Source organism: Liolophura sinensis, chromosome 1, assembly GCF_032854445.1.
Source record: "Liolophura sinensis isolate JHLJ2023 chromosome 1, CUHK_Ljap_v2, whole genome shotgun sequence".
In the NCBI taxonomy this organism is placed as follows: Eukaryota; Metazoa; Mollusca; class Polyplacophora; order Chitonida; family Chitonidae; genus Liolophura; species Liolophura sinensis.
This window is the reverse complement of record NC_088295.1, coordinates 29,358,435-29,502,613: the sequence shown is the minus strand read 5'-3', so window position 1 is coordinate 29,502,613 and position 144,179 is coordinate 29,358,435. Positions and strand designations below refer to the sequence as shown.

The 144,179-nt window shown below is 39.2% G+C and overlaps 7 protein-coding genes across 17 annotated transcripts in view; 5 read left to right on the top strand and 2 right to left on the bottom strand.

The window, feature by feature from the left end:
• The window catches only part of LOC135482340 (myogenic factor 5-like), a 14,318-nt gene extending 1,734 nt beyond the window's left edge, over positions 1-12,584 (top strand). The window contains exons 2-3 of the mRNA XM_064762272.1: positions 9,261-9,336; positions 11,575-12,584. Coding sequence (XP_064618342.1) covers positions 9,261-9,336; positions 11,575-11,699 — 201 coding nt within the window. The 3' untranslated portion in view covers positions 11,700-12,584. The remainder of the gene's footprint in view (positions 1-9,260; positions 9,337-11,574) is intronic.
• Positions 12,585-34,343: 21,759 nt separating this feature from the next.
• LOC135461458 (43 kDa receptor-associated protein of the synapse-like) lies at positions 34,344-46,533 on the top strand. 2 transcript variants are annotated; one of them, XM_064738568.1, is made up of 6 exons: positions 34,344-35,471; positions 38,297-38,395; positions 39,956-40,078; positions 43,054-43,107; positions 44,311-44,414; positions 46,353-46,533. In XM_064738568.1, exons 1-6 carry the CDS (start codon positions 34,788-34,790, stop codon positions 46,429-46,431), a joined length of 1,143 nt encoding a protein of 380 aa, XP_064594638.1. In that variant the 5' UTR covers positions 34,344-34,787; the 3' UTR covers positions 46,432-46,533. The 2 variants fall into 2 exon arrangements, with proteins under 2 accessions (XP_064594638.1, XP_064594637.1); XM_064738567.1 differs by having other exon boundaries at positions 44,215-44,414.
• A 3,752-nt stretch (positions 46,534-50,285) lies between these two features.
• On the top strand, positions 50,286-71,106 carry LOC135461948 (tumor necrosis factor alpha-induced protein 3-like). 6 transcript variants are annotated; one of them, XM_064739242.1, is made up of 7 exons: positions 50,286-50,363; positions 57,469-57,572; positions 62,739-63,057; positions 64,126-64,313; positions 65,442-67,191; positions 67,628-67,726; positions 69,253-71,106. In XM_064739242.1, the coding sequence occupies exons 3-7, from the start codon at positions 62,754-62,756 to the stop codon at positions 69,873-69,875; spliced, it is 2,964 nt and encodes a 987-aa protein (XP_064595312.1). In that variant the 5' UTR covers positions 50,286-50,363; positions 57,469-57,572; positions 62,739-62,753; the 3' UTR covers positions 69,876-71,106. The 6 variants fall into 6 exon arrangements, with proteins under 6 accessions (XP_064595312.1, XP_064595314.1, XP_064595313.1 ...); XM_064739244.1 differs by lacking the exons at positions 50,286-50,363; positions 57,469-57,572 and adding an exon at positions 59,236-59,345; XM_064739243.1 differs by lacking the exons at positions 50,286-50,363; positions 57,469-57,572 and adding an exon at positions 59,862-59,975.
• Positions 71,107-74,692: 3,586 nt separating this feature from the next.
• Positions 74,693-84,527, bottom strand: LOC135461947 (fibrous sheath CABYR-binding protein-like). Its single transcript, XM_064739239.1, has 10 exons — positions 84,491-84,527; positions 82,668-82,922; positions 82,214-82,332; positions 78,324-80,523; positions 77,752-77,887; positions 77,039-77,218; positions 76,577-76,762; positions 75,797-75,877; positions 75,049-75,281; positions 74,693-74,831 (listed from the first exon to the last, which is right to left on the bottom strand). The coding sequence occupies exons 2-9, from the start codon at positions 82,853-82,855 to the stop codon at positions 75,078-75,080; spliced, it is 3,294 nt and encodes a 1,097-aa protein (XP_064595309.1). The 5' UTR covers positions 82,856-82,922; positions 84,491-84,527; the 3' UTR covers positions 74,693-74,831; positions 75,049-75,077.
• A 321-nt stretch (positions 84,528-84,848) lies between these two features.
• LOC135475564 (quinone oxidoreductase PIG3-like) lies at positions 84,849-93,654 on the top strand. The gene is given in 9 exon segments (XM_064755527.1): positions 84,849-84,986; positions 86,162-86,299; positions 87,437-87,572; positions 88,397-88,528; positions 89,167-89,379; positions 91,032-91,069; positions 91,071-91,137; positions 91,792-91,883; positions 93,559-93,654. Coding segments are annotated over 9 exon segments (984 nt in total). The 5' UTR covers positions 84,849-84,914.
• Positions 93,655-95,341: 1,687 nt separating this feature from the next.
• On the bottom strand, positions 95,342-127,423 carry LOC135482358 (uncharacterized). Of its 5 annotated transcripts, none has more exons than XM_064762297.1 (27): positions 127,333-127,423; positions 124,033-124,095; positions 122,898-123,194; positions 121,618-121,857; positions 120,446-120,685; positions 119,421-119,672; positions 118,568-118,819; positions 117,657-117,908; positions 116,791-117,045; positions 116,356-116,607; positions 115,655-115,900; positions 113,867-114,136; positions 113,138-113,389; positions 112,153-112,656; positions 110,501-110,740; positions 109,820-110,059; positions 107,745-107,987; positions 106,974-107,132; positions 106,255-106,428; positions 105,501-105,659; positions 104,740-104,913; positions 103,255-103,413; positions 100,927-101,088; positions 100,084-100,242; positions 98,846-99,007; positions 96,970-98,190; positions 95,342-96,081 (listed from the first exon to the last, which is right to left on the bottom strand). In XM_064762297.1, exons 1-27 carry the CDS (start codon positions 127,340-127,342, stop codon positions 95,951-95,953), a joined length of 6,768 nt encoding a protein of 2,255 aa, XP_064618367.1. In that variant the 5' UTR covers positions 127,343-127,423; the 3' UTR covers positions 95,342-95,950. The 5 variants fall into 5 exon arrangements, with proteins under 5 accessions (XP_064618367.1, XP_064618368.1, XP_064618366.1 ...); XM_064762298.1 differs by lacking the exon at positions 127,333-127,423 and adding an exon at positions 126,423-126,553; XM_064762296.1 differs by lacking the exon at positions 127,333-127,423 and adding an exon at positions 126,331-126,361.
• Positions 127,424-139,401: 11,978 nt separating this feature from the next.
• LOC135475468 (oligodendrocyte transcription factor 2-like) lies at positions 139,402-140,022 on the top strand. The gene has a single exon (XM_064755419.1). The coding sequence runs from the start codon at positions 139,402-139,404 to the stop codon at positions 140,020-140,022; it is 621 nt and encodes a 206-aa protein (XP_064611489.1).
• The last annotated feature ends 4,157 nt before the right edge of the window (positions 140,023-144,179 follow it).

The window sequence follows — 144,179 nt, the reverse complement described above, 5'->3', positions numbered from 1 at the left end:
ATATCGTAAGTTTTGTTCGAGTGCTTTTATATAAAAGACAGATATATAATATTTATATTTTAATAGCTGTATTTCCTTAAAAATGAATTACCCAAACCAGAATATTAAAGTGTAAGCATTTAAAGTTCATTTAGCATATTTACGGGGCGACGGGAGCTTTAGAGTATTAAATTTTAATTTAGCTCTAGGGTCGGAATTATCATCTGTATCAGTCATGCATGTCTTTGCACGGATGTAGTCCATTGAAACCTGGAAAAAGCCATGTGTAATTTTTCTTGATGGAGAGTCGAGCAAAGTGTCGGCTAACCAGAAATATTTCAATTTGTTTTCACTGTCATCATTTGATACGACCTACAGTTATACAAATACCCCTCCCTAAATAGCCGCGAGGAAATAGCCCAGCTTCTTGTCCCTGGGGATGTCAGTGTCACGGGTAGGGACTGGCAACACGAGCCGTGGTGATCTCACAGCGGTGAAGTTCAAATCACTTAAAGCTGAAATCTTTCTCACCGAAATCAGTCAAGCTGAAACATTGCGTAGTTCCTGTTTACGCTTCAGAAAAACGCGCTAAGATCTGAACAATCATGTTAACTTTAAACAGCTCATCTTTCAACGATCTTCTACTTAGCTCGCCTGTGGCAATAGTACTTACTCTGGGGAATGTAACAGAATCGATTTTAGTAACTACATAGAGGTTGACTTATATGTTTCCTTTTAGATCTTTATTTTTGACTGCCTTTAAGTAATGAAATGCTGGGGTAACAGTACCGTAGTTTTGTTACAAGTGTGCTTTCGAGCCTAAATGTTATAGGGTCTTTGAATTATTCATTTTTGCAGTGATTGCGAGTAGAAATTTTCTCCAAGAAGCAGATCTTCCAATTTTTTGTGACGATCATTCCCGTGTATAAAAACAGCTGTGCTTTTTGTAAAAAGCGTGGACGTTTTCACAGCTCTTTATTACAAGAGGTACACGAGACTTCATAAAGCACCAAACAAGAAATATTAGTTTAGGTGTTTAAAACATTATTCAGTTACTTGTATTTCAATAATAGAATTTTTCGTCAGAAGATATAAACTTTTGGTTAAAATTGGCGGTGTATTTTATCACCATATGTGATTGCATGAATACAACGAATTTAATGACTTTTTGGAATCGCATATTGTTTTCTCTATTTTCTTTACTATTAGAGTCATCATATCAGTGACCTTCTTATACGAAATATTTTATATGAGTGTATATTGTAATTGCCTGAAGTCTTAGTCATTGGCATATAGGTTTTCATTTTTGCGTCTTGTTTCCAGCTCTAATGTCCGCATACTTCCACACCCTTTTGCTCTCTGGGAGATGTTTGTAATACAACCCTTCTGTGAACTCCACAGCCGTTTTCGATCACGCCTGATTAAAATTTATCCCGTGGGTTAATTCTGTTCCTCCGTCATGCACGCCGACTTTGCCTGGCTCGACTCTTTGGTGTACTAGCGGTGAAACACTTAAGGTGCTAGCCCCAGTGCGGGACCCTAGTACTCCCTGGCTTGGTTAGAGTGTAGGTGATGACAGCCGAGAAAGAGACGAAAGATATATAAATCTGTTATCTTAATACGTTAGCGGCATCGTGTATATACCGCCTCAGTGCTGCCCAGGTTCGGAGTATATCCCATCCAAAACACTCAGCCCACAAAATATCCTGTCCGAGGAAATCCCGGCTTCACGCAAGAATGGTTCGTCTCGGCTTTTTGCCGGCTCCGAACAAGACATTCTGTGAATGATGCGGGGAATGTGGCGTCGTATTCTACAGTTTACACACAAAGACCACATATTCATTGTTTAAACGAAAGCCAGCATATTAAGGCTCGACCAAATGCGTGCTAATCGACGTTAACTGGGAGCGATTAACCGGCGACCTGAGATGGTGGGATCGATTACTTCCCCTTCATCATGCAATGTTATGATACTGCTGTGTGACCGAGCGAAACGATAGTTAGGAAATGCTTAATGAATAGACCGGACCAGTGTGTTTGTCCGACTGGTGAACATGTGTTCCGGGATATGTCATACTAGGTACTGACACTGGCGTGCTCAGGATAAGATCTGTCTTCAGAACTCCTGTGGGTTCCCCACCCTTGTCCCTAGGCTTTCCCCGTTTTTATTGCCAATATCAGCACTAAAGCAAACAGAAGATACAAACTCTGTGTAATTAAGCATTGTTAATATTCATTTTGTCATAAACACAAAACACAGAGGAAATATAAGGTTGAACGGGTCGATAAAGCGAGCTCTCCTATTGGAGCGTACTAACATTCATATCAGGCCGCGACAACCAATTGTCTTTTAGCAAAGCTTGTCATACAGCCAGTGAAAAGCATTGATATGGATGTGACTAATTTGCGAGCGCTGATCATCTAGCATTCACGTCTTTACTGACGACGGTTCACAAATTGAGCTGAAAGATAATATAATAATTGAAAGCAAATGCGGTTTAACTGTCCTCTCTCTGTCGTAGCATCAAATACATCAACTAATCTCTAAGAAATTGAGCGGTTTGGCAAGAACTATGGGTGCCGACGGTAACATAGCACAGGCTACACAGGCCATCAAAATACTTTCCACATTTTAACGGCGTTAAATTTATTTAGCCTTATCATCTTCCGGTTTTGCATCTTTTACACAAGAGTCGCGTAAACAATATTCATACTCGATCGTCAATATTTATTAATCATGAGGAAAAATAAATGAGTGATTTTTACTGTCAGAAAACTGTACCGTATAATAAAGTTGAAATTCAGCCCTGTGAAATATTGATTCAGATAATGTCCTCTTCTATACAAATATTTTTGCCCTTTTGGCGTAATATCACTTATAATGCTTTGAAAATAATTTTCATGGTTTCAGTATGTCCTTGTTACGCTTTTTATTGTCGTAAAACCAGTTTTACGGGAGATCAGCTCCATCAGTATTCGTTAAACCTGAGGCTTACAAGTAGACTGTTGTTTACATTTGAGGGGAAAACAGCGGGCTTGCAAACCATGGCCTCGGGTGGCCTGTTTGCGTCTGGTACCAGAGCAATCCCGCTGTTACTGTCCGTCCATAATGCTGACTGACATCTTAGTGTACTGTATCAAGTCTCCCCAAAACAAACACACTTAAATTATTCACACAGAGATATTGCATAGGAGCCTGTACATCGCCTGGGTGACGACGGAAGGGGTTCGTTCACGAAGTGTGTCCATTGTCATCAAGTGGCCATATAATGTAAACTGCACACACATTACGACTGATGACAGTGGCCTATCAAAACAGGCCACAATGACTAATGATGTGGCCTCTAACGAATATGTACATCACATTTATGGTGTGCCTTTCAGGCGCTGCTCTGGTTTTTACTCTCTATACTGCACCTTAGTATGTATTTTCTCGACCTCCCATTTATAATGTGGCCCATTTGAAACCCGCACTTTATGACGTGGCCTATCACAAACTGGTGTTTATGGTTTGTTCCATCTCGTGGTCGTATATATGACGTGGCCTATCATGAACTCGTACATATGATGCGGCCTACTACGAACTCTGTCGGCAACCTGCGGATGGTGGTGGGTTCCTCCGGGCTCTGCCCGGTTTCCTCCCACCATAATGCTGGCCGCCGTCGTATAGTTGAAATATTCGAGTACGGCGTTAAACACCAAATAAATAAATAACTCGTACTTATTATGCGTTCTAGCTCTGGATCGTTAGGCCATGTTCCCAGCTTAACTTTCACATTAAACTGTGAAGGCTGTACGCGACGATTTGATGGTAATTCTGAATTCATATCATACCATTTTTGTGGTAATAATAGAGACCATAACGTCGCAATTAACACAGATATAACTGGTTTGGCTGGGGCTTTGCATCAGACTTTTCAGGGCCCACTCATTTGGAGAGGCTTTTCATCCAGGCATTTTTCAAAATTATTGTATTAGAAAGTATTAAATTTTTTTACTGAAAAAGGACACACTTTTTGGCTGCTGTGAATTAAAGTATATTTAAAATGCAGTAAACTATACAGATATACGTTTCTGCTGGTTGTATTGAAGCTAAGACAGATATGTTGGCACATTCCGAAGGTCATAAAGACACTATTTTTACATATCACTTAATCTTCTTTTGAGCTAAACACATCATAAAAAGTAGCAATGATAGCTCCTGTTAACTATGTTGTCTGTCATTGTGTAACCCTTGGTTAAAAACGTTCGTCCATAAACATTTCTTGTTCCTTATGTTTTTTTGAACGCCTGCCATGATAATTAATGGATAGGGCTCTGTTGGGGATTCTTTGGCTTCTTTTAGATTCAGCTACACATTTCAGCTGATATGAACCTCTAAGTGCATTGGAAATGTTACCTTGCTAAGGTCGGTCCCGAAAAATAAGTGAAATATCTTTGAGCACGGTGTTAAACACCAATCAAACAAATACATATAAAAATTATGATCATAGTAGATGTTTGCGATGAACTCAATGCTCATCTTCATCATAAATCGCCCGGGTCATTTTATTTACACCTGTACAGAACTTTATTTAGCACATACACTTCATTAAATTTAAGCATTAAAACTTTATTAAATATGAGAAAGCGAAGTAAAATGTTCCTTTGTGTTTTACAAACATCAATCAATACAGCTGATAAACTTTTGAGGTCAAATTCTGCTCAAATCGTTTTAGATAAATCGAGTTTAAATTTATTTATTGTTTAGTCTAGCCAATAACCTGTTTTGTCGTCTTGGTTCACAGCTCTAACCCTAGCTGACAGTGAAAGTCGTTATTTTAATTCTTCTGAATCCACATTCAAATAGATATGTAGGCTACAGCAATATATATATATATATATATATATATATATATATATATATATATATTGTTTCTCTTAGCAGAGTTTGCGAGTCGAAAGTAATTAAGCTGACTGGTTTTGAGTCAATCCGTGAGAAAAAGTGCGGAACGAAGCCGACACTAATGCGCTATTTTAAATTGTTGTAATATAATATGTCATGACCTAAACGCTTAATTACCACGTAATTATACATCTCTTAAGATGTGAAGTTTTTTGACAGTCAACTATTCACTTTGGTGTAGTACTTTTTCTTTATGCTCATTTTAAACGGTCAATCCAAGTGGACTGGTAATGAGTTTTACAAGTGTTTTGTCGTTTAGGCACTTACACTCAGTCCCGTCTCATATTACACTATATCTGCTATATTACATTGTCTTGAGAAGCTCCGCAATTGAATATTCCCTTACGATGAATACCAAACCAAGGGGTTGTAACTGTAGACGGGTTAAAATGCTGGGCCTATCAGCGATGTCAAAGGCACCATACATCACTGCAGAGTCCGCGCGATATCCCTTGGAGTTGTAGGGCTATAACGCAAAGGGACCAACTGTCAGCGCTTAAGGACAAGTCGCTGACGACAAGATACGGTCACTGATAATAAATGATTGGTAAAACTCAAGTCATTCTCCCATGCCCTCCAAGCACAAAGTTCCTCATCTGTTTATTCCATTGCCTGCCCGACGTGATTTTCCAGTTATACTATATGGTCTGTACAGGGCAAAGAATGGAGGTTCTGCGTAGTTCTAGCGTATGTACAGAGATGCCATCGCCAGGAGAGTCATCTGTGTCGGTGACCAGTCACGAGTACTTGAATCAGAGATATAACTATGTCATCGTGACCTTTGAAATGAAAGGCCTGAGGTCACAAAATGCCAGCACTCGACCCAATCCCCAACCCCTGCCCTGCAATCCCGGTGCATTTCTAAAACCGAGATATATTCCCCTTACAAACGTTCGCCACAGGAAAATTCAGAGCTTAAAAGTTCGTTTTATTGTACGAATATTTATATCTCCTCCTTTGGAGAATTTTGAAAATGCTTTCTTTCTTCTTTTAAATTTCAAGTACTGGAAAGCAATGAAGACAATCTTAATTACTACGCAGAAAGTGTAAAACGTTTTTCAAATCTAAAACGTATGCGTACAAGGTAATTAGCATGCCCTGTCAAAAGTGCAATGCATAGAGTCAACCGCAGTTGCTACTTGAAATTTACGGGCAGTGTCAGTCAGTCAGTAAACATTTTGAGTGTTAGTACTTGGAAAAATTGGTCCAAATATTTTAAACCTGTGAAAACAGGTTAACGAAATCCATTAGAGTTTTTTTGTATTGCAGCTTAGGTTCATTTGCGCCAAGTAGTTTGTCTGGGTTAACTGCTTGTTGACACCTGTCAGCATTCGGCCTGTAATGTACATCGGCTGACAGCAATTAACATAATCCATCAGCGATGAATTGATGAACCTGTTTGGGTGATATAGGAAAGTGGCCTTTGTGACCCCTACTGAACTTAAAAGCACCTGGTCTCTCTTAAACGTTCTCTACATACGGTGTTGCTCTCTTGTGCACAATTTATGTACGCCTAGTACGATTCCAATTGTCACATGTCATTTTTCTTGTTGTTCTTCTCGCAAGTACTATCCATGTCCTGAATGCAATTATATCTTACCATGTCCATCAAGTAAACATTTGTGTACTTAGACGATGTACAGATACTTACTTCGTTGTATTTCTAGTGCTGGTAAAAAATATGTGAATTGAGAAAATATTTTAACCAGAAAGCGTGACATGAATCACAGATGACAAGACTACATGCAAACAGTTGTAACGACATGGTGAATTTTTATTTCATATTTCTTTATTTTGAAAGTCAACATAAATCTGAAAGACCATGCATATTGGCGGACATTTCTGTAATTAATGCTAATCGCTGGCCTATATTTTAGGGCTAAGAGGCATTCCTACTGAGTAACCCTGCTGTTGTGTTCGAAGCACGAAGTTGTCACATTGTCGTTTAGTTACTACCGCGACCCTTATGGGCACCAGCAACGCTATGAACACGTAACACGGAGTAAAAAAACAGCCCCAGGAAAACATGTTCTTGACGAAAACCGAGTTCAGCTTAACGATGGGAAGCTGACATGGCGTTTCATCGTGCCGATAAATGCATTTCCTATCTGTTATTAACTATAAACCAAACATTTCAAGCTCCATATGTACAGGGATTTTCCTCGGTATTATAAGAAGTATTACTATATGAAAAACACGAAGATTAATCGAATGCTTCTGTCTCAAATATCTCTTAATAAATCACTTCTTACATCTGGTTGACTGAACGATGGCATAGGTACACCGAAAAATGACCTTCGAGCTCCATCTTTAGAGTATATCTTACTAGGGTGAATTCAGTACAAAATAATCTTCTCCAAGTGTGTTCCTCTCATCAAATACGCTTAAAAATAGCTCAAACGTTATATTAAAAAAATTAAGACATCACACATTTGTCTGAGATGCTTTTAATTGCTGTGCACCGAGTCTCTCCTCGTTTCAGTAAACGGGTTAAGGTTTTCAATAGTCCAAGTTGTCGCTCTCGTCCGACACATCTGGCTCGTGGAACTCCCGTTTCTGCCACATCTGTAATTATTTAAATTCCTCTCTTATTTTTCAAGTCTGGCTGTAATAAGCAGCAATGTCCTAGTAATTGGCGCGAGCATTCCGCTGCCACATTTGCGGCTAGATTGACATTTTTAATATCCCACTCACCTTGCTCTTCTGTACCTTGCTAGAGGGCGTTGTGGCGTTCTGAAAATTAGTACCCCAAGATAGTGATGGGCTGAACTGCGCCCACTACACCTCACGTGAAGATTTATCTCTTTGTATACATAACGACATTGGTTTCTACTGACACCAAATAGAATATATATTCATGCACTAAATACTAGTTAGAGATCAGGCAATTTGTGTTGTAGCCCAATTTTGGTATCGGATAAGGTATATAAAAGCAATAATAAAAAGATCGCTTAACAAAATCTTTACTTAATCGTTTAATGAATATTTAAAACGAAATATATGTATAACAGGAAGCTAACTAACTAAGATAACTATGAATGCAGCTTTATGGTATTTTTTGGGGTTTTTTTCATTTACAATATGTATATTTTTGTATTAATAATGGTACATTCTGCAGGTTTTGTTGTTGTTTTTTGTTTCTTTTGTTGTTTTTTTTTTTTTTTTTTTTTTTTTTTATTGCCATATTAATTTTTGCCTCAAATTAGGAATGGTACATTCTGTAGGGTTTGTTTGTTGGGGGGGGTTGTTTTTTTTTTGTTTTTTTTTTTGTTTTGTTGTTTTTTTTTTGGTGTGTTCTTTTTTATTTTTTTAACTATATCTCAATAAAGATGCATTTGTAGCCTTTGAAATAACTGAAAACGCACACACACTATATCAGTTTGACCCTGGACCCTCTCACCAATGCAGTCGCTGTGAGTTCAACACCAGCTATTGCTGCCGTCCTCTCTGGTCATACTGGGAAGGTCTGCCAGCAAATTAATCTACGGGTGGTCCAGAGTTTTCTGCTCGGTTTCCTCTCACAATAATGTTGGCCCTCGCCGTGGTATAAGTGAAGTAATCTTGAGTACAGGGTAAAAACCGATGAAATAAATGTATCAGTTTTCGTGTTACATGTAGATGCATTTACTCTTGTATTCTTTATATTGCCTATATACACTTTTCTTTCTGACTAAGGATGCATTCACGGCATGAATATTTTCCATGTGATATACGCTATATCAGTACCGTGCAGGTTATTTCAACCAGCCTATTTTTCTTATTTATCGAATTTCTCCCACATGAATTCACCACTACCCCATCTCTTTTGTGACAGAATGGCATTTAAAAAAAAAACACTGATCCATTCGCAAATGGTAGTTATATTTTAGTAACAGATAACCGATATAGAAGAAAGATATGTTCGAGATGTTTTAGCAATCGATGTTTTAATTAGTAATCGATGTGACAGAGGAAGGAAAATCAATCAGCTGGGGTTTATTAGGAGAAATACAATATCAAAATTACCAAAAAATAATAATAATAATATTACTTTTCAATAATTAAATTTATAAATTTGGCATAGCAGTTTTGGCAAAACGAATTGCCTGTGCATTTCTTTTTAAAACATATAATTATGTCGAGAAGAATTCGAGGTCAATTAGCAATATACAGTAGGGCTAAAATTAAAAATTTTTAGCTAATAAATTCTTACTTAGATTAGAAAACGTGTTGGCAATTGAAAACTTGTTGAGACCCGGTAGGCCCAAATTGTGTACACAAAGGAATATCATCTACTTTGTACTTTTGCCATAATTTTATTCTACACTGATGTGCATTTTCTTTTTTTTTCTTACAGACGGTGAACAGTCCGCACTATTACACAGAAAAACTCCACCATGTTGGTGATCCGAATGGTTTGAATCAATCCACAGGTAAGAAAAATACATGGTTCTCGGAATTAAGGAGGCAAGTTTCCGTCAAGATCTTTAGACCGATCTGAAACAGTTATCAATTTCTAGGTGAAATTCATTCTCCATATAGCATAGCTTGGCGTAGTCCAAGAAAGGTTTTAAGAACAGTCACATAATTCCTTTCAATTTTTTTTTTAATTACGGTTTAAATAATAAAATGAGCAATTCTAAGCATATTTCGAGAGAGAAAATAGATAATTTATATAATATACCTGAATATTAAAAGTTCAATAAGCATTATAAACAGATATAAACATCCATAATCATAACGTTCATTGTCAAATGATGTTTCAAACTCAGTAATTCTGTTAGCGCTTGTTACCAGGACTCTTATAAATATTGTTCTTATGAGTATGGTCACTCATACATTAACAGTTTGATGCTAAAGATAGATTTTAACCATTTGTTTGCGCATCATTAATAAATATTCCCCTTATTTCTTATTAAAAGCAAATGTCAACGTTATCTAATTGTTAAAATGATAGAACATGTTAAATACTGTAAAATGTTAGTAACAACTTATTGATATGTTACGCCGCGTAACCATTGTTTGAAGGTTGTAACATAATGTTAGAATGCAGTGCGGAACACAACGTCTGAAAGAATTAACTTAACATAAGCTGGAGTTAAATTACAAACCTTCCTAATCATTTTAGAATGTTACATTTACTTTAGTACTTTAGAAAAGTATTAACGTATCGTACAAATCTTTGCCATCCGCCAGCACTGGAAAAATGGTGGAACTTATATACAACATTTCACTCTTAAGAGAATATATGTTTTACGTTACATAGTTCTTCGATACATAGTGATAAAACTTGTTTTAGGACTAATTGTAACACTTTATGTCTGGTTGGTAAATTAACATATAGGCTAGTAACGTTAAAATGACATTTATGCACATTTGAAGATCAATGTCTTTAATCTTTAATCCTCTGCATTTCTGGTCCATTTGTGAGTCAGGCGTACTCTGTAACCGATTTGAATACTTGTAGCAAAGAGACTTTACTTTTTTCGCTTATAAGTGAAAGAAATCTGACTTGTTTATCTACCTCATTAAAATAATAAGTAACTAAATCTGAGATATACCGGCATCGATGTTAGTTATACAAGTTTCGATACGAAGTAGATTTATCAGAAACACATGTGAAACGAATGTTTTCCAGACATCCTCAACACAACCTTTGCCCTGTGACCTTCTCTTTGGGAACACGTGCCCATTTCTTCGCACTATTTTCTCATGCCCCACCACACGGGCATGGCCGACCACACAGCGGTTCACTGTTTCACGTGCTATTGTTACTCACAGAATCCCCAATCTCCTGGTGAAGTCTATCTGAGTTTGATTAGCTTGGGAGCTCCACAGATAGGTGATACGAAAAGAGAAGCTTTTGTAGTTGCTTGTGTTCTGAGAAATCGTCTTTAGGAAGAAGTGGTCGTGGGGTGCGCCTAGCGGGAACATCTGTCGAGATATTTGGAAAGGTGCGATTAGTTGAGATTCTCACCGATGTTAGCAATTAGTCACAGCGTGAAAACTGGCAGAAAGCAAAAACCATATTCAAGTCATCGGAATGTCGGCAAGTGTGTAACTTTCCGCGCATTTTCAGTTATTTGTTTTCTCACTGCTAGAAGACTTTCACCAACGGCCGCAATGTGCTCCGTGTGGTAATTCTTGCGCTCGTGTTTCTCCTAGAATAGGCAACGTTGTGTTGATAGGTTAAACCCAACTTCTTGGAGGCAAGTATACTTAAATCACGGAACAGCGTCAACAGCAGCTCAGACGTGCTGCATCTTATTATTTTCATGAGAAACCAGGCGCAAGCCAGTAGGTTACTTAGAATATTTCACTTACGCTGAAGATTTATTTGGGTGGAGGAACTTTAAGCCTCAAACAGGCAATAAATGGCTGTTCAACCGTTAAATGAAATAAAATCAAATAAAATATAGCCACAGTTTAATATACGTTTCATTCAAGCAAATTTATATATTTGCGGCAAAAATTTTAGACCTACAAATACTTTCAGTGAATGGAGGAATGAAAGCATGATTATTTGGGGCTGACCGCCACATCGGCTGTATTAAAACTGCATCGTCGCGAGATGAATGAATGATCAGAATCATTCGCCGTGGAGAAATCTGCATGTGTAGCCTACACTGGGCAATATTACTAAAGCTGTTTTCAATGTTTTATTTCTGCAGGTTACGATCAGATGTCGACGGGCGTGTCTAGTTTGGACTGCCTCTCTCTCATCGTGGAAAGTATCAGTCCGTCAAGCACCAGTGCCATGTTGAACAGCTTATCCGTTACCGAAAGACCGCTGTAACAGGCACGGTGGAAAAAAACTGTTCTTATGAACCTGATCGCTTACAAACATCATGAACTATTGTTATAGTCAATGTCATCGTTATCTCGGTCCATCCGGTGTGACGTAGCTTCTTTCATGTCATTTGTCATGAAGGACCAGATTACAGAAGCCACTCAGTTTGCAATATTATTTATTGTGTGCAATGATATTTCATCAAACGATTTATATGTTGATATAAGCCAATCTAGTCACAGGGTGTTACTGGTTTATAATGACTGTATATGTATGCTGGGTGCGAAGCAGAGGAGGAAAAGACACGGCCGACAAACATCTGACAAAATTGGCTCTCGCTAGAATATACCTGTTGGTCGACTCTCATGAAGTACAAGTTTCAGCAAGAGATTCAACAAGGACTTTGTTGTGTCTTTGTTTCTTTGAAACTGTGTCCATATAGTGTCAACGTGCTGTAGAAATCGGAAAATGTTTTGTGACTTTAGCTGGGCAGCGTGTATAGATACAAATGTGAGAGAGTGAGAAAATGAGTTTGGTGAAGACTGTGCAGAAAAAAAGTCTTGAAACTAACACGTGTTTGACTGATTTACGTTTGCATATGTTTTTTTTTTTATTATCTTACTTGAGATTTACAAGCGCTAGACATTACTGACAGCGTCGATAAGTACTGTAGTATTGCGTTCACACTGTTTGCATTAAATGTATATACATGTACCGTGGCACAGAATCAAAGTAACTCTGCAGCAGTTGACCATTGCCCAAGTCATTTTGTCCTGTCTTTTTCAGCCTTTGTTATGACCCACATTTACAACATCTGACGCCTTCCTATTTTTTTTGTCTGTCAATGTCTTGTAGCGCAAGGTATTTATAAATTATTTCACTGAAAACCTTGATTGTCTTCACCATTGTCTTATTACACTACGCAGTTGATGTCGTCTTACATGGCGTCGTTCAAATAATTTGCAGTCTCTTTCATTTAGTCGCTCGTTATTTATCTTTTAAATAGCAAGACGGCTATCTTGCGCTCTCCTCTGTGTTATAAGTAACATGGACAGTCAAGTGTCTTGTGCCTGTAAAAGGTACGTTGTAATCATCATAAAACTGCTCTATATCGTAACTGAAATTGTCAGCAAATTTATGAAAATTATTCATGAAGCCATCATCTGATTTCCTGAAGAGGCTCTGCAAAGATATAAATGAACATGACAAGGGTGTAAAAAAGGCTTGGCTCACAAAAAATGTGTATCTTAATGAATACCAGCTGAGAATGTATAGGTTACATTGGGACTGTGACCTGTTTATATTCAAACAATTACATGAAGAATTATACAAATGCATTTGAGCTGCTAACGTTAGTATTTTATTTACTGTGACAGCAAATGTCATAAAAAGGGCACGACAGATTAATATCATGAACAAAATTACTAGCCTTCTTTTTTAGCTGTTCCTTATTAACAAGAGTCCTGAGTTCATAAACACTCAAGCGCTGTAACACAAACCGCAACCAAAAAATTGTGGAACCAAAACCCATGTTGGACATCGAGTAGCGAACAAACAAATGATTTTATATATTCTTGGGAGATAATAGTTTCTTATTAGCTGTTTAATTGTGATTTTTAATATCTGAATTTAAAATCCCCTGAGAAGTTTTTTATTGGGACAATATTTCTCTGATTTCAGAACCATGCATTGATATCTTTATTGATAGCAGGGCCTGATGAAATCCTACATTTCTGTGTAGTATGTGCTTCTGGAAGCGTGCAGTTTTGTAAAGTATATACAACTGGAACCATGCAGTTTCGTTGTGTTTAGACTGTTGGAACCATGTATTTTTTTTCAAAGAATGTAAAAGGGGATCTATACAGTTGAATTACCTCAACGGAGTGGTTTTATTGTGTGGTGTCAGTAAACTTACATAACCCAGGCTTACCCATCACTGAATGATGGAAAAACCAAATTTAGTTGACACGATACTGAAGAGTTGGCAGAGAAGTGAATTCGGGTCGTGTTTAAAATACCAGGTACTCATCGAACCGAGAGCACAGGCCGACAGGAATGTCGGATACCGAGATGGGCTGGCTAGATATTGCCTTGTTGAGTAGTTTTGGTAATGGCATGGAAAGGTGAGCTTATAAATTCATAGGCAAAGATTTTACCGGATTTTCTACTAGATTAAGACGATTATCTGAGGCTTTCGTCTAAGACATGCACATTCATAATGATAATATAACGGTATCAGCATCACAGTAACTTTTTACATAAAATACTCTGCCATTTTGTGTTGAGTAACCTTGTGGTTGCAAAAAGAACTCGTTTCATGAAGGCGGGGATCTCAACTACGTGAGAAGATGGCAAAACGCCAAAAGTAATCATGTAATATTTTGGAAGTTATGTCCAAAAAAACTTTTTTTTCATTTTTGGCTTAAGGCTAGATAAAGATGATCGCGTGATTTTAATTTTAAACTGTGACAGAATTTATTTAGTCATGCTGAGATAGATCTGGAGCTTCCGTTCGCAGCTTTCGTGGTTCATCCTCCGGCTTTATATTCTGATACCTCTTATGCGTCAAGTTTTCCCTAATTCAGAAACGGAGGAGTAAGAGGTTGGGGTATAAGGGTAGGGTAGAAGGATGGACGGAGGTTTGGCGAAGTGCGTTAAATTTAAAGCGGCGTCAACAATGTGATAACTGGTATCTGGTCACACAAAAACTGGCGAGGCACGATAGCTTGACATTTGTGTACTTCCAAGTCACGGGTTTTATTCTAACTGTTTATGACAACGCGTAAATTGTAACACTGATAACGCCACATAACAACACGGTATGAACGGAATTACTTGAAATGTTAAAAGCTAAATGCCTAGAGCAAAAATAAAATTTCGCTTTTAGACAAGTTGTGTAGGAAATAAATCAGGGAGCGAATATAATACAGAGAATATAGAGCAGACATAAATGATCTGCCGTGAATATCAGTGTGTAAAATGTCCAGGAAAAACATATAACATGAATATGTTAATTTGCATAACAAAGACTGTTTAGCATATAATGATATTATACCCCGGTTTTACAAGCTATATGTGTTTCGTGAATCCTGGAGTTAGAATGTTGGTGTACATGTTCATTTATCCAACTGGTATATTTACGTCGTATACAAGACTGTTACAAATATTTCATGGTGGACCTACTTGTATTTGCGTGGTGATAACTTAGAAGTGACTATAGGAGCAACTGCCGTAACCGGGCATGTGGGGGCCAGGGAAACTGTGCCAACTGTTAAGCTTTTCTTGAGAAAGAAGTACTTCATATCTAAACCGCTGTCGTGATTTGGTCCCTAAAGAGTTCAGTCAGACAGAGACGACAGATAGTGATAGTTAACATATTTTTGTCCTGCTTAACACATAAATACAGTTGCGAGTCATATTTACCTCAGCGTTTGATTGTTTTGGGGGTATTTGGGTGGGGGGGACAGTCCATAGAACATGTCAACTGTTGATGTTTTACTTTGAAAATTCTTCAACATTAAGGAACAGTGTCTCAAGCGTCTATTTGGACCACGTCACTCGTGAGAACAGCAATATGTCATGGTGGATGTTGATTGGTTGTGACACGGCCCTCTCGGGCGCTTGTTCTCTGCATAATAGAACAAGTTTTGTAATGTACGTCTGGTTAATGTGTTATCTCGGCCAGTCAATCAAGAATGACGTCAAGCGACTGTGGTGTAATATTAGCCGTTAAAATCAAACCTTTTAGCCTCAGTGCTGATTATATCCCTACAGGCGTCATAACGGAGAATCCTTCTCCGGAACCTCTTAACCGTGTCAACCGCCATGGTTAAAAACTCTGTGTATATCAAGAATAAAAGACGTGATTGCTGATAATCCCCAAAAGGAACAGTAACAAAAGTCCATTTTTAACTTATACCTTTTCAATAAGCCTGCACTTGAGATGCTATATTTAAGTTTATGGTTTTTAGTTTGTATTATAACGTTGCCTTGAAGCATTGTTCCCAATATGTGATGGAATCGTAAGATATAGGGAATACATGTCATCCATTGTGATCTTGATGCATTAAACCAAAATAAATCGATCTTGTAATGTTTAACCTTAAATCAAAAATACATATTGCTGAATGATTGTTAAAGAATTTTTCCAAAGTCTGCGACTGTAACTTGTACTAAATGCAGCACTCTAGCAAGTTAGTACGATATACATGTACGTAACAGAGTTACTGATATCCATTGACTGCGAAAGAAAATGTAAAATGTGTATAAAACCTCATAAACTTACAGACTTATGCCCACAGCACAGTCTCGTAAGCAAGAAGAGATTCCAACTGAAATTTCTGAAATTCATTTATTTAGTACCGGTAATCATGATCCAAACAGTATCGGCGTGTGTCAGTGCTATTTGCTATGATGGTGATATCTGAAACACTTATTTCTTAAAGGCTTTTTATTTCTTTTTCGAGCAGTAAAGAAGAAACAGCGGGACGTGCTCCTCTAATATGAATGTAGATGAAAGGATACTCGTATAACAGTTTGTCCTATCCACAGGGCTCGATAAAAACCTGAACCTAGAGAACTGTTGGAAACCACCATCAAATGTGTGACGGTTTCCCGCTGTGACACACTCCACAGGGGCACTCCGCAACGCTCGCCCCGCTTGTGCCCTGAACTGTACACATTACAGCTAGGTTTCCTTTAATGTTTTTAAGAAGGTTATATAATAAAACCCCGATGTTTATCCGACATCAGCACCTCTTGAGAAATTACGACTTCATCAGATAGAAGGGGTTCGCTCTGGCTTTGAATTTCACGTCTTTCAACAGTAAACTTCATCATTAGGGGGTTTCGATGACAACGTTTTAGGCTTAGGTAATACGACGAAAAAATAATACGGTAAGCTACGGGGATCGGTTTCTTTTCTCATGTATTTTTAAGCTTCATCCCAGATTCTAAGCTTATTGTGAAAAAAGTGTAAGGGTATTTGGCTCAAACAGCGACAACCAGCTGCCATCAATCTACACGTGTTGAATTACCCATATTTAAGCCTACCCTTTCCTCACATTATACAGACACCAGCATCGCGGAACGTATGCAAGCTGTAATTGTTTGACTTGTGTGATTGTTTTATTGCAGTCTTTCTGGCTATGTTGATTGCGCGAATGGTTGGTCCATTTATAAAATTGCTTTTATGCCTGATAGAGTGTTTGACTCATACATCGAGCATTGAGCTGTTTGTACTTTGTACCATGGGCATCCTGCAATCATTAATAACACTCATACCACAGAGGTACAGATAGAAATACATGTGTAAGCTAAATATCACACGTCTAATGCGCCTATTAATTCATCAAAGCTTTCGGTATAACTAAACTAACGTAAAAAGCGATAAAAGCCCGATGCATGCAAAATTCACACTGACGCCAAGCTGTGACGAAATGTTGACGTTGCGATATGACCAAACTTACCTCGAGTATGGCCATATTAATCTTGTGGTACATTTTGTCATGACCAAACTAATCTTGTTGCTTTGCCAAACATACCAATCTTGGGGGATGGTCAAACTAATAGTGCGGAATGACCAAACTAAGGTTGTGGTATGACCAAACTAACGTCGCGGTTGGATCAGGTCAACATCGTGGTATAACCAAGCTACTCTTGTGGCATGACCACTCTAACGTTGTGGCATGACCACTCTAACGTTGTGGCATGACCACTCTAGCGTTGTGGCATGACCACTCTAACGTTGTGACATGACCACTCTAACGTTGTGGCATGACCACTCTAGCGTTGTGGCATGACCACTCTAACGTTGTGGCATGACCACTCTAACGTTGTGGCATGACCACTCTAACGTTGTGGTATGACCACTCTAACGCTGTGGCATGACCACTCTAACGTTGTGGCATGACCACCAAACTAAACTTTTGGCATTTGTAAACAAATGTTGTGGTAAGACAATATCAAACTGATATTGCGGCATGACTAACGTTGGGGCATGATCAAATATATCTTGTGGTATGTTAAAACTAACTTTGTGGTAAGACCAACTGACGTTGTGGTATGGCCAAACTATTCTTGTGGTTTGACCAATCTAACGTTATACTATGTCCAAACCAACGTTGTGGTATGACCGTGCTTATCGTGTTGTAGGATTAAGCTAACGTTGTGGAACGCGGCGTAAAACTGCAGCTCAGCTTGCGGGATCTGGATTTGAACACGCACCTAGATTGGTTTGTCCCAAATATGGCTTTGACCACACGACCTCCTGATTGCAATCAGTCTATCAGTGATTGTCGGCTGATTATCACGATATTTCCGTTCTTACGTTTGAACCATTTACTCTGAATACTTTGACACTGACTTGGTTATCACAACAACAAACTGCCAGCCCAAGCTGTGTTCATTCATTTAGCAAAATACTAAAATGACGTACCCGTTAGATGACCCGTTTGACAAAACTAATGAAAAGGGCATGATATACTTGTTTTGGTAATCGTAAGAATGCGACTTTGGACAGGAAATGAATCACTGTAGCAGGCAGCAAAGCGATTTTCCCGCTTCTCCTAAACGAAGGATAACTGTCATAGTCAATTGAGCGTTCCGTGAAAAATTTTTTGCTAGAAACTCTTTTTGTATCATTCTTTTGTATTTTTTAAACTTCGTATATTCAGCTCAACATCGAGACGGTGATGTTTAAACTGACGGGATATATGCCGGGATACGTGGCATGTAGCAAACCATCCGTAAACGCCGGGGGTATTCTCAGTGATAGATGTTTTAGTTTTTGTCAACACGGGCAGAATAGAGATAGGATTTCACAACTCTGCCCCATCCGTCTTCTACCGAAGGTGAGAATGGGCCGAGCATGCGCTCATTAACTCGCCAGATGATATGTTTTTACAAGCCGAAAAAAGTGCCACTGTTTGACAGGACAATTTCCCGTTCTAACTTCGACACTCCTTCTCTATTATAGGTCCGAGCCGTAAGAGATCCTGGCCTCCTTCGGTCACCAGGCAACAAAATACAGTTGAACTTCCACTCTGAAAACAACAACGGGCTGCTGTTACACTGAGACTTTTCATTTTAACTACCGCTGTGAAAGAGTTATCCACAAGAGCATTCAAAATAATGAATTTTATCTGTTTGTGGCATCAATACTGTTAAAGTGTATTACTACGCGACGTGATTCACCACGGGTTTCTCCGAGATTTGGAACGGATTCGGTAGAATCATGGTGAGAAGGCCGCTGATTTCTAGGATTATTATCTGTGAAAATAGTAATTTTCCCACAGCCTTTCGCCTGCTAAGTTTCACTCGTAAAGAACAATAGATTGACCATCCTCTCATCGTCACAATGAAAAGTTAGTGTCAAATAATGGTGAACTGTAGAGAGCCAATTTGCGTGATTCTGCAGTCAACATAAAGCCATATACCGTAAACACACGGTTTGGCAGCAATGATGGACACCGCCGGAAACAATGGCATTTATTTGCTTAATAATGGTGACTGCCTAATAAAGTGAAGAAGAAACGGCTTATTTAAGAATATTTACACTGAATCATGAAAAAAATTTTACTCAAATTTTGTTCAAGATGAAAGGCAGGAGTACTTGTCTACTGGATTTGAAAACTGTAACCACTATGAGGCAAACTCTTCCCATTCTTTCGTTGATGGGAATATTATTCAAATTTTGCCTCCCTCATTAAAATATTTGAATTTGATTCCTTGAAGAAAAATTCGCGTGATTAAATATGATGGAGAGTAATACATTTTTTCCTTTTTGATATGCAGCCCTAACGTTTAAGCCGGATGTTAAAAGCTGCGACTGGTACAATCCACGTCTTAATACTTCTAACGTTTCAAGGGAGGCATACATCCGTCAAAGATAGGGTGGGAGGAATTCGCGGGTTTACCATTCCACAGTTTAGCGTACCTTAAGGAGGCGTTCCGCGAGCACGCATCGAACAATTAATAGCTGACTCTGGCGATGGAATATGTCCTCTGGCTTTCGCTATCTATCCTAAGTGGCACGTTGTGTGAATCCTGTGTCCGTTGTGAGCACTATTGTTGAGCTAATGAACGTGATAACGACGTGTTGCTGACAAAACCAATAAACATATCCCCTGAGCTGTCCCTTGCCATCGCGTAGTCTTCCCTTCACTTGGCCTAACCACTCGAACACTCCTGGAAAGATGATCCAACCAGCACGTCCAAGAATTCTCCCTCCAGACACGCTAATATTAAAAGCAGATGACAAGTCGATTAAAAACTTAAGAGCGCTTCAAGGATTTCTCAGATCCAAGCATGGCGACCCGAGGCCAACACCCAGCTAGAGAATAAATCAACTGAATTTCAAAAGAGATGAGATGAATATAAAATTCATGGGAAGTTGACCCTAGTTGACAATAATTAGCAAGATTCAAAGTTCTGCTTAGGAGCGGTATATGTTTGGACTTACAAGACCGTACCCTAAGAGCTTCTTATCAACATAAGCTATTTCCGATAGACCACCACTAACTGTATCAAATGTTAAAGCAAATAAACCGCAAGTGTAATCTCTTACAAGCCAATCGCTCCACTGGTTGCGTATCGAGGTAAATGAGAAAATAAAACACTTCGACCACCAATAAAGTGTCAGTTCTTGACCTCAAAATGAGTGCAAACTTTCATACAGCGTGATAAAGACTAGGTCAGCTCCAAGCGTGTGAATATATATGTGAATACAGCAGTAAGTTATTTTTTCACATAATGAGTTTGAAATAAAATTGTAAACACATTGAATTTAACAAGCTTACAAAGATTACTCAGAGAAGAAAGTTGGATTTAATACATGTATTAAATTTAAAACTCCATGCGATTTCTGCGGATATAAATGGCATGTTTAATGGTACAAGTTAGAGGCAGCTTATAACCTGTCATTTGAGACAACCTGTATCTATACACAAAACGTATTCATTTGCAGTACTCAGTGAGTTTTCTTCTAGCTTTACATTTCATATTTGCATGAGAACGGTTCCAATTTTCAGGTAAATATATTATGATCAATTTCCTGATTATCCAGACAGAGAGGTTTGTGTTACTTGCTTGTTGTTGTTGTTGTTGTTGTTTTTTCTTTCCTTTACACTGGTAACGCGACCAAGAAAAAGCCTTTGTTTTCCAAAGTTTGAAAGATTTCTTTATTTCAGTGTGGAAGTTGAGTGATGACGTGTCGAAAGATCTGTATGAGTTCCGTACACGGCTCACTTAGTCACATCTGGAGAGCTCATAGTTCTGGTGGATTTCGAGTGGAAAACGCTCTTTTAGTGTGTAAGAAGCATCTATGAATGCATGAGACTAACCAGAGCATCAATCACAGGATGTGTGGACGCTGTTTGCAATCCGGGCTAACTGACCGCCTTTCTCCAAGCCCACACGTGGGTTCAATCAACAACCAATCCGGGGTTAAAACTCATTAAGACCTTGGCGCCGCAAGCTATGGCCGCTTCTTTCGATAACTCCATTCTGTATGAGCTCTTTCCTACCACAACATCTTATCTTGTCCCTCATCCGACAACTTAAAGACAGGGATTTATATATGCATGACAATAAACTCTCTCATGACCTTCGCACGGCCCTTTCATGCAACACTGTCAAGAGTTATCTCCCTCTTTGCCACTTGCATGTAACAGTATAATCTGGGACTATTATATACCAGTATGTTGAGAAGACCGTTAGATAGTGGTTGTAGTGAGATATGAGTGGGGCTGAGTGAGGGGGTGGGGTCTGCGGGTGGGGATAAAGAAAAGAGAGAAGGGAGGTAGAAATGGAGAATGGGGATATGCGAATATGAGTTCGCCATCAAGCCAGCCTTTAGTTTTGATTATTAATTAATATCTCACGGTTTCTATGAGTAAATCTCATTATCAGTCTATAAACAGAGTCAGAGCTGACGATATCCTTTACTGTCTTTCGATAACTTTTGAAGTGGTTGTCGCTTCCAGAAGTATATAACACATGGTTTTATTGACCTATGGAAACCACGAATCACTCGATGAAGTATAATGAAAATACATATACAACGTATTTACCTTGCCAGCGCAGTACAATGACCAGATGTCTCTTCAGGGCGGTCGCTGTGAGTTCAAGTCCAGCTCATGGTAGCTTCCTTCCAGTAGTATGTGGGCAGACCTGCCAGCAAGCTTCGGAAGGTCGTGGGTTTGCCACGGCTATGCCTGGTTTTCTCCCCATCATAATGTAGTCCTCTTTCCCAGAAGCTAAATATTGTTGAGTAAGGCGTAAAACACCAATAAAATGAAATAAATAAATTGGTGCTTATGCGCCGAAGTTATGCACCTAGTCATTTATTATCGGACAATCACCCCACCATACATGTAAAATCTCCACTACGCTGGAAGTGGGCGACGTCGAGAGGAGCTATGGTTTGATGGGAAATAGTTTTCATTAAGGACGTTATGGTATGATGTGAGAGGATTTACACTACTCAGTCAACGGGGTCATTTTGCTCCTGTTTCAAAGCGGAACGTATCTGCGACAAACAGCTCCAAACAAGTCACTCTGTCATTCTGTCTGACGGTCGGAAAAATTTCGTGACATCCTTTCTTTTAACACTGGCCATTCGTTCATCGTTGAATGCGGCTCTGGATAACTTGCTCTTGTCGCTATCACTCTATATATTGACAAATATTTGCATTCAAAACCCTGGACAGGTATTTAACTTTACCAGGATGAAAATCTAACCATGCAGTATCCTTCTCTTTGCTTCAGAATAAGGAGTACAATTTGGAATAAAATCATAACAAATTTCAACAGATCTGATTTAGAGAACCTGTAAGTAAGTGACCTGTCCACGATAATATAAGGTTCCGCGCTGTGAGTTCAAGTCCAGCTCATACTGGCTTCCTCTCTGGCCTTACGTGGGAAGGTCTGCCAGCAACCTGCCGGGGTCTGCCCGGTTTCCTCCCACCCTAAAACCCTTCCGCAACAATGTCTCACCTCCTGTTGTTGAAGACTGTTTGATCAGCGCATTACGCCGCATTCGAGAATATTTTACTTATATGACGGCGTATTATTGAGTGTAAATGACCATAAATGGCGGAGTGATCTAAGGCTTTTGTGGGAGGCACGTACAGCTAACCCTTTTCGGTTTCTGCTTGACTTAGTAAGCGCAACGTATTTGAATATGATTTCTTTTTTTTTCACCCAGAAAAACGGCCATAAAATAACCTCAACACATACAACAACATATACCGTCCAGTTAAAGTATGGGACTGGTAACGTTTGCGTTTTAGACAAATACTACTACTGTTAATTTTACCTTTTACCTAAGCAGTCTTGCAAAGGGCGTACACATGTTAGCCAGAGTTACCTCCCTTTATTGTCAATTACCTTCCCCGTACTTACTTTTCTTGAAGTGCAAAACCATATTATTATTCCAGTCTATTTAAATATCTATGATTTTTATTCTGCAAAGAGGCACATTCTGGAATATTTCATACATTTATTTTTTTCTTTATTTGACTGGAGTTAAATGGCATCAGTCTGCTCAAGACATTTTCACTTTCATAGGGCAATTAGTTTTTTGGGGTGTAGAAAACCGGAATGCCCACAATATGTCCCCGACCTTCGCGATTGGTTACGGGTCACATAAACTCGTAGCCAAACCATTGCATAGGATAGGCCTAAACATTAACATAATATCTCTCAGCCGCGTTTTTACTGTTACTGAACACGGGGTTTAGTCATACCTCGAGTCAAACATATAGATATATTAAAATTGCCGCATTGGCTGCTTTCTCGTTTAGCGTTCAAGCATAAGTTTTGGGGAAACTTATCTGGTGTTTTCGACATGGTGTTCTGGTGAGGCAAGACTAAAGCCTCATATCATAGTGTTCTATCAGGCAAGAATAAGGTACCGTAACTAGTGTCTTTGGCATGGCCTTTTTCCATTGAGCCAAGACTAAAGACACATGTTTGGTGTCTTTAGCTTAGTGTTTTCCTTGGAGCCAGACTAAAGTATCGTGGACTTTATCTTTGGCGCCGCTTCAAAAACTTAGAAATGAACTTAATGAACTCCAAAAAAAAATGAACATAGATACACTCAAAAACTTAATCTGTTGAATTTAACATTAAATCTTGTTATGGTGATGCCAGAATGTATTGCTCTGTTAAATATAACACACATATTCTATTCATATATATTCAACATAACCATTCTAGACTACCGGATATTATGTTGAATGTGACACAATATTCTGTTATAATAACAAAATACATTCTAGCGCCACTCAGACCACAGACTTTCTGTTAAATTTAACAAATTAATTTTTTGAGTGTACCTAAAAAGCATGGATTATGTGCTAGAATCACTTGGATTTTTGAGGATGTCAGGTGATTTTTTTATTTCAACTTCCATTTGTGTTTATTTATTTATTTATTTGATTGGTGTTTTACGCCGTACTCAAGAATATTTCACTTATACGACGGCGGCCAGCATCATGGTGGGTGGAAACTGGGCACAACCCGGGGGAAACCCACGACCATCCGCAGGTTGCTGACAGACCTTCCCACTTACGGCCGGAGAGGAAGCCAGCATGAGCTGGACTTGAACTCACAGCGACCGCATTGGTGAGAGGCTCCTGGGTCATTACGCTGCGCTAGCGCGCTAACCGACTGAGCCACGGAGGCCCCCATTTGTGTTTATTTATTTATATATTTATTTGATTGATGTTTAACGTCGTACTCAAGAATATTTCACTTATACCATGGCGGCCGACATTATGGTGGGACGAAGCCGGGCAGAGCCGGAAGAAACCCACAGCCATCCGCAGGTTGCTGAAGACCTTCGCCCGTACGGCCGCAGAGGAAGCCAGCATGAGCTGGATTTGAACTCACAGGGACCGCATTGGTGATAGGTTCCTGGGTCATTATTCTGAGCGAGCGCGTTCCATTTGTGAATCATTGTCACTAGCTTTCGTGTCGGACGGTGGTATTTTTATATGAATGTGTTGAAGAGGTCACATTTGTGTACTTGTCAGATTTCATGGCGATTACAAGACATTTGTTTTTTCATCAGGTGTATAATACCGAAAATGAATCTATAGCTCTATAAACACAGTTAATTAATATATAATCATTAAGTTTACGCATATAAATGCATTCACTGCTTTAACTATACCTAGGGATTGTGCTACTTTGGTGAATTCCACAAGATTCGGTGGTATTATCCATTGCATTTTTAAATTTGAAATTATGGTCGGAACACATCATGGAGAAGATCATGTAGATGTCAGATCTCGGTCTTTAATGGTAAGCAGTAGGCCTATAGGATAAACCTTATTTAGGTTGTTCAAGCTCATTTATCTTGAGGTTGTGAGATATTGCTTGTCTCGGCAAAACTTTCTACAACAGAAGAAATGTAGTCGACAACAATTCTATGCGTCAGGGGCATGTTGAAGTTGAATGAATAAAGGGGACATAACTCAAACTTTAGCTAAATTTTTCTGGTCTAACCACTTACACCCCTTTATCTAAGCAGCTCATCTCTAATAATAGTTGCATGTATTGCACGGCACAGAGACGTGGTGGATGTATTTATAGGTATATAATGAATAATTAGATTACACCCTGTGAGGTTAATTTTCTGTATCATACATCATGTGGTGCAAACAAATATCCTGTTACTCTGATATAACCCCCACCCCTTTGAAATGTGACATTAAAAAAGTACAAAGTACAAAAATGTGACTCTTCACCACAATCCTAAAATTTAAAAAATAAGGATATGTACTGTTTTTGGATAATGGGATATTGAGAATTTATACAGAATTTCCCAAATTTTGTATGTATCCTACGTGACATATATTTATGTATTCTACATGACATTCGGCAGCCCATCACTGCTACATTATGGGTGTTCCAATGCATGGCTATACCTATTCTAACAGAGCTAGCCTATCACAGCTGACCTATATTCGCTTATATATTAGATATGACTAGGTATGCCTTAACAACGTATTAACTATTACATCTATAAAACGATTAGGTGGAGTGTCATGTCTGGTGTCTTCGGCATGATACCTCAATTTCAGCAGCACTTTGGTAGCATGGACTCACCCTGCCCACAGAAGCCACCCTGTGAAAAATTGTTAAGTACGTCGTAAATACCAAAAAACACATCCTTTCTGCACATACATGTATTTCACCTTTGAGCCATTTGTCTCTGTGCACATGATCCATCATTTGGCGTCCATATTTCATACCAAATTTCATGCATCATAGAGCATTCAGTATATAAAAAGACGATTATAATATATGCCTCCAACGTCAAAACTATTACTCAAATTTCTCAATCTTCTACCCAAAAACTCGTCATTAAGTAAATTCTACGAGTGCACGCCATTTGTAGCACTGTGGTATGTGCCTTTTGTGTGGTAAATCCGCTTCGAATTACCACCATTGTTATGATTAAATATGACATATAGTCAGAATTGAAAACAGCGGATTCATCACCCATGGCAGGATATTACACAATCGTCTGTCTGACATCACTGGGTTGACTGTATTCTCTGTCGTATCTGGTGTTCATATGAACAGCCTAACTAACATGCCTATGTGGTGTTGCACACTGCTGAAATAACTGAAGTTCTCTTTAACTGATGGGCTTTTACTACCTGCTTGACTTCAACTACCCACGGTGATATTCCTAGCTGTTAGGTCTGCCTTCAGCAAATAGTCCTTCAATAGCCTGACGATGAGCACAAAAGGTGTCTTTAGAAAGAGAGTAGGCAACGCATTCACATCTGGATAGGTCGCTACAAACGGGCATATGAGGTCAGCTGATAAACATAATATGCAGTTGCCACATGAATCAAGATTCATTCATCCTTAAAGCAGTTAAAGTTTAAACTTACAGTTTTGTACTAGATATTGATTGTTATATCTTGTAGTTTTAGTAAAGTGCATCAGAAATGCTCTGCCGAATGACGTCACCAACATGGCCAACATTGAACCAAAAACATTTTGCAAGCCTTTGAGTAAAAACTTTTAGTTGGTGTGATGTTGAACCTTTAAGAGTTGATTTCTTGCATATGCTGAATAAATTCCAGTGTCAAACTGAAGATAATCATTTTTTCCTTTATTGTTCTTTACAGGGATGGGAATTTTCAGCTGATTTCAGCTGATTTTTCAGGAAAATCAGGATCTTCAAAGTTTCTAAACTTCAACCAAAATGCCCCGTTTTGTTAATAGGGTTCACCTAGTAAAAGGAAATTTAATTTTAGTAAAAGAAAAAAAAAAGATTCTCATCCCCGTTAATAGGATATGGCACGTATCAGTCATTTGTACTATACTCTGGATGGTGAATTCGCGAATGTCAGTATATACTGCAAACAAAGAAAATGAAGTGAAGATTGTAACTGCTTTTTTTGGGTCAGTGTAGGTCTTCTTTTTTGCAGTGTATTGGTTTTCGCTGGTTGGATATTTTAAATGGTGCTTTGTACCACTGGGCAGGCATGTCCATATTACACGCGAGGTGTGTTAGTAGAAAACTAACAGAAAACGTGTACCCCGTGTGTTCAGAGTGTAACAAGGATTGCACGTGTTACGTGTTTTACCACCTGCACATGTGGATGTTTAAAATCCCCTCACATGTTTTCAGTTCTAAACACGTTTTCAACGTGTATCAAGAATCGTGCTTTCTACGTGTGCAATATCAAAAACATGCGTTTTTATAGCGTACAGAAAATAAAACTGACGGGAATACACCGTGAACGTATTGAATCTGACCTTACCATTTACAGGATTTTGCCGCGATATTCTGTATCTATTAATTGCTTTAGTTAGACACTAGAGCATTTTATTGTAGATGAAACTTTAAGTGAAATACATGTACTAGTTTATCCTTAGTGATTTTTCATGAAGCCTTCCAATTTCTCAAATTTGGGCGCCCATAAGTTTGGAAAGGTAACCAGGAAACGATAAACTATACTTCTAAAACATAATCTGTTTAGAGTTACAGGAAGTCTGTTGCCTGAGTGTATTCTGATATTACAACAGATTTTCTGTTAAATATAACACACATATTCTATTAATTTTCAACATAAAGATTCTATCTGCAAGCAACGGGCGAATGATCTTGAGTGTCTTCCATGGTCTCTCCGGTATCATCCCACTATAATGCTGGCTGCCGTCGTATAAGTGAAATATTCTTGAATACAGCGTAAAACACCAATCAAATAAATAAATAATTAAATACAGTTTCTATTAGACTAACGGGGAATATTGTGTTGAATGACACAATACTCTGTTTTATTACCAGAATACATTCTGGCATCAATCAGACAACATGCAGTCAAGATTAACGGATTAGTGAAAGCTATTGGTTGGGAATACATTTGTATCTTTTTAAACACCTGTTATTTGTAAAAGTGCCTCTACTCACCAATTACAGTTAATAATAAACACAGTTTAATGTTATTTTGTATAGAGGAGGGAAGGAATTCACAAGTACTGTTGCCACGTGTGTCGTACAGACTATGCCATGTGCGCCATTTTAGTGACACAAGTGATCATCTCCTTCAGTCAATGTAAGTCTGTAACAAATGGCCCCATCAACGTCGTCGAACGATTGTTGCCAGAGTGGCCACACGAACAAAGAAACTGAACATAGTAATTGTCTACTTGTCCAGGATCAGGATCGGACTCTTGTGAGTTACACATTGCACCTATAATGAACAAAAATCGTCTCAAATCTCGAACACACAACACTATGAGCAGATGGGATTTTAACGCCTCAAATGTGCATGTTGGTGCGTATGCAATTAGAAAATGGCACAAGTGCCCGTCATTGACCAAACAGCATTATAATTCTTCTGAAGTGAATTCCGTGCGTACCTGTGTTTAGGTATATATGTTTAGAATTGTTCTCTTGTCTATAGCTATTTGATAAATCTGACATATCTTTGTATCGTTTACTGCATATCTACCTGGCAGAGTCTTTCTGTAATGTTATGTCTGTGATATTTATAAACTGACAAATCTACAGATCCAAAGCGTTGTGTAAATACTATTTATTGTTATCTTTAACAGCAGACGGACAGAACTAAATGGTAAAATGGTAAAATGGTAAAGTTGTACTGAACAAATACAACACAGGAAGGAATATCTGTATGTCTGTCTACCTAACATTACATTTTCTCTACTACATTCCGATGATGCAATAATTCAGGTGTCAGTGGTATTTTATGCGGAACCCACGAGCCTATCACTTTTACCAGCGGTCACGATGAATCTATATATTGAGTTCTGGTCTAACACAACATGTATTACATAAACAGTGGAAGTACCGCTGTCTGTCAGGATTATATATGTTTATTAGTTTATTTACTTGCTGTTTCACCACAAATTATATATTTGCTCCTGTGTTGTATAACGCCATACTCGGGAACCTTTCACTCATATACGATGGTGTCTAAGTCGGGAGACCCGAGATCAAGCCCGGATCGGGTCATGCCAAAGACTTTAAAAATGGTATACTTCAGGCTGTCGAGCTTGACGCTCAGTGCTGAGAAATTAGAGCAACGAAACATGACTATTTGTCCGATGTCAGTATAATGTGGGGTGTCATGTGTGGTGTCTTCAGCATGATACTTCAGTCACGGCAGCACTTTGGCGGCAGTGACTCACCCTGCCACATGTGTACACACACCTAATATTTCCGCAGGCATTGGCAAGTTATTCTGACGGCAAACTTATGCTGATCTGAGATAAACAATCAAGCAAGCCACATTGTGGAAAACAATTTTAAACATTAAATGCATAAAAACAGGCCGACGTTAACACACGGGCAATCACATTGTCTGCATACAGATATATATATTCCTGAATTAATTACCAATTTTCTCCACAAACAATGTTTTTGTGCTAACATTTAGATTTATAAATCAGAGTTAAATACCATGGTCTGCTCATTTCCATATATACATAAACAAACAGAGTGCATATAACAAAACATACAAAAATATTAACTGCGCTTCATAAATTTGTTTAATCTCAGACTCCTGTTATGAAGATTACCGTTGGGCCCATAAACTTAGCAGTATGTAAGTGGAGTGGTCTTTCGAGTAATCTTGCATTCAGTTCGTTGGAGACCACCTGTCTTTCACCAAAAAGCACGATTTGTATAAGCTGAGTTTACGGCCGAGCGGGATTCGAACTCACGAATACAAGGCACAAAAACATTCCAATATGTCAGTGAGACATCCGGGAAGCCCTTACAACGATTTCGTTTTAGACGACTTTAAACGTTTGTTGTGACGTAAATCTTTTAAACGTTTATCCAATGTTTGCCAGTGTGAGAAAAGGAAGAGTTATCAATTCTCTTAGGTACAAATATGAACATCAAAAACAAAATTTGTACTACAAGGTGAATTGGTCGGTCTAATTTGTGGCATTCTGATTACCGACATTTTGGACATTTCGAGGCCTGGTTTATGTTAATGTGACAGAAATTGTGTAATCTACTGTCAGACTTCCCCAGATTATATGTAAGCTTCAATCAATTCAGATTTGCTTTACCGCATGACGATTGTCACAAGTCACCCAGTGTATGCTTATGGGTGTACAACCGATTGGTGTCCCATTTGCTAAAAGCTCCAACTAGCGCTGTTGCGCTAAAACTTCATGTAACACCGTCATGAAAAATCAACCACATATTATTTTAGCTATGCAAATAATGCAGCTCAGCCGGCACGAAAGAGCTTATTATTATTATTATTATTATTATTCGTTTCAAATGACACCGCGTGATTCTTGAAAAAAGAAGTTGTTACACGACTGCAAGCACGTTTAAGTAGATGACACAACTCGCAACAGTTGATTCTTGAAAAAGAATCAACTGTTGCTCATCGTTTTTCCACAACTGTTATTATATCACATGTGAATCTCACCGGCAGAAGAGCTTCTTCTGCCTGTAATATAGGCTTACACTGGCCGCTATGATGTATGAGTGGAACATGCTTGAGTGTGATGGCAGACAACAATAAAACAAATTGTAAAAAAGTGATAAGTATTGACATGGCGTTAGACAACAATCAAATAAATGAAATAAACATCGTCATCTGGGGTCAAACTGGGTGTAATTTAAAGTGAATCAGACGTTGTGAATCAGAAATGAAAACTGAAAAATAATATTTACAGCTTTGGAAAGTGAAACTGATAAGTCAGCTCCAAGGGGTAACGGTTTCTTCGACCTAGTTTATCACGCCTTCATTATTTCCAGTTCCTGGTCAATCCACAATCAAAAATTATGGGAAATTATTACTTTATACCACAGGTAAATTTCTTCTTCTTTAAATTTCAACAATATCTACATTTTTATGTGGTCGAAAACTCATGCCTTGCATTATGTTTGATCTTTACCTTAATTATAATTTGCAGTTTATTTTTATTTATTTTTATTTTTGCTCTATATTGTTTCATTTCAAGACAACTTTGGGCGACAGTACAAGTGTGTAGTATTGTCTGGCAGCTACTTTCCATTCTTTTCAAATATGAAACCGCAAAGACACTGACTTATAAAGAGCAAATATTATTTGGCTGTTGTTTCACTCATCTTAACTTTCCCAACCCAGGTCGGGTCATACCAAAGACTTTAAGAATGGTAGCCTACTTGTTGCTGCCCTGGCTTGGTGCATAGCCCTGAGAGGTTAGAGTAAGGAAATAGGCCCTCCTTGGCCCGGTGTCAGCATAATGTGACTGGGTGGGGTGTCATGTCTGGTGTATATACTTCAGTGGCGGCAGCACTTTGGTGGCATGTACGCCCTGCCACAAGAAGACACAGTATATGCAGGACACTCCTAATGGCTCCTCGTCGTCACATGGTTAGAATGAAGCCCAAAGTGGTTTGCCAAGTCTGGTGTCAACAAAAACATATCAATTCAGTCAGGCAGCATGGGACAAATCGGTTAGAGTAATCATTGTGTCTGCTTCTCCGTATGTCAGGAGATAAGTATGTCTCTCGTTCGGTATGTCTGTCGTTCGGTATGTCTGTCGGTCTGTATATCTGTCAATCTGTATGTCTGTCGGTCGGTATGTCTGTTGGTCCGTATGTCTGTCGATCAGTATGTGTGTCGGTCGGTATGTCTGTTGCTCGGTTTGTCGGTCGATCAGTATGTCTACTTGTCAGTATGTCAGTCGGTCGGTATGTCTCTTGGTCAGTTTGTCTGTCAGTCGGTATGTGTGTCGGTCGGTATGTCTGTTGCTCGGTATATTGGTCGATTAGTATATCTGTTGCTCGGTTGGTCGGTCGATCAGTATGTCTACTTGTCCATATGTCAGTCGGTCGCTATGTCTCCTGATCAGTTTGTCTGTCGTTCGGTATGTCCGTCGCTATGTGTGTTGCTCGGTATGTCGGTCGATCAATATGTCTGTCGATTGGTGTATCTGTCGTTCGGTATGTCGGTCGATCACTATGCCAGTCGATTAGTATGTCTTGTCGGTCGGTATGTCCGTCGTTCGGTATGTCTGTCGGTCGACATATCTATCGATCAGTATGTCTGTCGATCTGTATATCTGTCGATTCGTATGTCTGTAGGTCGGTATGTCTATTGGTCCGAATGTCTGTCAATCAGTATGTCTGTCGGTCGGTATGTCTCTTGATCAGTTTGTCTGTCGGTCGGTATGTCTGTCGGTCGGCATGTCTGTTGCTCGGTATGTTGGTCGATTAGTATGTCTGTTGCTCGGTTTGTCGGTCGGTCAGTATGTCTACTTGTCGGTATGTCAGTCGGTCGCTGTGTATCTTGATCAGTTTGTCTGTCGGTCGGTATGTCTGTCGGTCGGTATGTCTGTTGCTCGGTGTGTTGGTCAATCAGTATGTCGGTATGTCGGTCGGTATGTCTGTCGGTCGGTATGTTGGTCGGTCGGTATGTCTGTCGGTTGATCAGCATGTCTGTCCGTCGTTATGTGTGTTGCTCGGTATGTCCGTCGATCAATATGTCTATCGATCAGTATATCTGTCGATCTGTATATCTGTCGATCAGTATGTCTGTCGGTCGGTATGTCTGTTGGTCCGTATGTCTGTCGATCAGTATGTCCTGTCGGTCGGTATGTCTCTTGATCAGTTTGTCTGTCGGTCGGCATGTCTGTTGCTCGGTATGTTGGTCGATCAGTATATCTGTTGCTCGGTTTGTCGGTCGATCAGTATGTCTACTTGTCGGTATGTCAGTCGGTCGCTATGTCTCTTGATCAGTATGTCTGTCGGTCGGTATGTCTGTCGGTCGGTATGTTGGTCGGTCGGTACGTCTGTCGGTCGATCAGCATGTCTGTCCGTCGTTATGTGTGTTACTCGGTATGTCGGTCGATCAGTATGTCTGTCGGTTGGTGTATCTGCTGGTCGGTATGTCGGTCGATCACTATGCCAGTCGATCAGTATGTCTCGTCGGTCGGTATGTCTTTCGGTCGGTATGTCTGTTGCTCGGTATGTCGGTCGATCTGTATATCTGTCGGTCGCTATATCTGTCGGTCAGTATTTTTGTCATTCTTTCATTTAACCTAGGCTACTCACTGAATGAAGGAAGTGCTAAAGTGCAAGACAGCATCGACGTTTCCCGGAATTTTTCAGTTACATCTAGAAAATTTACCACTTTCTATTCCATTTAACATCTGCATATTAAATCTCACGTTTAAGTCCGCTATGACTATCAAGGTACATAAAGGAATACAGAATTTGTGTCAGTCCGTCTTTAATTGAAACCATATTCCATAATCACAAAGATTCGAAAAAAGCTGCGTTCTCACAGCGTTCTCGTCAATGGACACGTGCTCGAATCCAATCCTCTGTGGATTGACTGCGGCCTCACGTCAAAATGTCAGGTAGTTGGCGAAGGGCGGTGGTTTCTTCTGGTGACTCCGCTATCCTCTCGCTGCCGTTGTGTTGTGAAAATTGCTTCAGTTATGCCTTAAGCACAAATCAAAGAAATAAATCAATACAAATAATCACGCCTGACAATAAACTTAAAATTACGGAAATGATAACCGAAGTTTTTAGACGTTTATATTTGCACATATTTGAATTAGACGTATGCACAATTCTTTGGCACATGCATGTACGTATAATTAAATGTCGTACAAATGGTGCATTTGAAATGATGTGGCTCATTTTTCCTGCATACCGGTAATGCGAGAAGCGACAGTGTAATTGTTCATGCTTGCAACATTTTTGTGACTAGTGAGTTGCTATACCAGCATCAAGGTATCAATAAATACCTAACCCGCTGTCAAATTAAATACGTCGGCATTTTGGCGTGACAGAATGTGTTGGCTTCCATCACTTAGTCATTCTGGAATCTAAGTGTCTGTTTCTTTTTAATGTGTGGTCGATGAGCTGCAAAATGATCGAGTTGCACGTATTAGTTGATAATTAATGTGCTTAAAAAATAAACTCAATAAGTGAATGAAACGAAACATTTGCAGCGAATAATGTGTCGTACTAAAAACTCATATTCTTCAACGTGTGTCTAAAGATTATTCTCCTGTTATGGCCTTCGGCCAACTTAACTGAATGGTTAATTAGAAAGTTATTAGCCGTCCACCTGCGCCTTGAATGGGATGATTGGAGCGTCGTTGTGTACACGCTTATCTGTTCAAAGTATACTGCGCCGAAGGGTCGAATTTCTGGGCCCCACAGACCATAGGATGTGATATAGTATGGCGCCTTAGTCTCTTATGATAAGGGCCAGTGTGTGTATGTGTGTGTATGGAGCTATTGTGGTTCTTTCTGCTCGTATCTGCCAACTTCTTCCCCGATCCTACTAAGCGTATGTGAGTGTATACAGCATGGTGTACTGTACTTAGCGCGCTGGAAACATATGCCATCCGACCTACCCCTGGCTCGGGCTATATTTACAAACCCCTAATACATATTCTAGGACGTACGCTTCTCAACATAGGGTGGAATGGAGGGAGAATTACTCATGCGCTCTCCTCCCTCGTCAATATTTATAGCCTACAATAAGTCTGTGTTACGAAGGATGGCCAAAAGTACTGTCGTTATGCCGCAAATGTTCTAACAAACCCTTCTCGTTGAGGCTTCGAAATATGGGCCAAAGCCATGCCCGGCATCATGTCGGCGAAGGACTGAAATTGTACCACGCCTTCAAATACGAGGAAGCCGTGCACAAATGGAGTAAAGCGCTGGATCGAACCTCCAACCTGCACGAAAAGTTCCTCATCCTCGGTTACTTGATCACGGCCAGCTTTGATCGCGGTAGACATCGGGACATGCTGACTTACGCAGCCAGGCAGATTGACCTTGCCCATGAGGTAGCCGATGTGAATTTACGGGCAGAAGGGTACTTAAACCTGGCCAGGAGCAATGAAATGATGTGTGAATTCCACAAGACCTTAACATACGGGCGCCACAGCTTGTCCAACGAGACCAGGCACGTGCGCTTACCCGGCTATATTCATCTGTGCATGGCGAACGCCTATTGCGGCCTCAGCGATTTCTCTAGCAGCCTTCAGTTTTATTTCAAAGCTAACAAGGTGGCGCAGAAAGAATTGGATCCTTTATTGGAATTATTGGTGAATGCTGGACTTGGTCATCTCTACATCAGTTTGCGAGACTTCGAGAAGGGGCTGTTTTACCACATCAGATCGAAGGATCTTGCTCGAGGTCTGGTGCACGATGTTACCGCTAAATTCCAGCGCCTTGTCGCCGTGAACATGGCCATTGCCTATCTCAAACTGACAAGGTACATTGAAGCTATGGATCAGTGCGAGGTAAGATTTCAGCCGCAAGTTCTGTCAGCAGTAATCCTTTAAGGATTGACAATGTGTCACGTGGTCCCGGGCTTTGTCGTTCTGCTGAGATAACAAGGCTAACTAGCAGTTCTAATACATCCGGGATCCTTCCTGAATTAGCTTTGCACACCATAAAGTCTGTCTCCAACAAGGCCTTTAACCGGTATACCCTGCAACTTTACATGGTGGCTGTTTTTCGAGCATCCACATGGTTTGGTTGACGAGAAAAATGTATCTCATTATGCATGCTCTCACAGCAATACATTTCTCTGGTAATTCGTGCCATGTTGTGACAATATTATTGATGACAATATTATTAAAGACGTACAGCATAGAGAGTATAATCAGAGCACCGATGACAGTGTGACAGGTGGCATATGGTCACATGTAACCGCTGAAATTTGGCCCAGGGTCAAATTACCTTAGTAAGGGTTTTTTTCTTATTGTTCATGTAAATGCGCAAATAGTAGTAAATTACACGCCCCCTACATAATGGCGTAAGCAGAATTAAGTAAAAAAAAAGTGCACTAATGTTAATTGCAATTTATTAGACGTAACTGGTCTAGAATTGTTTAAAATGCTGTGTTGTGATGACATTTAACATAAAATGAAAAGGGACTGTGCAAAGTCAAGCATTTAGAGGCAAATATTTATCCACATAGCCTCATAAAGGTATACACAAGCCTATGCCAATTTTTATGTTGTATAATCGTATGATTAACTACAATAGATGTTTGCAGACTTATCCATTTGACCAAATGTTGCTTGAACTGAGGCTGTATGAAGAGACAGCTGATAATGTAATGGGGTAGTGACGGAGTTCAGAAAGCGACATTCATTTCAACTGCTGCTTGCATGCAAAATGAGTATTTACATGATTGCAAGGCTATGTAGATTTAAAATGAGAAAACTGATGTCTCCTAAAGAGGATTGTGAAGGAGCCTTACAACGGCTCAGGGAATAGATGTACAGCCTTAATGACAAAGAAACAGGTCAGAAGCGAAAATAGACGTTAAATTGGCAGTTATTACATTACCACTGTTTGAACTTGACTTCTCAGATTAAATGTGACCTCAAGCTACAGTTTAGTTTACCAAAGCCATCTCATCAAATGTCAAAGTATTTATTCAATCCTGTCGACAGATTCTCCAAGAAACAAGTATTCAACGACACAGTTCGCATTAAAGGCATTTTTAACACGTTATCCAAAGAAACGGATTCCACAAAGAATCACCTGTCTAGCACACTACGATGATGTATTATATATACACATGTATATACATTTGCAAAACCAGCTGTTTCTCTGTAAAGATTGAGCGAGCAGTTAAGCCGACCCCCTGCTGAGTTCTTGGTGAACTCCAATACCTTGCTATTTCCTCTGAGAATCTTCCAAGAACGACCTGTCTGCACGTCTCTACACCGGGCATTCCAGGGAAGCTATATTTAGACACCGTACTTCACATTTCATTATAACTCCGAGCCGCCGTGTATTTATCTTTCTGCAACTATTCCCTCCATCCAGGAAATACTACAAGCGCATTGGTTGTGTTACGGCAGATAATGGAGAATGTGAGTTTTTAACATGGGCTTGTCTAGCGAGAACACTACTCGCGATGATTAGCGCTCATGGGAATGTGGTCTTGCCGCTCACGTAATACGAGCATGTTCAATGTATGTCGGGGCACTAATGACCAGCACCGAATGAAATGGGCTCTCCTCAACAGAAAGCCAACGCCGCTTCACAAACGACTATAGCTGTAAAATACTGACGACCAGCTGCCGATTTGAACCATACCGCTCATCATGTTGCCAATGATCAAATGGCAATGCATGTGATTGGCGTTCTGTACTGACCTTAAGAACAGTTCTCTTAAATAACAGTTTTCAGCTTCATACGTTGAGGAGACAGGGCAGACCCCAGCGGAAACCGCTACTCTACTGGGATATAAACATCCCAATGAAATTCCCCCGCTGCTACCAGCGACATGCATCGGAATTCAAATGTATGTTGTACATGCCTTTAAATAAGTAGCCTAAAATATAACCAAATTCTAAATACGCCAAAACATTTTCACAGCAGTGAATGTTGTCAGCTTTACTAGACAAATCTTTTGATGTAAAAGCGCAGAAAAATCAGTGAGAGTTGGATTTTGAACCTGTGACCTCATTATGCATTTTACGATGGTTATTAATTCAGATACATTCTTCCGAATGTGTCTACGGTCGTTGTTAGCTTGACTGATTATACATGATGTAGAATGGAACCTGTATGGGATACAGCAGATTCATGCAGTTTCATTTTAGCATTTTTGTTTCGGTTTCCATGTCTTTTTATATTTTCGGCGTAATGTTTCCAGTTCTAACATATCAGTGTTTTCAAGAGAGGAAAATCACCGTTATTTGATTCGACAAACGTGGCTCAGAATCGATCGCTTTGTTAAGCTTGTCCATGTTGAAAGGTTTCCTCGCCATAAATAACGTCACTCTTCATCGTTATAGATATCCCTTGCTGGGCATTCGCTTGCGGTGTATCACTCTACATCACGGAACAGTTAAGTTTGATGAGTGGTTTGGGAGACATCTGAGTTCACGCTTCCACAGTGTTATGTGGCTTTTATATGACCTCTAAATTTAAGGGCCATGTTTCGATGAAGAGCTACACATTGCTGTGTTGCATGTTGTCAAATCAGAACCAGCCATAAATACAGGCCATTCTGTTCCAGTTTATCTCTCTCTTCATTACTAATATGACCCATGCACTCGCGTCCTGATTGTTCTTGCTGTTCTATGTTTTCTCTTCATAGGATGCCATGAAAATGGCTTTGTCTCACAATGACCGTGCTGTACAAGCTAAATGTCTCCGGGTATTTGCCGAAATTCACCGCAAGCGGAATGATCCCGCGGTAAGTCTGTGATATACACTGTATACCAAACCCCATCCACTGTATAAGCCCCCCCGACGGCTGTGGGTAACTCAATTGTAAACATGCGAAGAGCTGATGGCTTTCGTCGAGGATTTCCCACTGCCGGCTTTGCCGGAGATAATCAGCACCTTCCACCAGTCCGAACATCCGTTTAGCGTACTGTTTGTCAGTCCCCCTCTACACTCCTTGATACCATCGGTCCTATAGGTAATCAAGTCTCCAGTGATGTTATTTCGGAAACTGTCCGTAATCCCTGAAACTGTCGGTAATTCCGTCAAAGCAAGAAAGATTTACCCACCCATTATGTTTCGAGTCCACGCATTAGAATGCATTTACTACTCTATAGTGCCGAAAAACACTTAAATAAACAAGTCTTAAATGTGAGATCAGGACAAGCTGATTTCTGACCAGATCAATTAAAGTGCTGAACTTTTAACAAAATTACACTAGCATTAACTGGATTGTCTAAAACAATGTATTGACATACTTTAAATACAATAACATCGATTTACCAATACATACAAGAACGACACTAGAATGCAAATAAACAATATGTTTGCTGGAAATATATTTCTGAAGTCTTGCAACAGTATGTTGTGAGCACAGCGTGGCTATATTTCCGCTATCTCCCGCTATATAAACATGAGAATTTGTAGTGTTGCTAAAATAAACCTACAGAACTTTCAAGTATATATATATATATATATTCTTCAAGTGTACTCACAAAAAAATAATAATTTTTCATTTCATTCTGAGTAACCCAGGTCACAAATTAATAAAATAGATTTTAAAAAAATAGGAAATAAAGATGCACCTGTTGGTTAATCGATGTACGGTATTCCTCTAACGGGGTAAAAGATCTTTCGTAGGAGAAATATACAGAATCAATCTGAAATGAATAACTCGGATTTGTGTGAAGTACATAAATCCATAGTGTTAAAAGATTCAAGTTTACATTTAAACCCTATACAAAAAACAAAACCCTTTAAGGCCCCGGATGGATTGAAAGTCCGCAAGAATACACAGGTTGTTTTCCCGCAATAGAACTTCAACAGCTAATCCAGACATTCATAAAGTATGACTGGCTAGAGCACGCTTACACGATAAAATACTACAAAAGATACTGTACATTTACATTGCCCTTTATAAGCAAATGATGTAAAATCTATTTACAGAAACATGTATAATACTTAAATTTCTTAAACAAATTGAAATAGAAAGCGATAAAATTACCAATACCCTGACAATGTACAGGTTTCACCTTATACCTTCTGGTAGGAAAGGTTTCCGCATAAGTTAGGAAAGGTTTCTCATCAATGGTTTTAAGTATATTGATGATCATGACGTTAATGGGTTATTTAATACGTACTCTCGTCTTGATCTGACTGTTACTCCAACGGTGCGATAGCTGTGCATGGAAAAATCACAATGGATTTAATTTCGCTGAGTTCATGTGATAATAGATGGATTTCTATGTTATTACTTCAGTGAGGGCGTAGTCGTAAAATATTTAATGTGCACGTTAATATTTCGTTTCAGAAAGCTATTCCACGGTATGACACGGCCAATAACCTGATGGCAGAGATCGGTGACAAACTGGGTCAAGTCGAGGTCCTGGCTGGTTTAGCCAAGCTTCAGGCTGCCCAGGGCCAGTATGATCAGGTACGGCGAATTGGTAATCGGTTGGGCTGGTTGGGGGTACTTAGGGAGGGATGGTGTGAGTTTGTTAAGGAACCGGTATAAATAAGGAGGCAGAAGGATCTGGAAGTCTTCAGGGTAGCATGGTTTCGGTATAAGGTGCTAATTCCTCAGACGACGCCCGAAATAAACGGAAAGGATTCTGGAAACTTTCAGATGCTGTGTTTTTTTAGTCTAAGCATCGCTACATGTATGTCAACGCAAAATTTCCAAGTTACTGTAGTTTGTGAGATGAAATGTTTACCAACAGGCGTTCTAAAAGAGCTGATAGTTTTGGTGCAGAAGGCTTGTCAGTCTTAACATGTGTTATGGTGTTGGCAAATGCCTTGATATATGAAAGTGAAGGGAAAATGCTGTGTATAACAAGATACACAACCTCTTTCTCTGCACGGCAATATAGGTTGTCTCAGAAGACCAGCCCTCGAACAATGAGGATTCTGGTTCGAAAAGGAATCGGAAGACGTCTAGATCTTGACAAATAAGGTTTCATGTTCGAAGACGTTTCGGAAAACGGCTAGTTCTTGGCCATTGTGAATTAGAATGTTAGGATACAGCCTCGGTGGTATTGCTGCATTCTAAAAGTCAACAGTTTTGTCAGGTACCTGGGGCAGGTTGTTCAAAAGTTAAGCCAGGTTTAAATCTTAGTACCAGTCTTGCTCTAATGCAGAATTAATGCCACTTTAGTCCAGATTAAAACTCATATCGGACTTAAATGCTTATACATTTTTGAACATCTGGGCCCTGATAAAGTACCATGGTTTCCTGGATCTCCATCCCGTCAGCGCCAAAAACCCGAGAAATGTTATCTCTGTCATACAAATGAAATATTCTTGAGTATGTATGCACGCATGCGTGAGTTTTAACATCGCAGTTAACAATTTTTCAGTCATATGACGACGAGGAATCATTAGGTGTGTGTACATATATTGCGTCTTCTCATGGCAGGGCGATCCAATGTCGCAATTAAAGTATCATGTCGAAGACACCAGACACGACACCTCACCCAATCACATTATTCTGACACTGGACCAACCAGTCCTGTTTCCTTGCTTTAATCTCTCAGTGCTGAGCGCCTTGCGAGGCAGCAGCAAGTACCATTTTTAAAGTCTTTGATATGACTTGACACCTGTCTATCAGGAAACGTCTAAGGAAAGGAATTGAGTTGTGAGGGTAATGCGTGGTATGTTTAAAGTACACTTGCATGATATATGTTTAGACACGGGACCGTGAACAGATTGCCGAGCTGACACATTAATACGTGGCAAGCAACTAAACTTAATATGATTTGCAAGCTGATAAACTTAATAGCACGCCTGAGTGTTTATGTACAATCTAAGTCAGGTCAGTTTGTAGGTTGGGAGATACAAATAAGCTATAACACTGTTGAGGATTAGCTACCATTAAGTTATTTATGTGGACTTACGATCAGCGATATCCACATAAAATAGTTGGGATAGTCAGTGTGGTACTTGGTCATTACAAACCGTTTTGTGTGACCGTGTTTCATTCGTTCATTACAGTCTGTTTGGTCTGGCTGTGTTTCATTCGTTCATTACAGTCTGTTTGGTGTGGCTGTGTTTCATTCGTTCATTACAACCAGTTTTGTGTGGCTGTGTTTTATTGGTTCATTACAACCAGTTAGAAGTGGCTGTGTCTCATTGGTTCATTACAAACTATTTGGTGTGGCTGTGTTTTATTGGTTCATTACAACCAGTTTGGTGTGGCAGTGTTTTATTGGTGCATTACAACCAGTTTGATGTGGCTGTGTTTCATTGGTTCATTACGGACTGTTTGATGTGGCTGTGTTTCATGCGTTCATTACAACCAGTTAGATGTGATGTGTTTTATTCGTTCATTACAACCAGTTAAATGTGGCTGTGTCTCATTGGTTCATTACAGCCTGTTTGGTGTGACTGTGTTTCATTGGTTCATTACAAACTGTTTGGTGTGGCTGTGTTTCATTGGTTCATTACAACCAGTTAGATGTGGCTGTGTCTCATTGGTTCATTACAGCCTGTTTGGTGTGGCTGTGTTTCATTGGTTCATTACAAACTGTTTGGTCTGGCTGTGTTTCATTCGTTCATTACAAACTGTTTGGTGTGGCTGTGTTTCATTCGTTCATTACAACTGGTTTGGTGTGGCTGTTTCATTGGTTCATTACAACCAATTTGGTGTGGCTGTGTTTCATTCGTCCATTAAAAACACTTTGGCCGTGTTTCATTCGTTCATTACAGACTGTTTGGTGTGTTTGTGTTTCATTGGTTCATTACAGACTGTTTGATGTGGCTGTGTTTCATTAGTTCATAATAGACTGTTTGGTGTGGCTGTGTTTCATTCGTTCATCACAACCACTTTGGTGTGGCTGTGTCTCATTCGTTCATCACAACCAGTTTGGTGTTGCTGTGTTTCACTGGTTTATTACAAACTGTTTGGTGTGGTTGTGTTTCATTCGTTTATTACAAACCGTTTGGTGTGGTTGTGTTTCATTTGTTAATTCTAAACATGTGAGAGAGGCCTCCGTGACAGAGATGGTTAGCATTCCGGCGCGATGCTATGACCCAGTGGTCGCTGGGAGTCGAATTCCAGCTCACTCTGGCTTCCTCTCTGGCCACACGTGGGAGATCAGCCAGCAACTTGCTTTTTCCTACCCCCATAATACCGGCTGCCGTCGTATAAATGAAATATTCTCGAGTACGGCGTACAACACCAATCAAATAAATAAATAAATAAACAAATAAATAAATAAACAGTTAAAATCTTCAAATCAAGGTGCATTTAATTACCTCTTACTGAAGCTGGGAACAGAATAAGGGCTTTATCATTAGCTTTCCCAATGCCGTCAGATATATGTCTACTCTGGGAGGTAGATAAAGTTATTGATAATCTAATAGATCAGACTGAGTAATTTTCCTTGAATATTTTTTTCTGGTCCCTTTCAGGCTGTTGAGACAAATCTACGGGCATTAGACCTTGGTCAAAATGTTGGTAATAAAGTAAGTACCCGAGTTGCATGTGTCTCAAACATTCTGGCACCAACACCAACCGGAACAACAACAACTGCAAAAGCACAATACGCCATGATAAAGAAATGCTGTTGTTTTCTGTTGCTCTAACTGAAATCACGGAGAAGATATTTTAGTCAGTTGTTCGACATTCTGGAACATCAGACTTCATACTATGATAAATGATAGGTTATAGATCTATTGAATACTGTATACACATGTATGAAATCACTTATATTTCTGCTGGCGTAATACCTTTCTAGAGGCATTGGGGATTCAATGTTTTCATATCTACGTCATTAGGTGCCGTTGTTTTGACTCATGCTAGTGTACAATGCAAAAAGTTATACACATGTACAATACTCACTCTACCTCAGATTTCATTTTACACTGCCTTTAGACGTCTTAACCTCTCTTCTCGGCAATGACATAAAGGTAATGACATATGTGTTACTTTAAACACATCAACATTTCCGAGATTCTTGAGTGTAGCGTTAACCTAACAATCAGTCAATCGACTAGTGTTCTTTGTGATAAATCAAATATTGCCTGCAATGAGAAGCATTAAAACTACCCTTTTTCAAGTCATCATTTCTTGTGAAATGCAATTTCCACCTCTTCCATCAGCAGTTTACGAACTGGATAACTGATTTACCGGTATTAGATCGTGTTGGTAATGGTCAAGGCATGTCCCAGTTTTTCCAAGGGCTTAAAACTCAGCTTCACAGGACTGTGTCGATAACTTGGTCCCTGGGGTATGTACGAACAGGACTGAGCGATTAGTGGGTAGAGAGCTTTTAAAGGAGTTCTGTGAGATTAAGCTAGTCTGACGGGATCTGTGCACCTTGGGGCAATGAGTAGATACCCAGTTGCGCAGAATGATCTAGTCTCTCCTTACATTATTATGCTTTAAACGGGCTAATGGAAATGTCAGAAGATTTCCCTTGTCCAATCAAATGCACGATTAATTCACCACTAACCCCCAACAAACATTCTGCAAAGAAATTCTTAAAAACTGCAGATTTCCAGAAATTGACATTATTTATTTGTTAACTGTAACTGTAACAGCCATATGGAATGAGTTTCTCTTTGTTCCAGTTGTCAACCATGCTGTGTCATCATCGACTGGAGCAGATCTACAGGGTAATGAGTAATACAGACCAATGTAATCAACATTCTTTTTTATGTAAGCAGTTGATTGCTCAGTTTGCTCCACGGTGTACGTGGTGTCATGATTACGTTGGAGAACACCCATCTAAGCTGGAAGCCTATTCCTGTGGCCATGTGTACCATTCAAGGTAAGCGGTGTGAAAGGGTAATTACTAGAACAATAGGCCACAAATTGGCCATACTCCACATTGAGGAAGTGAAAACGTGTGAGGAAATTACTGCGTTACCGTCTTAGTCAACAAACGAAGTTCCAAACGTCTAATTATCACGCTTCGTTTTAGCTTCAATGCAAAATAGTCGCGTGAACGATTTCAATAAGCAACTACATTACCAAATGTGGTTTGATCTCTGTGCCGTGCGTCTATCACGCTGTCGTTGCTGCTGTGGTCTGATCTCTGTGCCGTACGTCTATCACGCTGTCGTCGCTGCTGTGGTCTGATCTCTGTGCCGTATGTCTATCACGCTGTCGTCGCTGCTGTGGTTTGACTCTCTGTGCTGTACGTTTATCACGCTGTCGTTGCTGCTGTGGTTTGATCTCTGTGCCGTACGTCTATCACGCTGTCGTCGCTGCTGTGGTTTGACTCTCTGTGCTGTACGTCTATCACGCTGTCGTTGCTGCTGTGGTTTGATCTCTGTGCCGTACGTCTATCACGCTGTCGTCGCTGCTGTGGTTTGACTCTCTGTGCTGTACGTCTATCACGCTGTCGTGGATACTGTGGTTTGATCTCTGTCACTCTGTCGTCGCTGCTCTGGTTTCACTCTCTGTGCTGTACGCCTTTACTTATACTCACCACCCGGCATATGTAACAATCGCATGACTATAAGGACACGGGCATCTGTACTTTGTCAAAACCTATTTTATCTGTGCCATGCAGGCAATGAGGCAGACGATAATGGAGAGAATTAGATGTCGTCTTCTTGTTTGGTATTTTACACTGAGCTATAAACAGACAAATGATAAAAAGGCTCTGTGAAATATCACACAAAATGGCTTTATGCAAATAGATGCATTTACCAGAATGATAATAATCACTATGAAATGTACGAGACTTTCAGTAATTAATTATATCATCGGAACAGCCTGATTGGGCCTTCCAAAAGTTCTCTTTTTTGCATGTCCTAATATACTTTCTGCAGGTAGAATAAGGTGCTGCCCCTTCCTCTAAAAGTGAAATATAGCCTGCCTCATAGTAAACATAATTAAAACAATTTCAGCCGTTTTACATGTGTGTTGGGAAAACTTGACTGTTCAAAATGTCGCCTGTATTTTTACCTGTCGTCAAATATCAGTCCATGTAGAATACTTCATCAGTCCCGATATGACTTAGGGCCATGCAGTCTTTCAGGGCTACTTGCCCGACTGAGGCAAATTCTTGACGCGAAAGACATGGGGAATCCCCTCTAATGCCCTCATCAGGACTGGTATGCAAAGAACTTTAGATAGAAGTTGATTTCATGTTGATTAGTTAATCTTCATAGCGTTGATTTATGGCCCCCAGGCACTGAATGTATGAACCATGGCTGTATATGAATGAGGGTCCTGTAGAATGCTCTGGCAAAAAGTGCATTTATGGTGTGAAACAATCATACATCGACGTTAAACCCCAAGCACTCACTCTGGAAAAGCGTTATCAGTTCCCTGTGTCATCGGGTTTAAACACTTTCTCGGTGGCTGTTCGTCTTGTTCCAGTTTTTTTATTCACAAATGAATGTGAAAGGCGTCACATTACGGAAGTCGTATCAGAATTTGTAAGCATTACCTTCTTGTAAATCTGTGGCGATGTGAAGGAAAAGATACCTACCAGATTTACTCTTACCCAACATGCATTAGTCAACCGAAAATTATATTTATAAATCAAGGGAAATTTCTTATGAAAGTTCTTTTTTAATTCTTTGTTCTTTGTAATTAACCTAAATTTCCAGTGAAATGCATTTTGTTGCCCTGGACACCAACGTATAATATTCATGGGATCTGGAGAGAAATAATGCTAGGATTATATTATTGTGCGTTTATTTCTACAGAATATTGGTAAAATTCTTTAGACCTTGTCTCTGATTGGTTTCAGCTGTTGGGCACGAGTTAACCAACACTCCAACCTGTGCCGATCACGACAATGCCCTGTTTGCGACACCTCTAAGAGATAAGATGAATGAGGAGCATTCCTTAAGGCTTCATTTCGTCTCCGTTTCTCCAGATCTATGATTCTTCGACATTATCCTTTCGCTTATCATTGTACATATATGTGTGCCTGTGCTTCTTTCAATTAAAATTGATCATGTGATATAAAAGTCTTTGATTTTATTGTTTTTTTGTGAATCTGATAACTGGCGTGATGCTCAATCACACAGATGAGACATAGATGTTATCTATTCATTTATTTATTTGACTGCTGTTATGAGCTACATACTGCAGAACATGTCATTCATACGATGCTGACCAGTTTTATGGGTGGGGGATCTCTCCCACGTGTGACACGTGTCATTTTTGGGTAAATGGAAACTGGTCTTCTGCGAACTATATACAAGAATACACAAAAGAACACCTTAGACCACTTTAGGATTATGAAAGCAAATGAATCTAGAAATCTCATGTATGAGAATGGGATTTATTTGTTTGATTGGTGTTTTATGCCGTACTCAAAAATTTTTCACTTATACGACGGCGGCCAGCATTATGATGGGACAAAAAAAAACATGTATCACGCGAGGCAGCAAAAAGTCTTTGGTAAGACCCGATGAGGTTTGAACCTGCGTTTCCTGACTTCAAGGCGACCGCTCTAATCATCTAGCCACCGAAACGATCGAATGGGATTAAAGAAATATCCTTTGGATGGTATAGAGATTATGGTGGGTGAGTGAAATAAGAGTGGGCGACGTTTCTTTGTTTTCTTCCATAGAAAACAACAGAACATGTCCGTACAACCTGTGGGTATAAGGAACAATTAAACAGCAAAAACTGCTAGTGAGAACGCTAGTACGACAGATCGCCATGTTCAGCTCACACTCAGTGGGTATGGTTAAGTCGGACTAAAATCTGAATGTAAGTGTGACAAAACATGAATGTTTATAACACTTGAAATTAACTAGAGCCTAACAGAGCAAGAGTGTAAGGTCGATTTATCAAGATTACCTCTTGAACTGGAAATGGTGGAACACAAAAACTGTATTTGGACAATAATGCGGAAAAAGCTAAAAGCCGTCAGAACACAGACAAAACTAAGAATAACAGTGAAATCAAGATATCAACAATTTTGTCTTTAGAATTTTAAGAGCAAATAGAAGAAAAAATGAAAAGAAAGCAAATCTATCTCCGGTATCGATCTGCATGTATCATATATAGAAATGCTGGTTAAGTTCAACGCCAAATAAGCAGGCAGATAATTTTAGACATGGACATCATGCATATGTTTCTAAAAGGAATTTCCTTCTTGACAAAAATAGAACCATTAGGTTGAAAGGGTAATACTGGCAGACTTACAAATTATCGTCCTGGCTCGTATGAAAAGAGTGCCATCGAACGATGTTTGCTCTTTTTTTGTACAGGAAACCAGGCAACAAGACTACAGGTTTACTATCCAAGTCTCTTTTTACCTTTTTTGTCCTTACGCTTCACCAAAATTTTGGTCTTATAATCCAAATTCTGGCTTCCCGTCGGATTGCTCTGTGAGTCTATATGTTCTAGCCTATGTTTGATTAAATTAGCAAATATGGGAAGGTTATCTGGGCTTTTTAAAAGTGATAAACTTTGATTCATGGAAATGTGTTACGTGGAAATGACTATAAACTGATGTTTAGATTTTCAACTATTTCAGATCTAAAGTAGGCCTATATACACTACCTAAGTGCTCTCGATTCTCGAATCAAGCAGATAGTATCTTTTAGAAGTACATGTAATTTCTGTGAAAAAAAAATGCGAGATTAAGATTAATTTTCACATACTACAACAGATTTCTTGTAGATCTAAATACAGGTTCTAAATGCAGATCACTTATAGCTCGGCTATAATTATAATTCGGCAATGAGCCTTAGCGCATCAAGGTGTACCGTCACAAGGTCCGAGTGACTTATAATGGCTCACGAGTCTCCGCGAATGTCGGGGCTTAGATCGCTGATTTAATTTGATTTCATGTCATTTCATTTCATTGCATGATTACTTCAACTCGTGAAATGACGTTTCAAAGAAGTCAGGCAACACATCGTCCGGTAAGTTTACCTCCCCGAGTAATATGATTTTATACTGTATATGTTTACAAATAAAAGAATTTGAGTTTGTTTACGTGTTAGAGTTGTTTTTGTGATTTATATAAAGGTGAACTATCGTAATTTCCTTCAGTGATAAAGGTCTTATTTCGCACAGTTTATAGATATCGCTTCTGTTTTTACATTTTTGAACTTTTACACTCAGACGCCATTATGTAGAAAAAGAAACATTTGTTTCATGACGTTTCAATCTGAGCTCAGCGGTATGACGTCATAATACATGGACAGTGTATTTTTACTTTCTTACGTCACTCAACAAAGAGACACGACTTCGTAAATACGCAGCGTTGAAATATCTAGGTCAACTGCAATGGAATAAGCTTGCCGTTGACTGGTCTTAAAATTTATGACCTCATAAGTCTTATTTTCTTTAATGGGGGGGAGGGGGGAGTAGAATAGAGTTTAACACCTTCGTCTTCGTGTTTGTTGTGTAAGCCGATACCACTGAACCTTCTTTCGTTGAACCTCTTAATTCCATTACTAATTACCACATCAAAACCCTTTGTATCTTATAATATATATATATGTGTGTCTGTTCTGAGGATATTTAGGAATTTGTTATAAGGCAACATCTGCAATGAAATGCTTCTGGACAAACATTTGTGTTTTGAGTCGTATCAATTCTGTTTATTTGTTTGATTGCTGTACTCAAGGTGGCAGTCAGTGTTATCTTGGAGGAAACTGGATAAAGCCCGGGGGAAAACCCACGACCATCCGCCGTAACAAAAAACGTTCAGATATGTGAGCGCTTTTATGTTTAAATCTAGAACCGGAGTGCCCTGATTAAATCACAACAGTAGGCCAAAAACATGTCTTAATCCCTGCCAGCAGAACGCGGAGGAGCTGGATTCGAACTGGCAACCTCTTGTGCCAAGTGCCAATCAACACCTTAAACGAGGGTCTTTATTTACTTTCAAACAGGTATAGTTACTTTGCATAAGTATTTCCACGGAACAATCAACGCATGCGGGTTTTAACGTTACATATGAACTGTACGTCTGGACTAAGTCAAAATGTTTTGAACACACTTCACGGTATACTATTCTGATTTATCAGATTTTTATGTTAAGGTTTTATTCTTTGTATTCATACATTTTTTCACATTCTACTCTTTGAGGTCATAATTATTATAAATATAATTTTATTATACAGATCAGACTGGTAAATGAGTTTTTAGTCTGTTAGCTTTAGCTCTGAACATGACTATACCATATACCTGATTATCTGGCAAATTATTCTTTATGTTATAGTTCATGTAAACAAATACTTACCCCAACAAACCAGATATGACTTCGTACGGAATGACCGGACTGTACCCGGTCATACTGACTAAAATATTTCCAACATCCTCGTTGTTCGTGATATATGCTTAATCCGATAAACTGTAAGCACGAACACCATTAAAAATATTCTTTAAATAAACTTAAAATGGTTTTACACAAAACGTTTTAGCACTAGTTGACATTTCGAAACATCTTCCGAAAAGGGACAACTTTGTTAAGTTGGTAACTAACTTCCGGGAAAAATGCTAAAAATAAACCAATCAATAGTTGGTTATCTTTTTATAGATCCACGGATACATACACTATGGAAAATATACGTACTCGTACACACATATGCTGCAGGCCTACATGTATTTAATCCAACATGCAGGAAGTAAAATTCACCAGTTAAAGAGACGTCTTTGAAAAAAGTATGTCAACGCAAGCGTTTTACTTCAGAGACCAGATTGACTTACTTAGCTGCCTGGGTGTAACATTGTGGGAAAGGCCTGTTAGATACCGTTCTTTAGCCTAACAAGAGGAGCATGCACGCAGGTAAGCTCTTGTAACTGTTTGTGTGCTTAAGTCTTTATAGTGCAAGTAATCGCTGTGTTGCAAGTGGAAAATATATTTATATTACAGCTGGATATGTTTCAGTTGTGTAAACAGCTGAACGGTCATAATACAAATATATAGTGGTATGTACAAGCATATACCGACATTGGAGAGCGGCTGAAGTTAGTATCCTTTATGCTTAGTTTATACCGTCGCTTCTTTAACAGTCGTTCACATATAGTCTCCATTTTGTTTTTGTGGAATAGAAGACAATTCTGTAAATTAGCTCTGCAATCCGCTGCAGCACTCGTGGTGGAATTGATGTGTGGATCACGTTGAAATGCATTACATCAACGATGTTCAAGAGAAGAGTTCATAACTGACAATAATCTGTGGCAGTTCACAAATAAACGATATCTAATAGGTCAGTTCACAAATAAACGATATCTGATAGGTCCGTTCACAAATAAACGATATCTAATAGGTCAGTTCACAATTAACAATATTCTGTAGAACAGTTCAATCAACAATATTCTAGGACAGTCCCCAAATAACAATATTGTACAGGAATAAACAATGCTTGAGAAAAGTTGACAATTCTACAGAACAATTATAAAAATATTCCACAGCACAGTTCACAAATAAGAATTTTCTACTGGGCGTTCACAGTTAACCATATTCCATAGAATAGTTTAAACTTAACAGCATTCCGTAAAACAGTTCAAAATTAATAATATTCTATATATGACTGTTTGCGATTAAAATGTTTTAAACAGGTTAGAATGAACAATATTCTACTCACAAACAATATTTTGGAAGAATTGAAAGGTCAGCAGATAAAACTAACTCTAACACGGATTCAACTGACACGAAGTCTTTAGTCAGACTAACGCATAGCTTGTAGTGTTAGTCCTCTAAATGTAAAATATAAATTCCTTACACCACTCAACAATTGTTTGAAGGTGAGACAAAGTTAAGACTCCATCGTTACCGAGGGGCCAAGATTATAAGTTACAACAGTTTTTGGCATAACCAGACCTGTGAGTGAATCGTCACCTCTCGTTTGGAAATGGCGACTATGGATGAAGACTAGGCTATAGTGTAGTTCAACGACTTCAAATGTGTAATATTCCTGTATATATATTCACCGGCGGGGGCGGGGGGAGAAATCGCATTGTAACAAAGTACACCACTCCTACCACGAGTCACACGATCTATGGGTTCAATTCCGACCTATAACTGGTAACTAATTATATATCCCCCACCCCCACCCCCAAGCCACACACACTTTCCATGTTCGTGGGGTCTAGGTGAAAATAATTTACTCCCATGTAGCCGTTTGAATAGTCCATTGAAGATCTCTTATATTCCTTGACCAAAGGTCGTCACTTTCATGTCTGAGGTCTACCTCAGTCGACCGCATATACACCAATAAAACTGACCACCATCCCTGAAGCGGAAAATTCTTAAGTATGGCCCTGAACAACGACAAAGTAAATAGCACAGCAAATGCAACTTTTGTTTTTGCAAACCTCTAGGCGTGGCATTATTGTATAAAAAGTACAAAACAAAATAGTAAAATACCAATAACCGTTACACCTGGCAAGTATGGCACACAAGCTGCTTCACTCTTCATGCATAACGGGTACGAGTTATGTCTCCACGTTTAAAATGACGTTATGTGTATAAATATATAAACCTAGAAACATAAATGTACAGTACTTACTGTAGACTTATATAACGAGGCCAGTATGGTGTGACACCTGTGATATCACCACTATTTTGGTTGAATGAACTGAAGAATAGAATACATATACATGTATAAATTAAATACATAACATGTCAGTCAGTGACTATCCATAGAAATTACTCAAACCCAGCTTTGATTAAGTTAAATGTAAAGTTGATAGATATAAGCGTGTATTTTCGGGTCCATGGAGTTAATATTGATAACACCTCATCTAAGTGCAATGTTGAGATGATTAATATATACATGTATTATATATTACCTATTAATATTCGAACTTCTCAGGCCGTATAGCTACGCAACATATTGATGTTTTTTAATTTGAGTCAAAAATTGTGGAGCCGGATCCAGATCTCCTGGACCTCTAAATTTGTTCTGCAGCGCTAGTCGCGGCCTTTGTCATCAGTGCCAGCAAATTCCATCTACGGCTGATTTAAGGAAGTATAAATCAGTATCACAACACAGATATTTTATGAATGATTAAGAAATGAAATTAACGGACAGTATATCTTACTTCTTTGCAGGAGATTTTCTCTAATCACTAAGTTTTATCGATATGGTTTTCATATGATATAATAGTCTCTAAAATATTCGTATTTAAGTCCTCACAAAATGAACCGTTCAATTTAGCGGTAAACACCCTAACACCACGGTATTTTTGTACATTTATGCTTGAGTACGGCGTAAGACCCCATTGGAATAAATGAATAAATTTTGTACATGTTTAGTCGCATTGGAATTTTCGAGTTCAACTATAATTATTCTGTAACTTTCCAGGAAGGAATGTTTGAGCCCCAATCGATCTTCTGTGCGTTCGTTTCATTGCCTAGAAAATGTGTTCATCAGCATACAGAGTATGTGCAGCTTATTTAAGGAGTGTTAGCAAAAGATTAATTAACAAAACAAAAGCTAATCAGACACAAAAAGGGAAATGTACATTTTAGAATGAATGGGCAAAAAATGATTTCACGAATGTCTTTCCGAACACACGTAAAAACATGAATGAAAGAGGTAAATGAACAGATGATTGGTTGAATGAATCAATGAATGAATGAGTAAAACGTGTGAATGAAACAGAGGAACAGTGCAAGTGTATGGATCAGTTGAATTAACGAATGAATGACTGAATATGTAACAGTTCAATTAATTATTTAACATCTAACATTAAAAATAATTGAAAATTTTTGTACCATGTTATTTAAATGAAATCGAAACTGAAAGAAAAAGTGAAGGTGAAAAATTCCTTATAGGTGATAACAGACCTACATCCACATTACGACGGGGCTATACATATCAGGTTAAATACTAACTAAGACGAGAAGCATAAACTGACCCCCGGTGAGCTGATCGACCTTCACATTTTCTCTGCCATCCGCATGACACGTGAACCGTTTGCGGCGTTATCCTATATAACGACATACCCTACCCTAACACTTTGACAACAATCACGAGTTTGACGACTACATTTCTTATGGCCACATTAACTCTGGCCTGCAGTGAATGAACATGAGTCAGGGTGTATGTATGACTGGGTGCAGATATACCAACATAGATGTAATCAGCACTAAGCATAAGTGAATGACTACATAAATGAATGACTACATGAATGAATGACTACCTGAATGAATGACTACATGAATGAATAACTACATGAATGAATGACTACATGAATAAATAACTACATGAATGAATGACTACATGAATAAATGATGAATAAATGGCTGTATGAATGATTGGCTTCATTTTATAAGGGCATTTTTTTTAACTTAAACAACCGAGAGTGGTAAGCTCAGTTGTTGGGGGCGTGACGACTTTTCCCACGCCGTCCTTTTTCATTTGGACGACAGATTTTAGAGCAACTTGGCAAAGAAACACCTTTCTCTGAATTTTCACCAATGCACTTTTAACTGCTTTTTTCATATTATTTCACTGTGATGCTGAAATGTTAAAGTGTCTAATAACCATAGGATAATGATTGTGAAAGGTTGAGTTTAAAACATTTGAATAATCACAAATAGGGTCATCCTAACTCAATTTGTAACCTACCAAATATATATGAATTGTAAATATACATTTTGGTTGATGAACTCTAAGGACATCTTCGTCGCCATATGAATGAAAAATCGTTAAATACGACGTTAACCCTTAAGCACTCACTCACTCACTTTTCCTGCTGGAACATGTACACGATTGTCTGATTTAACGCTACACCTAGTGGAAAACGGTGACAACATGTTTTACTGTGGAGAGAGTGCTCAAGTGAATGTGGGGCAGTATAAGTGGGTCTGTTATTTTTACCCACTGTTATACACAGGAAGTTTTACATAATTGTGGGTGTGGCAAGGGTTACTTGGTAATAACACCAGCCCAATGGTCAACTGACTCACTTCAATGACAAAACAGGCCTACTATTTAATGGGTGTGACCAAGCAATTCTTCAATTACATAGCACTTACTGACATATAGAGTCAATATATATTTATTTATGTTTTGTTTTCTTCCATGCGCCTCTATCTATCTATCTCTTTAATTTTTATTTTGCAGAAAAAACTACAATGGCGGCTACAAAAAAGTGTAATTTTATCACTCTATTCAGAAAAATTCCCTCAAAATATGACTGAATAATAAATTTGAAGAATTACATTCGTTTCAGTTCACGAATCTCACGTTTTAGAGAGTTCATGTTGCATCATCCTTGGAACAAACCTTCATGCTAACTTACTTGTTACTCATTTAAATTGCACTGCCGAGGAAAATGTAAAATGTGTTTTTACCAAAGTAATAGCGAAGCGTATAAATTCTTCACCTACCCACTCTTATATAACAAAAGCTACCTTGAATAACAGTGGGTGGAGCAGGGGTTATTTGGTACTCGCACGAATCGATGGTCTATGAACTCATTTCGGCACCAAATCACGCCTACTATTTCATGGGTGTGGTAAACATTACTTCGCCTACAGTGTAAACAATTTACGCGTTAAAGTATGCATAAATGCAAGACTGCTGTATTATTTATTTATTTATTTAATTATTTGATTGGTGTTTTACGCTGTATTCAAGAATATTTCACTAAAACGACGGCGGCCAGAATTATGGTGGGTGAAAACCGGGCAGAGCCCGGTGAAAACCCACGACCATCGCAGGTTGCTGGCAGACCTTCCCACGTAGGCCGGAGAGGAAGCCAGCATGAGCTGGACTTGAACTCACAGCAACCGCATTGGTGAGAGACTCCTGGGTCATTACGCTGCGCTAGCGCGCTAACCGACTGAGCCACGGAGGCCCCGCTATATTGTTATATATAATAACTATCACAATATTCATTAATAGGGTATATTATATACTTGAATTATAAATAATTATGATTACAGAGCATACAATAAATGATCTGTTATCAACTACTTGCATTGAGACGAATATCTTTGAACATATAATGGCAGCTCAGTCTCACTGAAATTATATGTTTTTTTGTCGCACAGCATATATTTATACTTGCATATATTCACATCTGGATTTACAGTTCCTCTTCCTGTTAATTCTTGCCACCGCATTTTTGGAAATGAAGCCAGCTATATATGCTTCATACTACTATATTTAGTATATTGATAATATAAGAGCTGACATGCCAGGGGTCATCGGATGGCCTGGAAACACGTGTTACTTCAGATCTACTTATATAAAATACTACGGCATACTCTATTACATATTATTGGTGTTCATGTTTAAATGCCGAAGAATTAACATCTTAGACCGCCCTTAGCACTGTGACTGAAGGCGAACTGGATAATCTTAGTGCAGTGATATTAACTCAGGTTTGTTATACACCAGCTGTATATATGACTTCCATATATTGCATGCAGGTCAGAATTCACGACGGCAGTCATTCTCACCTGAGAGTTAATGAGCTAAGAATCACATGACCATAGAGACGTGAAGTTAAGCAATATCATGTAAGAACAACTCATGCTTTATTGTTGTCAGTGTCATTGTTTTCTTATTACTCGCATTGCCTCTGACTATGAATACTATAAATTGAAAGATATACTTAAGTTTGTTTTAAGCACAGCGAATATGGAATCATATGACAAGACCTACTTAAAGTGAGCAACTTACTTGTCCCCTAGCACTATGACTAGCACTATGGTTAAAAAAAATGAAGTCATGTTAATTACCATGTATTAGATGTGACTGGCTTGATTGGGAAGGATTGGTTGTTTTTCTTTCTCAACACGTGATCAACACATTTTCTTTACGTAAGACCGCAATTTTGTTACCCCCATAAGAGTTAGAAGATGGAATAATTTCCGATTAAAATCAGCTAAATAATAATATTTATTAACAACAATTACCAAACATGAATACGTGACTAGCGTTACTTAAGTGTTAAACACGTTGTTGTGGGATAGTTTTTTGTTTCAAATACCCCATTTATAGGCCATGTAATGAATCCATGCCCATTGTTAAACTACATGTATATATTGCCCAATCCTTAACCCTTCAACAAACAAACAACCACATGTATATAGCCCGGCCGCCTGAGGTGATGACAGGCATCAAATACATTTATATCACATGCAGTATTCACGCATGCATCAGGATCATTACTACAATACAGTGTAACAGAACTTCACATCTTTATTATCACTTTATTTGATTGGTGTTCAAAAATGCATCAAATCCTACCCCAGCGGTGAGTTCATCTGTGGAGGAATCCGGAGTAACCAATAATAAAACCAAGGGCTAAAACCATATACTCACTGTTTTAAAAAATGTTCTCGTGGGAAATCAGAAATGATAATTCAATCTTGTAACAGCTTAAACATGTGATATGTTCTATGATAATCTTTATCCTGAAATGTGATTGGAGTTTCCCGGGTAGATTTCTGGTATTTTTGGTCTGTACTCACTAGGCTATGACATCGTGTATGTTTTTTCGCACGAGGTTGGTTATGATCTATCAATATAATCTTACGCAATTGTTACATAGTGATCAAGTATGTAGGATTTAGACCTACGTTTTTATAAATGTCGTTTCAAGCGGATACACATCAAGCGCATCGGCACAATTTTATATAATATGGTCTGTTATTTTATATACTTTGTAAGTTTCATCAAAAACCAGGATTTGTATCTTGTTAGCTGGGGAAAACGTAGTGCTCACTTTTATGTTTCTCAACGTAAGTTAGGCCCGTCTTCGTAGTTCTTTTTCCTTTCAATTTCTGTTAGACGTGTGTCAATATTGAAAATCTATATTTCCCAAAGTTTATTTATAATAATATTCCCATTGATTATTATATTATATAAACAAGTAGTCATGGCTAGAGAATACAATGTTCATGAAGACGCCACTTTATTTTGTAGATCAAAGAGTCTTTAGCACATCTTCCATCGTAAACTACCAGTGACTGGCTCAAAGAGTATGGTTTGTGCTTAACAGGACGGAGAACCATTTTGCAGATTGTAAGGTATCTATCAGCTTTATGTACTAGGCCTACATATTAACCACAAAAGGATGTAATCACATTCTTTAGTGTGCAGAGAACTATTCCATTTAACACATAAGCTAAATGTCGTAAGCCATTCCTCTGATGGGACTAAGTGAGACACTATGGTAACATTTGTCTAGTAGGTGAGAGACTCTGGAGGTGTTTGTCTAGTAAGTGGGACAATCTGGTGGCGCTTGTCAAATAAGCGAGAGTGGTGGCTTTTAACCAGGAAGCGAGACACTTTGACCGTGTTTGCCTAGTCAGAGACACTTTGGTGGCGTTTGTCTAGTAAGTGAGACAATCTGGCAGCGTTTGTCTAGTCAGAGACACTTTGGTGGCGTTTGTCTAGTCAGAGACACTTTGGTGGCGTTTGTCTAGTAATTGATACAATTTGCTGGCGTTTGTCTAGTCAGAGACACTTTGGTGGCGTTTGTCTAATAATTGAGACACTCTGGTGGCGTTTGTCTAGTAAGTGAGACAATCTGGCAGCGTTTGTCTAGATCCGTCTAAGCCCAGCTAGGAATTACGTGTATATGCACGGTGTTACGCCAAACATAACGAAAGCCAATAAATGGAAGGAAGACTGAGTGTGCACAGATAGGCCTATACTGATTTACTGGAAACCATGTAACGTATGCCTACTCATGTACTTGTTGTGTTAGTTTCTTGGTGTTAAACAAAGAAAATCTATTCTCCAGAACTTTAGTCTATATGTTGCCTTGTCGAAATTGTCTTGTTTATGTGATACGATTGCAAAGGACTTATAGTTTATGCTTCCTTATTCATAATAAGCTTGTTACCCAAACGAAGACTTCAGTGTCGCGAATAATGTCCTAATCATTAGTGACTGTTATATTTCACTGTCTATAGGTAATTCCGTACGTAGAAACCTGGACACAGTATATATCCCGGGTAACAATTAATGACTTTACAGATAACTGAATATATGGGGCAAGGTAAAAGAAACAGATTATATATAATACCGCGCTGAGTGTGAGTGGAGGAGAGTAACCCACCGCGCTCTGTCAGATACCTAACTAACATGCTGACTTTTAGCTCGCAACTGGACGAGTGAGAGCTGTATTTTATGGTCGTAAAAGAACAGTTAGCATCAATTGAAAGGTTATTTCGAGCTGATGCCAAATTATGTTCTTCATTAATTTTCACTTTTTTACAACGACAATGAAAAGATTGACATTCTACTGTGGACTTTTAACATTTTCCATTTTATTCACAATAAAAAAAATGCACAAAATTGTAAAAAGAAAACAAAATCATGGAAACCCTATTTGGAATATGGCCTTTCAGATAAAGTGCACTTTAAAGGTGTTCTAAGGCTACTGACCAAGTGCATGCAACCATGATCATGATGTAGAGTCTCTATGCCTCGTTAGTATCGTGTATCAATCTTTACAACGGGAAATTACACAGAGCTGGCACACATATTTGACTTTATGCCCTAGTTATGGTAATTCGATGGCTTTCAAAAGTAATTGTGATATTATATGCACATAGAAATGATCAACCCAAACTTCCGGTTAAAAAGGAAAATATAGGGAGAAACATCTGGTATTTTATCTCGACTATTACCCATTTCCGCATTTTGCTATCCTCAAAAGCTCTGCTTTCCAAGGGTTTTTTTCTTCATTTGCCGCATCGATGTACACGATTAGAATAACTATAGAGATACCATTATAGTCCTCGTACATGGTGGTTCCAGCACTAACCGGCACCTGATTCATGGCGATTCATGTAAGTATACACATCACAATTTAACTCGAGCTCCACGAACATTTTATACAAGTGCTTTAGAAATCAACCTTTTGCAAGAAATGCGGCATGAGTTCGTTGTATATATATTTTATAGAAATATACGGTAAACTTTGCATGATTGGGAGTAAATATTTCTAACTTTCTGTAATAATTTAATATTATTCAAGTTATGTATACATCATGAACAAATCGAGTTTAACAAAGCAGTGAATTTTCAAGATTCACCTGTTTCCATTGTTGCCTTGACCTCCGTGAAAATCCGTCCTGCACCAAGGAGGCACCCCTTCGTCATCATATGACTGAAAAATTGTTAAGTACGACGTTAAACCCCAAGCACCCACTCACTCCTTTCATATATCGGAGAATGCGACAATACCGCTTCGTACAGCCAGGGAAAAAACTGTGAAAATAGGTCACTTTGCAAGTTGTTTACCGGTTCTTTGGAGGAGATTAGGTTAATAAATACACCAACAGATTTTTTTAAACTTGACACCATTCAAGGAGTCGCAACGGACGTTGTGTGAGCGTACAGACATCTCACACATATACAGGCCTGTTATTGTGAGTAGGGCCTAAATGTACGAACCGGACAACTTTACAGTAATACAGGTGCGTAAATGATTGGCCTAACTACATTGTATAACATATATCTTTGATCAACAGTTTTGTTTTAACTCATATATATGTGTGTTTACATTCCGGGATGGTAACCGCATATACTGGTAAACAATATGGCGAATGTTGCCCTGAAAGCGACTTAAATAAGGCATCTGATGCTCGGTGACTTAAATAGGCGTTCGAGTGAGTGAGTGAGTGCTTGGGGTTTAACGTCGTACTCAACAATTTTTCAATCATATGACGACGAAGGAATCATTAGGGTGCATGCACGTGTAATGTGCCCCCTTGTTGCAGGACGGATTTCCACCGCTTTTTTATTTAGTGCTGCATCACTGAGACGACTTACCGAAGGCAAGTAAGCCTCCCCGTCCGAGCCATTATACTGATACGGGTCAACCAGTCGTTGCACTATCCCCTTCATGCTGAACGCCAAGCGAGGAAGTTACAACTTCCTCTTTTAAAGTCTTAGGTGTGACTCGACCAAGGATTGATCCTGGATCTACCGGTCCCCGAAGCGGACGCTCTACCAACTGTGCAAATAGGCGTTCGAAGAAAGCGATTTTCTTACACAGAACTGGTAAAAACTAACCCAGAGCAGAATCCCTATGCAGTGAGAGATTTCTTTCTCTGTAGCCGTTTACTTGCCCTTGTAAGTAATCCTAATTGTGGTGTTGTGTGTACCATATAGGTGCACAACCTATATATGTAGGCCTATCTACCATATAGGTGCACAACCTATATATGTATCTACCATATAGGTGCTCTTCATGTTCAACTCAGGCAGGATCTTTATTTATTTATTTATTTATTTGATTGCTGTTTTACGCCGTACTCAAGAATATTTTACTTATACGACGTCGGCTAGCATTTTGGATGGAGGAAACCGGGCATAACCCGGGGAAACCCACGACCATCCGCAGGCGGCTGCAGGATATTGTTGTAAACTTATACAATGAAATTTAGTGAAAGGAAGAAAATTCTTTGGCGGTATTTCTAGCATAAAGAGTACGACTTCTCTCATCTGGCACCAGGGACTACATGTATACGAAGACGTTACACTCTAAAAAGAAATACCACTTTCACAGAAAGTGTCGTCTGGGTGATGTTAAAATCTACCTTGTTGTTATAATTAACACTATGCTGTGTCTTATTCAACACAATATCATATTAGTCTAATACTGACACTCTTTAGATCAAATTAATATGTGTACTATATCTGACGGAATAGTCTGCTGAAATAGTAGAATAATCTGCTGTAACAGCAAAACAAATTCTGTGGCATTCCTAATGCAGACAACATGTTCTCTGTTAAATTTAACAGACTATTTTTTTTTAGAGCATGTTAGTCCATAAAACTTAATGGAAGGAATTTTAATATTCCACGCAGGGAAAAAGCCTCTAAACTACCCCGTCTAACTTAATCCCAGAATAATCTGGTATCTATGAATATATGTACATAGGATGCGTGTATAGCTGGCGTACAGGACACCATTACACGCAGAGTCGACAGTTGTCTCATCAGCTCTATCTTCCATGATTTCTGAAAGTAGGAAATGTAATAAAATTTGGGAGCTCGTGGATAAGAACTCTTTTTCTCCCTACACATTTCTTAGCCTAACAACTGTTATCATAATAAAGTGCAAACCTTAGGTTGACTTAGCAAAGTTATCCCCCTTTGCAAGGCAAACAAAGTTATCCCCCCTGTTCATGGGGAATCCCCTGAGTGACGAGGTTGTTATTTATAGTACAGTGAAAATTTTTGCCCCTGACGTCGCTAGTAAACTGGTTAGGGTTAACAGGAGAGCTAAGCGTTTGAGCTGAAGGTTTTGAACAAAGCACGGAACTCATTGAATTATTTGGTAAGTTCCGGTGTTTTCCCATTTTACCGGCGTAAAACATTTATGGTAAGTTCGCCCGGATAGTGTCGGAGACTATCCTTACTCTCTATGGAGTAGCTTACAAGCTGTAGTGTATTTTTAAGCATAAACGTCATCCTAGCTGTTCATCACAAGCTAGAGTGTATTTCTTGGCGGTACCGGGATAGGCATTTCTTTCATTTTCAGTGCCATTGTGGATTTGTACCTGTAACAATTTACCTTCGGTCTACCGACACTAACGAACGAACTTGTCTTACTAAAATCAGTATAGTAATGACTATATGTGTGTTCGGACTGAGTTTCTGTATGTTCTAGAACAAGGACTACGGTAGGTCAAGTATGGTCACTACAATTGGTAATGTATGACGTAGATCGGAAATGAAAATAGGGGGTGTGGGGAGGTTAGTGTACCAGTCTGTGTTGGTTTTGAGTCACAAGTTTTGGATTGAAAATTTGTACATTTGATCGTTTTTTCATAAAACCAGTCCTGAGTTTTAAGTTATCAGCTACAGATTAAGGTATTTTGCGAATAAGAATCAAAAATCTCTTTGTACATATGCTCAGGTTGATAACTACAGCCTTGATTCTTCACAAGTGCAGTAAATAGTTGCTTGCCATTTCTCGACGCATTTCCCCCCACTGGCATGACACCTACCATATGGCTTAATCATGGACATTGGAAAATCACTCAGTTAGGGGCGCATGTCAACCGGTACATCCATCTGAGAACACATTGATAAGAGGACAAAGTACCAAGAGAAAGATTCGAATTTTCAGCATCTCTGAAAAATATATTTTGGAATATGTGCATTGTCGTGTACAGTGTATATATAGGTGGACAGAAACATGCATCGCCCATGTCAACTTTTATTTTCAGGTTTAAAGTTGAGATATGGCACATTTAATTCAGAAGGATGGGAATATGCAGTGTGACAGTCTTAAAGAAGATGTGTTTCCCCAGACTGAGGAACTAAGGGCAAAAATTCGTGAGGATGTGGAATTAACCGAGGATACAGGCAAACCCAACCATTTTAAGTCACTTTCCAGAGGGAATACTGTGCTGGAAATGCATGGAGAATCAGGAAGGAGGTTGCTAGATGCAACTGGTGATCTGTCGATGAAAACAGAACTGGAACACTCAGGAGTCATAAACTGGTGTCGAACAGCCAAGAACCTGATACCATTAAAAACTACAGGTGGGTGGAATTTTTGAAAGCATAGATAGAATAGATTTCTACCTCAGTGATATACATGTATATATTCATCACCAAAAAAGTAATGTTAGTAATCTGAAAATTAATCTGAAATCTGTATTAATAATCTGTAACTTAATTGAAAAGAAAAGAAAACATTGAGTTTATAGCAATATAAGTCTTCATCAAAGAGACCGTAGAAAACTGTATCAAAAAAATCTGTGCACTTGTACTATTATTTTCTGATTTTGTTTTACCAGTTGAAGTTTAGTGCCATGTTCGGATTGTATGCTGAGCTATATGGGCTATATCTTGATATATTACCGATATGATGTTACTAGAGATATGATGTTTTAATTATACTTTTTTCTACATTATGTGTCTTTATCTAATTTTATAGGGTATGTGTGTTATTATGTCACATGAATCAATTTCTCGAGAATCCTATTTGGGGTGGAAACATGCCTTCACCTCATTATACCAAAATATGTGCTATAAAACTGACCTTATGATCTGACCATTTCACTGCTCTTACATCAGTAAAAAAAAATTCCTAAAGCATTTCTACACATATTGCTAGATACTGTTTTTGTTGATGCACGTGAGATGATAATTTATACTTGTCTTATGTCTTTTCTTTGTTTGGAAATCATTCGTTAAGCAGAGTATAGACGCGGCTATCCAAGCCAGGACCAGGGGCATATTTGACACGAACCATTCAACTTCATTTGAATTAATCAATTTAATACAATATTAGTACAGGAAAATATCTATAGGTTAAGTTGAAATAGTGGTTTCAAGAGCCTGATTTTTCCATTTTTCTTTGCTTCAGTGTAAATGATGTGTTTCTTATACCGAGTATTGGTACTTATAAGACAAATTTTTCTCTAGAGCCCCCTTTCAATAAAGCAATTTGAATGACATTTATAGGTAATGTAACTACCATGACAACTCATAGTAATGATGTATTTTGCATGGGTAGTTACAGTCATCTTTATAGCCTATGATTGCATTATGTAGCGGGTCCCCACTGTTGCATTTTCCATGTATTGTGCTAAATCTTTTATTCAGGAGACGGCAACTGCTTACTTCATGCGATCTCATTGTTCGTCTGGGGGCTACAAGACTCCGAAATGTTTCTTAGACGTCTTCTGTATATCACTCTCATCAATGACCATCAGGGTACCCTCAAGAAGCGTTGGCGTCAGGAGAGAGGATATGTCTCACAGAATGTCCCCGGCTTGAGACTAAACACAAGAGTAAGTTACAAGTCCAGTTTATGCATGAACTTCTGTTTTAGGGGTTACAGAATCAGTGCTTTATATTGTCTGTCAGTGGAGAAGTCACAGCCTGCCAGGGTCAACCATCTAACCTTCCTTATACTCGGTTTCATTCTAAATGCAGCACAGTTAATCACCTACAGTTTCATGAACCATTTATTTATTTATTTATCTGAATGGTGTTTTATGCAGTACTCAAGAATGTTTCACTTATACGATGGCGGCCAGCATTATGGTGGGAGGAAACTGGGCAGAGCCAGGGGGAAACTCACGAGCATGCGCAGATTGCTGGCAGACCTTCCCACATACAACCGGAGAGAAAGCCAGCATGAAGCAGGAGGCTCCTGGGGCTAGCGCAGCGTAATGACCTAGAAACCTGTCACCAATGCAGTTGCTGTGAGTTCAAGTCCATGCTGGCTTTCTCTTCGGCCATAAGTGGGAAGGTTTTCCAGCAACCTGCGGATGGTATTAGGTTTCCCCCAGACTCTGGCCGGTTTCCTCCCACTATATGCTGGCCGCCGTCGTATAAGTGAATTATTCTTCAGTAAAACACCAATCAAATAAATAAATAAATTAAATGTACAGTGCCTGATATTCAGCTTATACAAAGTTTGTTTTTCTTGGAAGCATCCAATGAGTGACATATAGAGTATGTACCTGTAAATCACAAATTGATAGCTTATCCCAGCTGAGCATGTGTGAATGGAACCTTTTCTGTCTAACCTGCTGGAGGCAGAAAGCTTGTAATTGGATCAGCCATTAAGAATTACCCACATTCTTGAGACAGGCTTAATTATTTTTTGTTTAATTTATTAGATTAGATAGATCGGGTAATGTTTATCAGTTCATGATGTTTAGATCTGTGATACATGTACATAATTCTTACACTGAATGTTTCTGTCAACTTTAACAGTCTTAGTTCACTTCTGTCAACCGCAAGTTTCTTTGTTGTTTCTGTCAGTTTTGACTTCTGTCAACTGTAACAGTCTTTGTTTCTTTCAGCTTTAACCGTTTTTGTTTACTTCTTTCAACTTGAACCATCTTTGTTTGTCAAATATATGATGTGTTCACCATGCCTTTTATGTGTTGTTTGTTGAAATTTTACAGGACTGGGAAGAAGAATGGGATGCAGTTCTGAAGTTGGGTGATGACACGCCTCAAAACAGACCGGATGACTTACCATACAGCTCGCTGGAGGAAATACACATTTTCGTCATTGCCAATATTCTGAAGAGACCTATCATAGTTCTTTCTGATCCTATGATTCGCAGTTTAGCTGGGCACTCTATTCAACCCGACAACTTTGGAGGCATCTATCTTCCTTTGCTATGGGATTCCAGCCACTGTTGTAAACACCCAGTTGTTTTAGGTTACCACATGTCTCATTTCTCACCATTGGTCAGCCAGGTGAATCCTCACCAAGAAGTCTTCTCTTTCACCCAGGCAGAACATGTGGTACCTCTTGTACACAAGGATCTCACCCCACTAAGACTTCATTTCCTTTTGCCAGAAGAGGAGGGGAATGTCCAAAAATGGTTAAATGGATATTTAAAAGTTAAGGAAGTCCCCTTGACAACGGTGGATGGAGTTGTAGGCATTTTAGCTGCTACACTCAACGTAGTTCCGCTTCCTAAAGAGATGAATATTTTCAGATACTTCAGTCAGTATCTGGAGAGGATACAGCATCCTAATAACAAATCAACTAACCCCACTAAATACACTCAAGAGTCCTTAGTTACTGTAGGGAATCACCAACCAGTGCAGGAAGAGCGTCCACTGACACAGGTTGTCCAACAAGGAACATTTGGTGGGAGTAAATGTATTACCAATGTCTGTAAAATGACAGGGTCCCCGGAACTCAACAACATGTGTTCCAAGTGTTTTGCGGATTTTTCACGAAGAGACGCCGCAAAGGAGGCAGTGAAACATCAAACACCAAAGAGTCCCTCTGCGCCGTTGATGAAGGTGGATCCTTTAGACGAAAGTAGATTAATTTCATTCGAAGCTCAGTCTGCTGAGGAGACTCCCAACCAAACTCATTTGTTCTTACCTCCTACATCCAAGGCAGCCTGTGCCTCTCCGGTTTGCGCTAACACCACGTCTCTGAAAGAAGGTCTTTGTCGCAAGTGTCTGCAAACGTTGACAAGCAGTGTTGTAACACCGCCCGCCAAACAGCGACGATCTCAGGATCAGTCCGAGATGTTTGGGACAGGAGAGCCTCAAAAAGCCGATGAATCTGGAGCCAGCGCATCACCTTCACCTTCAAGTCCTAAATGCATTACTGAAGGTTGTGGGAAGTTGGGGAGAGAGGAACAAAACAGTTTATGTGGAAGATGTTACCTTAAAAGCTCGAATCTGGATGGGTCTAATTCAGTAATGTTACCGTTAAAATCACCACAGCCTGTTTCAGAACACCCAATAATGGTACAGCCGTCAACGGAAACAACCGGCGGTCGTTCTGCGGACGACGAAAGTCCGGAAAAACCTAAACGTATATGTTCTACACCAGGTTGCGTGGGTTTAAGGATGAACAATTCATTGTCGATGTGCAATACGTGCCACTGGAGAAACACAAATCCTACAATAAACCAGCGGTCGGATCCACCTACGAATTTGCGCCTGTCAACAGAAGGGGCTGGCCGAATAACGTCTTCGGGAGCGGGCAACGATACTCGAGCTCAGGACCAAGAACAGCTTGAAGAATCCTGGGCAGCTTCGTTGTCCAGCGAAGAAGTTATTGTGAGTGATCGTCAGCAAGTGAAATGTGTCAGCCCAGTGTGCAGTAACCTGGTTTTCCCGCCTAAGCAGCTGTGTGACAATTGTGTAGCAACTCTTAGTCGAGCTAGAGTCCAGTCAGGTGAGTTAGTGTATAGTCTAGCGTATAGGTCTGTGCATAACATACGTGGATTGTCATTTTTACAGGAGGAACAAAGTTTGGTGTACTCAGCATGTCAGCATTTTGTTTTGCCTTCATCAGGAGTAAGTGATGATGGCATGGTAATGAAATGCTGAGAAATTGAGTACATCAGCATTTTCATTCGCCGTAACCTTTGTAACCGTTGGTGTATATTCATATGTATGTGAGTAAAACCTACATGCATACTACTGAATTTCCAAAATTTCTACTTATTAATTGGCGATGTAAATCACATATATACATACATACATACTAACTGATCTCTTTGATTTCAACGCTGTCCTCTTTTTGAGATACATTATAGTCATTTTTCTGCTTGCACGCATTTATTGTTTTTGTCTTTCTCCTGTTACTTGATCTATCTTCCTTTTCGCAGAAGCAGTCTTGTGCTGCAAAGAAGGTTGTACTTTCCACGGATCAGCAGAATTCGACGGATACTGTTCTAAATGCTACTCGGATTTACAGAGAATGGAGGGTATGTGATATTATATACACTAATCAGTCGGGTAATTATTTAGTTTAAAAGGCGATAGGTCCTCAGCAACCTGCGGATGGTCGTGGGTTTCCCCCGGGCTCTGCCCGGTTTCATCCCACCATAATTCTGGCCGCCGTCGCATAAGTGAAATATTCTTGATTACGGCGTAAAACACTAATCAAATAAATAAATAAATAAAAAGTGATAGAACATGTATTGTATTAGTAGTTTTACTCTCCCAGAGAAGAATTTTGTTTTAATTATTTATGTGTATGGGATGTAACACTGGCCTTTGATGGGGAGTTTCTAGATTCCCTTGATCTCATTTTTCTTGTTGCTTTGCTGAAACTAAGCTATACTGGTGGATGACGTTCATGTTAGAACTTTTTGCGCAGTGTTACTTTCGTTGAAGACCATTTATCTTTCTCTTATAAGTCGCCAAAATCTGTACGTCACATGTGGAAAAGTCAGTATCTGGCCAAAGGTTGGTGGTTTACCCGGGCACTTAATACAAAGGAAGATTTACTAAAGTATGGCGTTGAAGAAGAATCCATATTCCCTTATCAAATAAAATTTTCTGTATTTACCAAGATTCGCGTAAGTTATTGTCTTCCAGTAAATATCAGACTCATACCTGTACTATTTATAGTGTTAATATTATTCTAACGTTTGAAAAAGATATAATGCAATTCGCGTTATCAATTTTAGGAACTTCAATAGCGATTATAAAAGGTTACTCGGGCACAGACCAGGCTGCCATTTGGTGAGGGATAATCATTTGAGCTATGCTGATAATAGCAAAAATTTGATAGCATTTGCGATTCAGAGAAAATTCCCCATGTAAGTTACCATATGAATCGTATATTGCTCAGCCAAGTTTGAATACCATAAATATTGAAGGAGGGCCGATTTTAACTGTAAGACACGTTGATACGGGTCAAGGACGATACAATTTGCACATTTAAGCAGCTGTTACGTGTAGCTGTATCTTTTCTAGGTCAGTATATCTCAAGCTAATAGCCCAGCGAGTGTCGTGATAAAACTCACTATCATAACCTGTATAGCGTCCAGCTCATGCTGGCTTCGACCGCACTTGGGAAGGTCTTCCAGCAACCTGCGAATGGTCGTGGGTTTCCCGGGCTCTGCCCAGTTTCCTCCCAACCTAATCCTGGCCGCCGTCGTATAAGTGAAATATTCTTGAGTACGGCGTAAAACAAGAATCATATAAATAAATAATATGTATATCTGACGGATCTACTGGCGAAATGAATGATACCAGACAAGAGGAAAACCCTGAGGAAACACCTCTAATCGTGAATATATACGAAGAAGTGGCCGTATACCTGTGTCTGTGTAAGTCGCCTATGTATTTTGGAATATTGTAGCATTATGACGGTTAGTCTTAGGTAAATCACCGCCATTGATGGCCGGTGGAAACATTTTCTAATCACATTATTTCTATTTTATTCGTTAACCACACAAATGACTTTTTTATATCTTATACGTTAGTGATGCATATATTCCAGGCACTAGCACGGCTCTTATTGGCACTAGCAGACCTGTGACTGGCACTAGTAGACCCCTTGCTGGCGCTAGCAGACAGACAAGTGTCTCACAAGAAATTATTGCACCGGGAAATCGTGCTCTGGACATTGAATCACAGCAGCGGTCTCATTCAGCTCCCATCTTCAGCCGAGGTAAGCATTGTATCGTGAGCAACTGCTCGAGGTTTGGTGATCCTGCTATGGATGACATGTGTACCCGCTGTTACCAGAACAAGTACCAAGGTTTCAGTGCTTCTAACACGCCTGCGCATCCACCTTATGGGGCTTTGTACATGGCAACACCCGCGGGAAACCAGCCACAGGTGGCCAAGGCAATTAAAGGGCAGTCCGGATTTGTCCCATCCGGGTCCACTTATCGGAATTCCGAGAGAACTAAGTTCTTGGAGAATATGACCCGATTGGAGGCAGTGAGGAAATCCCCCCGATGTCGAAACCAGCACATGGGATGCCAGAACTTCGGGAGTCCACAAAGACAAGGTTTCTGTACGGACTGCTATAATACGCTGAGAGGGGAAGATGTAGTGGATTGCGTAAGTCGAGGTGGGGGTATGACACAGATTGCAAACTTGTCCCTCACATTTTGAGTGTTGACTATATTATCTTATAAAGATATGTGCACCCAAGAGAGGTCGACCTGGAAACCCGTGTTATTAGCGTTTTGTTATATTTCATATGTATATATTAAATGTTTGTGTGATTCGGGGTAAATTAGGAAGAATAATCGACAGCATACTGATAGGAAATTATATAAATGTAAGCAAATTACATTATATAAATGTAAGCAAATTGTTGTGTGGTCAAACCACACTGTCATCCTTTTGATTGTAACGATTTTCAGCAGTCCTTACAGCATGTCTGTTCAACATCACCCAGCGTACCAATTGGTAATACATATAGATTAGGAAGTGTATAAATTACATTACATAAATAAGTGATATTGTATATTTAATTAAATGTCAATTAAATGTTTGTTAATATTTATGACAGCTATCGCAATGCATACGCCGATTTTAATTTTAGTTTATTTCTATTTAATAACCAGTGTGTAACCCATGCCGATTTGTAAACGTTGTAAATATTTCGGATGGATCATTTTTGTACACTCTTGTATTTCATGAAAAGGTTTCACTGTTGTAAACGGAAAACGGGGCTGGTGTTACCGTTCCAAAAATTTTTCTTTTCCGGTATGTCGTGCTACCGAACAGTATTGTAGTTGTTTGCTTTTCCAGTTGTCAGATCATGGCCAATCACATCAACAACGAACAAAACGGGGAACATTAGTCCCTTGTTTTATCGCCAATTAGTACAAGTTAACGCCATTCAGGAATATATCATTTAATATCTACACAGCAAGTCCAGATACTGCATGCAGTACTGTTACAGTGGGGACACAAGTTGACAACTGTGACCGGCCATGCAATGTATAGCGTCTACTAATTAGTACCTTATTAAATCATTGTGTGTCGATGAACTGGTGACTTCAAATATAACTTATGCATTCTATGCAAGGGTATGTTCTTTCAATTGTTATGCAGTAGGCGCATGCCAAGGCCAGAGATTTTAGAGCTGTCTCATGCTGAACTCGCCGTTCTATCAAACACACTTCCTCGTAACACAGGGTAGGCCTAATTATATGTGCCACAAAAGAAAAAGATTGAGAAATCCCTGAACGAAAAGATTGAGAAAAGATTTCCTACATTTCGTCCAGGGCTCAAATCAAAGTATATACGCAAATTTCCAGTCCAGACATCGTTTGCAGGTTGTCAGCTACCGGATACAGACGTGAAGACCAATAATCTTTACAAGCGAAATGTTAAATCCTGGATAAAGCATCTATCAACTACGTGTATAAAAGATACGTTTACCTGTGAACAAGGAGCTCTGGATCTGCACGGGGAACATGTATTAATGTAATGGTTTGTGTTAGAGGAATAATGTTTATAACAAAGGCTAATTCAAATACGTATTTTGATTCCCTTTATTTCACAAAGTTTGAAGCTTCTGACGTCTACAAAATATGGTGAAAATGGCACAAATGTATACGTTAAGACGTTTCGGTAACCATCTAAGCCACGTTAACAACAAAGTAACTGAAGAAACTGCGAGAACGAGAAATCATTAACCCCAATAAAGTGTAAATGCAATGGAAAATATTAACAAATATTTCAACAAATACAAGGACAAAGGCTTTAACGATGTTGAGTCCGTATTTTGAAGAATATTATTTACAAATGGGTCCACACATGAACAAAAATCATGTCAGCAGCTCGATAGCCTGGCCGTGTATAGCCCATGCATGCATCAATTTTTACATAGCCGTGCCCACGCAAAAGATCGTTTCAAAACAGATAACTGGGCCATAGCTTATGCAACTGGGTTAATTTTTAGTTGAACGTAAATGCAGAGCTTGGGTCGAGCAGTAGTCGAGCTCTGACAAATTCATTTAGATGATCTTAAATTACTGCGAACGGTCTTATCCACAAATTAATACGCGGTTTGGGGTGTACTTCCCTTGCTGTTACTAGTATACAATTGTTTAACACATACGCACGTGCCTCTCAAGACACTCTCTTGCTTTTTTAATGTGCAGTATTCTTCACATACTAACAAGAAACTGCACAGAAAATTAATGGAAGCCTTTTCCTGCCACAGCACTGGTGTCACTGTATTGCAACCACATAGATTAATTGTGCATATAATTATAGCACAATTTCTCTTCCCGCTGCATTATCTATTTACATTTAACAATAGGTTCTGAGAACCGAGTTACACAACAATACAACAGATTTACCGCCAACACTGACAGTGTTTCGGTTAACAAGTCTACGTGCACGATAAGCATCTTGGATTTAAAAGCACCATTTCTATTCATACAAAAGCTGCGCTAAAACTGACAGCATTACCATATTCACACCCATCTGCTACATCTGGATAAGATGAAGTATCAATTGAACAAATAATATCGCAGTAATGTTCTTGTCGTTATTTCTTTAACAATTCTTAGAACTATTTCAACTTGCTTGTAACTGCAAAGTTGTTTGTGCGAGAGCGTGGGCAATACAAGTACAAAATAACCCGATGGTCACATCAAGTGAGACCTAGTACTTTCAGCCATGCTGACGTGATTGCTTCCCATGCGAAGATGTCTCACATGCAAGTACATGTAAAACGCTTCCACATGTGAATAATCTGCTAATATGTGCATGTATCTATGCCGCTATTCTGTAAAGATTAAATTACAGAATTTCCACCAATCCTTGATCACCCAACATAAAATATATACATTTACTGGTTACATTTTCAGTCAGATGACAAGGAGAGTCCATTCTACTAGGGAAGGGGAGATATTGGCTTAAGTATACTTCGTACATTCTTCACATCTATCAGGCTTCACTATCATTCTGATGTGGTAACATTAAAGCAAAATTGTCTTGTAATCCAGAACAAGGTCTGGAAAAGTATGGTTAAATGCCACATATATACGTAAAAGAGAAACAAAACCAAACAAAGTGACATCAGGAAAAAAAATCAACAACTGTTGCCAACATATGTTTTGTAAACGGTTTTCGTCAATATTTCTTTGATATAACACTTGATTGAACGCAATATCTCCGAGGTCATTACTGTGTAAACGTATGCAACAAAACGCTAACAGAAACAAATTATTTATACACAGAAATCAAGTAGAAGACTGATTATAATGGGGTGAAAACTGCAAATCTTACATGCCCAAGAGACCTCAATCGGACACCCAAATTTCATGTCAGGTGTAAGACTGGCAAGATCAACCTCTTTTAACAACTTGAAATATTTTTTGTAACATCTCAAAATCACGTTGAACCCAATGCCATTTAATAACTGTGTCATACATTTAAAAGTTAAACTTTAAGAATACAATTCATTAAATAAGAGTAAAATTAAAAGAACATACTTGTGATGTAAACTTTATGTTAGAACATATGAATGGTGTATTCAGTACTCAGGCATATATGTATATATGTCTATATTGATGTTAATGAAAACACTATCTAGAAAATGGTAGTTAAATACAATTACATCTTATGATACTAAATGATGATCTAAAAAAACAAACTACACTGGGTGTAAAGTCATCTGTAACGTGATGTATTGATCAGAATTTCCTTAAATTATTTCTTAAGTTCAATATGACTTTCACCACAGTAAGACTATGGTAGATGAATGCAGACAAATCCAAAAAAGTCCATAAAGCACACAACGGTAACAATGTAAAGTCAAGAGTTTTTTTTAAGAAAACAGACTGCGTAGAATATTCATGTGTCCTCAAGCTAACTATGCTATGTAGATCATTGTAGGATTTTCACTTGGTGAAATGAGTGTCCATCATCAGTAAATCAACAGTGAAGAAACAATCAATGTATAGAAACATTGGCAACCAAATCTGACAATACACATATCTTCCTTCAAGACTAAGTTGCTCCAAAGTGTATCAGCAGTCGAGTCACTTTACTAGTCTGAACTAAAGTACAATCGGCTGAGTATCGTATGAGGACTTAGGCTAATCCACATTTCATACACTTTTAGACAACCAAACCCAAAAGCTTAAACATGTTTTACCTCACTTTAACCAAACACAGTTAGCCATCGCATTCATTCTTAAAATATGAATGTTGCACTCTCTGTTTATTACTAAAAACATTCAACAAGAAACAATGTAATGATAAAGAGATGAAAAGTATACTTAACCAAACATTTGAAATACATGTATAACCTACATTTAAATGGATCCAGATACATCACTGCATAAAGTACTTAATGTGCAGCAAAGAAGAGTTAAAATTACATGGCAATAGATGAAAGCAATCCACTTAAAATGAATTGTGAACAATATTATACAAATATTCGTCCAATAAACTTACACAAAATGTAACTCCAAGGAACTTGCCCCGTATGCACTCATACAGACTGTAATGACTTGGTTTTAAATTAGAAGGCCTAAACAATGATGTTTCAAATTAAACTCAGTTTCTAACATTGTAGCTCTGAGTAACTCCACACCTCAGACGCCCGCTTTGAAGAGTTTACATGCATGGAGAAGCAAAAGAAAAACTACAACTGAACAGTTTCATGTAGCAAAAATATCAACTTTAAAAGCAGACACTCCATAAATGAACATACAGTACAAAGAGCTCAAGATTTCCCAAACTGAAGCTGCTATTTACTAAATATTTCCATCCGCATTTAATGGACCCAATGTTTAGTGCCTGAGTAACAATGACTTATGTCTAGAAAACCTGCTACGATATTAGCATTTTTAAAGACAATGTGAGAAAATAAGAGACAAAAGTTTGGATATATTTCATCTGCTCATGATTTGACTGGCTCTATCACAACTACAATTTTCTTTCAAGTTGAGGCCAACACTGGGTTCACTTTGAGTGATGCTGAACAATGACTGGTAATGAGAAGGAATTATGGCTGTACAGAACTGAGACAGTGGACTACTATGAATATTGCGTCCTTCTGTGCTGTAGTTGACCATCTCCTCGCTGTCTTCTAACCTATTCAAGAACAAAAATTGCAACAATATGTTTAACACTCCTATCACAATACAGGAGAATATTTTTATAACGCTTCATTTTTGTAGTAAGTTTAGTACTATCTATTTACAAAAGAAAATTGATTTACGAGGTATTAGAACAGAAGGCCGAAGAGGTGTTATCTAGATATGAACAAGTCACTTCTGCTAGATGCAGGCAGATGTGTTCCTGTGCTTACCGATCCTGAAATCAAGCTATGGCCCAGGTTCACTTGAAGCTGAGGACTGCCTTCAGGGACAGGTGATCAGAGGGGAAGATTTCACTGGGCAGTGCAGTATTGGCTGTGATGTCCTCCTCAGAGGCTACCTTCAACACTCCCACTGTGTCCAGGGAATTAGAGCTATAAAATATATAGTCCAAGCATCTGCGAAAAATTGGATTAACCAGAGCTGTGCAGTTTGGCTCAGCTCCCTGGCAAAGAGAAACACAAACACTGGATTAGTACCCTAATAAGCCATGAAAATCATGTTTTAAATACAATCAAACCATTGCAAATATTTCAACACTATTGACTTTTCTTCTGTTTATTATATTGGTGTTTAAATAAGGGCACACTTGAGAAGTTTTCACTTAGATCAATGTAGTGTGGTTTAAGAGTGGAAAAAAACATTGTGCTCAGAAAACCACCTCAATGTACAAGCCGGACTAACTGACTGCAGCCTTAGCCACACCAGTCAAAGCTGGATTTGAGCCCACCACCTCATTTGTCTGGCATTGATCAGCTGTGACCAGTACTAGATTTTAGCCGAATGAAGAAGCAAAAAGCTCTGACTTAACATCTAAGAAACTAATTTCAGCTTATTCAGCTTATAAAGTACAAACAGTGTTACTTCCATGTTTGTTTTACAAGTGTGAAGCACCAATCAGTTAACTCAGAAAAGAACACTAACTAATAAGTCACGAAAAGATGTTGATACAGGACATACCTGAACAGTGCTGTAGGCACTCTTGAGAGTGCTGGATGTATGCTGAAATCCACGCCACAGATGATTCACCAAAGCACTTTTCTGAAAAAATAACAAGAAAAATTTGCCAAAACTGTCTGTTGCGTTTAATTAGGATTTTAAAATCACCTCTGCATGGATACAGAAAATATAAATAACATTTATCGTAGGCTTTCCAAGTGAGTTTACAAAATTAGAATGTCCTAAAGCTAGGTCTTCAACAGGCTCATGCTGCTTTAACCCTGAAACTTGCCATTATCCATTTTCTGAGGTCGCACCTTACCACAGCTTACTCCCAAAAACGGGACAGTGTCCTTATGGGCGTGATTCAGTGCAGATTATTTCATTAGTAAAGACCCAACAGACAGCACTGCAATTGGTGGCAAAAAACAGTGGAGGGGAGACAACGACAATGGGTTACCTCCCTTAGTAATTCAACAATTCAAGAAAAATGCTTTGACACGTTTCAAGGTCATGAATGTATCATTTCAACAAACGCAAGATTGAAAAACTGAATCATATTATCCAGCGGTTGCCATGATCCTGAACTTATGTACTACATTTACTTAACAGCATCATGAATGTTATTTACTTTTTGTTCTCCATGCACAAACTCCAGTATATTACGTTTCTTTCCAGATTGTCTGATTATACTGTCTAAATCAGTTTACTTCATTTACATTTCAAAATGTGTAAAATCTATTAATAATCAACCACCTTAGAGATGGTCTGATCGAATCCAAAATTGTAATGTTTACATACCGATCCATCGGGCATCTCCATGTCCTCTGAGGACTGCAGCTTTTGTATCATTTCATCAGACAGATATCCATCCCGTGCCAGCTGGTATCCAGGGGTATCAGGAGCAGAATTGAAGTCACCACAAATGATATGAGGGAAGTTTCCATTACTAGCCTTTCCCACCAATTCTTTAATAGCACAGGAAATCTGAAGAAAAACAAAAATGTTGTTACCTATGTAGACTCAAAATGAAAATAAAATATTCACACGGTGAAATTTGTCGATCTCTACAAGTAATGAAATAGCATTGGTCCTGTTTTTCTTGCATCAATTGTCCTAAATGTTTTATGTATTTAAACCTTATGATGTGATTGCGGAAACTGTTTTATGCTTTCCCATATATTCTACAGGACCACTTCATAGATTACCTTTGTTTCCTCTATTTCACATATCCGCACACATCTTCTAGAAGAAATCACTCACCTGTATACACTGGGCATTCGGAATTTTGAATCCTCCATAATTAACATGAATGTTCCCGACAGTGACTGGGTTGCTTGACAGCTTGCATTGAAGGTTTGTAATGACGACAACATCAGGAAGGTTTATGTATTTGCGGATGCATTCTCTCACATCATCTGGCAATGCACTACTTTCAATTTCCTGTGAACACATGAACAAAAGTACACGAAATTACATAAGTCCTTGTACAAAATGAAAATGCCACATTTGAATAGAAAAGTACCTCATTTCACTTTTGAAGTTGCTCGTCGCTAACATCAGACTTATAAGTATTTATGTATTTGATTGTCGGGAACTTTTTACTTCACTATGATAGTGGTCAGTTTCAAGAATGGGGAAATTAAACTGTGATCCGTAGGAGATATTGCAAGTTAATAGCTAACATTAGTAGTTAACATTAATAGCTAACATTAATAGTTAACATTTCCTTGTCTTATGAGCAGACTAGTATAAGACTGCACAAATGACATCAACAGATTCTAACACACCCTACAATCTTTAAGCAGGAGATTCTAACAATTCCATGTCCAAGACCAGGCTTGAACCTCCACCCCATGTGTCTTAAGTGTTGTGTGCCTCACTCACCAAGCCACATCCAGCTTCGCTATTTCATTGACAAGAGGGAAGCAGAACTGATGCATGGAGCAGACAGATTTACATCTAGAGATACCCACCTTTTCTGCTAGATCCTTGAGAAAATATCCCTCTGACTGCAGTAAAGTAAATCTACTGTTCTTGAAAAATGTAGCCTCGCCTTCCTGAAACCCCTCAGATGCTGCCCTTGATTTAAAAGTACCTTCGTAACCCAAGCTGCAAAAAAGGATCCATATATGAAAGTAATAAAATACAAAAGAACAGTTTAAATGGCTTGCAGTACAAGATTTTCTGGTAAGGCATACCAGAAAAAATACGGTGGTAAAAATTAGAATTAAACTTCAAGTAGAATTCACCAGCATGTAATGACACTGGAAAAGGCACTTGTTTCTTAAAACAGCAAATCTCTAGTCTGCATCCCAAAATTCACAAGCGAGAGCATAATTTTTTTTTTTTTTGAAAGCAAGCAAAATTAGAATTATGATATAAAAACATTTACATGCAGTGCAAGGAACCTGCTGCATGGATAATGTTTTGTTTAACATACACTCACAACTGAAAAATCTGACCATGAGGCCTTTTCATCTACATATAAGCCATGCAATTAGGTTCATCAGATCTCAGTTGTTAAGCAAGTTAAGTCATGTCATACCCTGTCATTGCTGGAAGTAAGTTGCCCTCATACACTGCAATATCAACCTCTTGCATGCACACGATGTCAGCATCAAGATACTTGATCTCCTCCAGCAATCGACTATGTCGATATGATGGATCTTTAGCTTTAGGACTAGCATGTGTGTAGGTGTCTGCGAACCTGTTCAGCCAACAATCAGCCAAGATATTGTAGGATACAACACTGAATTGCTTCGCAGGGACAAGACAGTCTGACTGCAGAGTTGGGTTGGTCAAATACAATCGGTTAAACAGGGGATCTTTTTCTGATGATGATAATGTTTGTGACACATGATTTCTCGATGATTCTGTTGACGGTGGGGAAGATGCTGATGTGCCGGACACAGTGGACAGTTGTGCTTTTGATGGAGTTGCCTCTTGTACTGGTCCAGAATTGGCCTCTGGGACATCACTCATTTCAATAACAACATACTCTTTGAGAATATCATCTTCCTTAGTAGCGCCTGATCCATCCAGTGCTTCTTGAGCAGTACTGCTGGGGGCTGATGGCTCCACACTCATGTTGACATTGAAATCTCCTTCTCCAATTGTTGCACCTGCATCTCTCTGCTGCACCTCTACTGGCTGTACTTCAACAATATCGGGCTCAACTTGCTGACTGCCAGCTTTTTCTTGAGGTTCTTGACTTCCATTGGCAAGAGTTGATGGTGTTTCCACCACTTCAAATGTGTCCTGGTCTTCTTGTTGGCTGCCCACTTTCGCTTTTTTTGCTGATAAATCATCCTCTTCTGTCTCGTCTTCATAACTGCGTTTGCGGCTTGGTACTATAGGTTCACTCTCTTGGTTAATAGACTGGTCAATGGGGACTACTACTGGTGGAGAAGCAGTGTCCACAAACGTAATGTTATTTCCAGTTGCTGCAGTCACCTGAACATTCTCAGGGGGAGGACTGAAAGATGCTGCCTGCACCGCATCAGAAGAAGGTCCCACAGCTTCCACTTCGTCCACTGGAGGGCTGATGGACACAATCCCGGGAAGGTCTGCAGGTTGACTGGAGGATTCCAGTGTCTGCTCAGGAATACTAGGGCTAAGTTTAACCTCATTAGGTGAGTCGACAACCACTGCAGGTGCAGCGCTACCACTGGAAACTGTAGCTGAAATTTCCACTGCAACTGGAACTGATGCTTCTGACACCTGTTCTGATGGAAGTGGTGCAGCATCCTCCACTGGTGCATCCGCAATTTCTTCAGCAGGCGGACTCAACTGAGCGATATTTTCTGTGGGGAGAGGCGCAGTAGCAACTTCAGGTTTCATTTCTACCTCAGCCTTCTCAGGAGCCGCCAGTTCAGCAGGGACTTGATCTGCCACAGCTGCATCTACTTCCATCTGCTCTTCCTCAGCTATGTTCGCATCTGGTACATGTTCTGCTGGTGTTACCTCTTCAGGGGGCGTCTCAATACCTGAAGGAACCTCCTCTGCTTCTGCCTCTTCCACTACAGCTGGAGGGTCCACCTTCTGGACCTCAGAGGGTCCTGACTTTTCTGGGGATTTTTCTGTTTTTTCTGGAGCATCTTCTGTGACATCTGTCTTCCCCATAGCTTCCTCCACTGAAGCATCAACTTCTTCTCCCCCAGTTTCCTCTTTCTGCTGTGCTCTACGGCTACCTCCTTTTGGTGACTTCACGGTTTCAGCAGCAGGTTCCTGTCTCCCACGACTCCTTCTGCCCTTTGGACTGGGCTCTTCTTTGGCTGCCACTGGTTCTTCTGTAGCTTCTGGGTTTGCTTCCTCTGTGGTGGTGTCCACTTTCCCTCTGCGACTTCTAGGAGAGACTTTCGGGGGAGTAACTTTCTTTTCTGAGCCTTGTCCTCCACGACTTCTCCGTCCACGTGAGGTTGAAGTTTCCTCCTCCTCCTCAGCTGGTTTTTCAGCTTCCTCTGCCGGCTGCTCCTTTGCCTGCTTTCCCCTGCCTCTTCCACCTCTGCTGGGGGTGGTTTTTGCTGGGGTTTCTTCCTCTTGAACAGCTGATGTTTCTTCCTCCTCTACAGGTCCTTCCTCCTCAGCCTCCACCTCCTCTTCTGGCTCCTCTTCCTGCTTCTTCCCTCGGCCCCTTGACCTTCCTCTACCACCTTTCTGTGGCTTAGCAGCAGCTTTCTTCTCCTCCTGAAGACCCCCTCTTGTTAATCTACCTTTACCTCTTGGACTTGGAGAAGCTACCTCTTCTGAAACAAAATAAAACTTAAACTTTTAACAACAACTGAAACATCTTCTCCCACAGATGTTTTCAAATCACTTTAAATCACAATTACTTAGTTTGGTTGTGTTTTTGGTTGTCTTTATCTACAACTTTCGCAATGCTAGCAGCACAATTTAAATATTTGATTTCATCAAACAACAGTGGTCTGGTTTATGGGTGAAGAAAACCAGAGTATATCTGGTTATATTTGTTTGATTTGAGGATGTTTTTTGAAAGAAAATTTCACATAAACTCACATTTGAACATATCCAAAGTTCTGCAAAGCAACCTTTTCGCGTTACGAGTTATCTCCCTTTTATGGAAATCTTCATGACCTTCTGCATTGATTAGATTTAAGTTGGCAACTTTTAGAAGCAGAGAGCTGTATGAAATCAACCATGACACATAATTAGCTTCTTTGGTCTCTGCCAAATCGGTCCTCACAAGTAATCTGACCTACATCGGCTTCCGATCGTCTTGTTTTTGATATTTGCATAGCGTAAGTGACTGCATGTGAGCGCATGCCGTCTGACTGGTTTCCTCCTCCTGATGTCAGATGGCGCTAATATCTTCAGCTCCTTTCAAGGCAAGCACACAGTTTGCCTCCAGGTTTAGTTTTCGGGGGTCTGAAGTTTGATAAATAGCTTATAGCAGCGAAATTTAAGTCTTCTTTGCTCGACTAAGACATGAACATTTACCTTCGACGTCAATTTGCTATAAAAGCTTGTTGTTTGTTCAAAAACTGAACATGGAGATGGACTTCAGGCCGTAGCTATCCATAGCCTTATTCATCATGGAAAAATTCAAAATTCAATGATACATAAAGTACCAGTGTATTTTATCTCTATAAGTATGTAGCCTCTTTATTTAAAGATCAATCTAGTTAATACCAATTAATGTCAAGACCAATTGCTCATGTTGTGAGCTTCAGTCAATCTAGACTGATGCTATAGGTGGTAAGCTTTCTGGACTAGTATCCTGAAATACATGTAACAATAACTGTAACGTGCGGCGATTATCAGTTTGCTGTATCAAATAGAAGGCCAGCTTGAGTTCATATGTAGGGAGTGATAATTACTTTAATCAATGAACGGTCGGTTGAAAAAAAACAATTTCAGTTGAAAGAAAAACTCAATTTCGCACAGAAAGTGGTGGTCGGTAAGACTTACATGAACCCCTGCATTTTTATCATACTTCTGAGTCAAGGATTATGATGGATATCCATCACAGCATTCATTACACACAATTTTTAACCTTTAATTTTTCCACACATTGGCTGTTTTGTCTTATTTTTGGCAAGAAATTGTTGAACCAGCTGCTTAAAAGTCTTTTGTTCACCTTGTCTTCTTAGTATAACATATCTGAAGTAAATCCATGAAACCTTTGCAACTTAAATGTTTTACTTCAGTTTTTAGAAAAAGAAAAAAGATATGCAAGTTTGTCTTCCAAACTGCTTCATAATCCAAACATGTCAACTAGTTTAATTTAATTGGATTAATTATCTAAACACATATGGCTTTGTAATAATAAAAGTCACGTTCAAACAGTGATTATGGAAAACTCACTAAGTGAATAGACAAGCCTTTCAAAGAAAGTCTTCAGATAAGAACTTAATTTTTTATGAATGGTAATGAGCTTTTTTAACACGAGTTATATCAAGAATGAAAGTACAATACCTTTAGTTGCCACTCCTCGTCTTGAAGCTCGGCCTCTTGGCGTCTTCTCCTCCACAACTTCTTCATTCGCCTCCACATTCTCCTCTACCTTACCTGCACGGCTTCGACTACGGGAACCTCTGTAACAAATCAATGGACATAAAGTTGCGCCCCAAAAATATCACAATTCATTATTCTTTGCACACAACAGCTCCCTCTTTAACGGATTTCCAAAAAAAAAAATTTGACGTTTACCTACATTAATGTCTACAAATTCAGGACAAATTGAATCTCAGAACCTTTCAGTTTCATAAGATGCACCCATTATTTAAAAGGACCAACAGAAATATATCTATTCACAAATAACTTTTTAATTACACTTATGATTACCAAGCAGTCGCACAATTGCATCAAACAAATTTAATGTAAAATTACAAAGTTGTAGATTTCTGACTCTACTGTTAATGTTATCCACCTTCCAGTAGTAGCAGTACTTGGGGCAGGACTACTCTTCTCTGCTTTATTTGAGCTTGAGGCACTGCGGCTTCTTGATCCCCTTGTGCTGGCTGGGGACTCTGCAGTCTTTGCTTGGGCTTGTGCAGCTGCTCGGGGACTTTTCCTCGACGCAGGGCTTTCCACTGCAGCACTTCTTCTCCGTGGCATATTGTGTTGTACACAGTTTTACGCAACGGATGAATTCTAGAGATCTTTAGTTCTGATGAAACTTACCCTGATAAGCAGAAAGTAAAACTTATAATCGATCTCAAACAAAGCAGTATATCAAATAATCATTTGGTACAATTATTAAATCCTCTCAAAAACATGGACATCCTGGCGTCCAGTCAACATTAAGGGCATCTAGCATTACCTTTACAACACAGCATTTATTTATTTAACATCCATCCCTCTTTATGCTACAATGCCTTCTAAATGATGGGTTCTGCCATTTTGCTTATACCCCCTCCCCCATCAACCACTATGCTTATTTGTTATGTGTTTATTGTCACTTTTTTCATTGTAACTACTAAATGTCATTACTCAGACTTATGCAAAAATATCACTCTGTTCTTCAGTATAAAGGCCGTGCAGTTTATCAATAAATCAAAACAGACTTTACTTTAGCAACAATAATTCATTTCACTTTCTCACCATTGATATTGAACTTACGTGTCATGTGAATGTTTAAATAAAATTTTTACACAAATGTTAAATTATCAGTTTGAGCCAATTAAAGGAGAATAAACCTTAAATATCAAACAAATACCACTGAAAAGAGTATGCATTTCCTCCAGGTGCATGCCATAAAAAAATTCTAATATGTACCTCAAGTTGATAAATTATAAATAAAGTCAGCACCAAAATCCACTGTGGGCGCCTCCATTTTGCCTAAGAACTAGTCCTGAAGTCTTCTGTGTTAGGAGAAGAACTGCCATCGGAAACCGGAATGTTGGAAGTAGGTTCCGAGTTTACACGAACAAGCCGGCAGTTTTAACGACTCTCATTGGCTGAGAAGCAACACACCCCCAGCATAAATTACAGGGTGTTAAAGATGAAGGACGCGATGGATTCAGTGATTTATGCCAGCTTGGCCGTTTTCAGGCTTTACGTGCATGATTAGGAAAAATTGCAATATTATGCAGCAGGCAACACCAGGCAGAAAAAAATGTGCTCTTTTCAGCCTATAGTGTCATATTTTTAAGTTTTGTTCTCCTTTAAGAGGGACTCATCAAAATCAGTAAAACCATGTGAACGTGGGGAAAAATATGATGTCAGAATGCACGTTGAAATCAACACTTAAATATTACCCTACTCTTTACAACTCCCGTTTCAGCATTTAAGTAATGTTATGGTTCGTATGCAAATGATATTCAGAGTTAAACCACATGGAAAGCTAAACTGTAGCCATAACTCAAAATGACCAGTATTCTTTTGTCTCCTTTATCTAGGTCCATTATCATTTTCCTATGATCAGTCTTTATCTGTAAACATTCTGATTTCCAACTCTACCCACAAACAGACACAATAATGTCAATGAAAAAGAACATGAGGCATTACGTGAGCAAAACACTGAGGCACTTGTGAAGCCCGCCAACTTCGCTGCGTTAGTTAGCATAGGACAACGTAAGGGGTGAAAACCGCCTCCCGAAGAGTACACCACAGAACTTTATCAAGACATTGTAGGTTGAAGCCCATTAATGCATATTAATGCTAAAATATCATATCTATAAAATTAATGGAAACTTTCCCCAGGAAAAAGTACTGATCGTTTTTATAAATCAGAAAACTTCTCATCCTCACCTTACAGACCATTCACAAGGAAGCCGCCATTTTGGCATAAACTGAACAAATGCCTTTCTATTGGTTAAAAAAGCTGACTCTCCATCGCAGGTACTGTTAATCCACCTGTGTAGAAGAACAACATTTTTGAGGGGGTAATGGAATATTTTACGACAATTTTCCATTGGCTACATTTGTTAAATACCACGTAAACTCCATTGTACGTTGACAGTGCAATATCCAATAAAATGAACATGAAAATTTCACCGTATCTTGATTACAAGGAAATTATCCGTTAGATTTTCATCCTGCCCTCCCCCTTTCATAATGGATTAACCTGAGGGTAAAATCGGGAAAGAGTTATCGCCTCTTGGAAACGTGTGCACGTGAGCGGAGGGCCTCACAGACTCTCGTTTGTCCTGGCCTCATAAGAAATGTACCCTAAATGACAACTATAGAGTCATTTGCAACCTTGCTTTGCATTCTTATATTTTCAGTATTAACCATTTCATCTCTAGTGAGTTTTACGTTGTAGTAGGGCTGTATTGTAAGCACATGCGATGATAGTACTTGTAGTTTTGATTTTGTAGCTCTGCAGCAGTTATCACAATTTTGACATTGCCTTTGTACAGAAGTCAATGCCCCATTCCTTTTGTGTGTAATCAGGTGTATATTTACCTTGAACTTAACCAGTTCATTGAACAGCCCTGACTATATCATCCAAGATAGTGGAACTGTTAAAATTACTTACTCGAAACTGTTAAGTTAAAAAATGCTACTGTACCTGAGCACTGAAAGTAGCAATCCTACAGCTGGATTTATCAGAGCCATGTAATTAATTATCTCAGTTGTGAATTTGTTTGAATGATGGTTAATAAGGTATTCATCAATAATCACAATGATCGCTTGTAAAAAGCATTTCCCCTAAACCATATATACCTTTGCCAGGTACTATAAATATATATATATATATATATATATATATAGGTACCTGGTATATATATATATATATATATATATATATATATATATATATATATATATTGTACACATAACTCATGTACATGTACACATGCACATGTAGGTACAGTTACATGTAGGTATCATGTAGTCTGTGTGGAGGTCCACCTTAAAGTTGAGATATGACACTCTTTTTGTGTAAACATTTTCCTATTTTATTTATTTATTTCATCGGAGTTTAACTTACACCACACTTTAAAAATGTTACACTTACATACCACATGTTTTGATGATGATGATCAGAGTGTGCTAAGTGTTGAAAAAAACATGTAGCTGTAATTACCACTGCTCTTTGCCATGTACCTGACCAAGAATTGGAAAATTTACTATATTTTTTAATACCATGCCAAACTATAGTTTTGTTTGTGTGACGTATAGCATTACCTTTGACTGAATTTTGTCAGATTGTGGCAGTGTCTGGTTGCAGCAGGCTGGTCTCTGCATGTATGGACACCACGTGCCATCATACCCCACCTACTGACAGCGTAGTAATGAACCCATCATTCAGCCCAATACAAAACATTGGGTTGTATAGTCCTCTGATAAATGCAGTTATCTAATAAATCAACCTTTCTCGCTGTTTTTTGGATTTTTTTTTTCTTTTTCTTCGCAAAACTAGTGTGATCGTCCTGCTATAGAACTTAGAGCTCTATACAGACTGTGTTTTTTTAGAATATGCGTGCAGCTCATTTCCAACCTGGTGGCCCTGAACTTCTGGGAATAGAGGAAACTGACATTCCAACATTAAAACGAGCAGAAGTGTTGATAAGGGTTGTGTGTACAGCAATCAATAGGGCAGATACGCTGCAGGTATGTGGGTTTGTTAATGGGATGACAACAATCAGTAAATCCATAAATGGTGAAGCCTTCTTGATTATGAACATTATTTTGTCGTTGTTATCAAAATATTGACAGATGTCTTTGTTTGATTTATTTATTTGATGGGTGTTTTATGCCATACTCAAGAATATTTCGCTTAAACGATAGCAGCCAGCATTATGGTGGGAGGAAGCATGATTCAATGACCCAGGAGCCTCCCACCAATGTGGAATGTGAGTTCAAGTCCAGCTCACTCTGACTTCTTCTCATGGGTGGTCGTGGGTTTCACCTCGGGCTCTGGGCAGCTTCCCCACACCATAATGCTGGCAGCCATTGTATAAGTGAAATATTCTTGGGTATGGCATAAAACACCAGTGAAATAAGTAAGTAAATATCACAAAAAAGGAATGTTGTTCTACAGACATTATTCTTCCAGATGTAGACTTCATATTAAACCAAACCGCACCTATTACTTACACCTTGTTTAAACCATGAACAGAAGCCATTGGATTTAAACCTGAGTAAAACTAGTAAAGAAATAGAATTTAATCCATTAGCTGAAACCTATAAATATCTTGTTTTGCATGCATTCATTATTGTCAAGTTTTGTTCCTAATCAAGTCAAATGCAATGTATGCAAAGGATTGTAACTTATTGAATGAACTTTATTCATTATCAACTTTTAAGTGCAACTTAAAGAAGCTTTATTCTCAAGATATATTACTTATTGTTCATAGTTTATTTATTGACCACTTCGGTGACCTAATGGTTAGAGCGTCCACCTCAAAGTTAGGAGACCCTGGTATCAAACCTGAGTCAAGTCACACCAAAGACTTTAGCAATGGTACTTGCTGCTGGATGGGGTGTTATGTCCAGTGTCTTTGGCATGATACTTCAGTAGCATACATATATTTATTAAAGTAGCTCTATCTGGTCCTTGGAGATCCACTTGAATTCTTGAATTCTTAATTATTAAAGGAGTATTGACGAGAAAGCATAGTTGTTTTAATTTGATCGTGATGATCATGTGATACAGTTGTGATGTCTACATGAAGTTACAGTGAAATGAGGATGTAATTTGTCTGTGCCTCTGTTTTCTATATAACCATTGTAATTTTCAAAATTCAGCGTAAAGGTGGTTACCCTCCTCCCCCCGGGGCTAGTGAGATCCTGGGCTTGGAGGCCGCAGGCATGATTCACCAACTAGGACCAGACTGCATGGCCGGGTGGAAGGTCGGGGACAGAGTTATGGCTCTCCTACCAGGTTTCCTTATGTTTTAGTATCTAAACAACCAAAGAGTTACTGTCATCGTTAATGTAATGTGCTAATGACTGGCTTCTGTCTTACGTCCATTAGCCCTTGTTCATTGAGCTTGCATGCTTGAATCCATCTCCCACAGGTGCAGTTTTCTGTCAGCAGATTTTCACACTATATATCTGCGAATATACTCTGTTTTCCCCAAATGTCTACACAGGTTGTTCTATGCATTAACCTGCTCACTGTCAAAAAAGTTAAGTACTCTAAAGTGTGACATAAAACACCACTGAAATCTGTAAAATAAATCACACTTTGAAACTGACGCAGGAATAATAGAGACTATTGTTTTGTCACTGACGCTACTAGAACTTTTGGGGTAGATTGTTGCCAAAGTGTTTAGATGCTTGTTTTCAGTGGTAAGACCAGATGAAGTGGTTGAATCACCTGTCATCTCTTTCATTTTTGGTTTGAATCTCATCTTTGTTAATCACAATTTCACAGTCAGTGTACTAAATCTCATGCTTCTTGCGCAAAAATGTTTCATGATATTGTTGTAAGATGTTTTTATCTGGTGTGATTATGAAATTCATGTACATACATTCCCATCAAAACCTTGCCAAATACAGTTAAAAAAGGCTGCAGTCCCTTGACCCCATTTGTTTGGGTTTCTAACTTTGGTCCTATCTGAGTTGACAATTCTGCATTAGATCCACTAGTAACACCCTGATGGCATAAACATTATCGTCATTGGTATGAATTTTTTTATTGATCTGAACTATAACTATAGATAAAGGTACATTTCCTCTCTTGCTCCCTCTCTGTCTGTTTAGGGGGTGGTAATGCTGAGTATGTGGCTGCCCATGAAGACCAGTTGATTGCAATTCCATCTGGGATGAGTTTTGACACAGCAGCTGCTATACCTGAAACCTGGCTTACGGCTTTTCAACTTCTACATACAATAGGTAATATTGTGGGTCAGTTTATTTAATGGAACATCGCCTTACAGGTAAAGTGTTATGCTTCACCGGATTATTATTTTATTAAGGTAATCCTGGCTTCTGTTATCAGTAAAGTGCTTTATTAATGAGTTGTTTTTGTTCATGCCACCCAGCAGGTGAAGGTGACTGAGATGTGATGAGAAACGGAAACGAGCAAAACTGCCACTAAATTATCAGTCACTGCCAATTGTGTGTTTGTTACTCCCCTACATCCACCTGAGTGTTAAATGACTAAAACATAACTGCCCTCACAAGAAATCTCTGTGTATAGTTGCTACTAATGCATCCAGAGTTATAAAGAAAGCACAATATCTGAGATTTGAATGAAAATACTTGTGGTAATCAATTTTTTGATAGGAAGAATATTGAGGTTGTTGCAGGCATTATCCTCTCACTGAAGGGTGATGTGATCAAATCCAATAACTGTTGATTTATCTATAGGTGTGAGTTTTTGATTATTCCAGGTATGTGGTAAGGTAAGGTACAGTAGTTTCATTTTTCAGTTTCTCTAAAGGTTCCATAAATCCGACTACACTAAACTGAAGTGTAACAGTGTTGAGCATAATTTAACACACCAATGAAATAAAACAGTTTGTGACCAGGTAAAGTGCAGGCTGGCGATTGGGTGCTGATCCATGCAGGAGGCAGTGGTGTGGGCACAGCAGCCATACAGCTGTCCCTATTGGCTGGAGCTAAACCAATCGTAACTGCTGGTTCTCAGGCAAAGATAGAGACTGCTAAATCCCTGGGTGCTGTGGCAGGATTCAACTACAAAGAGGGAGACTTCAGTGAGAAAGTAACACAGGCCACAGGGGGTAAGTTCCTTTTTTGGGGGTACATATATTTATAAGCTAGTATATTTATTCCCTGTGAGGTTTCCGGGGTGAAGAAATAGGACCTAAGCATTGACTTAAAAATTTGATTGATCTAGAGCTCTACCATGTGATTCTGGTCAACATGCTTTTATCCTTGATAGGGTTAGCTTATCCAACCTACCTGGTCTAGCCCACCCGCATCTGAGGTCAGCTGGCTCTGGCTCTACCTCTACCTGACCACTTGATTTTTTTCTTTGTTGTCGCTGGTTATATGTAATACCTTTCAACCAGGTAAACACTCTCAAACCCATTCCAAATTATAGTTTATTTTTCTCCAAAAAACATGGCTAGTATTATTCAAAACAGAATTATCTTGTGTAATGTGCTGCAACAACAGCGTCAGTCTGATCTGATCTTTCTTCTACACTTTAATCTGAAACCGCTCTTAGGGTATAATATACAGGCCCGATCATGGTAAGGAAAATAATTTTCTATACCCTTAGCGATTTTCTCAGAAAGTTACTTGCTTCAAAATAGGCTGTGTTGTTTTTTTTTTTAAGTTAGGTCTGACATAGATGTACTAAAGTTCTGTGAGAAGCAAAACACTTTTTTTTTTCGATGGGGCCAAATATGGCAGCACGTTTCAAGGAGGCTAGGTAGGAGAGCCTCACTTTTCGTATCATCAATTTCCCAACTATGACAGCAAGCCAGAGCACAGAAAGAGAGGAGATTTGACAAAGTTTAACCCAAATGTATGGTTACAGAAATGAAATTTCTAAAGTGAAATGAACTTTTATTTTCATGGTAAGTGCACTAATCTACATATGCAGACTAATGTTTTTTAATTTTGACCAGGTTTTTTTAAATGTACACCCTAATAATATGCCCTGTGCTCCATGGGACAGGTTGTATTTCAGATAGTTGACAGTGCTTCTGGCAGTGCTTTAGTTGAATACTGCAAAGGCATTTTCAAGTTATTGTATACTAAGAACTATTTTATTTAATTTCTTATAGTTTAATTTTTTTTATTCACTTTAGCTGCTTTAAAAGCTTCTAATTTAACTTTTTGTCTGATTTTACCATTCATTCTTTGCATATTTGTAGAGCCATATATGATGTCTTATATCTGTAGATGTTTACTTATGATCATCTGAAGTGTGTCGTATACATAAATGCATAAATAGAAAGAAATATCTTTGAGCTGCTAAACATTATTGCCACTTCAATATCTGTGTTTTATGTACAACTGAAGCAAACAGAGCAAAATATTTGGTGATTAAAACATGATTAGACATTATTGTGTATATATTCTAAATGGTTCAATCAAATGAAATGACGATTTAGATTATAGGCATTCAATTTCCTTAAGGTTTTTGGAGGGGTTTTTTGTTTCCAGATTCTAGTTTAGCATACAGTGCATTATCTGTTGAGGGTATGAATCTGTCACAGTGTGTTCTTTGAAAGGATCTTTTGGAGCAATGCACAGGAACCTGTAAAGGCCACACCGATTTGCTGGGGTAGTGACAAAAGCAGTGTTTAAAACCCATCTCCAGCTAACTCAGGATAATTTGTCCATGTATTGTGTATCTTTGTCAGTCTTCAGTTGTTTGAATGATAATACTAAACTAACAGCTGGTTTCCTTTACATTAAGGTTCTGGGGCAAACTTGATACTGGACTGTGTGGTGCGGTTCTTTCTGGGAACAAAATGTCAAGTTAATAGCTGTGGATGGTAGATGGGTATCTTATGGATTATTGGGTAAGTTTTGATCTTTGAAGTCTGCGTGTGTGTGTATATATATACATATATAGTATATATATTGGTGTATTTAATTCTGTTCACTGTTCACTCAAAAAAGAGGCATAGAATCTTATCCGGAGTTTACCTTTATCCCTGAATATTAGTGGTGTTCAACTAGGTGACGTGAGTAAACCAGTCGCCATCAAAAGTGTCTTCCCTTGGCCTCATTATCATTAGATTTTTTTCATGTTCCTTCCCATTATTTTAGTTGAAATTTGTTGTTCCAAAACTTACCCAGAATTTTTTAAGTTGTCAAGCAGTATTTTGATCTTGTAATGTAAGAAATAACAGTTACAAAGGAATTTTGAAATTTTGACCTAATTCTAAGATTACTGCATTGTCCCGGGGCCAGATCCTTGACCACTGAAGTAACATGTTTGAATCCAGCTCTCACAGCCTCGGCTGCTGCTTTAAGTCAAAAGATCGTCAACAAATAAACCTACTGCCATCCTTTGAGTGAAATAGTCTTGAGTATGTTCATTAAACAAGGACCAGTTATTCAACACAATGATAATTACACACATTAAGGTACATTGTAAAATGGCCATGTCTGCTTGACTGACATTGCTAGTGCTTGACTAATGATGTTTTCTGTAATACATTTCCATTGAGGTGGCCCAAAAGTGGAGGGAAATTTACTGGGTTTTATCCTGAGGAAAAGAATTCAACTTGATTGGAACAACACTGCGTGCTCGTCAAATGAGGTAGGTCTAGTTTGTGATTCAAAGTTGAATAATTATGAAACCATGATAGACTGTGGCAAGTTGCGAAGGTCAAATTTATACAGGAAAATACTGGAGTGAAATATGAAGTTGAATAATGCAATACATTTGATTAAGAAATCTACTCATAAAACAAGAGGTTCTGGGTTCAATTCCTAGTCAGTTCATGCTTACATTAAAATCGGTAATCTTTGTATCTAATGCTCCCTAATTGCTTAGTATACAGGGAGAGAACAAGCACATATGGGCCTGGTGTAAGCATTCTGTGACTGGGAGGCTGTCAGGTTTAGTGTCTTTTCCCTTCATATGTTTTTCCCGGTTTTAACCCTGACCCATGAGGTCGGGTACTAAATTTCAGTTCTTGCTTACTCAGTGTGGCTTCAGTTTTATAGACAAGGAACCTGGATAGGAACCTGTTGAAAATTCCGTAGTTTACTTCAGGCTTTCTCTCTTCTTCCTGACTACCTTTATGTAGAGTGAAAAGGCAGTGAGAAATAAATACATTCCAAAAAGTTCATTTTCTCAGTTTTACCTCTATTTTAAAGAGCAAGTGCATGTATATGGGCTCTCACCTTTCTCCCAATGACTTGATATTCCCCTGGTAGAGAGGTGAAGGTCTGAAAACTTCCAAGTGGTAAATTTGATTCAGTCCAGTATTTTAGCGCACTTAGCTTTCATATCTGTAACAATAACTGTAAACATTGTAAATCATATGAATCTCATACATAAGCTGATATGATTGCAAATATTGCAAGAAAAGATTTTATCCAGACCCAATCTTGTTAATGCGACATATGATGGAAATTGTTTTACTTGTCTGCAAACTTACAAGGTTTGATAGATTGAAGTTAACAACAGCTTTATACATTTTTTATTTGAATTTTCCAGTATAAAGCGGAACTTGTCAAGAATTTCGTCCGAGAAGCAATGCCACATTTTGAATCCGGTAGACTTAAGCCAATCATTGACAGAGTTCTTCCCCTTGACAAGATATCGGAAGCTCACAGTGTTATGGAGAAAAATGAAAACACAGGGAAGATAATTTTACGAGTGCAAGATGAAACCTGCACGCAGAATTGTGATCCTCTTGATAATTTACGTTATGAAAGAGTCCACATATATCCAAGATTTGTGATATTTTTTTTTCCTTTTACAATGTCTATGCAGGAATTAATTTTATACTGAAGAATAATTTTATCTAATGAGACTTTTCACACTAAACCAGTTTGAGAAGGGAAACTTTGCAACTTAACAGCACTATTGTATTTAGATTGATGTGTACATTTTCACCTGAACTGGGTTTTCATAAACTGCTTAGATTCTTTATGTCAGAATTTGAATTTTACTTGTAAATTTAAACCGAGTTTTGCAGGTTTCACCAAGTCATGAGTATAATTTGCTTCCATATTAAAAGTTGGATTTGCCATTCTACAGATCATTTTATGGTATTTCGGAATTGCAATAATTCCAGAATAAGAATATTTTGTCAAAGATTATATTGCACAAGAAAAGGCGATGACTTTTTGGTTATGGGTAAATAAACAATCACTAAGAAATTAATTTCAGTGGATGGTGATCATTTCTATGATGTAATCTGGTGACTAAGGCATCAGCTGATGTTAACATCTGATGAATGATTGACACTTGTCTTGAACAGGTGTTCTGTTCACCTGAGAAACATCTCCAGGAGTGGCGGAATAGCATGCACATGGTAGCACACCTCCAAGGAGACTGGACACACTTGGAGGTGTAGTGAACCCTGGCAGTCCCATGCATGAGGTCTACCTGCAAGAGTCTATAGTGCTCTGAGGATCGCCATTTTCTTCTCAAATGTTTTTATGAGAGGGAAAAAAAGAGGGAAATGGGCTATATACTTTTACCCAACAGGCGTGGATTTAATCCCAGCCTTGGACGGGGAGTTATTGAATTTCCCCTTTTTTGTGTGATTGTTAGACCTTGATGAGCTAAAACTAACCGCTATGGTGTAAATAGAAAGTTGTTGAATATAGCAGTGAGCGTTTGGCGTGCTCTATTATGTGGTCTTCCAGGGAGGTCGCTGAGTTTCCATCACTACGATTTATGTTAGCCTGTAACTCAACAAATGCCGGTGGTTTATTAGGGCGCCGTTGAGGTTTCTATTCAAGTAAGCGGTCGTTATAAGAGAGAAAAATCTTGTGACCTTAAGCAGCAATCAAACAGATAAACAAATCGTAGATCTAGGTTTTACTGTTAAATGGCTCCGTGAATGGGCCACTTGGTAGGTAGTATATGGCGAAACGGAGACCGCCTTGGTGTGGTATAAGACACAGTGTCATGTGACCCAAGTAATGTTGAAAGTGTCAGTAAAGGGAATCGACCAAACAATCTGCAACAGATGGAACGTTCCGTTCTGCCGCTTGAGGAACAGTTCGTGTGTCCAACACCCAGTCGCACTGTGTGTAATGAAGCTCAAGCCATGTATAGGACCATTTCTTTTTTGAACCGAAATTTGTGGAAGGACTGGAGGTTGTGTTTTCTATTATAGTATTGTTACAAACTTCGGTTTTCCCTTTTCCTCTCTTCCTTCTCCCCGGTTATCCGCTCAGGGTCGTTAGTTGTGTGAGATGACCACGGATCCCAAAAGACGCATCGAAAAATGTCGCGTTTGAAAATACGACAACGGTAGTGTTATATAGTTGGTGGAAAGTGCTCCGATCTCCGAGAGAGCCACACGCACATAGCCAGATAAATGGTTTGATTGTAAGCCGCGACAGAGGTTGGACTTGAACCCATGACCTTGGTCTGTCTCGGCCAGCATTTTGGGGAAGGTTCATATATCGCTGGTGGTGTTAACTCATACTACCTTTTTATTCCCCATGTGATTCATCACTAAGAACCAGCTATAATTTTGACACCCAGCACAGGAATCGCATGCTGCTAAAGAAAGACACACAGGCAAACTTTGACATGTAAAGAATGTTACAAGTGACTTAAAACCAGAAGCAGGCAGCATGCTGGCGTCCTACACGGTTGTATGTGGAAAGGCCTGTCGGCAACCTGCGGATAGACATAATGCTGACCGCCCTCGCATATATGGAATATTCTTCAGTACGACGTAAAGCACCAATCAAACAAATAAATCAATCAGTAGCAGGCAAATAATTCACAATAAATCAGTCAATACTTCCACGATGCGACGCTCTACCATAAGGAGATAGACCGAGCGTCGATGCTGTGACCGGGTGAGGTGTCGTGTATTGTTTTTCAGCGTGGCATTGCAGGGAGGCAGCACAAAATGCCGGCACTGAGAACGGCCTGCTGTATTATTGTCAGTTTATCTGATTGTTGGTGTAACGTCGTCCCTGATACAATGAATATGAAGACAACCCTGTAATATTACCGTGGTAATGTTGAGAGTGATGTTAATATTTCATGCAAACAAGCACAGCTATAATAAATACTCGCTAACAACATGCTGATTTATTTTTGTTATGCACTATTTACTTCGTTGCCTTGCAGCATACGTACAGCATGTTCAAGCATATTCCATATGCGATTTATACGAGTGTAAAAATTAATGACCGTCCTTCAAAAAAATCTTTTGACAGTGATGGATTTCGTTTATTTTTCCAAATTACAGTGGTGTTCTCTACAGTTACATCAAAGTTTTTTCTTGATTTGCAGAAACGTTCAATGGACATACGTCATATATTCACACGACACCGTTTACGTACATATGGACATTAATTTTGGTTATAGCAATACTAAACAGACATGTGGTTAATGTGGTAGTCTGTTGTACACTTGTGTCAAAATGCGTGACTGAACTGGAACACAAACAAACAGCTTCTTTCATTAAGATTTCCCGGGCCTGAACAGCCTTGTCCCCGGGAATAATATGCCAACACAATAGAAAATTTAATCAATTTTAACAACGTCTGTGAGGGTATATACATATACACTTCACTATGCTGTAAAATCCGCATGAAATATGGCTCAATTCCTTGTTAAACTAACAGCTCACAAGAATGCCAAGCCTGCGAAACGAGACAGTATTAAGCATATAATCATTAACATAATTGTTTCGTTTTTGTGGCAGGGCAATTGTAGGCACCGTTGTTACATACGCAGTTGTATTCGAAACATCCGTCAACGAAGGAGAACGTCGGGGTCGTGTAGACTTTGCCCTTCACTTTGCATCCTGTCAAAAAATAACGAGTGTGATTTCATGGTTTTAATAAAGAGTTTACTAAAGAGAAACTAATCCCATAAGAAAGCAATTAAAACCTGTTCAAATTTCGACGGATAAATGCTAAGTTTAGAATAAAATATTCCAGAAGGTTAAAAAGATATTGCAATTTCCTTCACAAAAGGGAAACTAATCCCAGTAAAAAGTAGTTAAAACCCTTTCAAATTTAGCCGGTCAAAGCTTACATTCAAATGTTCCAAATGATTAAATATATATTGTAAGGTTATTTAGATGCAAGAATGTATCCAGATGATCTACGAAATCTAGCCTTAGGCAGAATAAAGATACTTCCAGTTGTTGCTTTTTTACGCTCAGGTTATAACGGCTAAAATCAACAATCTCTGTTTCGTTTAAACGGCTATCTCAAACATTACTGGTATTCATTAACAAAATGGCGTTTTATCACTAACATAACATCCACAAGCTCCACACATCGATATGTTGGACGTCCATATTATTGCAAAGAAACTACACTTGGAAATACTTTTTCCCAATTTATCATGTTAAACTGTATCAGATTGTTTTCAAGACAAAGACTTTTATTTTCATTGCGTTGGGTGACATCATCAAGGCTGATTTAAACATAGTGAGTAAAAGTCGCCAGGTGTTGACAATTCAAACTTTTTGTGAGTATAGTAAAGCTGTAAACTGCATTGCTTTCCTTCATTTTAGCCCTTAAGTTGAACTCCATATTACTGGGACTCGGCGTAAATACCATACAAGAACACGCTTTTCCAAACACTGCCACCTGCCACCACTAACCACCATGCGCCACCACCCACCACCCTGCATATGGTATGGCTGCATGATCGCGTCCCTTTTGCACTCTTCGTTACCCACCTATTTTCCCATCTGTTACTTTTCTCTGCACTAGATCAGCATTACTGGAATCAGCACTACATATGTTCTTCTCCTTGGGACATGCCCACGTGCCATCGCAGTGACAGAAACATTCCCGTTCCAAGCACTCCCTCTGATACGTGAACGGTTTCTGACTGGGATATTCCACTCCGGAAACCTCACACTTTTTACATGTCTCTACGTCGAACAGTCGAGCGGAATCTGCCGCTACTCCGTCTTCGCATAGGTTCTTCGTAAGTTTTGGATCGCAATCCCAGCTTCCGTCGCAGTTACAATCACAGATGAACTCGAAACATTCTTGAACGTGTTTAAACCTGGTGTTTCCTTCGTATGTCTTCAACCCAATTTTGCAAATCCCGCAGTTCGGCTTTGGAATGACACGATTTTCTGGGATAGAGTCAGTGCAAATGGTCTTTGTTCTCTCTTCAGGGCAGTGCCAGCTACCATCGCATTCACAATCGCAATCGTACTCGAAACAAGCCTCAACAAATTTGAAGCGCTTGTTGGGTGGGAATTCGTCACCGTCAACTACACACCGAGAGCAACCCTGAAGCGATTCATCCTCTTCGCAAATGTCTTGCTTGGTTTCCTGCGGACAGTCGTAAGTTCCGTTACAAAAGCAAGAGCAGTCATACGAGGCACATCCCCTCTGTAATTCAAACCGTGTGTTTGGCTGGTAAGTCTTTCCTCTTACAATACAATCCCTACAGTTCTGACAGATGTTCTTCGTCCTTTCTGCGGGGCAATTCCACGATCCACTGCAGTCGCAGTCACAGTTGTACTCAAAGCAACCTTCGTAGTATGAAAATGGGGTGTCTGGTTTGTATCTCTGGCCTCGGACAATGCAATATTTGCACACTACTTTGGCGGGGTCTGGGGTTACAGGACGCTGAACGGGGCAGAGGTTCCTGGCTCTGTCAGGCGGGCAGTCCCAGGTACCGTCACAACGGCAGCGGCAGTTGAGCTCGTAACAGCCCTCGCGGTGAGAGAAATCTGTATCCCCTTGATATGTGCGACCCTTCACCGTGCATGTCTGGCAGACATCCTGGGGTTCAGCGCAAAGATACTTAACGCGACTTGGGGGACAATCCCACGACCCGTCACATTTACAATCACAACCGTACTGGTAACAATCTCGACGATAAGTGAAGCTTATACCACTTGCAATTGTTCTACCGTCCACTTCACAGGTCCGGCAAGCTGTAGCAATGGAAAATGGAAAAGTGTGCTTTACTATGTGGGATCGACAGGGTCAAATTGCCATTATGGTTTTATTTTTGTTACATTATATGATGAAGGATAATTCAGTGCACTGACTTCGGCTAACCATGTAATGCATTAATGATACATTCAACACAAGATATTGAACGAAACGTCTATGTATATAGCTTCCCTGCATGTTGGTGAGTTTTAGTAAAGGTGGATACTTTATTTTTTCTTTATGTACGATGATATGGCGAAAAGTGGCACCGTTCCGCGCGTGCCAAAATGAAGTGGGATGTCTGTTTTAATGATCACAAACAAACCAAATATCTTTCCGAAAGCTGGCCTGTAACTATATTTTGGAAGGCACATAGTCTAGCTTTATGTTGAGTAACGGCTAATTTAAGTTTACCGTGAAACCACAGGCACTATGCATCAGGCTAATGTTGTAATAAGTGTTGTTGGGGGAGAACGTGTATGAGCTGTTAGGGAAGCAGTGCGAAGAAGCAGAAGCATTTGTGAAAAAAGCGAATCTTGTGAAGACGCTCGGTTTTGCCGACCTCTCCCCTCTTGGTAGATGCGACCTTAGACGCGTCAGTGACTGTGGTTTCCGGAAACTTTTAGTATACGTTAACTTCAAACAATCCAATACCTGCTGGTGTTGGGGTTGGAATAGCGCATAAGTCAGCTTTGTCATCTTCTGGACACGTGTGTCTACCGTCAGATCCGCACCAACAAGAGTATCGAGTACAGCCGCGGTCATAGGTAAATCTTTTGTTCGGGAGGTAATATCTACCTTCAACCAAACACTGGCCTAAAATAATAAACGGATGACCCCTCTAAAATTGAGGAACATTATAAAGTTAATCAACCTACATAAACACGAACCTAATAGTATAGTCTTTGCAGAAAAGAATATTCCTTGGGTTTATACATCCAGTTTGTGTCAGAAGCATACATATTTGTTTGCCCTTTCTCATGAATCAATCTCATGCCTTTTTTTTTGAACGAGTTCCGTTTGCTGAACAACTCACTGTATGACGTTGATGAATTATTGTAAATTTGGTAGAGTTTCCTAAAATAACTTAGACATTGAAATTCTTTTGCCATTAGCGAACTTGACCATATATTAAGATGACTAAAACAAATGAGATGTTTATACAAGATTTCATCACATGGCCAACAAATGGTTTATGATATCTACCGGTAATAGTGAATAAGAGGAAGAGTATTCTAATTTCAAATAGAAACCGTGATAGAACGTTTTCAAATCCTCGTGGTATTGGTCAAGACACATTCACTGCCAGGCATTCCATTGGAGGAATACAGAATATGGACACGACTTTTCTCACCAACCTTTAGCCTATATAGTCATTAGTTGCACACCTGCCTTTAACCTAGCCATGAATTTTCTCATCAGCTTTTAACCTACCCATGACGTTTTCACCATCCCTTAACCTAGCCATATGTCTCACCTGGACGAAACAACACTTTCTTAACCAGCCCTTAAATCTAACCATGATTTTCATCATCAGCTTTAAGCTAACCATGCGTTTTTCTCAACCTAGCTAAGACTATATATTTTCATTGGTTGTCTCGTCACCGAATATAACCATGTGGTCCTCACCAGCCCCAGACTGAGGCATGGGATTTTTCAGCATCTCTTATAATTGTCTCACAAGAGTTAAACAAGAGTTTTCTCATAAGACTTAACTTAGCCTTGAGTTTTCTCATCAGTTTATATGGCCTCGTTATCCGTTTTCTTACCAGCACTAAAACTTAGCCGTGGGTTTTCACCAGCCCTTATAGCCTAGCAATGCATTTCCTTACCTGCTCTTAAACCTAACCCTTTTTTTCATCAGCCCATAACCAAATCCTGTGTTTTCTCACCACGTCTGGGGTCAGCCGTTGTTCTCCTACAGGTGTCCTCCGTGTCTGGACACTCGTATGTTCCATCAGACCTGCAGAAGCAGTTGAATTTGGTACATCCCCGTCGGTAAGAGAACTTCCTGTTTAAGCGGTAGAACTGGCCTCCAACAACACAATTTTCTGTGAAAATTGAAAAACATTATTGAGACACTATTTTCCCTTCAATGTGAAAACGACACTGTAGCGGTATTGTTAGCATCTGACATTTACTGTCAGGTTAGAACAGTATTCCCGTGTAGGCACAAGAGGTATAGGAAAATCTTAGGTGACTTTATTAACTTGCAAAGCATCAAGCATATGGCAAAACGACGAGACGTTCATTATGAACATTTGATTGTTCTATTATCGAAGTGCCATCGTAGGAAAGAGTGAAAATTTATAAGATGAATACATTAGACGGCGAGGGGCCTCCGTGGCTGAGGTGGTTAGCGTGTTAGCGCGGCGCAGTGCCAGGAGCCTATATAACTAATGCGGTCCAGCTCATGCCGGCTTCCTCTCCGGTCGGGCGTGGGAAGGCCCGCTAGCAACCTGCGGATTGTCGTGAGTTTCCTCCCACCATAATACTGACCGCCGTTTTATGAGTGAAATATTCTTGAGTGTGGCGTAAATCGCCAATCAAATAAACAGATAAATAATAGCTGACGTCATACGTAACGGCTTATCTGCGATTACATCGTGAGGACGAACCGTAAATAATTTCGCTCCAAGTCTAACTCTCATTTTGAGATTATAGGCCTACTGCTAATGTGGTAAAGGATTCCACAGTATCCAGTTAACGTTAGCTGTAAGCATGCTTGTACATACCGGGTCTTCTAGTTGGCGCAGCGGTGCAGACGTTTTCTGTGTTAGAAGTTGGACAATCGTGGGATGCGTCGGACCGGCACACACAATTGTATTTGTAACAATCCTTCACGTAAGAAAACCTCGTGTTTACTGGATGATATTTCCCTTCCACAAAGCAATAGGCTGTAACATAAAGCAAAATTTAACTCCTGTAGTTACGTGGACTGCCAGGTTCTAAGACAGAAGGATTGCCAGGCTTTGAGATAGGAGATTAACTAGACTTTAAGATAGGAGGTTTGCCAGGCTTCAAGACAAAAGGATCGCCAGGGTTTAAGACAGAACGCCTGCCAGGTTTTAAGACAGAAGGATTGTCAGGCTTTAAGACCGAAGAATTGCCAGGCTTTAAGACAGAACGACTGCCAGGCTTTAAGACAGAAGGATTGCCAGGCTTTAAGACAAAAGGATTGTTAGGCTTTAAGACCGAAGGATTGCCAGGCTTTAAGACAGAACGACTGCCAGGCTTTAAGACAGAAGGATTGCCAGGCTTTAAAACAGAAGGATTGTCAGGCTTTAAGACAGAAAGATTGTCAGTCTTTAAGATAGGAGGATTGCCAGGCTTCAAGACAGGATTGCCAGGCTTCAAGACAGGATTGCCAGGCTTCAAGACAGGATTGCCAGGCTTTAAGACAGAAGGATTGTCAGGCTTTAAGACAAAAGGATTGCGAGGCTTTAAGACAGAACGACTGCCAGGCTTTAAAACAGAAGGATTGTCAGGCTTTAAGACAGAAGGATTGCCAGGCTTTAACACAAAACGACTGCCAGGCTTTAAAACAGAAGGATTGTCAGGCTTTAAGACAGAAGGATTGTCAGGTTTAAGACAGAAGGATTGCCAGGCTTTAAGACAGAAAGATTGTCAGTCTTTAAGATAGGAGGTTAACCAAGCCTGAGATAAGAGGTTAACTAGGCTTTAAGAGAGGAGGATTGTCAGGCTTTAAGACAGAAGGATTGCCAGGCTTTAAGACAGGAGAATTTTTTTCTAATATGTAAATAAGACAGGATTGGCAGACTTTATGCCAGGAGGATGGTCAGGCTTTCAGGCAGGAGGATTTTCAGGCTTTCAGACAGGGGGGTTGTCAGGCTTTAAGACAAGAGGATTGTCAGGCTTTAAGCCAGGAGGATGGTCAGGCTTTCAGACAGGGGGATTGTCAGGCTTTAAGACGGGGGGTGGGGGGTCAGGCTATAAGCCAGGAGGATTGACAGGCTTTAAGACAAGAGAACTGACAGGCTTTAAGACAGGAAGATTTCCAGGCTTTCAGACAGGAGAATTGTCAGACTTTCAGACAGGAGAATTGGCAGGCTTTAAGACAGGAGGATTGCCAGGCTTTAAGACAGGAGGATTGCCATGCTTTAAGACAGGAGAATTGGCAGGCTTTAAGCCAGAAGGATTGCCATGCTTTAAGACAGGAGAATTGGCAGGCTTTAAGGCAGGAGGATTGCCATGCATTGCCATGCCTTAAGACAGGAGAATTGGCAGGCTTTAAGACAGGAAGATTGCCATGCTTTGAGACAGGAGGATTGCCATGATTTGAGACAGGAGGATTGCCATGCTTTAAGACAGGAGAATAGGCCTTAAGACAGGAGAATTGGCAGGCTTTAAGACAGGAAAATAGGCTTTAAGACAGGAGAATTGGCAGGCTTTAAGACAGGAGGATTGCCATGCTTTAAGACAGGAGGATTGCCATGCTTTAAGATAGGAGAACTGGCAGGCTTTAAGACAGGAGGATTGCCATGCTTTAAGACAGGAGAATTGGCTGGCTTTAAGACAGGAGGATTGCTATGCTTTAAGACAGGAGGATTGCCATGCTTTAAGACAGGAGAATTGGCAGGCTTTAAGGCAGGAGGATTGCCATGCTTTAAGACAGGAGAATCGGCAGGCTTTAAGACAGGAAGATTGCCATGCTTTAAGACAGGATAATTGGCAGGCTTTAAGACAGGGATTGCCATGCTTTAAGACAGGAGAATTGGCAGGCTTTAAGACAGGAGGATTGCCATGCTTTAAGACAGGAGAATGTTTTTCTAATATGTAAATATGGGCGACTTTGTGTTCAACTTACATCTTCGGTTGTTTTTCATTTGCTGTTTTAATTTTTGGTGGTTATATATATAGGGGTGCCTCCGTGGCTCAGTTGGTTAGCGGTTAATCAAAAAAAATAAATACATATATGTATAGGTACAGACAGAGAACTGATGATGTGTCTCTTTTTGCATCTGATAATTCACTGACATTCATTGGGACGTGAAGTGTTAAGCCAACGTGTTCAGTTAAGGTGATACGGTCACATGACGTACATGGCGCCGGAGTCGGGTCGTCACATAACTTGACTGTTGACTCTTTCGGACAATCCACACGACCCTTATCAGTACAGTAACAGTTAAACTTCAAACAGCCTTTAGTGTAGGAAAACCGGGTGTCCCACTCATAGTACTGTCCTTCCACGTGACAATAACCTGAAACAACGGGGGTTAAACAGTTTTAATCAATGCAGATCGTTTCATCAGTTTGAGAGCGACGTTCTTTCTCCGCATTAACTGGTTCTTTTCCAGACCGTAATGTTGGAAAAGTAAACTGCTGAGCAATATGCCATTCACGGAAAGGAGGACGACAGTTTTCCATTCCTGGCGTTTAGCTTCGTGACGACTCATGTCATACAACTGCAATGAATGAAGTCCTCATCTCCAACCTCTTTGTCATAATTATGTTAAGTGACCTTGAAATTAGATTCACTGGACCAAGAACTAACCCAGCCAATATTTTCAGTGTGATCTTGAGCGGGACCTAAAGAACTCACCTTCTGTCTATATGTGGGACTTTGTACATTTAGCTGTACCGGACACTTTGGGCCTTCCAGAGTAGTGACGTCTAATAAACTGTAACTAACATCCTTGCCTCATATTACCTAATTCTGTTTAAGACCTGGTAGGGTGTTATTATTTGGGCAATTACATGAACAGTCAGAATAAAACATTAACTGAGGCAATTTAACAAGAAGCCGTATTTCACGGTTATATGACCGATCATTTCGACAAACATCATTTAGATGTCGTAGCTCTAGTTTTACACTCTATGCTGTTGCTTTCTATACTTGATTTCGTTATTTTATTGTTATTATTTACATATTCAAGAACTTCAGTTCCACTGTAAATGGGCGCAGTAAACAGGAATGGGTATCGTAAACCACCGACCTTTTGGCAAGTTACTGTCGAACGCATGGCCGAAAGATCTAATGATAGAAGTCAGGTGGTCTCCGTCGAAAGTAAGACTGCACCCCACGAGTGTCGTGGACTGATTATTGACACCTTGCCCTCATGAAATGCGAAATGGACAATTCCCTGTTTGGAGCACATCCTGTTCCTTGTGGTTACAGGTTAAGATCCAACTGAACTCAACTAGACAGTTGTGTCGAGTCTAACGCGTACGTGTATGTGAACTAACGATGCGAGTCAACTAGTCGTACTCCAGTCGTTAGCTGTATGCAGGTCAATCTTAAAATCATTCAACCATTTGCCAACGCCTGTACGACCAGTTGAGCTGAGTTGAGCTTCTAGGCCTTAATGTTGGAAAAGTACACCGTTGAACAATATATCAGTCACGGAAAGGAGCACGTAAAGTTGAGTTGAGTGGCGTCTTCAGCTTTCGCGTATATCGAGCTTAATTATATCACTGGCCACGTAACCAACCCTGATACCAGTATAGGTCTCTATACAAGCGCTAGTTTTCTAGAGATACACAGAGTACAAAAACGAAAAGCAATCAAAGCGTTGTTTGTTTGTTACCTTCTCTCTCTACGCTTGGCCTTTGGGTAGGGGAGTCACACACCCGCTCTATGTCCTGTCTTGGACAATCGTGGCTGCCGTCCGCATTACACACGCAGTTATGTTTATAACAATCCTTGGTGTAGGAAAACCTCGTATTCGGCCTGTAGTATTGGCGTTCCACATAACAGAACACTGAAACAGTGAAACCAGTCATTTTATTACATATACGTTGCTTTCTCAATAATTATTGATGTTCTGTTTTTACAGAACAGTCCAATCTCGTTGCATGTCTTTGCAAGAGAATGTCAAAGACAGAAATCGACAATGCGTGGCCATTGAAGACAGAAATTGGAAATGAACCCAATCCGTTCTTTTTAATGGCTTTAGCAATTACGTCACTCATCTGTGTGCTTAGCGTCTGACACACTCATGTGATGTTTATTGCGAAACACAGATTATAAGCATACAGATGGTTTCACGATTACTTTCTGTGGTAGATAACATCATTGTAAGATTCCATGCATTATCAAACCAATGACTTAAACCTAATGAGCTTGCTTTCTCATCGATACTGGTGATTTAGTTAATTTAAAACAATCTCTAAAACTATGCTCACTTGTTTCTGTGGGACTTTCAACGGCATTTAAGACGTCTGTATCTCTCAGTCCATTCTATTTTTTATGGGAAAACAAGGGTTCATTTTAAATTCATTTCATTCCTATATTCGCCAAGCAATTGCAGATGTGATGTCTGTGGGAAACCTCTAAGGCTTTCCTCACCTCGTTTATCTCTTTGTCTTTCACACACATTCTCCCTATTCGTGGCTGGGCAGTCATAACTGCCGTCACTGCGACACACGCAGTTGTACTTGTAGCAGTTTTCTGTATAGCTGAATCGAGAATTCTTCCTGTAGTATTGACCCTTCACCAAACAGTAGCCTGAAATCAGCAAAAACACACTGTGGTGATGTTTGGAATTCTTACTGAGTTTTTAAGATGGTAAACCGGTGGATTTTGACAAAAAATCTATATTCGCTTATCAAATAAAAATTTTCTGTATTTACACAGAAGATAACTAAAATTTTGCCGTTCAGTAAATATCAGACTTGTATCTGTACTGTTTATAGAGTTAAACTCATCTTGACAAGTTATAATGCAACCCATTAACAAATTTTATTATCAGTTCTGAATGATAACACGTGCAGAGATGAGGTCGATACTTTGCGAAAGGTAATTACCTGGGCTATTCTAAAATGGTAGCATAGTTCGATCGTATTTGCGCTGATTGATTTTTTGGCAAAAAACTACGGTATAGCCTCTTTAATTTAATTAACCTCGTATAGGGCTATAACGACTGACTAGTTCCATACCTATTTTGTATTTTTTTCACATTGAATCAAAAGGTATAGTCACCCCCTGCGTCATTAGTACACACCTAATACGCCTATAACATTTTCAAGTATTTCTTAGCACTTTGACAGAAAACATTTTGTCAAGCTTCACTGTTTCACTTATCAACTAAAGCTGGCCATACCCAAACGATCACTCTCTCTATCATCATCGTCACAGATGTTCTCCACATTCCTCTGTGGGCACTCATGCTGTCCATTCATCCGACAGATACAGTTGTACTTGTAGCAGTCCTTCTCGTAGGAAAATCGGGAGTTTAGCCGATAATTTTTACCCTCAACAGTACAGTACTTTGGTTCTGTAACATAATAGACAAAACCAAATTTAGAATGTCCTAAATCGGGGACCATTACTGCTTAATAATATTACTGTGAGTAATACCTGTACTATGAATACAACGTACATTATATCCTATAAGCAAAGATTTCAAGCTCAGAATTGGTCCCCGCGCATTGATCTCTTCCTCTTCCAGTCGTAAAACATCTGACGGTGTCCTAACTTATTTATTGCCCTCATGTAATTCGATGACTTCAATAGTTTCCTGTACAGACTTATTGAAAGCCCTTACTTATTCAGTGCCCTCACTGATTCAACGCCATCACTTATTCAGTGCCCTTACTGATTCAATGCCCTAACTTATTCAGTGCCCTCACTGATTCATTGCCCTCACTTATTCAGTGCCCTCGATGATTCAATGCCCCACTTATTCCACATCCTTGTTTATTCAATGCCCTAGCTTATCTGCTGTAATCGTTTCGATGTCATCACTACTTCACTCCTCAAATCACTTATTCCATGTGAGTCATACATACATTGCTCTTTGCCATATCTTATTTACGTTACCTGGCTGCTTGTCTCTGCACAGATCCTCGGTCTGGGTGGCGGGACAATCAAATGACCCATCCCAATTACACACACAGTTAAATTTGGTACAGCCTGTTTGGTAGGAGAATCTCGTGTTGAGCCGGTAATACTGGCCAGCCACCTGACAGTACGCGGCCCCTGAAATGTGGGGAAAAAATGTATCCATTTGTTTCTTTCTCTTTTATGGATTGTACTGGACTAATAATAAGAGACAAGTTCTTTCGTACATAAAAAAGAAATTGCATTAGCACTCAAGGAATTCTGGACTGTTTCTTAAGGGAGGGGTTCCGGTACGCCTAACATTAACAGGCGTTGTAGAACTGAGTTTTGTTATAGATCTTTACATATCCCAGTTGAGCTCGTCTAACTGGCATTGTAGAACTGAGCTTATGATGCTCAACAGTTACTCATGAATCTCAATAGTTACTCATGATGCTCAGTAATTACTCATGATGCTCAGTAGTTACTCATGATGCTCAACAGTTACTCATGATGCTCAAAAGTTACTCATGATGCTTGACAGTTACTCATGATGCTCAACAGTTAATCATGATGCTCAACAGTTACTCATGATGCTCAACAGTTAATCTTCATGCTCAACAGTTAATCATGATGCTCAACAGTTACTCATGATTCTCAGTGGTTACTCATGATTCTCAATAGTTAATGACCTTTCCACTCAAACAAACATGGGAAATGAAATCGATCCTCATGCAATGAATCCATGTTAGAATCTGTTTCTACACCTACCCCCGCGCTTTGAGCTAGTGGTTCTTCTGTAATAAGTTTTTCCAGCTCGTCCCCTTTTGTCTGTTCTCCCACATAGATTTTGAGAGTCATCGGCAGGGCAGTTCCAGCTTCCGTCCCCACTACAGAAACACTTGAACCGGAAGCAATCCTGATCGAAGCTGAAGGGTTGATTTAAGGCGTATTCCTTGTTGTCAACCAGGCAAAACTGTGCCCCCTCCAAAGTGCCCTCAGTCCCGATGACACCTTATGGAATAATGAGAAAAATTCTTTTTTGTTTACATAGAAAGGCCAAGATACTAGACAATGAAAAAGTGCGGCAATAACCTACATCATGTACCAATTTTTTACTGTACAGAACAAATTTATTTATTGATTTAATTATTTATTCACATGATTGGTGTTAGTGCCAGGCTCATACATTTTGTTACGATTATAAGCAAATTTGATGACTTGTGTCTGAGTACCTAAAGTGGGAATACTTTTTGTAAATTTTAGCAATACATTAACAGGTGATAAAAGTTTGGGCATTCTCTCTGTTCGCTGACCTATTTAAAATTATTCGTAGTCTTATGCACAACGTTGTCCTTCTAGCCAATCTTGGATCTTCATATGTGAACAAGCACAGCAATCTTTAATTTTTTCTGGACCGATGGCCTTTCGAAAATGTAACAACTTCGAAAGCAAACCAAGCTAGGCATAAAGCGAAAACCTGAACGATATTGTCATTTTTATTCTTTCAAAAAAGAGAAGTCACATTCGACGGCATTTCACTCACACACCATTTCCCTTACCAAATCCCTCATCCCAAATATACAAATCACAAATCAGCTACCACTGACTAAGATTTAATATAGCCTACGCACCGATGTCTACCTTATCCTCACGAATCGCCGGATTGGGCGTCACTTCCGTAGCCTTACTTTGCCTTCAGAGTAGATACCGTTTCATGACTAGACTTGCGCTATACATACTCAACACAATCTGCTGATTTATAAAACGAAGCAAAGTCAGAGGAAGACACGCGCTTTGAGCTACACGGACAAGATTAGAAATGCAAGACAATGAAATTTACAAAAAAAAGAACAGTACACCCGAAAAAAGACTTGGACTTGCATAAAGCTATATGATCATGGTACTAACACCTGTTGCAACATAAATAGGGGTTTTATGTTATAAAAACATATCCACATGCTAACATGCTCAGGTCGAATTGTAACATCGAACACTTCGAGGTGAGTCAGAAAAAGCAGTATAGCCATCTAAACACTTGTGTCCAAAGCTGCATGAACAGACCGGATTGTAACATCGAACCCAAGCAGCAGATCCAGCAAAACACTTGCTCTCATAGTCACATGAAATTGTCAGATTATAACATCGAACCCAAGGAGATGAGTTGTAAAAACATAGCCAACAGAGCAGTTCATCTCATTGTCACATGATCAGGTCAAATTGTAACGTCGAACACAACGAACGTGTTACAAAAACAACATAGCAAACACAACATTTGTTCTCATGGTCACATGAACAAGTCATATTGTAACAGCGAACACAACGAGGTGTGTTACAAAAAGCAGCTTAGCAAACAGAGCATTCGTTCTCATAGTCACATGATCAGGTCAAATTGTGACGTCGAGAACAACGAAGTGCGTTACAAAAAGCAGCACAGCAAACAGGACAGTTGTTCTCATAGTCTCATGAACAGGTCGGATTGCAACATCAAACACAACGAAGTGTGTTACAAAAAGCAGCACAGCAAAACAGGACAGTTGAGCTCATAGTCACATGATCAGGTCAAACTGTAACATCCAACACAACGTGAAGAGTTACAAAAAACAGCATAGCCAACAGGACAGTTGTTCCCACGGTCACATGATCATGTCGGATTGTAACATCGAGCACAATGAGGCAAGTTACAAAAAGCAGCACAGCCAAAATAACAGTACCTGTGCCCAGAGCGACATGAACACACCGAATTGCGGCATCAAGCTGATTTATGAAAAAGCAACATATAGCCGGCACGAAACATATGCGGCTGCATTAGAGCTGCATGAACAAGAAATGAACATGAACTCTACCGGCAGATCCAGTTCTGTGGATAGAAGTCCCTCGTTTACTAGCAATTCGAGTTACGCCAGATTTGCCAATGCGTTCAGGTCCGCCACAGATGTTCGTGGTGGCAATGGATGGACAGTCCCAAGCTCCGCTTTTACTGCAGAAGCATTGGAATCTGTAACAGCCCTCATCAAAGCTGAACGGACGGTTCAGTGGGTACTCTGTATTGGCCACTAGACAATAGCCAGGCGATCCAGAGTTGTCTACAAAAGACGGTCAAAACAAGCCGGAAATCTAAACGTTAGCATTACCAAATAAATTAGGCTACTGCTAATGAATAGTTAAAAGTCAGCAATCGCCCATGGCTCACACTGAATGAATATTTCTGGTTTATCGCCATACTGGGCATAATTTTGGAAAATGGTGACGAGGGATCACTTTGAAGTATGCCTAAATGACATCGTGAATAAACGATTTACCTCGCCCGCGTGTTAAATTCTAACTTATCTTTTGTAAAAGTCATTTTTTCGATGTAATAGCAATACTGGGCTTCTTGCCAGTGTTTTGCCAGGGAAAAGTGACTTCCTCTTATTCCGGCAAAGATTCGAAATACTTGTCCATGTTTTTGTGATAATTTGTCCTTATAACCATACAAACCACACACATCTATGTGTTTAGAGTTGAAAGAAGGTGAGCTGGCTAACCTGTGTTGGTTCCTATCGTTCTCCTGGACTCCGTGCGAGAGTAAGAGTATGTTCCGGAGCGACTAATGCGATCATCCGTTCGTCCACAAAGGTTCTCCGTCTGCTCGGCTGGACACACCCAGCTGCCGTCGATATTACAAATACATCTAAACCTATAACAGCCCTCATCAAAGCTGAAAGGCTGACCTATAGGGAAAGTTTGTCCATCGACCTGACAAGATATACCTCTGCCAGTAGTACCTACATGGAAAATTATATGACCTTGTTAGTTTTAATTATGCGATAAGTCTTTGATCAGAATGCTAATTGGTCAAATCTCAATATCAAAAAAGTTGCGTCAAGTAATGAGTGGAGCACGTATTATGAATTAAAATGCTCCATTATTCAAAATTTGAAAGTGAACATAAAGTCTGCGACTATATATACATACACAGAAAAAATGATATAGGACACAGTTATCACAGAAAGTATGTAAAAAATTCTATAAAGTTTTGGAAGCCGAGAAGATGAAGTTCAGCAATGGGGATATGGCACTGACAAACAATTCACTACGAGTAGCCATGTTGTAGACGCCCCCATGAACTTGATGAATCACTACCGATGAAAGCGTCAAGCGAATAAAAAAAACTATTGGCTCTCGATTGTCAGTGTGGTTTCTTATAGTGAATAAACAGATATCGATGCAGTAAATTGGATCTTGCGGTTAGTTTAGATGTTCAGCTGATGAATTTTGAACCACACATTTATGAACAGGGAACTGAGAACGGCTGTGTGTCTCATCATGTGTAGAAGTTGGACAGGATACTGCAGTAACTTGTCAGGGTGAGCTAGCAAGAAAAACGTCTCGGGAGAGTCATTGTTTGAAGAAAAATATTGCATTAATTTTCCTTAGCAAAGTCAGATTTGTTACGAAAATATCTTCCCAAAATCTGAGGGTCTGTCATCAATCGGAAGGTCTTGCTATGTTCGGTAAATTCCTTAAAGTCGGTACCTCCAGCTAGGCCAAATGCTTACATCCTTGCAGGAAGAGGAGGAGCAGGACAGCCAAAAAACAACGCTTGTGTCCTCGAACATAGCACTGACCGAGCGCCAAACTAAAAGAAACATCAGCCCCTTGAACATGGAACAGAGCTGATAGGCCAACTCTTTGGCTGGGAAATCAGACGGTTTTGTTTGTATTTTCACATCGCTTATTATCGATGGTACCGGAGGTTTTGTGACATTACTCTAGATAGCTATAACATGACAAAATGGCGTCACAAAATGAGCGGCTAGGGACTGACGACTGTTTGCTATTTATTTTGTTGATAAGTGGTGTATATTTTAAAAAATTTTTGAGAACACTTCTGGAATACTACTTTATTAATTAATTCAGCTTTAGTTGCTCACTTCATGTTCACTTTATTCTTCACAAATGTCAAAAATAACACAGTCATTGACGCCGACTGAGTTCAAGTTAAAATTTAATACGACACTTACTGTAGAGAAACCATTATAATAATAATCAATAATAATAATCAATATTTGCAAATTCATGCTTTCATGTTAGGTGTTTGTTTTAACTTATAAAGCACCATTTTCTTTTCTATTAATGATATCACTCAGAGTAAAACAAAGATCGACATCGTCCCATAATTCCAACAACTACTCACTAGTACTGCTACTTCCGGTTTTCCGGTTGTAAGAACTGCGAACTCTCGTCGAGCTGACTCTGGTATGACCACTTCGGCTGACTCTCTCCTCACGACCACACAGGTTCTCTGTCACGGACGCCGGACAGTTCCAACTACCATCCTCATTGCACATACACCGGAACCGGTAGCAGCCTTCGTCAAAGGTGAAAGATTGACTGGTGGGGTACTGCTTGTTGTTAACCTGACAAAACTGCGACAATGGTTCACGTGTGTCCACAGAACCTCCTGTCCTAGTGTAACCAGTGCCAGTTTCCAGTCTGGTCCGTGATACAACTGTCTTCCCTGATCGGCTCACCTTGTCGGTTCCACCGCAAAGGTTTACAGTGCGTTCGGCTGGGCATTCCCAGCTGCCATCTTCGTTACACACACAGTTGAAACGATAGCAGGCTTGCTCGAAAGTAAAGCTGCGTCCTCGAGGGTAGGACTTACCACTCACCAGGCAAATATTAACACTGTCGATATCTACCAGAAAATACGAAGGTATATAATTATCAGTACGGATAGTACAAACAGTATACAGACAACAATCAAAGATGGTAAGACCATAATCCACGTTCAAAACAAAGAAAGTTTGAAGCATGCAAACAAATCCCAACATAACATAGGTGTTTATTGAGGTACATGTGAAGGTACATGTGTCTAAGTCTAGATAGTGGTGTTGTGTTCTTAGGCCTGTTTAAAGCTCGTTCGCATCTTGCGACTTCACATCCTGCGCATAAACTGCACTCTTGGAATCTAGTTGCATTAGCTTTCATGCACGTTGGGTTTCTCTATTTCTTGTCTTTGTATACTCCAGACAATTCCTCCCCCCCCCCCCCCCCACCACCACCTCCATCACCACACACACACACACCCCGCTACGGAACTGTACGCGGTTTACCTAAAGAATCACTTTATTACGTAGAATTTGTATCAAATAAACCAAATAAATAAAAAAGGATACCTTGACCATCGATCCCTGTGACCAATGACCTTCCGGACTCGATCCTGCGTCTCGTCACGATAGTCTGACCTGACCGGCTCACTCTCTCTGTGCCTCCACACAAATTCTCAGTGTTTTCCGCTGGACAGTTCCATCTTCCGTCCTGATAGCACTCACAGCGGAATCTGTAGCAGCCTTCTTCGAAGGAGAAAGCCCTTCCCCGGGGGTAGGACTGACCATTTACCAAACAGATATCCTCGGCGTCCGTGCCCACTAGGTAAAAGATAGACAGCATCATGATTTATATGCTTCATAAGTTAAACAGGGTTAAACTAATATTTACTTCGGTATATTTCAAACAGAATGGACACAAAACAGGTCAAGCGTCACATTTTTACCGTTACTACGTTTAAACTTCCATTTCGGTCATTACTTAAAAATAATGTACGAAATAGATCTTAGTGAGCTACATGGCCAAGTACATTTGCATGGCCAAATCTCATTAATTGTTATTATGCAGTGTGCACGAGATAACGGACTATTAGATTCGAGAGCTCGAATGAAAATCTCTTATACGATAAAATTTTGGATGTTTGTTGGTTTATGTTTTCATGCGCACAACATAAAAAAAACTCTGCTTGAACTTTTTCCCCATGCAGTTGTCTTTTTTTTATTCGAGAATTTTGTTTCAGGATTCGACTCTCATACGACTCCGTAAGTTACATTTCTGTTAATCTGTGGTAGGCTTACCTGCGATTCCAGTGCCAACAGAACCCCCGGTTCTTCGATAATTTGTTCCACTCTCCACTCTGCCAGACCTGATCACTGTCGTTTTGCCACTACGACTGATCCTTTCTGTGCCACCACAGAGGTTCTGTGTGTCTTGGGCAGGGCAGTTCCAACTGCCGTCCGAGTGACATATACATCTGAACCGATAGCAGCCGTCGTCGAAGGAGAATGGTTGACCCCTAGGAAAAGGTTGCCCGCTCACCAAGCAAATGTCGTCAACGTCGGTTTCCACTGAGGATTGTAGAATAAAACCAAGGACACTGAAGAAAAGCTCACAGAAAATTTTCTTCTGTGAATTATTATTATCACTAGAGATATTGTTTTAATTCTTGTTTAGTTTATTTTGTTGTAAATAAAAATTTGGCTGTCTTTAAATGCTCTTGATGTTGTCTTAAAGCTCTTTTCCCGATACCAAAGTATCAGTAGTGAAAGAAAAACATCTATTTCCTTTTATAACGTTTTCGATACCATGGAAAATGGGCAACCCCTAAAGAACATGGCAAGCATTGTATGTTTGAGTAATTTATCCAGTTAAGAACCATGGGAGGGAAGTTCCATATAATGGCAAACATTATATGTTCGAGTAATTCATCTACCGAAGAATTATGGCAATGGCTGTATGTTCGCATAATTTATCTACCGAAGAACTATTGCAAACATATGTTCGGGTAATTTATCTACCGAAGAACCATTGCAAACATATGTTTGGGTAATTTATCTACCAAAGAACTGCTGCAAACATATGTTCGGGTAATTTATCTACCGAAGAACCATTGCAAACATATGTTTGGGTAATTTATCTACCGAAGAACTATTGCAAACATATGTTCGGGTAATTTATCTACCGAAGAACCATTGCAAACATATGTTTGGATAATTTATCTACCGAAGAACTATTGCAAACATATGTTCGGGTAATTTATCTACCGAAGAACTATTGCAAACATATGTTCGGGTAATTAATCTACCGAAGAACCATTGCAAACATATGTTTGGGTAATTTATCTACCGAAGAACTATTGCAAACATATGTTCGGGTAATTTATCTACCGAAGAACTATTGCAAACATATGTTCGGGTAATTTATCTACCGAAGAACCATTGCAAACATATGTTCAGGTAATTTATCTACCGAAGAACTATTGCAAACATATGTTTGGGTAATTTATCTACCGAAGAACCATTGCAAACATATGTTCGGGTAATTTATCTACTGAAAAACTGTGAAAAACATAATATGGTCAACTACTTTCTTCCCCATGGGAAAGATTGTACACTCGACTAATGTACACCAGCCCCCCCCCCTCCTCTCCCCTCCCCTCGAGAAACAGTGTATAATCGACTAATTTATTCCACAAAGAACTATGGAAAATATTGTATCCTCGACTAAACTATATGCCATATGGAATTATGGCAAACACTGTATGCTAGACTAATTTGTTCCCTTAAGAACTATGTGAAATATCGCATGCTCAAAAAAATTCCATAAAGAACAATGTGAAACATTGTATGCTCGACAAAAAATAGGTGGAAAATATTGCATCATCTTGGAGAACTAGGAAATACGAGAAATATTGAATGCTCGATTAGTTCATCCCCTGAAGAACGATGGGAAACATTGTATGCCCTGCTGAGGTGTGCCTTGATCAATTCAGCGGGCTATGCTGGGCTATTGTATCATTTGAAGAACCATGCGAAACATTATTTGCTCCAGTAATTTTCTCATCCTTTAGCTAGTTTTCAGATTACCTGATGTTCCTGTGCGCCTTCTCTCAATCCTCTCTGTTCTCCGGGATTCCGTCCTACGGGATTCCGTCCGGGTGTTTCCGTCCCGTTCTGAACACAGATTATCCGTGTCATCCGCCGGACAGTTCCAACTTCCGTCATCGTTACATATACAGTTAAACCTGTAGCAGTCTTGGTCAAAAGAGAATCGCTGACCTCGCGCATAGTTCTGTCCCTTGACCACGCAAAACCCTGCCCTTCCATAAGTGTCTGAAAATGTACACGTTTTGAGACGTGGTTAATATTTATAACACATTCATTTTCTGTCATTTTATAGGCTTGTCATACAGTGTGCCGGCCGAAAGATGGTGGTTACCTCCACTTTCTACCTCCTGGCATCAATCAATGAACTTGACTCGTTGCCATAGATTTAACTATTTAAAAAGTAACTGATTCAATGACTTAGGACTCGTAGCTCGTTTGCTTTGTTTACTTGACCGACTCGTAGGGTGGACAGACGAAACCGGTCAGCTTGAGTTCGGCGGTGACTTTGAACGTGTTTGGAGGTGTCACATAGAGCACACAGTGCAACGTGTGAGTTGACAATACCGGGATAGCAGATACAGAGATATGGCCCCACGTCATGAATTTGGATATGAAACCTTTCTTGGCTGTAAAACCAAAAAATTAGCAGTAGATGCAAGACATACAAGTCTACACTTAACCTGCAGTTCTTCTTCTGTATGTGCCACTTTCGATCCTAGTTGTTCGTCGAGTTTCCGTTCTCCTGCTTTCCGTTCGAGTGTTTCCGTCTCGCCCGGAACATATATCCTCAGAATCCTTTGCTGGACAATTCCAACTTCCGTCATCGTTACACATGCAGTTAAATCTGTAACAGCCCTGGACGAAGGAAAATCTCCGACCCCTCACATAGGTTTGACCTTTCACTGTGCAATAACCTTCCCTTCCCGAGCCGCCTGTAATTGCAAAGTTTCGGACAAAATATGAAACAGCATATTGACAATATAAATAAAAAATTTTTATTATCGTAAAAGTAGAACTAAATGAAGACAACTCCGCGGTTGCCATTTATGACTGAATCATACTTACTGAAAAAAATGCTTGTTGTTTCAAAACACAGAAAAGAACGATAACTTCACCTGGAGCAGTTCTTCGTCTGTATGTGCCACTTTCGATCCTCGATGTTCTACGGGTTTCCGTTCTTCGAGTTTCCGTTCGTGTGTTTCTGTCTCGCCCCGAACATATATCCTCGGTATCCTCTGCTGGACAATTCCAGCTTCCGTCATCGTTACACATGCAGTTAAATTTGTAACAACCTTGATCGAAGGAAAATCTTCGACCTCTAACATAGTTCTTTCCATTAACCACGCAATAACCATCTCGTCCGGAACCATCTGTGAATATAATTTAGAGAAAAAGGATGATTCAAAATAACACATACATGTATATCAAGCTGCAACTGGGACAAATGCAAACAAAATCACACATAACGTATTCAAAGTTACGTACTGTCTATCTGAACGTCAACTACGCGCTCAGGATGTATACGGTACATAATTTCAGGTAAATGAAATCATATCTTATGGGCAAAATTTTGGAATTCGAAAATACAAATATGTTTCAACAAACACGCGAGGGCCTATATAGAAGATTGTGGTTTACAGAGACCAGAGTATTCAGTTAGCTTTTTTCACAGTTCCATATGCAAAATAATACGTACATATGAACAGGTGTTGACATTTAATACAACTATTTTGTCATAAAATACTTTGCTTTTAATTTACGCTCACTTTGCAAAAATGATTACCGCTGATTTAACAATTCATCGCCAAAATAAGCAAAAATGGTTTAGCGCCTGTAGTCATTATGATGTAAATTGGTAGAATTTAAAAACATTCCTTATCATACATTGTTTCATGCTTCATGGATTTGCATAACATTGAAAACAATGTTCTTCTCACGATTGGGGATAATATTCTTAACTCCAGTCACAAACACAGCAGACCTGGGACTGTTCGTCTTCTGTACGTGCCACTCTCAATCCGCGTTGTCCTGGTTTCCGTTCTCCTGGTTTCAGTTCGTGAGTTCCCGTCTCGTCCGGAACATATATCCTCGGTATTCGCTGCTGGACAGTTCCAGCTTCCGTCATCGTTACACATACAGTTAAATCTGTAACATTCCTGGTCAAAGGAAAAACTCCGTCCTCGCACGAAGTTTCGTCCATTAACAACGCAGTAACCAGAAACTCCGGAATCATCTGGAAAGAAAGAATTGAACATTTGTCCCAACAGAACGTGGATACATGTACAAGTGTGAAGATATCACAAAACGTGTTCCTTTACATTTAATTGCAAGAAAATACAAAACTGAATTGAAATTTACGGAGATAACAAAGATCTGTGTAAAATATGAAGAGTGTGGTAGAGGGTACAACATGGATTAGAACGAAAACATCATATGAAAATAGGGTATGCGCAAGTCCAAGTTTTAAATAAAATATCACATCATTTATTTCAATATTTACACGGGATAGTAGACGACCCAATTGACAGGACTTAAAATATGATGTCATTCCCTCAAGCCTCTAAGAGTTTTTATCTGGATATTGTCTCTTCCATTTTACCTGTTCACAAATTAATATTTCACAGAATTGCTAGAAGTGTTTAAGTGCCTCCGCTCCACCTCTCCACGCAGCCGATCTGCCCCTAACCAATGAAGTCGCAGACTCGAACCCAACATGATGATTCGGTTGCAGTCTTAAGGCAGAACGATTATCAGATATATACCTATCCAAGGTGGCGAGTGGGTGTATATGCCGGGCATTTATTGTTCTCCAAATAATAACGCTGCCTTGTAAGTGAAATATTCTTGAGCCCAATATGAATTAATAAATAAATCATATAACTTCGAATCAACCTGCAGCCGTTCGTCGCCTGTAAGTGCCACTTTCGATCCGCGTTGTTCGAGTTTCCGTTCTACTACTTTCAGTTCGTGAATTCCCGTCTCGTCCGGAACAGATATCCTCGGTATTCGCTGCTGGACAGTTCCAGCTTCCGTCATCGTTACACATGCAGTTAAATCTGTAACATTCTTGGTCAAAGGAAAAACTCCGACCTCGCACGAAGTTTCGTCCATTAACAACGCAGTAACCAGAAACCCCTGACCCATCTGGAAGTAAAGCGTTATAAAGTTGTCAAATAGAAACTGAGATAAAATACACATTTGCACATCAATGTCACAAACCTGTTACTTATTACTGAATTTTATTCCCTTTGCAAGAAAGATATACATAAAACGAAGTGACATTTAACGACATCGCGAAGTATAAAATAGGTGAAGTGTATATTTGACTGTGTAGCAAAGCTTACAAATAAGGAGATAATGATGCACCAGGGACTGTACACAACCCTAACATCTTATCATACAAATATAAATTTAATATGTTATTGATTCAAATCTGTTCTTTCTAATAAAATAATTAGCCGAATATTTCAAATGAATATGCCATAGGAGCCCTCATTATCGTTAGCATATTCTACTCCAGCCTTCTGCTCCCTATACAGTTGTTCTGCCACAGCCCTATAGGGTTTCAAGTTCGAATCCAGCATGCTGGATCTGCTACAGGTTTTATTTAATATGATAGTCATATTTACCTGTCGAAGGCCGATAGCACTTCAGTTTATCTCAGAAACAAACCTTGACAATAAGTGAAATGTTTTGAGCATGCCGTTTAAACAAAGAGAAATAAATAAAAAAATTTCTTATCAACCTGCAGCCGTTCGTCGCCTGTAAGTGCCACTTTCGATCCGCGTTGTTCGAGATTCCTCTCTCCTGGTTTCCGTTCGTGTGTTTCCGTCTCGCCCGGAACATATATCCTCGGTATCCTCTGCTGGACAGTTCCAGCTTCCGTCACTGTTACACATACAGTTAAATCTGTAACAGTCCTGGTTGAAGGAAAACTGTTGACCTCTAACATAGGTCTGTCCATTGACCACGCAATAAGCATCCCGTCCCGAACCGTCTGTAAGAACAAAGATTCGGACTTAAAAAAGCATTACACCGCATGATACTTATAGTTTCTCCTTTGAATCAAGAGATTTAATAATCCATTGCTCTAGACAAGCAGAAGAATATACCCACTCAGGCAAACGCGACAGGGGGAATTTATTTATTTATTTGATTGGTTTTTTTTATTCCGTACTCAAGAAAATTTCACTTATAGGACGGTGGCCAGCATTATGGTGGGAGGAAACCGGGCAAAGCCCGAGGGAAACCCACGACCATCCGTAGGTTGCTGAAAGACCTTCCCCATGTACGGCCGGAGAGGAAGCCAGCATGAGCTGTACTTGAACTCACAGCGACCGCATTGGTGAGAGGTTCCTGGGACATAGTGCTGCGCTAGCGCGCTAACCAACTGAGCCACGGAGGCCCCTAATGACAACAGCGTACATCACTCGGTGTTCCCAGGCGGTCACCCATCCAAATACTGACCGAGTTCGACGTTAGCATCGGTGACGGAAATTTCTTACAAAATTAATAAAGCATGTCGCGAGATATAGCTTATTTGCTTTTTCTCTTTAACTTACTTTTCAGTCATCCATACACGAGTCAAGTTTCAAGTGCCCCTATATATTTTTATTTTCAATTTCTTAGTTCAGTTATGCTCATTCATACTTGATTGTCATAATAAAGTGCTTGATATGTAAGCCTACTTTCTCTTCACTCTTGCATTTCGCACACGCTCTTTGATTATTGTGCATAATGGTTTTTCATTCCACAGTGGTTATGGTTTACCTGCAGTGCTGACATATCTTCTGCTACTGTAGTAGTTACTGCCTGCTATTTTTTGGATATCAGTATCTGGGGTGTCCTCACACACCTTCTTGGTATCGCTCGCAGGGCACTGCCAGCTCCCGTCTGTCTCACACATACACCTGTACCGGAAACAGTTCTCATCAAATACAAATGGACGCCCCAGTGGGTATTGCTGTCCGTTCACAAGACAAAACTCGGCATCCGCTGCACTTATGCTGGCTGCAAATCGAAAATATGCAGAGGTATAAGTTGTATTAAGTCCGCTTTGGGAAAACAGTACACAGATATCGGAAACACCTAACTTTAATCAAGCAAGTTCGTGATGTCCATCAGCATTTATAAGATTACGAAGCCTACATCGGAAGATCAACCTTTCTGGCAGTAAGATGAGACGCATCATTAAAACAAGATAACATACCTGAAAAGCAGCACATGTTCTCTGGCCTCACCGGTGAAAGTTAAGTTAAATATTACAGAGATGGGCAACTGTAACTTTACCTTTTACATCTTATTTAACTGTTTCATATTTCACGCCGCAATACTCCATGATCTTTAATTTATTTAGCATCAGGCAAATTGGTGGGAACATCCCAGCACAGCAGAGGAAACCAGGCGCCAGATCAAACCACTGTTGTACGCTATACAACTATAGTTGGATTTAAACCTGGGACCTCGGTAGGCAAGGATTGCTAGACTCCTGAATGATGCCGGAAGCAACATGAAAGCTTACGGCTTTCATTCATGAATATCCCTCCATCTACACATGAAGTCTTATATTGAAAACAACAGTTGAATTTATATGTATGCATATGTGTGTATGTATGCTTGAGTTTTAACGTCGTACTTTTTCAATCATATGATGACGAGGAGTCATTAGGTGTGTATACATATAATGTGCCTTCTTGTGGCAGGCCGCCAAAGACTAATCATACCGCAGACATGCACCAGACATAACACCCCCACCTTAAAGTCTGACCCGACCGTGGGAGTGATAGGTATTATAAATGTCTTAACCGTGTTATTTATAGATCATATGTTAACATTTTGAATACTTAACATTTGATATGCTAAAAAAATTTAATCTCACGACAGTAAACAGCGTTTTAACTTAGCTTTGTGTGATCAGTGCTATAGCTAGCTTAATACAAAACCTGTTTTCTCCACCCGACTGTTCCTAATGGACGATCCAGAACCAGAGCTGCTCGTCCTTCCAGCAGTCTCCTGACCCCCACAGATATTCTCTGTGTCTCGCGATGGACAGTTCCAACTTCCGTCACGGTTACATATGCATCTGAACCGGAAACAGTCCTGGTCAAACGAGAAGGGTCTGCCACGAGCGAACTTCTTACCATCCACATGACAGTATCCAGCAGTGCTTGTTCCAGCCCCACCTTCGAGGTAAGCAAATCCCATATTAATTTACCCAAGTGTCAAGTCCTGAATAAAATCTGACATAAGATATAGACAAATATTGACAGAAGCTTTTGTGAAAGCCTAAGAAGTCGATTCCCTGTAACGGACAAATTTCACACTTTGGGTGTGCGTGTAGCTACGATGAGGAAGTTTCGACCTCATATCGCTTAAGGTAAAAAAAAGTGCGACGTGACCTGTCAAATGTTAGGCAACTATTTTTCATTATGTTTACTATAAATATGTAAAAAGAACGATGGAGAAAACTGAGGAGCTGAGCGTTTGTGAAGAATTCCCTGAAGTACAGAGGTGTCATTTCTGCAAACCAAGGTCACATTAAAGTAATGTCATCAAAAGTTGCCTAACATTTTTGGCTGGTCACATGACACAATAGGATTTTTTTTACCTTTCCCAACAAAAGAGTTCTCAATAAATAATTCTAGCCTAAAGTAATTTGAGCCTAATCTTTGTATTCTGGTGTTCAGTCCCGTCCTTGCCATGACGTTTTCCGAGCAAACTTGGAACGTATTATCCATGTCTTGGAGGAAACAATAGTTAACCCAGTTTGAACCCGAGTCGCCATTGCGCAGGAAATGGCTACCCCATTATGTAACAATGAAGGTTGTTAGACACTCGGTTAAAGTAGATAGTTTATCACGGCAACGTCAGTTTTAAATATACTATTTACCAGTAGACAAGAGGCCCGTTTCATGAAGCTCACTTGGTTAGTAAGCCCTAAACTTCCATGACAATGTATGTTATAGAGATATAAAGAGCACATAGCTACGGACAACTTAACACAAAGTAAGCTTCATGAAAGTCTAATAATTTTCTATTTTAGCTACACCATTAAGTTTGGATATCGGGAAGTGGGCACATGTTGTCTATGATTTCTGGGCCTACCATCAAATTTGGCGTTAAATATGATGCTACTGATGTCCTATCACACGAGCTTGACCACACACTGTGGCCTTGTTTACTGTTCTTCACATGAAAACAATATTTGACGACGTTTACGCACCTGACTCTGTCCGGCTAGAGTAAGACCCACTTGACCCTGACTCTCTCCAACTTGACCCTGACTCTGACCAACTTGACCGTGACTCTGTCCGACTTGACCCTGACGAGTATTCAGATGACCTACTTATCACGTCAGCCTCTCCGCAAATGTTTATGGTATGTTTAGCAGGGCACGACCAGCTCCCATCTGGCTCACACATACAGTTAAACCTGTAGCAATCTTGATCGAAGGTAAACTCCTTTCCTAAGGTATATTCTCTGCCTTCCACGATACACGCAGCCTTCGCCTGAGATATCGCTACAAAATATATACAGTATGCATCTTATGATACAGTATGAATACAATTGAAGTCAGTGGTTTGTGTATTTACTTTACTTTCAAATTAGCGTTTGAGCCACACTCAAGAATTCGTAACTCGTATGGCAGTTTGTTGATTCTATAAATGGAGGACGCAACTGCCATTGACCAGTTACATGCTTATTCAGAAAATAAGGTTTAGCCTATCCATCGAAACCTGGATTCGAAAATACTCTCACCGATCAAAGCTCTCTTTACCAGTGAGTTCAAGGCCTAGTATCACTCAGACACTAGATTCAATGAAAATAGGCAAATGGGATCCACCATTGGAAATACCTCTGTACAAATGTTCATATTAGACATAATGACCACATAGCAGTGGTTCAAATCAATTCGAAATCTTTGGTCATACTTCACAGGGGTGTGGTTTGATTATCTTTATATAGAACAAGTATCTTACTTTTCAGGTCATCACACTGGCCCTTTGATCATGTACTGTTTAATTCTGCAAAGCACTGTGGAAGCCAGTTAAGCTCATCATCGTTTTATACAATCCTATATGCCTTCTCTCGCCCCTATATTTGCATTAGCTTTTCTTGCAGTAGTGCTAGAGTAATCCATCGACCTTCGTCAATTACCTAACAACCCTCCTTACTTAAAGCCACAGCCGAAAGAGCAAGAACCTGCGACCTCATTTGTCACGGGTTTGGCAGTCGCAGTGAGCCAGGGCTTTACTCATCTGATCCAGAGAAGTCGCCTAATCTTTCGATATATTGCCAATATGTACAGCTGGGCGAACGAGGCCATTACGATAGAATACAATGGGTGTTTCTCTTACCTAAGACTAGAATACCTAGTACGGGTAGCAGAAGACGAACTGACTGTGAGGAAGCCATTATTTCTGAAGTCAGAAAAAACACACATTGTACAAACAGAGGAACAAATAACATGGGGGATTTTGTCCATGACAGAAACCTAAGATAACTTAGATGAACAGTCATCTGGCCACATCTGGACACGTCTACATCAACGTTATGTCACAGTTAACACAATAATAAAGTATGCCGATCACTCACAATAATAAAGTATGCCGATCACTCACAATAATAAAGTAAGCCAGTCAATCATCAGGATTATTTACCTAAATAATCATGATGATGACGAAATAAAGGTCGAAAGATTGATGTTTGCCAACAATGCATATTAAGTCCTTTCTCGGTGTGACCTGAATACTTCACTATAAAGTTAATCAGTGGATAAAATGAATTCTAAAACAATAAGTTGCACGACAGTTGCAATAATCTGAGCTATTTTATGAGAATATTTTGCATATAGACCCACTGACATTTGGTTCCTTATTAAGCTGTAACATTTAAGTGTGCAACACCCCAAGCCGCTTGTCTCTAGCAAAAATCTTATAGTTTGAACATGAGTTGACTGGAGATGAGATGAAGTAAGTTTGATTGTTTGTGGTGTATTTTACGGCCACAAGTGTAACAGAAAGGACACGTGATGTACGTTCAATTTTTCCAAGTGACCATGTTTTCCCCGTGCAGAAATGTTCTCAACAAACATAGAAACTTGAGTCTCGTTTGCTGAATCTCACAATAGATGTGTAGTGTGCATGATGATCAAAACAGATGTTAATTATGCTGCTATCATCTGGGTAACAATATAGAATGGCCCCAAAACACTAATTTGATAGTGATACAAATACTGAAATATACATGTCAAAATCGGCAGCGCTATGTCCCATACTGTAGCTGAGGCGCAACTTGTTACGTAGTCTATATCGCTGGTGTTTATGCCATCAACTGTTCCCCATCTACGTTACCCACACTTGAAAACCATAGAATACATTTGGATTGAGCTGGGAAGACGAATGCGGCAGATCAGTGAAAATCTGCATGTAACAAAAATTCCTTCAACGATGAGGACAAATTTTTGAACAGGATCTCCAGTATAGGGAGTCGTTTTCATGTCCGTCGAAATGACCTTTCTCGATAAACTGCTGCCGGTAACGTAATTCACTTGCCCTTTTTTATGTATTTCTACCTCGATGATAGCACCGTGCATGATAAGCATCTATTTTCATAAAATGCACGCTGTATTTCCTTTGTAAGTTTACAGTATTGTTGTGAACCGATATACATCTTATAAAAGTCACAGACTTCAAAATATTTCACCTATTTTTAGTTATCCTAAGCTGGACAATGCTAAAGTAGTAAGCACTTGTCATAGTTTGGTTGTTGACTCAGAGCACCACGGTCCCATCCATCCATCCATCCATCCATAATATACTAGGGCGGGGGCCTCCGTATTTGAGGTGATGAGTATGCCAGCCCGACGCAGTGCCATCACTCTTTATCGTCAACACTGTGCAATAACCCAAGAGCATCTCACCAATGCGATGGCCGTGAGTTCAAGTCCAGCACATGCTGGCTTCGTTTCCTGCCATACGTATGAGAACCTAACAACCTGAATGTAGTCGTGGGTTTTCCCTGGGATCCTGCCCAGTTTTCTCCCACCATAATGCTAGCCACTGTCGTATAAGTGAAATATCCTGAGTACGGCGTAAACCATTCATCAATTAAATAAATAAATAAATAAATAAATAAATAAATAAATATACAGGGACCGGTTGCACAAAAGTGTATTAACAGTTAATACCAGTGTTGTTAAATACCAAATAAATGGGAGTTTAGTCCAGCCTATACATAATACCGAGCTAAACTTTTAATGCACTTCTGGGTAACTGGACCATGGTCACTATCGTATACAATGCATGTAAAAAAAAACTGTTGAGTACCCCGTTAATGAACAATTAAAAAGAACCGTTAAGTCAGGTGTCCATAACGTATGACTTAATGTTGTGTCCTGTCTACATCACCGGATGAAACTTGTGCAGGGCCCGTGTCAAATGGTATGCAGAAGCCCTATATTTTAAAAAATACACATACATATTCGAACAAACTGTTTTTCTTGCATTGTAAAATTCATTTGCTGTGAAGCCATATCATAGGACAAAGACGTCTGTCACTTCACCAACAGTAGTATCTACAACTGTAGGTATACATTTCAATTGTCAGAAGCAGCAAAAGTACAATATGAAAGTCACATTTGATGGAAATGTTACCTGAAATGTACATTTCACGCAGAAGTGCATATCAAATGCTCATTAGGGTAAACTCAGTTTTCATCACTTTCAAACTGCACAAATTCTTTTACCAAATTCTTCACCAGGACTTGCATCTACTGAGGGGCCCTTTGCATATGCTATTTTTTGGTACTGGGTTATGCCGGCACTGTCTGTCTGGAGTCTTCGACATGATGCTTCACAGAGTAAGTACTTTAAATACGTCTGCTCAATGACCATCCAGTGACGGCAAACACTGCCGTGAAGTTACCGTTTTACATAAAGAATTAAGTCAAACAAACAAATAAACGAAGAAAATGCCGAGTCCAAATGATAACCTTCATGTTGTTTTGAAAACATCATATTTTTGTTACCTATAAAATCATGAACTAGTTCAGCAATTCCCTGATATTATTGACTTACGATTGGGAAAATTTGACCTTCGTCAAAACGGATTTGAAGTTAAAAGGTCATGTGTGGCGTGACCTATCATATAGACACAGTGTGCTGGCAATCTCGGGAGATAGCTTTTATGTACCAGAGGTTCGTCTAGAGTTCACTCGATCTGTCCACAATGACGGAATGAGAAATGATTGCATACACTAATGTCAGAGAACAACATTTTAAACAATTTTCAACAAGAGAACTAAGTGTGGTGATTGTGACTGCTAAATGGGAATGGAGTTGTATCTAGTGTATGTATGCAACAAAGTTCTCCGTTAGAATGAATGCGCACGGTTAACTTGGTCCCTGGATCTTCTAAACATGCCGTTGCATACAACTAGAATGGGCTATAGTCTTTATGCTTTAATCTGTAGACTTTTATGTAATAAGTAAGACACACAATATATAACACTGCAAACAAACGGAAAACATTACACTTGTTATGCTTTAAGCTTTATATATAACTTTGTATCTCCAAACAACAGAATGAAGCAAGCAATATCAATAATCTACATTTCTGAGAATATGTAAAAAGGAATACATATGGTGTACACTTACTCGTGTACATTTAGTCCTCCATGCGACTCCGCCTTTGTAGCTGCCCTGCGCTGCAGACCACTGACAATCACTTGACTGTGTTGTATTATCAGTTTAAAGTCAGCCTTTGTCTCACCAGACTCGAAGCGACAGGTAAGCGGAACGAATTGACCCGATAACATAGAGATAACTTCTTCAAGGTGACCCCGCATCCTAAGTCCAAACGTCCTTCACCTTGCTTTACATAGCGGTAATATTATAGGGTAAATATAGTGCAGTCACATAATCGGCCAAATTCATTTTACTTTAACACGGAATTTCCAATACGGCGGACATATGCTCTATATATATACTAACAAGTGCTAAGTTGCAACAGTTGTGATAACAGTTGCAAATAATCCGTGTCGTCTTGCATTCAGGCTCCTTTTTAAGTGAATGATCCGTGTTAAAACATAGGATGACAACAATTTGACGGACTCAACAACCGACTGAGCCAACTGTACAAAGCTATTATGTTATTTGTATCACTTCAATATGTGGTACAGTTCCGGTGCTCTCTTTAGAACATCGGCTCTGTGTAAAGAGGATATGCTCTATCATTTGCATTACATTAATATGTGGCACAATTAATGTCATGCTCTCCCTATCAAACCCTTCTGTGTATAGAGGATATACTCTATCATTTGCATTACATTAATTTGTGGCACAATTAATGTCATGCTCTCCCTATCAAATCCTTCTGTGTATAGAGGATATACTCTATCATTTGCATTACATTAATATGCGGCACAATTAATGCCATGCTCTCCCTATCAAACCCTTCTGTGTACAGAGGATATACTCTATCATTTGCATTACATTAACATGTTGCACAATTAATGCCATGCTCTCCCTATCAAACCCTTCTGTGTACAGAGGATATACTCTATCATTTGCATTACATTAATATGTGGCACAATTAATGCCATGCTCTCCCTATCAAACCCTTCTATGTATAGAGGATATACTCTATCATTTGCATTACATTAACATGTTGCACAATTAATGCCATGCTCTCCCTATCAAACCCTTCTGTGTACAGAGGATATACTCTATCATTTGCATTACATTAACATGTTGCACAATTAATGCCATACTCTCCCTATCAAACCCTTCTGTGTACAGAGGATATACTCTATCATTTGCATTACATTAACATGTTGCACAATTAATGCCATGCTCTCACTATCAAACCCTTCTGTGTATGAAGGATATACTCTATCATTTGCATTACATTAATATGCGGCACAATTAATGCCATGCTCTCCCTGTGAAACTACTCTCTGTATAGAGGATATACATGTACACCTGCAAAAAAAAAAAAGAGAAAGAAAACGACCTCTGTAATGTAAGTTAAATATTCTTGAATGCGTCATCACTGCTATCAAATATCAAAACAGTAAACAAGTGAGACTAGAGTATCTGTGGCTCAGAGTACTGAATGTATTTGACATACTAATAAAATACGTGCAATTGCATAATCTTGTACATGGGTAGGGCGTCCGCGTCGTAGTCGGGAGACCTCGGGATCAAACCCGATTCGGGGTCATACCTAAGACTAAAAATGGTACTTGCTGCTGCCCAGCTTGGCGCTCAGCTCTGATAGGTTAGAGCGACGAATCAGGACTGGTTGGTCCGTTGTTAGAATCATGTGACTTGCTGGGTGCCAAACTTTAGTGGCGGCAGCACTTTGGTACCATGAACTCGCCCTGTCACAAAGTAGACACATTATATGTACACACCTAATGACTCCTCGTCGTCATGTGACTGAAAAACTGTTGAGAACGACGTTAAATCCCAAGCATACATACTTAAACACACGTAATCTTCTACAGCATGTTATAATACTAGGCATTTCGCGAGAAGCATTCTGTCTCTCATTTTTGAGACATGGCACATCATTTTGACCATGGGCTTTGACATTTTGTCGAAGTATATCTCCAGGCTTACCTGTCTTTGCTGCTCTTCTTGGAGAGATGAAATTTTCCACAGGTACATTTTTGTTGTAAGTTTCCAAGCCAGGAAACCAGTTTATATATATTTCTTTCGATTCACAGATCGCAAACTCATATAATATTTGTTTTTACACCATACTGTAGAGCGAGTGAAAATCTACGAGTGAGCAACAGAAAAATATCAGGCCCCAGGGTTACCAAGAGACCTTAAACAAAATTTCAGATCATTTTAACGTTGTTATTTCTTAGGTAACAAGGTCAAACTGTTCTTGGAGAAAATTAACGCTGGGTAAACTATTCTAAAACAAATTTCAGCTAAAAGGACATAGAAGAGCCCACTAAGTTCAATGACTGACATTTTGTCTTATATCTAAGATCGTTTCATGATTGCGGGGCTAGGTTTACCGGTTGAGGAAATTACCGACCATCGTCTGGAGCATGGCAAACCGTCTGACGTAAAGCCGCAGTTTAACTTGCGGAAGCCTGGAATGCTTAACACTGTGGTTGTGAATTTGTTATTTCAGTATATTATTGGTATAAAATATGAAATCCGCTAAAACCAGTATCCACTGAGTTTTAATTTTCCAATTAAATTCTTGAGTAAGGTGTCAAAAGACAATGAAATAAACATAAATTGATTTTTCAGTTAGCTATAGATGACATGCATTCCAGTTTCCTGTGCCCGAATAAAACTGACCACCGCCTCTTAAGTGACAGATTCTGGAGTATGGCGTTAAAACACGCTGCATACAAATAAATAAATAAATAAATATACTGATTAAATAATTTCTTAACCTTGTCCCTTGACGCATTTGAAATCTATTTTACACTTGGTTGTGGTTTCCTGGTCAAGGTCCAACACATAAAGGTGACGCAAAAAGAAGTCGAGGTGACAGGCCTGCCGAGTGTACAACTGTACTTCTGATCCTGTTTGTTTCAATGATAACGGCTGCCATACGTAATAAATCAGAGAGCACGAAATTGACACACCTAATGACAAGATAATCAGAGTTATCAGATAATACCTATTTGACAATCCAGGATTATGCGTGAACTATTGACCTTGTCTCATCTTTGACACTCTGTTGTGTTCTTTTTCTATCTGCATCTGTATTCTTAGTGTAATGTAAATCCGTTAACCATAGGCAGGAGGTTTTATAGGAACAGCTATTTAATATTAATACATTGGTATCCATTACAGGAGAAAACAACGGCTGACTAAAATTTGTAATTCGCATGAAAAACAGTGTGTCTAAAACTCCGAGAAAATGCAATCTCAAATGACACTACTGTCACTTGTTTCTCGGTGTTTCGATGATACAAACAACACCTCACCACTGACAAATATAGAACAGGTCATTACATTTCTAGAACCTGGTATGCAATGGGTCAAGTTCCATGTTCTCATGTTCATTTACGGCAATCACCTTCAACGAAAGAACATACAACTCAATATTTCCACAGGTCAGTTAGACCTTTCTACATTAGTTTCCTGTAAGTATGATACATGTAGATATAACTTGAGAACGGAAGCGTGATAGCACATTTCATAACAAGTTTGACAGCAAATGCTACATACTAGGCATGATATTTTTTCACCTAAGGTCTACTGGCCCATTAAGTATACATAAAATTATTTAACTGATGTTTTATATACGCCGTGCTCAAGAAAATTTCCCCTATACGGCGGCGGCCATCATTATGGTGGGTGGAAACCGGGCAGAGCCCGGAGGAAACCGACGACCATTCGCAAGTTGAACTGGCCCCGATGGTTCAGTTGGGGTTTCGGGAGCAGTAGATCCAGGTCAATCCTGTGTTGGGTCACACCTAAGACCTCAAATGAGGAGGTTCTAACTTCTTCGCCTGTCGTTCAGCATTAAGGGGATAGTGCAATGACTGGTTGACCCGAATCAGGTGGCCTATAATGGCTCGAGTGGGGCCGCTTACTTCCGTTTGGTAAGTCGTCTGAGTGAAGTGGATAAAAGAACGGTGAAAATCCGTCCTGCAACAAGAAGGCACATTACACGTACATGCACTCAAAGAACTCCTTCGCCGTCATAACACTGCTGACGTAAGTTCAACTATGTTGAGCTGTGTTTTTTTTTTTTGTTTTTTTTTTCGATAAATTGGAGGGAAAACTCCATATTTTCTCTCCATTGCATGAGACACAATGGCGAGCAGCCGAAAGGATCGTGTCGTGTGTTTATCGGCTGCGCCTATTGCCATGTCTGTTCGGCGTAGAAGGCGTCTCATCATGAGAACAGTTTCTCTCTTTTGTCGTCATTTTGCCAGGTCATGTACTATAAGACGGTCACGTTATTTCCACACGCCCGCTGACTGACAACTTTCACTCAGCTTCACTCAACATGTTGACAAAAAATACACAAAAACATTTCCGATTTAACCTTGTTGGATGGTGTTGTGTGTTGTTGAAGGAAGTTGAGGAACCCGTGGAAACTACTCACCACGTCTCAACTTGTTCACTCAACTTTAAGTTGACTCTTGTTGAGTCAACAAAAGTTGAGTGATGTTGGATAGTCTGGACGGGGTTTAAGCACGCACTCACTCGCTCATTCGGAACTTGTTGGCACATTTTCTCACTTCCGGCCGTAGAGGAAGCCAGCATGAGCTGGACTTGAACTCACAGCGACTGCATTAGTGAGTCAGTCCACCGCGCTGGCATGCTAACTACTCGGCTAAGGAATCAACATTGACTGATTGATTGATTGATTGATTGATTGATTGATTTGAACGGAGTTGTACTAAAAAATACAGATATTTCCTACCACGGTGGCCAGCATTGTGGTGAGAGAAAACCGAGAAGAGCCTGGAGGTGGAGGGGAGGTGGGGGGGGGCATGGGTTGCTGGCTGACCTTCTCATGTGCAATCTTTGTTTACTAAGGATAAGAAAATCATGGGATGACCCACATTTTGGAAAAGTAGAGGCATATTATTTGCGAGTGGTAATCCAGTTAGTTTTGCGTTGTCGGGATCTCAGAAAAGGATATGATCACTTCTGTAATATATTTACTTTTATTTCATCTAGTTATCTTCATCCAGAATGATATTATTTTGTATGCTCCTTTACTTTTCCGGTGGACCCGTATTTTTACCAGGCGACCCTTCACAGGTGGTCAGTTCGCGCACGCCTCGATGACATAAGGCTATCACTCCTGTTTGTAAACAGTGCCCATTTCAAGGTGTTGTTTGGATCATGTCAGCCTCATTGTTATATAGTGGCACGATGATCACTGGAAGTGTTGGTAATCCGCTTACAAGTGCTCACAGACAGGACATTAATAATACTCGGTAATTACCCACTACCTATCAAAATATAACACCAAAAACAACAGGAATTATCCTTTCGCCTTTGGAGGCAGGGGTGCATGTTTTCTGACCCTCACACGGCTGCCCACCGAGAGTTGATCTCAGGTGTGAAATTAGGGTTAAAGGTCATAAAATCTGACGTTGGCACAATAATTGCGGGGTATATTTCCTGTGTATGTGGATATGTCAGCCACCCTGCTAGCAGCCACCATAGCAGCGAATTGCACCCACATTTTAAGCGTGAGAACTTCACTACAAGCTGAAGGCTACTGAAATAAAATTTGACCAGTAATTATCGAAAATAAAATATGATTCGTGGTAGCCGTAAATATTATCGAATATTTCGAAACTAAATGCAATCACTGACGTTTAAAACTGTTCACAAACATATATGATAATAAAACGCAGTAGTCACGAATGTTATATATGCATTTCAAATCCAAGTACATTTTGACTTAAGTGTTATATTTCATACATAAAAAATCTGAAATTACCTTTATTACATTTATAACAAGCTATGCTCATGTGCGGTTCCTGTCTGACACAATCATTTACAAGCATATGTAGATTTCTGGTTATCGTGTTTTATAGCCTTACTTGTATATAAGTTCACCTTATAGAGAACCTCTAACCATCGAGGTTATTAAGTACACATTCTTTTTTTTTAAAGCAAAGCTGTGATTTTTTGAAGTGAAAAATGAAATAGGCCTATACGCATAATGCAAAACCACATAGATAGCGATGCGAATAAATCTCCCGAGTTGTTATGGACAAACAGATTGTGTGTCATACATTTTTCAATATAAAATGTGCTGCAGTGCCAAATTTGTTCCGAAATTCATTGTTTGTTGCTCAACACTAAATATGGGTATATGAGAATGGTGGAAGCAGGATTTGGTGGAAGGGTGGTGATATAGCTATTCATCGTATCAAAGTTTATGTCAGAGCCTTACTGTTGTGTAGGTTTGAGATGCTCTATAATATTTCTCACTGTGCTTCATATGACTAATGCATGCCTCAAGAAACATGTGATTGTCGAGCATGCTGTTTCCGACACGTGAGTCAGTGAAGTTTGTATTAATTTGCAGTTCTCTGAATGACTGTGTATGATGTTTCGTCGAAGAGGTGAATATCGTGTCAGTTTCGCCATAGACAATCAGTTGTGATTTCAAAAGGACAAACGAACACATGGCTGAACAGTTGTCCCCCATGTCATCTGCTAGCGAAGGTGTCCCGGAAGGTAGTAATTTTCTTGTTAAGCCGTCAGGTAAATTTGACCAGAGTTGTGGAGATGGGCGGACAGATTTAAGCGAAAAGTGACGGCCAATTTTGTTGGCGTTTAAGCCGGAGGTATCAATGAACGGTCGCGTCAAAGCCTGATGTGAAATCGACACAATAGGCGAGCAGTCTCGACTGGAGGATGTCCGTTTCGCCGCACATAGATAACTCTACTGATACCTTTTTTCCGTCGGGCCAGCACAACGCGGTGCCTTGTTCAGGAACAGCTCTTAGCCACAATAAACAAGATTTAATCGCGATAGACCGAGAGCCTTACAAGGTTGCCTTTGACAGCTTTGACTGGAATTACACTTTAAGTAAATAAAACCATGTTTTTCAAACGCAGTTCAATTTCGTTACAAATCGACTATGTTATCGCGCAAATCGGGACCTAGACTACAAATTACTCTCGCCCTGTATATTGTGATGCGTGACTGTAGGACGACTCACTGGTGCTTGTTAACATGCTCTTGGAACAATCAGGAACAACACCTATTGTAATACGTCTTCTTTATCCAAGCAACAACTAAGTGATAAGAAGTTTTGTATCTCGTTTTATTTTTCTTCAGCAGAAATTCTGATGTTTCCTGTGGATAATGCAAGATGATTATATGGCTTCTGGCTCTCGTGACTAACTCGAGGAATGCATATCAGATTATGAGATACTGATAAAATGACAATCAGATTCACTACAGGCATGGCGGAGAAAGCAGAAGTCATCCATGCAACCTTGACCTTCTTGATATTGTATTCCATAATTCAAATATACATATCCGTTAGATATTGACACTCAACACATATTTCCTCGAACAAAAACGTCACCAGTTTCTTCTACCCATACATTTAATCACCTTTACATAAAAATATATTTTTTCATTCCCCACATATTTCTGTTCATATATGTATAAAAGCACAAACATATTATTCTTGAGTTCAAACAATCCAGTTTCAAAGTTTATTTTAGTGTACACAATGTGGGCGAAAGAGTTCAAGGTTCGGCACACACTAACATTTGTTCATATTTTGCTTTGAAAACAGCTCTTATTCGGTGACCTGAATGAGATGAAAGCAAAATTCGTCATCTTATCCTTGTTGTTTATGTATAGACTTTACACGTTCATGGTTTGGAGTATTTCAGTTTGTCTTCACCTATACTCATCTTGCTCTTACGATAGTCATAAACAGAGCTCCCTGTATCCGTTGAAACTGTCGTAGTGAAGTAATACATGCTAAGTTGGATATCTAAAATACCTTTTGACTGGTAAATATATATCTAACATTTCGTGAAGTTTTTAAAATAAATGGTGAATGTGAGTTTATTTGTTAATTCATTCTGATTTAGCTATGAAATAAATAATATTCTGGTTACACGACGTTTGTCAGGTTTACGAGAGGAGCAAACCAATTTACGAGTCCGGAGAAAAAACACCTGATAACCCCCCCTGGCTAAATAAGGGCGACATAAAACGTATAGCTCACAGCCTGAGTTAGTAGTGCGATAATTATTGCGGAAACCTAATAGAACTAACATGAAAATCATGGCATATAAATAAACTCAGTCAGTTTAGGATGAATTGCTTTTTGTTGCAAAACCGTGTATTTGTTGAAATTATTAACAGGGATTTTCATAAAACGTGCCACTAAAATGCCTCAGAGATACAATATGTATAGGGGCGTACATGTAACTCAAAGGAAATTAAATCTTTGAGAAATAAAATTAACATAATAGTTTTATTTTTGACCCACTTTATAGCTTCATATATTTATCAGGATATTAGTACTTTAAGGTTCAGTGGTTTATCGTAACCACCTTCATAAATTACGTAATAACAGTGACACTTTTCGAAAAAACTTGTGATATTTATGAAATCCGAAAACTTTTCGTATATTGGAAATTAAAGTTTTAAATGAAACAAGCTTGCCACGTGCCGTTTTAAAAATTGCCGCAATAGAACTGGCAGATTCGGTCCAGACAAAATAACTTCCGCATGGGTACGTGCATTGATCTGGAGACGTGCCCTGGGGGCTATTCCTGACGTGCCTCTCCTGTCATGTCTTTCTAGGGCCAGGGGTACCTTATTACGACAGACCTTACGACGCCGACAGAAAGCCAGCCTAGCTCCCATAATTGATAATGTGCAGACAAAGTCAAGTGACTTGAACAAAACTTTTAAAGGCCAAGAAAACACTGGAATGAAGTACATAACAAAAAAGACAATTGAACACTGTCCAGGAAAATAGTTCTATTTACTATTTTCTATATTTTTTACCCTGTAAAACAGTTTTAAAACATCAGATGCTCTGGTGGTTTTGACCCAGACGTCACGTCTATATTTTTGGCTTGAAATACATGTAGTTCGTGTCAAGGTCCATCCGCCGAATGCATCCTTAGGTCTGTATGTATATATATTTTCAATGATGAAATCTATTAGTCTATATGTGTTAAGTGGAAAAAACATGAAGTCTTGTTAATGGTCCAAATATTGTCAGGAAAAAACACCGTAACGTTCGCAGTTTCAAATGTGGTTTACTATGATGAAAAAAGTTTAAAATAATAAATCAAACTAATTTTATGGACAGCGTTCAATGCTTCTTTATTTGACCTATATACTTTACATTAGTGTTTTCTTTGCCTTTAATTTAATATTACGATTGATGAAGTCAGCAAAGTGTATATCATCAAAGTGTATATATAGAGAATGGAAGCATTCCCCTTGAAGGTATCAGATTGGACTGTTTTCTAAGGAAGTACTGTAGGCCTACAGCATATATACATGGACTTGTGGTACTGTAATGGATATATCCAGAGATTATCATTACTGCTGTACAGGTCTATAACACGTAAATATACCATAAAACCATCAACCAGTTTTATTGTTTAGCTATTCACTCGGCAAGACAGACATTACTTTGAAGAACTGCGAATTGCGTGAAATTTCGAATTGCTTTGCATCACTCTATCAACATAAAATCTTTTTTTAACATGGTAAATGCAGATCTACAGATTTAAAAAAAAGTTGAGAAATTTAAGCAATGGTATAAGTAGAGAATAGGACGCCCACGTCGTGTATGCCAAGTTCTCAAACTTCAGACCTTCAACACAAAGAAATGCGTGATTTTCAACGTAAGTATTTCTACTCACCGCTGCAAAATGCAGGTTCATCACCCAGAATGCTGTCGTCACGCAATGTTATGCAGCGTATATATAATGGGGTATTCTTGAGTAAGGCGTAAAAACACCAATCAGATAAAGCAATACATATATAATTTGAGATTTTCCGATTGAGCTTAACTGATTTTACCCAGCAAAAGTCGAAAATTGCCAGAAAGGGTTACATTACGGATGAAGTCAAATCTGTATGGTCGGATATATAATGGGATGTCTGGGTTTAGCATATCACATGACCGTGATGTCAGCAACATCTGTTTAATTACATCTCAGCTAATCGGCTTCCGGATGTCACTGGCTAGATACTAGTTCATTGGTGACTGACCAGTGGCAAGATTACCCTGGCAACTTAACTGTCGAAGTATACATCTGTTAGATGGGCCAAATGAATAATTAGTGAACAATGCACGTGTACATTTAGCTATAAAACTTCAACGGGATAGCGATATTAAATAAGGCATTCACTTAAGACATTTTAATGATGTTAAAATCTCCAAAGACATTCAGTACTATTTTATGGAACGTAATTGGTGCTATAAAATACAGTGTACTTCTTCGTTTCTTCAGCTGATCACCTTATGGACACAGGTGTGTAAGGTGTAAAGGGATAATTCATATATCGCGCGAGTACAGATGCACTTAAAAAATTAATCTGTTAATTGTAACAGAGAGTTTGTTGTCTAAGTGATGCTAGAATGTATTCTGTTATTATAACATAATACTGTGCCATATTCAACATCCTGTTAGTCTAAAAGAATCTCTATGTTGAATTAACAGAATATACCCATGTGTCATATTTAACAGAATAATCTGTTACAACTGCAGAATACATTCTAGAATCTCTCTGACAACAGACTTTCTGGTATAATTAACAGATTCAGTTTTTCAGTGTACGATTTGCGAGTACATACATGTATATGTAAACGACAGGTCGTTCGTTAAGCCTTACAAATCACTAAAGATGAATATGGACACATACGGACGTTCTTTAACCCCACAAAGATTTCGAAAAATTTGTTGAGCCACTTTTAGACACAATATTAACATCTCAAAACATTATTAATTCTACATAATAAAATATATTTGCCCACTGTCATCTGACAACGGAGATAGTGTTTCATTTAGCTACCGGATGTGTCTAATGTATTTTATTAAGCTTTTGATTCTTTTGAGAGGTTAATTTTATATCTGAAACTTGTGCAACAAATCCTTAATGTTCTTTTGACAACCGGCCACGATCGAAACTGTAATTTATTTTCTATCTGACAATATCTATTTGTTAAAAAATTAAGTGGTGCGTGAAAGTTAATTTTTAAATATTTAACTTTCGTGCACTGAGTATGTTTGCAATATTACTTCATTACACTCGAAACTGTTATCAGCGTATTTCAGTAAACATTAAATTAAATCTGAAATTACACGATTGAAAACAACTTGTATTGTTAGCCAAAATTACATGTCTAATCATAATACTTGTTTCTTGTTATATTCAGAAATAAGTACAGTGTTATTGCTGAATATGTACCCAGGATCGTGATAATTAAAGTTTGGTGCGAAGTAATAATTCGGAAATCAAACTTGAAATTGAAATCATAGTGACGGGGCAGTGGGGTCGGGCACGCGCACGGGTCCTTGTTAAGGGTTGTTTTGTGCCGTGGATTGACTCCTGGGGTATCAGATGCTCTTTGGGAACCTCACCTAGACCTCGCCCATTGTCCACAACCGTTTAATCCCTGTCACTGAAGTTCCGAGCAACGGCCATCGGGCAAATTACACCACGCGACGTTATACGCTAATTTACTAATCTGCTCGTTGAATAGAATAACAGGGTAAGGTGTGTAGTGGGCGGACTGCGTCCCTGCCTGGCCCAAGACGGACAGGAGGAAGCCTATTGAGGGCCGGGGTGTTGGAGCAATCTCACAGACCGGCCCTCCTAGGCAGAACTGTAAGCGATACACACCTCCTTACAAAACTTGACAGGTTCTCACATTATCACAATGAGGTATTTAAGCTTGAGCAAAATCCACCAATGAGAATGCCTGTGTGTGCACCTTAAGAGAAAATTCTTTACTCGCCGTTGATGACAGATAAAAACTGCACCATTGGTCCTAGGACGAAGGATACCTGTAAGTGTTCCATTACCGAAGGTGTCAGAATAGTATTCGACTGAAGTATCGCCTGTTTTCTTGACTCTACATCAGCTACTACAGATACAGCAGGAAGCCGGAATCATTAGGAGCTTGACAAACGTCTGCGCTGTTACAGACCTTGAAGTAGTTTACAAACGTGAACTCCTAAGACTGGTGGGAAATTGTGAGCATCATGGATGATGGAAGGAAGGCAGGTGTCCCAAAAGATGACATTTCGTCTGGGGAGAATTGTGTCGATAATTCCGATAGTGAGGCTGGTTTCGACTGCAGGAGGACTTCAACGCCGAACAAGGACCAGTCTCAGCAGGAAACCCCTATACTCAGGTATAGTGAAAATTCATTAAGGGGTTCCCGAAAGCGAAAGCATTCCGAATCTGATGACAGCGATGCTTCACCGAATGAAGCAGATGAAGCGAGATTACTTATCAACAAGAGAGAGAGACAGAGGATGCACGACCTAAACTCCGCCTTGGACGGCCTTAGACAAGTCATGCCTTACTCGACGGGACCCAACGTCAAGAAACTCTCCAAGATGGCCACGCTTTTACTGGCAAAGAACTATATTCAGAGTCTTCATAAGAGTATCGACGACATGAAGAAGATGGTGCAAGAACTGACACTTCAGAGGCGAGCGGAGTCCCTGGTACTGCCACACCCTGGTCTCCCACCCCTGGGACGATTACCTCTTCCGCTGATTCCCGTGTGCAGTGTTGGGGCTAAGTCCTCCTTCGGTAGTGCCTTCAGTTTCCCGTGTTTCTGCACCCAGTGTCAGGGGCGATCAAAGACTGTTTGATAGCAAAACATGGGCCTTATGTGTACAAAACGACAGATTTATCCACTGATCCTGAAAAACAATGTGTACATGCGGTGTATATAGTGTAATGGTGCTGCTCGATTTATCATATATAATACTGAAGACATTCCGTGGAAAGAATATCCTTGGAGGAACTTTTTGACTTGAGCGTTTGAAAAGGGAATTGTGGTGTGAATGTAAGTCTTTAGATATGAATTGTATCAAAAGTGTACATAAATGTGTATAAAATGAGATACAGGGATATACATTTTAATATGGTCGACTTCATACTATGTTATAGTATAAATCCATGGATTATATATTTCTAATACACTCTGTAAACGGTAAAGGAATTTGTTAACGTTTTGGCTTCGCTCACAAGTTAATTTTGTGGCTATGTATGTAAAAGCAGAATGGTCTATATTATATTTTTTATAATCGCATATTCACGTGCAATCGTATTTATAAGTTTTAAAAGTTGAATGATTTGAATTTAGACTTGATATGAAGAGTATATTGCTACCAGAATTATATCGAACTATGCTCCGAAAACGTAAATTCCATTATTTCGTGGATAACATCATGTTCTTTTTCCCAATAAATATATGAAATATCAGTTTGCAATAAAGTGATCTTTTGTTGATAAACTAACCATTATTTAATCATTAAGTTATTGATTAACAGATTGATTAATTAAGTGAGAAGATTTATTTTTTTCTCTCTTGACTAAAACGTCGTTTACCCACAGAATGCGGTACCACCTACAGGAGCTGTTTTTAATTATTACGTTGTTTAACATTTCATTGGTGATTTGGTGAACTCAAGATTATTTATTTATATTTGATCTTAGTTCGGTATGCTGATTTAAGAGGAAAACTTTAATTTCCTGCATAAGCATATATATGTGTATGCATTACACGCTATATTAGTTAATAAAAGACAGTTACATCATAAAGACTTTCGTTTGTAGTTTGGAAACCTTATTTGAGTACGTGGACCTTAGGCCAGTACGAATGATCGTTTCAAAATGTCTGATATGGAAATATAAATTTATTGAGGGCTTCAGCTTATTTCAACGGAAGTTTCAGACTGTTGTAATCTGGGATATGCAATGATGTTAGTGGTTACGTCCTTGAACACGCAGGCGCTGAAAGTATCTGTGTGTAATATTTTTATTTTAAAAATTTAAACAATCTGAATAGATGCACTTATTGTGTACCTTCACCACAAATGAGGTACGAATACTTAATTTGATATAAAGAGTGTAAACCGGTAGATAGTTAAACCGTGTATGTGAGGCACAGTACTAGACCTACATTACATTAATATTTTGCGGTGCAAGATAATGAGGGGTACATGTATGTACAGCTTTGATGATGGGAGATGAGTAATTGATTGGTTGGTTGAGATTGGTTGGTTGGTTAATATTGGTCGGTTGGTTGAGATTCTTGATGTGATTGGCCAAGGGATTGATGTCTCAATAACCACCCGGCCAGCAATGTTTGTTGTAGATTTACAGTGTGGATAACAGTCCTACACGAGTTTTTGCAATAATTCTGGGCAAGGAAACAACCAAATGCAATTTTGAAGAGAACTATGCTATCTGTAAATGTTTCTTCGCATATTCATACAGTTTGCACATCGGCTAGTTTTATTTTTCTTTGTTGCTGATACCCAAAGGACAGAAAATTAAAACTCAATGATGCCTTCTCAAGGTATTCAAACATTTACGTTTCTTACTTTAGTCAATGTCAATCGGTAAAAGGATTTATGCAGCGATAAAACACAGAAAAACAAAATAGCCGACCAGCCATAACTAACAAACAATAACTTAATTGATTCAGTTAATTTGGAAATTGATTTCGCCGTTTATTCACCAGACTGAATGATGAATTCACCAAAATATTCTGTTTTAACACAGCAGTGTAAACAAACAATATATAGTATTAACCTCTGTATTCGCGCATGAGTACTGGTGTACAAACTGGTGTACAATTCTTTTACTCATCGAAAATCTCGCATTATGTCGGTTTTTATAATGTTTATTCCTCATCCTTAAAATACATTAAAACCAATGGCACGCAAATATGTAGGATTGTGGTACATGTTAACGAGAAGGAATATATAATAATTCCTGATGTTATGCAGTAGCTATGTATGATCAAGAATCATGTGATACTAAATTAATCTCCATTTAAATTTAATCCTCCGGAAAAGGAAAATTATTTACAGCCGAGGATTCAAATTCCATTTATTTACAAATCAAGCATCAGAGTTTTCTGCACATGTTTTATATAGACTTTTGTACACAATTTCCAACGCATGTGAAAATTTAACAATTTTCAGAAGTATAAAGAACTGGTAATTTTAGCTGTTAAATTACTCGTATATATTACTCTTTACCATACACAGATTTTCAAAGTATTCTTATTATCTGTCCATATTTAAAAGTATTTTTATTATCTGTCCATATTTAAAAGGAAAACATATACTTCACAGATGTATCGTAGTAATGTAACACAATTGATATCAACAAGACTTTTCCCGGAAGTAAACCTATATACAGTACGCGCCTAATTATAGGTTCTGCTCAAAGCAAACCCACAGCACTTCCTCTAATTGCAGTTGAATTTCATAAAATAGCAATATAGCTACTGCCAATCCACTTTCCATTGATGTGTCAAAAACGATAGATCAACACGGTGAATATCTTCACACCCTCCATCTTTGGGCAAAACAATATTATGTTGTCTGAGAGCAATTAGCCCTGTGGAGTTCACCCCTTAAGGTGGGGTGTGGGGGGAGTCTCCATTTGTGAGGCTGCATTACAACACTTGTTCCTACCCAGAGCGGATTAACACCAGAGCCGTGGCACAAGTGTGAATTCCACAACAGAGGCTCTGTTGACGGGCTTTGTGGTGGGCGCCATGGATCACTTTCCGACGTCTGCTGCTTGCACAAAATTATCACAAATGATAAATGGGTACTTCTGTAGAAGTCTAATTAAAATATAAGTGTCAGTGCCAAAGAATGGGTAACACAGGCGTCTTTAGAAACGAGCTTATGATGCAAGCGAAACTGCACAAGTTAGCAATCCTGCAATCCTAAACTGGGCATTCACCTCATATATACAATGGTCACGTCTTAAGATTCGATCTTTTTATCTCAGAATATTTTTCCAAAAAAAAATAATTAAAATCAGGCATGCCTAAAGTGTATGTATGTTTTCAAGATATACTATATAAGCTATCGACGGGACAGTTTTGTATCGTTGTCGGGAGTTATTACATGTATATAGCCCTATACCTACATGTATATGGGCCTACACGTACATATATATTTCTTCTCTAAATCACACCAACAGCCATTGTCTCTCTTGTGCTTTTTTGCATCTAATAAAGACGCTCAAATCTTTACGGTAATCTGTAAACGATTTTGGAGGATAAATCTAGGATGGAGGATTTTAGGAAAGGTAAATTTAGATGTCCACGCAAGTATATTCTGGTTGGTGGTAGTTTGATAATGATTGAGGTATTAAGGTAACCCAAAGCGTACAGCTGTATATAGGCCCTAGGTCTATGTCGGGAAAATTATGAAAACCATTATTAATTTGTCGGTTCGAAATTATACATTTACATTTATACACATTGCAGGTAGGCAGACGCGTATGGCTTAGTGGTCGTAGGGTCTACACAGGACTCGAAAAGTAATAAATGTCTATATTCTATAGTTTAGGAAAAAGGAATAGAACAGGCCATACTACTAAAATAATGTCCAAAATAATGTCAAATATTAAACTGCGAGAACTATACTGTAGTTAAAGTAAAAAAAAAATATCATCATTTAAAAATCCATAACCCATTGTTCATGATTTCGCACGATTCAGGCCAACCGTTGTTCCAGGGTAGAGCATGCCAAAGTACATATTTCTTAATTGCGCTTTATAGGCAAAGAAAACACTAAAATAAAGTATTTGTCAGATGAAAGACCATTAAACACTCTCCAGGAAAATAATTTGATATATTTTTAAAGATTTTTCTGACCGACTGAAATGCATTTAAAACATAGGATTTTATGGTCCTCTGTTGGGACCCAGAGGATATTAGTGACGTCACAGCACTATGTTTGTCTTGACACAGTTCCATGCGTTGAATGCA

Bases quoted from the DNA above. Each gene is read 5' to 3' on its own strand.
- LOC135461458 (XM_064738567.1), top strand. From the start codon at position 34,788: ATGGGCCAAAGCCATGCCCGGCATCATGTCGGCGAAGGACTGAAATTG. The intron at 40,079-43,053 runs GTACGGCGAATT...GGTCCCTTTCAG, and splicing joins CCCAGGGCCAGTATGATCAG to GCTGTTGAGACAAATCTACG. The intron at 44,415-46,352 runs GTAAGCGGTGTG...GATTGGTTTCAG, and splicing joins GGCCATGTGTACCATTCAAG to CTGTTGGGCACGAGTTAACC.
- LOC135475468 (XM_064755419.1), top strand. From the start codon at position 139,402: ATGGATGATGGAAGGAAGGCAGGTGTCCCAAAAGATGACATTTCGTCT.
- LOC135461948 (XM_064739242.1), top strand. From the start codon at position 62,754: ATGGCACATTTAATTCAGAAGGATGGGAATATGCAGTGTGACAGTCTT. The intron at 63,058-64,125 runs GTGGGTGGAATT...TCTTTTATTCAG, and splicing joins GATACCATTAAAAACTACAG to GAGACGGCAACTGCTTACTT. The intron at 64,314-65,441 runs GTAAGTTACAAG...GAAATTTTACAG, and splicing joins GCTTGAGACTAAACACAAGA to GACTGGGAAGAAGAATGGGA.
- LOC135461947 (XM_064739239.1), bottom strand. From the start codon at position 82,855: ATGCCACGGAGAAGAAGTGCTGCAGTGGAAAGCCCTGCGTCGAGGAAA. The intron at 77,219-77,751 runs GTGGGTATCTCT...ATGTGTTCACAG, and splicing joins TCAAGGATCTAGCAGAAAAG to GAAATTGAAAGTAGTGCATT. The intron at 76,763-77,038 runs GTGAGTGATTTC...GTTTTTCTTCAG, and splicing joins CGAATGCCCAGTGTATACAG to ATTTCCTGTGCTATTAAAGA.
- LOC135482358 (XM_064762296.1), bottom strand. The intron at 110,741-112,152 runs GTGAGTAGTTGT...TTTTCCATGTAG, and splicing joins AACCGGAAGTAGCAGTACTA to GTACTACTGGCAGAGGTATA. The intron at 101,089-103,254 runs GTACGTCATGTG...TTTATGTTACAG, and splicing joins CGACCCGACTCCGGCGCCAT to CCTATTGCTTTGTGGAAGGG.